At 39.2% G+C, this 144,179-nt stretch overlaps 2 protein-coding genes across 2 annotated transcripts; one reads left to right on the forward strand and one right to left on the reverse strand.

The window, feature by feature from the left end:
• Window positions 1–1,629: 1,629 nt before the first annotated feature.
• STK39 (serine/threonine kinase 39) lies at window positions 1,630–105,594 on the forward strand. The gene is made up of 17 exons (XM_086615586.1): window positions 1,630–1,750; window positions 23,786–23,898; window positions 29,003–29,111; window positions 30,434–30,575; window positions 32,744–32,799; window positions 37,621–37,730; window positions 37,832–37,933; window positions 38,130–38,263; window positions 41,574–41,622; window positions 41,729–41,794; window positions 62,109–62,231; window positions 62,359–62,388; window positions 64,357–64,424; window positions 84,542–84,594; window positions 86,482–86,550; window positions 101,259–101,323; window positions 105,520–105,594. The coding sequence occupies exons 1-17, from the start codon at window positions 1,630–1,632 to the stop codon at window positions 105,592–105,594; spliced, it is 1,485 nt and encodes a 494-aa protein (XP_086471712.1).
• A 25,514-nt stretch (window positions 105,595–131,108) lies between these two features.
• Window positions 131,109–132,089, reverse strand: B3GALT1 (beta-1,3-galactosyltransferase 1). Its single transcript, XM_009987615.2, has one exon. The coding sequence runs from the start codon at window positions 132,087–132,089 to the stop codon at window positions 131,109–131,111; it is 981 nt and encodes a 326-aa protein (XP_009985917.1).
• Window positions 132,090–144,179: the final 12,090 nt, after the last annotated feature.

Here is a 144,179-nt window from a genome sequence, read left to right on the forward strand (position 1 = left end):
GTAACCATGTTGCATGTGAGAAAATGGAAGTTCAGTGCACAAAGAATTCTGTATTTGCAAGTTGCTGACACACCTTCTGATGAAATGTTAAGCAGTAGTGAAGAATTTATTCTTCCTTCAGCCTTCTCACCAACATGGCAAAACAGAAGTAACTTGCTTTCCTTTTTGGAACAACCTATTAACTTCTAAACTGAAGAAGCTACACAAAAAAGTTTAGTTAGTAAAAGAAGGAACTGAACTGAACTAGGACTGAATAAAGTGTCTAATGGTTGCATTATGTGTATCTTTTTTGACTTTAAATCACACTTCATCATAGTTCCTAACAATTTATGAGATTCAGTTCTGTTTTTAATCAGTGCTGACTTTGAAAGCTTTTCTGCTCACATATTATCATTATTAGTTCTAATTACCTTAAACTCCTGCTGTAGTAAAGAAGTGAGATTTTTAAAATCTATGGAAGACTTCTCTTACCCCTCTTCCAGAACTCCATAAATCTTAAAATACAAAGCAGGAAACAGCTATTTTCTAAATTATTTCATAGTAGGTAAAAATCCTGCTGATATTATACAAACACTGACACTACTTAGAGGGTGGAAAGAAAAAAAAAAAGTAATTCTGTACTAATATTAACAGTTTCATCTAACCACAGATTTTTTTAAATCTCATCTTATAGAGCAGGAAGCAGTAGAGAAGTTTATGATTCTTGTCTTGAACATTTGTTCAAATCACTTGGTTCTGGTTAGCCAAGGGGAGCATTTCTCAACTGTGCAGAGTCTTTGCCGGCATAAGCTGAGGCAGCATCCACACGGAGGTGATGGGGTGTGGTTCTGCTACCCTTCCCGGTAAAGGACCACTCGTACCAAGCAGCCACTTGATCACTTTGCAGGACTGGAGCCCTCATCGCTGATGAAAACAAGTGTCTTTTTCACATCCTCAAATTCAAATACAAGCAATCTTGCAACAGCAGCGCTCTTGGCAGTAACACTCGTACGCTGGAGAGCTGTGCTCCAGAGATGTCCGTGTGCTGGTGTTCCCGGCCTGGCAGGTGCTTTCCAGCATCCCGGCCCTGCAGCGCGGCTCCCTCCAAGCCCTTTCCCGGCCCCTGCGCTCATCCCCGGTGGGGCCCGCAGGCACACCCGGGGGGCTGCCGCCAGGGCCGTGGCCTGCACACGCTCAACCCGCCGCCTTTCCAGCCGCGGAAAGCCTCACGCGGAGCGGCGGGATGAGCGGGGAAGGAAGATGGCCGGAGATGCAGCCAGCAGGCAGGTTACGAGGCGCTGGGGAAGCTCCCGGGGTTAGCGGGGCCAACCCCCGCCTCCCGCGGGGCGCCTCCGCCGCGGAGCCAGCGCTTCCCCCTCCGCCGGCGGCGCGGGAGTGGGAGCGACCCCCGCGCGCCGCCACCGGCCGGAGCCCGCCGGGCCCCGTCGCCGCACCCCCTCTCCCCTCCGCGGCGCGGGGCGAGCGGCCGGGGCCGGCGGCGGCGCCCGCCTCTGCCTCCTCCCCCTCGCTGCCCTGCCTCCTCCCTCCACCGGGCGGCCGGCTGCGCGGGGAGGCAGCGCGGCCGAAAGGTGTTGCTTGGAAGGGAAGTTTGAAGAAGGTCGTCGGGTGCCTGGGCGCTCCGGCAGCATCATGGCGGAGCAGGGCGAGTCGCCGGTCCACGTCCAGCAGCCTCAGCCGACACCCGCGCCCGCCGCCCCGGCTGTCGGCTGGCCCATCTGCAGGGACGCCTACGAGCTGCAGGAGGTTATCGGTCAGTGGAGCGGGAAAGCGGGGGGGGGGGGCGGCGGGGGGTGCTGAGGGCGGCGGCAGGGGATGCCGCGGCGGACAGCCGGCCGGCTCCGGGCCTACCGGCGCTTACTCTCCCGCAGCTGGGGCTCGCTCACTGCGGCGGATGCGCCCGGCACTGCAGTGGCGCTGCCGCCGGCTGCTGCTGCAAACTTTATCCGCCCGGCAGCGGGCGGGCGGCGCGGCCCTGGGGGGCGGCGGCTCCTTCTAGAACCCGCCGCGCCCCGCCCGGTGCGGCCCGGCCCGGCGGAGGAGGGGGCCGCCGTCGCCCCGCCGCTGCCCTGCGGTGCATCGTCACTCGCCGCACCGGTTGCCGGTGCCGCCTCAGCCCTGACCTGCCGGGTTGCGCTGGGACCCCGGCAACTCTGCAGACGCGCTCTCTGTGCTTTGTGTGCGGGTGCACACGTGTGCGTGCATCCGCTTCGATTACTCTGCATTTTTCCGGTGCTTTCGTGGGGGAGGTAAACCTCACCCCTAGATCTGCGACGATCGTGGTGACTTCCTTTTAATTATTTTTTTTGATATATTTTTTAATCCCTTTCCTCTTCTCCCTCGCTGTTTAATCTTGCCCCCATCTCCTTGAGCCCCTCGGCCCAGCTCCCCGTGCCCGTCGGTGGCACGTAAGGCCAGCGGGGGATTACAGCTTCGTTTCACCCCAGCCAACCTGCCTTTGTCCCTGTAGGTAGGGGGCTTTCTGGTAGTGCTCTTCAGCGCGTTGTTCACGTGTCCAGCTAATGCAGAGCAGATGTGTTCAGTCTTCATCCCCTATATTTGGATTGGATTATTTTGATTTTTACTGTGTGAAAAGGTGACTGTTGTTAACGATACGTGTGATGGAAAGTTTTCTGTCTCCTGACCTAGATATTGCTTGTTGCTAATGAACTACTTTGGGAAAACTTGCTTTTATTTGTATGTAACATTTTAAACCTCCAACAAGTACTGCAGATGGCAAAGGCCAGCTCGAAGACTGTGATAGCTATTCCTTATGAATGAGACAGCTTAAATGAAAAAAATCCAGGAGTCTTGCCTGCTGATGCTGTTGGTTATCTTCAGTATTACCCAACAATTGCTAATTGTTGTCAGGCTGATGCTAACCAGAACTACATGTTACTGATCTGTTGTGTGTACTCAACTTTGTCATTAAGCCTTTTATTTTTCACAATCAGAAATAAAATAGTTGAGAGAAGTACTTCTTCCTTAAAATGGGGTGGGTTTCTGTTGACCCAGGTGGTGCCTTTATGTTTCTGTTTGCACTTCCTAGGCTGTGAAAAGGGACTAAAGAGGGATGAGAGTTCAGGTGTTCAGGTCCCTGGAGGTGGCTGGCCTGAACCAGGCTGCTGCTCAGTGTCAAGTGACTGTTGCCAACGGAGCCCCCTGCCATGGGCATGGGTTTACTGGCCAGAGGACTTTGTCTTAACTCAGTTTGGGGAATGGATCTAAATTAGCCAAGTGGAAGCTATTCTACTAGCACGAGCTATATCTTTGATGAGGAGCAAATCCCTCTTCTAAGGTAAAAAAGGCCTTGAAGGTGTTGGATTATTCCTTGTCTAGGGTGTGACATGAGTCGTGAGTTATTAAAATAGTATTATTTTCTGTTGCAGTACCTGTAGAGTGCCCAGGTGAGAGTTTCATTTAGAAACTCGTTTCCACTTAAAAGCTTGTCTTTTCATATGTAAAATGTATTTCTAAATATTTATATATAAGCATATATCTGTTGTACAGGTGGGTGCTAAATCAGAGTAGCAAATACCTAGCTGTAGAGAAACTTTATTGCTAATTTCCTACTGGTGCTATTAAATGTTGGTATTATTTCTTTAACTATGCCTAGTGAGGAAATTAAGGTCGGGTAATTTTGAATCAGATTCTTGAACACACTGAACTTCTGTGACTTCAGTTGAACTTTCACTAAACTTAGGTTTCTTAGTGACTTTCAAACTCGCTGAGATTTATTATGTACCATTTGACTTGAAAATCTTGTGCTTAGTCAAATATGTCTTTTTTTCATCCACACCTTTTATTTGTTAGCTTATAGAAGACTCATTATGAGATTAAATTTAGTCTTGATACTATCAAAAATAGTAAAACAACCAACCAAACACACCTCACCCCACTTCCTCCCCCCCAAAAAACATGATAAATTCTATGCATTTGACCAAATGTGGACGTAATTTTGGAGATGTTGGATAATCAACCAAGTGAGGGACTCTTAAAGCATCTCTTTTATATCTGAGAGAGTGTGGAATGATACAGTCTGAACTTGGTTCAGCAGCAATTTATATCCCTTTGCATTGGCCATGCCAGGGTTAATGGCGTTGTGAGCATCAGCAGTTGCCGCTTGCTGAAGCAGAGCCCTTCACCTCTGGAAAGCACTACCTACCTCTGGCTGAGGAGCTGAGTAGTGCCTTCAGGGACGGGTTCAGTTACAACAGCCCTTTGCCAGTTAAATGAGAAAAATAACAACGTATTGAAGCTTCTTTGTGGGCTTTGCAGGAGGAAAGGTACACAGGGTGAGGTACACCAGGGTGGTTTATCACAACACTTCCCAACAGAAGAGGCTTTGTATGGTACAGTAACTAAAACGCAGATGCGGAATGACTCCAGTGGCCTGTTCTCGGGGGCATTTAAAAGTGTTGGTGGTGATCATAAAATGAAAATCTTTGTTAGTCATGTGGGCTATCTCCATCCTGTGGATTTAGCAGGTTGGAGAAGCTCTGCACTTTGTGAGAACGTGAGCTTTTCTTATTGCTCATCTTTGTCTAGCCAGATGCTATTTTGATAATGAAGGCCACATGTTATGGATTTTAAACGATACCGCTTTTTTTCCTTTTCTGTCCATTGCTTCCTTTGTGATGGTTGGGAGATTCAAGTGCCTCTTAAAGAGAAAATGCTGGCTTTAAGGAGTGCTTCTTCTGAGATGTTATTCCATGTTTGCTTTATTTTTAAGGTGGCTAGCCAGTTCTTTGTAAATTCTCCGTGTGCGGTATCATGATATGTTTAATCTGCTCTAGCAGGCAGCTGTTGAAAGGATCGCATTGATCTGACAGGGAACCAGTTCTTCTGCTGGGTCAGTTTTCTGTCAGATCAGGTTCCCTATTTGACTTGCTGCATGGTTGTGTGATTGATAGATCTGATGCAAGGAAGAGGCTCATCCTCTTAATGCCTGCATACAAATCTTTTCTGGAGCAGGAAGAAACTGTTATGATTGCTATCTGTAAATGTGTAGGGTAGAGAGTTAAGAAAGAGGAAATTCTTACATTAGTTCAGATTGATACAAGCTGTCCGTACACCTACCTACTTGGAAATTAGAAGAGGATTCCTAACTGTTAGGAAAGGAGGATCCAAAGCAGCCTTCCAGTAGGAGTTGCAGAGATAAGAACTGTAATTGCTATTAAGGGAGAGCCGGATTTAATTTAGTGAAGGGAGATCTCTTTCTATGATTTTAATGCATTGCGTTAAAATGTACAGTGGATTTTAATGTATGTGCTGTTTTTTTTTTGTAAGCTGGATATGACTTGGATTTAAAAAAAATAAGCTAATAAAAGCAATACTGTGAAAGATGTTCTTAATCAGTTTGAGTTTATAACCAACTATTCTGAATCAAATAACTGAAAGAGATTACTCTGAATTTGTCACTTATATATGTGAGGTTTTTCCCTTCTCAGAAGCAACAGAAATCTTCACAGAACAAACGTTTAAATGGTAATCAAAGTAAAAACTTGGAAATGGAATAGTGTTAAAATTGTATTTGTACCTTTCAAATTGTAATGAGCCCTACATCCCATGGATGAGACAAAGCAGCATTAAATCTTGGTGGTTTTTTGTTTGTTGTTTTTTTTTTTTTTCCTTGTGTTTTGGTCGAGTTTTGCTTTTATTTTGTTTTTTAAAAGTTTTCTTAAATCATTATCAACAAGTGGCTTTGCCTTGTTTTTGGAAGACTGCATCGGAGATGAAGGTCTTCTGCTGGATGTAACAGTGTTTGATAATTGTGAAAGTAAGATCCTGTTATGGAGAAGCAGAGGGTTATCTCATGATTAGTCTGGGTACTAGCTTTCATTATAAAATTATATTTTCATCTCTTCTGCTGCAACTGACTTGGAAAATTAATTTGGCTAGAGTTGGAAAATAAAGGGTTACTTCTGCATGATGGATTATCTATATTGGCTGCAACTCATTAAAAAGTTACCTTAGTTGAACTGAGGCTTTCGTCTAGTTTTGCCTTTCTAACTTTGAGCTCAAAAATATCTTGTGGTTTGTTGCCTCATATAGCGCAGTGTTGCTAAGTCAAATGTGTTGGGGTTTCGAGTAGAACGGGTTACCATTCGAGACTGTTCTGCTGATTTTATAGTTCTTGTTGTAAGCAGTCTGTGAGCCACTCTCTGATGGCTCTGGGGTCTTTGTTGGTGTTTCTAGAGAATGTTATTTACTTTTTTTTTTTTTCCCCTCGCCTCTGCTGCATGTGTATTGCTAATGGCTCTTTGACAGAGAATAGACTCTCCTATATTTGTTGTTATCAGAGATCTTTGACTCTGTAGAGAGGTCTCTGATTATGATGCTCAGGAACTGATGTGCAAGTCTGTAAGCATTGTGTATTCTGTTTTGAAAAGCCTCTCTATAGTTAGAGGTAAAATTACAGTTCTGTGTTGCTCTATTAATCAGATGCTTGTTTCTCAATTCACACTTTCAAAAATTTCTTACTCCTCTGCTTAATCAGAGTTGTGTTGTTTTGTTTTGTTTTTAGTGGGGGGGAAAAAAAGGTTGAAAGGCTTTCTTTTGCAGTAGTTTTTATGTATATGCTGCAAATTAGGTTGGACTGTGCTCAGTGAAATACCACATTGTAGCAACTAAAGCTATGGTAAACATTGATATTTGCTCTCACAGAAATTTATTTCCAAAACCTCTGTAACTCTTGCATAAGAAGCTGCAGAATTTGATAAGTAATACTTAACACTGCCGAAGATCTTTGTATTAAAACTTTGTGTTAAACGATGTGCCTAGCTTAATTCTGCTCCAAAGCAAATTCTATTCCTTACCAATAAATCTTAAAAGTTACCACAGCAGCCTAAGCATGTTGTACATCCACATACTAAATACATCATTCATAACATTAATCGTAACTTAATACATTTGTAGCTTGACAGGAAGAGATTATTATTTTGTAAATTATTTTTTTTTTATTTTGGGAAATAATTCATTAAGATTTTCTGTCAACTAATAACCATTTGAAGAAACTGTAGAAATGGTAAATCCCCATTTAGTATTTTAAAAAGGAGTGGCTTTTAATTCAGTTGTCAGAGTAAAGATGGTTGTGGTGCAATTTAAAAATACCTGGTAGAACACTCACAGTGCTGTGCTGCTAATGTGGCTGTGCAGAGCTCTTAGTTGTTAATTATTCGCCTTGTCTCCACGTGATAGTAATAGTGTTGGGGAAGAGAGCTCTGTCTTGGCTTTTTTGAACAAAAATGAACTTTCTGCATTAGAAATACCCAGATTGGAGACAAGGATGTAGTTTCTATTGCTTCGAAGAGGTTAGGCTTTTTAAGTGAATCAATGATCAATGTTATGTAATTTAGTGACTTTTTAAAAAATTTCAACTCATGCAATTGGAATTCAGACTTGTCGGGAAGAAGATTAATTATGTTTTACAAGAACCTGTGTAACGTGGAAATAGCCAAAAATAAAGAGAGTTATGAGTAACTTACTTTGGGTTTGTTGTGATTTCAAGTAACTGGCAAATAAAACTTGTTTGAAAGTTAATTTGTTAACTGGAAGGATAAAGGAGCACAAAATCAACACATCAGGCAGTTGGCTGGTGCTATGTAATGATAATTTACAGAAGGTGTGCTATGCTTTCCTGCTCTTGGAATCCGCCTAAATCTTTCAAGCTTGGCCCTCGCGTCTCTATGCTTTCGCTCTCCCTCCATCCGAGTTCTTTCTACCACTAAGGTCCAAAACCTCAGAGACCTGGAAAGTCCTGGCTTCACCAGAGTTACTTGAGTGCTAAAAGAGGAGCAGTTCTGCTGGTGAGCATGTGGAAATCTGAAGGGATTGCATGATTTTGATTCTCTCTAAGCCTTACAACAGCAAGATTTTGCATCTTCAAAGTGGAACCACTGCTTCTAACCGGCATTGTTAAGGGTACTTTGATAGCAGGGGCCAAGTTCAGACCTGAGAGAGCGATTTTAGGGTGGATCATGAGTTACTGTGAAACAACTTTAGAACTGTTTTACTTTTTTTTTACTTTCAATGAAGAATCACTTTCCCTTAGCTCAGAGACCAGTTGTTTTTTTCCAGAGTCTGCTTGTCAAACGGAGCTTCTCTTTGTTAAATGGAAACAAACCCACATCTGTTCTGACTGGCTTGAGGCGAAAAACCAGTGAGCTCTCCATGCAAAGGAGATGTGTGTGGCTCATATAGCGGCTACGTGTGTAGGCCATATTTCATTTTTGTGTGACCCTTTTTGTTCTCTCTCTCTTTCCCCTCTTCCCACCTTGCAAAATAAATCAGAACTATAAGGCAGCAGTAGGTAGAAGCTGGTTTTGTTTCCAGTAATTATAGCAACTCTTGGCATTTAAAGAATGGACCTTAAAAATCAAGTTAAGTTAGTCTCATTAACATCTTGGGTTTCCTGAAGTCACTGGGATACTGCTGAGCAGCAGAGGAGCAATGTGCTTGCAGAACTTGGAAGATAACTATGTTACTAGGAAATTTACTGGTGCCCAAAATTAAAAGTGAGTTTTTGTTTGTTTGTTTTTCCCCTAAAGGAAATCACACTTGACAGAAGTTGCCACTGTTTACCCTGTGTAAATAAATAATTAGCTCTTTTGGATGAGTTGCTTGTTACTTATTTCTGCCTTTTGAAACACAGCCTTGCTGATAGGATGAAATTCTGTCAGCTCTGGTAGCTCTCACTGTTTCTTGCTAAGTTTGAAGGTCTTTGGGTGTGCATAAGAGTAGCACGGTTGAAGCTTGTGGGTGTAAGAACATTGTCATCCAGCAGTGGCAGAATGAAGCAATGCTGGTATGAAATCCTTGAGAGAAGAATTTGCTTTAAAACTTTCCTTTTTCCTTCTCATCTCGGTCTCTATACGCACTGTAATAAATTCTGAGTGGTTGTGCTATCAACTCCATAATCGAAGCAGCCAGTACACATTGAATTCTTTTCTCTTGCTTTCTTTTGTGGGGTTTGGCTGCTGCCCTCCTGCCTTGCTTACCCTAGGGTTGTGTGGTGGCGGTGCAGCTCCTCCTTCTCTCTGCCACCTGCATCCTCCTGCACAGTGCTTCTGGGTGGAGACCATACTGTGGTATTTAATGTGTCCCCCAGGCTCACAGAAAACGTAGCAGTGAGAAAAAACGGAGAGCATACAGGGAGTGACAAGCAATCGTGTGGTACCTGACAGTGCAGGAGGAACCTAATTTTTCCTGAAACTGCTGTCAAGTCAGAGTTACTTTAGAAGAGTTGGTTGCCTTTCAGGAGAGACTGGACTCTTGAGAGATGGCAGTAAACGGGAAGAAGCTTAATCTTCATGGAGAAGTGTGCATACCTCCTGGCTTTTAGGTTGGCTGGTGACTGTTTTGTAGAAAGTTTCCATGGCAGTGGTGAGATGCTGACAATGCTGATGAAGGTGGTGTGTTTTTAAAGATTCTCTCTAAACGATTCTCAGGTGTGATTTTCCAGGGTTGCTGTTTGTTCCAAATCTCCAGCTTGCTCCTGAGAAAAACTCAGTGAAAAGTTTGAACAGTGTTGTTTGTTTGTTAGCTGAAGTATTAAGTTTGTGGCATTGGTGGAGTTAATATTTCTAGTCCTTTGGCCCAAGATATTTGACTAGGTATGTGATTTTATTCAACAGTTTGGTGAAACCCCAGTATGAAAAATTAGCTGTCTCCATTAATCCTTTATCTTTATGATTAACAATTTCTGAATCGTTTTATTAGCCTAATTATTCCTGTGGATGTCTGACTGCCTCTGAGGTATTCTGATCAGAAGTAAAATGTAGGTGAAACTTGAAGATGTCCTATAAGGCTGATGTAATGATTATGATACACAGTTCTTAAGCTGAGCTGTGCTAACACGCTTAAAGAGAAATGAGGATGAGAAGCAGACTAGAAAATGGGAAGATTTTCTGTGTTTCTAGTCATGCTTTCAGAAGTAATGTGAACTTAAACCACATGATCTCGAAGGTCAAGATGAATGTTGAATGTCTGAGAGTTTTCTTAATAGGAACAAATAATTACTCTAACTGTAAGCAAACTATGTGCCAAGTATACCTACTTCAAGGTAGTGGTACCAAAATACTTAATTTAACAGACCAGAAAAATGTTGTGTATTTACCTGTTGATCATGATTGCTGTCCTATAAGAGTGATATGGACAAGATCATAAGCTTGAGCTATTACTTTAGATTTCTAAGAAACATATTCAGAAGGGTCACAATTCAGTTACAAAGTTGCTTTTCCTTTCTCACTTCTTTGCTTTGAAGACATTTTATTACAGAGACTGAATTCGCACTTAAAATTTATTCCTGCTAGTGTCTTGTTCTTCCAGCCGCTGAGCCACTTCAGACTGATAATAGGAGCTTCGTTAGAATTAGTTTAGAATCACCTAATGAAAATTTAATGATATGATAGCATTTATGTTGCCTCAACTCTTCCATTGTTTCATGAGAAGCAGGATGAGAAATAGGTAAGTTTTTTTGCTTGTAGTGTGTGGCCATGATGGACTCAGATTCTAGCGGGCATGTTCTGTTGGGATGAACTAGCTGAAGACGCTTTGTAGCTCAACACTGCAGTATTAATTAGAGATCTTCATGACAGTGCAGTAGCAATACTGCCTTTGTTTTGGTAGATTGCTGTTCTTCATTCTCGGAAGAGAATGATGCACTATGTGGTGACATCCGGAAGACTTGGAAAATACTGCATTCATGGTATTAGAATTGTTCCAAGTGTTTACTTTCAAACTAAACGAGAAACAATAAAATATGCCAACTAAATCAACACCAGCATTTGTTTATCGTGCTACTTCAGAAATGAACAGTAATTCTGTTTTAACAGCTTTTTTTTTCTAGGCGGGAAATCTCATTCAGCCTAGCAAATCTTCAATTTATTCTGCTTGTATAAGGTGAAGTGGAGTTAAGCAGCATTCTGCGGAGTTCTGATGATGCTCTGGTAAGGTAACTCTTGGTCCCACAATGAATACCAGATATCAAGCTCTCATGTCATTATGCAGAGCCATTTTTAGTGTGAGTTTTGCCTTCCATATGTCAGGATTTGTGTGCCTGTTGAATAATGGTTTCTGTATCGATGATGAAACAACAGGGGGAATGAAATGATCACAATCCATGTTTCTCTTCTGAAAATATTTTAACTAAAACTTAGATCTTACAGTTTATCTTAGGAGGAAAAAATACCTGGCCATGTGATATAATAGAGTATTTAAAGGTTTTAGTAGAACATATGTTAGGAAAGGTTTTTTGTTTTTATTTTGTATTTTATTAGGAAGAACTAGTTCTGTATTAGAAGAGTGCTGGAGAAAGAAGTTTCCTTACATCTGTCAACTTTGAATGCAAAGCTTTATTTCTGAGGCAGTGTCATGCACCTCTATTTGTTATGATAAAATGCCATTGCTGTTGTGGAGTATGATTCAAATTAACTGCTAGGTTAATTTTTTTCTTCCTTAATACAAAAAGATAATTTACTTTGAATTTTTTTTCCTTATAGATCTTTGTTGTGTAGACAACTGTAGCTCAAACTAGCTGTTTCTTCCAGATATGTTATTCTAGGGCTTTAATTTGTGATATTCTGAAAACTCACAGCTGAATGAGGTTTGGACATGCAGGTAAGAAAGAGACGGGAAACAGTAGAAACCTTAGCCCTGCTGATCATGTCTCAGCTTGGGCAAACTAAACCTGTTCAGGGAGTCTCTCTTAACAGAGATCTTCCTCAGCTTTGTACTTCAGGTGTGAGCCTGCAGAACTTCAGCATGTCCCTGGCCACAGAGATGATTAAAGGACTGGAGCATCCTAGCTGAGAGCTAGGACTATGCAGTCAGGAGAAAAGAAAGCTCAGGGGGGATCTTACCAATATGTATAAATATGTGATGGGAGGGAATGAAGAAGAGGAAACTAGATTCTTCTCAGTAGTGCCCACTGACAGGACAAAAGACAATGGACACAAATTAAAACCGATGAATCTCAATCTTAACACAAGAAAACTTTTACTGTGAGGATGATCAAACACTACAGCAGGTTGCCTGGAGAGGTTGTGGAGTCTCCATCTGTGGAGATACTCAAAACCTGGCTGGGCAACCTGCTTCAGCGGATCCTGGGGGTGGACTAGCAGGAGGGTTGGTCTAGATGATCTCTAACTAACCTAAATGATTCTATGATTCCATAGTTTGAAAGAATTTTTGGTGATATCTTTGTGCGAAACAGCAGCAAAAATAGTTGATTGAGGCTTTGTTCTTTCAAAGAGCATCTTAAATTTAGGAAGCTACTCTGACAAAAGTGTTTCTTCTAACAGAAGTGCAGATTGGGAGAATATATGTAGATTACAAATTGGTTCAGCTCTGGAATTTCATTAGCATCTTAGTTGTATCTACGTCTGTAGCTTTCTAGTGAAATTGGAGCAGATAAGTGGAGTGAATCAATTAATATTAAGGCTCTACAGTGTATTTGGATTTGCAGTTTTACTTTGAACAAGATACGCTGTAGTTCCATGGACCAAACATCCTGGCTGTCCTTGTTTTCTGAAAATATCCGCAGACTGATCTGAACCATTACGTCTTTCAGGGGTTAGAGCATGTTTCTGCTGGAGCAGAACTTCTAGTTCAGGTTCCTCCAAAAGGAGTTTATTTTGCACATACAATGGCTGCTCTGCAAAGCAAACCAAAGCTTTGTGAGGAAGATCAAGCAGAGGATATTCACTTCAAAACTGCCCTGTTTGCTCTAAGCCAAAATGCAAATATACGGGCAACCAAATATTGCTAAGTGCAGGTTGATGCTCTTTTTTAAATTTCCCTCTTACATCTGTTTATCCTCTGTTGGTTATTTCTCTGTTTTTTCTGATCTCTGGAAATTTTTAATTTCTCTTGTGTTTGATGGGAGGCTTTGCCCTTGAGTAAGAACTGCATCCTGATACATGTATTTCTAAATTGCATTGTTAGTCTTTTTAATACTTGAAGTATTACTGTTAAGATTTTCCTGTGAAACTCTTGTGTTGACTGTTCACTCTAGGATAAAACTCTAAACCTTTGAAACAACAAATTTTGATATAAAATTTTTAAGCGAAGAATGATGTTAGCTTTTCCTTTCTCTTCTAGATAAGCTTCTTTGGTTTAAATTGAGATTTATTACCTGGTGTTCTTTTATTGTGAAGCTGACTGAATGATTAGGAAGTTTATTTTAGCAGCTTTTCAAATGAATGTGGAAAAAAAGCTACTTTTTCTGGTGCATGTGTCTGAGTGAAGTGTTTATGCTGCTTCAGATCAGTGAAGGAAAAAGGAAATGCCCCTGCTGGTATGCTTTCTGAAAGGGCTAATTAGATAGAGGAGGATCTCTCAGATTTCTTGTAGAAACCCCCTCTTCTACAAAAGCTCTGGAGATTTTGCTTTTTCTTTTTGATAACAGGTAGTTTGAAGTCTGTGATTTGGTTTTTAGAAAAAAAGTGTTTTAAAAAAGTATACTGTAAATAATGGTGTGAAAAATACACTTTCGGATTAACCTGGTTAGAATGAATTTATTATTCTCCCAAAATGTGAGCAAAATTCACCTAGTTTTATCAAACCCTGTAAAACCAGAAACTGTCAAGACCTCTTACACATTCTTCAAGGTTTTTTTTTTTTTTTTCTGTCTAACACTGTATGAATGACAAGAAAAAGTTTAAATAAAAAAAAAAAAAGCAGGACCTGTTAGGTCATCTATGTAGTCTTTGACCTAACCAGAGTGTATTAAACCAGCAAGAAACTGTCTCTGTTTTACACAGATGTTCTTTTGTATGGCTTTTGATTCTGTGAATTCAATTACAAGTTTTTGGTACAACTGTAAATAAAAAAAAAAATCTGAATAAAGAAGTTTGTGTTATTACCTGAAAATCTGACCTACATTGTGAGGATGAATGGATAATAATACGACAGACAAAATCTATTGTAGTGTTTGTAATATATTCTTAAAATAGGTTGTATCCATCCACATTTCTCCTTATCACACGATGGCCCCAATGGGATTGTGCAGCAGGAGCTGACTCCTGCCTGCAGTGCGCGGGCTGGGTGGCCGTGCAGCACAGCTGTGCTGCCGACCATGCTGCAAGAGCAGCAGAAGCGTGGGTGAAAAAGCCTGCTGCAAGTTCTTTGGCTGCTACTTTTTCTATTTCTTCTTCCCTAATAAATTTACAGTGTGAATGAAGTTGGATTCTTTTGTGTTTTGCAGGAAGCTGGTGCAGATCTGATGACAAAACTAATGTTAACTGGAGAAGGGCTTGGGTGCCTCAGAGATTTTCTTCCCCCTCTTCTGTCTTGTGGGCTAGTTTCAGAGATAATAAATAACATGTCTTACATATTGTGCTGTTCTAAGACTGTGGCTCAGTTCTTTGTTCTGATCTTCTCCAGAGTGCTTTCAGAGAACCTTAATAGATGATCCCTGCTCCTGCCAGCATATTCTTTTACATAATCTAACCTGATGATAACCTGACTAACAGAGTAGATCTTTCCTTTTTTCCCCCCCTAGGTGCTGGGCTCAAATGGACTTATTTAGTTAATTATTTTTCATCATGCCCAAAGAAAAGTATTCCTTTAAATCTCTTTAAGTAACGGGCTGTTATGTGTCATGGTACTCACTGTTCAATAGCTCACATATCTTCTAGACCACAAGTGTGGTGAATTCACAAATTACCTTCATATGCTGATATGAAACTGGGAGGTATTTTAGGCATTCGTTACATGAGTACAACTAAGCAACCTCTTTGCTCTCTGACCTGATGTGTGCTATTTCTTGGTGGCGCTGAATTCCCAATTCCCGTTCTGCAACTTTTGTAAATTAGAGTAAAATTAATATTGAAACGGGAGTATAGTTTATTTTACTCTTACGCATAATGCCTTATTTGACTTTTTGTCTTCTTAACAGTGGCAGCTCATGTGGAAGGTAACGTAAATGAGAGGAGAGATCATTCTAGGTATAGGTCTTGACTTTTCACTGCTAAATTCAGATTCATACTCTTCAGTTCATTAAGCTCTTAACATGCAGTGCTTTATATTACTTCATAATCACAACCTTGGAAAAATGACAGTGAAGAGATTATAAGTGGACTAGGTATATAAAGTGATGATAAGGTACCTCAAGCAGACCTGAAAACCGTGAGACTTGTAAGGAAAACGTAAGTTCTGCAAACTGGAACAGAGATACTTTCTTTGCATTTCACATTTGATGCCCATTTGAAATTATATATTGTAGGTTTTAAGTAGCATATTTTACAAGAGATTCCATGTGTTTTGGGGTCAGAACTGAATGTTTTTAGGTTGTTTACTTGTTTGTTTTAGGTTCAACTGTATTTATTAAGTTGTTTCTGTGTGTTGATTGTTCCCCCTATACCCTTCTTTTTTAGCACACGTGAGTGGGATAGTTTTGCAGTATGCAAGAAGTAAGTTCTGCACCAGTGCACAACATGTATTTACTCCTGAGAATCTGTTATCAAGCTTACCAGTTGTGACCTGACCCTAAGGGGACAGGCAGGTTCTTTTAGGGATCACACCAAGCTGGGAGGCTGTGTCGATCTGCTCGAGGGTAGGGAGGCCCTTCAGAGGGATTTGAACAGACTGGATCGTTGGGCTGAGGCCAATGGCATGAGCTTTAATAAGGCCAAGTGCAGAGTCCTCCACTTGGGGTATAAAAACCCCAAGCATCGCTATAGGCTCAGGGAGGAGTGGCTGGAGAGCTGCCTGGCGGAAAAGGACCTGGGGGTGTTGGTTGACTACCGGCTTGATATGAGCCAGCAGTGTGCCCAGGTGGCCAAAAAGGCCAATGGGATACTGGCATGTATCAAGAATAGTGTGACCAGCAGGAGCAGGGAAGTGATCCTGCCCCTGTACTCGGCACTGGTGAGGCCGCACCTGGAATATTGTGTCCAGTTTTGGGCCCCTCGCTTTAAGAGAGATATTGAGCTCCTGGAGCGAGTCCAAAGAAGGGCGACTAAACTGGTCAAGGGGCTGGAAAATAAAACTTATGAGGAGCGGCTGAGGGAGTTGGGGCTGTTTAGCCTGGAGAAGAGGAGGCTGAGGGGAGACCTGATTACGGCCTATAAATACTTGAGAAAAGATGGTGGGGAGTTAGGGGAAGGGCTCTTTACATTAGTGATGGGAGATAGAACAAGAGGAAATGGGCATAAGCTTAGTCAGGGGAGATTCAGGTTGGATGTTAGGAAGTATTTCTTCTCTGAAAGGGTTGTCAGCCACTGGAATAAGCTGCCCAGGGAAGTGGTTGAGTCCCCATCCCTGGATGTGTTTAAGAATAGGGTGGATGAGCTACTTGAGGATATGGTTTAATGGGGATTAGGGATGGTTGGACTCGATGATCTCTAAGGTCTTTTCCAACCTAGAAATCTATGAATTGGCAGAATGATGATGGCACTAAAACGGAGTTAAAACTTTGTTTTCTTAACAAGATATTATGATTATTATAGCATAGAATTTGTGATTAGAATGGCACAGGATTTCTACAAGCAGAGTCACTATAGTACAGTTTGTAAGTAGCATAATACAGAATTTATAATACAACTTAACTTACGATTTCTAATCACCTGGACTCTCTGCAGATTTGGTCAAAACCAGTAAATGGTTTGCCGTAGCAGTATAACAAATCATAATCTAGACTTGAAAAATCCTGTAAAAGCGTACGAGTCACTCAGTCCTGAGAGGAAGCAGGGGATGGAGGAGGCACCCCTGGCCACCGCAGGTCACAGGTCTCACAGTCCAGCAGCAGCTCCATTCCAAGTTCCCCATCTGGGACTTGTAGCTGCTTGGTTTTATGGGCAGTGCTCTGTGTTCAGGTCATCACCACCACCAGCTTGGCTGAGTGCCTGGGACCCTCAAGGCTGGTAAGGAAGGGAGTAACTGGCCTGGCGCCCAGGAATCTTGAGGCTGGTAGGGAGAAGAAGAAGAAATCTGTTTGATTTGTCTACTTGGTTCACAGGACCTTCAAGGCCTGATAACGAGGGAAAAGAGAATGAATGTGACCCGCTCAGTCACAGAGAGTGCTTGCCTTATAAAATGGTGTTAGATATGCTAACCACATTACCAGGAGTCAGGAGCAGGGGGTAGCGGTCGCACCAGTCTTATCCTGACACCTCCACAAGCCAAAGTCCCGTTCTGATGACTGCAAATTCTGAAATAGTAGTGATTGTGGATTTTTTTTAATATACACTTTTTACACTTATAAATAGTGTTTCTTGTGAAGCTATTTGATATGTGGGGCAGAGTAAAAGGAATTCAATCTTGGGTAGTGTTTATACTACAGAGTTTGCTTAGACAGTCTAATTTGAGTTGCTATAGTTCCCTTTCAACTTCTTTATTTAGACTACTCATCCATTTTAAATGACAAGTCAGGGAGAAGATAACACCTGATGAAAGTGGACTGCTTTTGTTTAGGTTTTCCTTACCTGCTGTAGTGCTGATATTTCCTTGGTGTGGATTGCTAATGAATGGGCAGATGCTGTCATACCAGGTCTGGAAATGTACCAGCCTCCCTCTAAGCTCCACAACTAGCATGTAAGAGGACTCAAGGCCATGGAGTACTTAGTTAAAAGATAATTTTGATCATGACACACACAGATGAGCATTACACTGCCTGGATGTTTGGCATCACTCTTTCCTTTGCAACACACCTACACATTTCTTTCAGTGTCAAGTACCAAGGTGTGTTTGGAGTATGCGCAGCTTCCTATTCAAAGACAGGCAAAAGGAGAAGCATTGTGGTTACTGTCTGGTTTTGATGCACTTCTAAAAGTTGATCCTCAACTTTGTTAGCACCTCATCTTACCCAAAAGACTTGAATTCCTTTGTAGGTACCTTCTTAAAATAAGGGCAGGAATGTGTTTTTGTCATGTGCCTTATCTTATTTTTGTGCTTGATGAGGCTAAAAGTTTTCCAGTATTGAAATGTGGAGCTGCCAGGTTGGTTGCTAATGGGGATAAGACCATGTTGTGCACTAAATATAGTACATTGGACTGGAAAACTGGTAAGGGAACTGGGATAGTGACTGTCTTACTACTGTAGTTTCAAAGGCCAGACTGTGTGCAGTATGTGAAAGGATTGTATGGAGTACCAGGATGTGTTTCTCTAGTAGTGAGGCATGGCCTTATTTCTGCTGAGTTTCAGCAGAACTTGTGATCTCCATCCACCTATATGTTACTGTTTCTGCCATGTGCTTAACAAACACAGCAACTAAATTTGCAATGGTTCATTGATTTTACTTGTTTCAGTAGAGTTGTACTAAAGCCTCTCTGACAAAGGAAAAAAAAAATCCAGCTGGGGTTTAACATCAGCACTTCTTGTCAGTCTCTGTTGGGAAAGCTGGGATAGGAGCAGAGGGAGAGGACAGTCGTGAGGTGGAAAGAGATAGTGGCCATAGCCTCTGTTTTTCTTTCCTCCCTTTCCAAACTATGTGCTTATTGCCAGGTTTACCTGAGTGCCCCAAACATAGTTAGTGGTCATCGTTGGACTTTCCAATATGATCTTAGTGTGTTGATGGCATTGTACCGAGCTGACAAATGCTGAACTCCATATGGCCCTAGGCAGAAGTTTCCGTACCAAGAAAGTGTCTGAAAGCAAAAAGCCAGCACTTAGGCTGATATTTCATTTCAAAGCTGAACACAATCACAATTAAATAAACCTATGTCTAATCTAAGTATATCTGATTTCACTTTCTAGCCAGATTTCTTTAATGCCTCTTGTCAGTCAGAGTAGAGCTCTTTTGAAATTCTTTAACCATGACTGGTGGTGATAGCTGATTATTCTTCAGATAAAACAAGACATTGCAGAACAGTTTGGGCAATGTAGTATGTCTGGGGTCACCGGTGGAGGGAGGGAGGACTTATATGTTTTCCAGATCATCGGTATAGGTTCTCCACTTTCTTGTACTGTGTTGATTTGTCTTATTTCTTAAATAGTTAGTTTGTGCTTGATAGTTATTTACTGTACTCTGATGCTAGAAGCCTCTGTGTTCAAGAAAGTAGATTCCTATTGTCATGTGCTTTTGGCAGAAGAATTTTTTTTTTTTTCTGTTCTGCGGGTTTGACAGGGAGTTGTAACAGAGTACTGCATAGCAAACCTCAAAATATTTCCTCTAATTTATCTAGCCAAAACATCTAATATAACCAGTCCTTTTACTATTTTAGTGAGGGTAGTAGGAAACAGACTAGTCCAAAAAGCCTAGTAATTTCCTCTTGCCCCAGTTTTTCTTGTATGTTTTTATTGCTAATAAATGGGGTTTTATTGCTAATTGTGAATCCCTCTGCCTTTTTTTTTTTTTCTTGATGAGGAATATGATGTCTGGTTAATACACAAGTTTGCTGTATCTTAGCCTTAGTACAGGTTGGCTCAACACTTGCATAGAAATTTTCTTGCAGATTTTCTATAATGCATAATAATTTTGATATGGACATTTAGGCTACTTCTCTAAGACTTCAGTGGGATGATAGAAGTATTTGTAGACCTTTGTCATAATTGGAGAGTTTTTTTTCTGCATTATGTATGCAACGTGCTTTTGAAAAGTAGTGGGATAAGCTAGATCTCAGAGTCTTTGTGTGTGATTCTGTAGCCATAATGGTGATGTTTTTAAATGTCTAAGTGCAGAAAAAATTCATTTTGTATAGCTTCATGAAGAATTAATGAGATTAATTGTTGAGTGATGAAAATGCAGAAGTAGCAGTTCTATGTATGGCTATAGAGTTCATAGAACACTGTATTTTAAGTGAATTATGTCATAAGTCTAATGGCTAGCATAAACAAACTAGTATCCAAGTGAGTTATAAGGGGAGAGATTTGATCCCGGCATGAATTGAGAACACAAAGTGGGCAGGATTTATTAGTAAACTGTACTTACATGAGTATTGTGAAGTTCTTAAGAACATAAACATTTATGTTGTGTGAAGATGGAGAGAGAAATCGTGAGTTCATTTTCTGTGAAGAAATTAAGTTTCAAAAAGATTTAGAATTTAGTATGGTGGTCTAAACGAGCTTCAATGAGCTGATTTATAACTTTTTTTAATCAATGGAAGTAATATGAAGGAAAATGAGTAATACTGAAAGATCTCTAGAATATTGTGGGGTAAAAGCTAGAAACTGAAAGAAATTAAAGGTTCTGTTTCTTAACCAAAAGTATGGTCTTGCCACCAACAGAATTGATTCGAGACTGAAGAGACTCATTCTGCACAATGCTGCCATAAAATATTTTGAAGTACTGATCAGTTCATAACACATATGTAGTAATACTGGAGATATGCTACACAATATTGCATGCAATATATAACATAGCTTTCAAAGCTTGTATATAAGATGCTTTGTATGTTACATAAAAAAACCCACATGTTTTTATGAGTAGAAATCTAAGCTTGGTTGCATTTGTGCAGGCATGGTTTGTGTGCACAAGTGCATTCTGCTGTGTGCAAAAGGAATCCCGCAGTTACACTGCGTATGAGCTGCATTTAAGAATTACCTAGGGGACTCTCTTCTTCAGAACTGGACTGTCTGAGAGATGAAATAAAAATCCTTTCATAGCTGCTTCATCCGTTTTCATAGATTTTATTCTGTTTAGTACAGGCTTCTTTTACAGACAGGTACAATTTAGTCTTGGATTTGCAGCTGACTTAGAATTTGTGTGCCCATCATTCTTACAAAGCTGTTTTTTTTTTTTTTGAGTCTGACCACTGATAATCCTTTGTTTTGTTCTTCTGCAGAAGACAGCTGGATATAAATGCTTCATGTTTTATCCAACCTGAGCTTTTGTTATACTAGGTCAGTTTTCTAAATAGAGACTGGATGCTAAAACCAGTCTGTGCTTTGGTTGTGGTGTAGTTAGTGTGTTCTTCACTGTGAAGGTTTTGGAAGACTTGTAAGGCTCAGTGTATCTGAAGAAGTCATGCCTTCTGACAAGGAATGATTGACTGTAGTCTGTTCTATGCAATAATTTTCTGTGACCCTGATTTGTTACGCTAAATGTTTGTCTATGACAATTTTTTTTTTCACTGTACGATAGTGCATTACTCGTGTAGTCTGTTATCTCTCAACTGAAATGCTTATCTGTGTAGTACTGTTTGTAACAGCTACTCCTCTGGAACACTTCAGATTTCTGCTTGTTTAGAAGACTAGAGAAGGGCATCTCTTTATTGACACAAAAGGAGTCTTCTGACCAGATGGAAAAGCTGCAGATTTTCTTCATCTTTGGTTGTTCACTTTGGGAGCCAGAGGAGGAGAGGCATATAGCCACTAAGTGCCTGGCTCCTGCTTCAGTACTTGAAACTGCTTTTTCAAACTGGTATTATATATAGGTCCCACTGAGAATGCAGGCTGCTCAGATTAACTTTACTATCAAAATACTCTATTGTGTAGAGTATTTGAAAGGCAGGGGAAAGAAGAAACCAAGTAGATTGGCTTTATTCTAAACATAGAATGTTTTTTGCATTGTCAGTGCATTATATTCTTGTGGTGAAGAATATCCCATTGCAAGTCATCTCTATCCGAGGAGAAAACACAGGGAAATGCGCTGAAAGACTTCATATAAATAAACTTCAAACTCTAGTTTACGTCCTGAAATCTCACATCTCATCCTCTTTCAGTAGGCAAAAGAGGAACAGATCTTCAACTTGTGCATAAGAATAGCTCAGGATTAATTTTGCAATCAAGGGTTTTTAAATAGTAGTAAGCACATAGTCTTTGATTTGGAGTCTCACAGAACTTAAGCAGGTGGTACAGTAGGGTGGGGTCAGGTATGTGGCAGGAATTTTTTTTGTAATCTAATTTTTCCAAAATGTTTTGAAATGTTACTTACTGTCATTTTATTTTACCTTGAGGAAACAGTCAGGCTTTCGTCCTGGTGTTGGCTGAATAATTTTTCTGTGTGCTTTTTCTGTTTGTCTTTTATGTGGCCTTTGTATATAAATCTGTTTTGAAAGTGAAGATCTAGGTGTTTCCTACAAGTGGATAAAACTACAGACATAGATGAAGATACATCAAGGAAAATCTTGGTCTTTGTTCCTGTGTCCTTAATAGCTAAAAATTTGATTTCTTCCCCCTGCCTCAACCTACAGTTATGTAGCCAAAGTAAGGAGAGGATTTGTGTCTCGATGTCTACCAAATGAGAAGTTCAGTGAAGTGATGTAGATGAGTCTGATGAGCTGAATTGTGCTGACTTGGTGATTCCTTCCTTGGAATGTCTTACTTAATTTTTAAAATCTCTCTTAATTCTTTTATTGCTTACATTATTGGAATTTTAAAGTCTTTGTTCTGTAAGCAGACAGAACAGGACATGTCAATATTTGTCTGTGACCGCATCCTGCAAAAACATGACTAGTTAGTCCTGTTGAGACTTTTTTTTTTTAAGATGAGCTCAGAATTTTGTAATGAAATCCATACACTGAGTTAAAAAGCTTTGTGATTTGAGTGAAAACGTCATGTGAGCAAACAATACATGAAAATAGCTAAGCAAATAGCAATTAAAACACAGACAATAACTTTCAGTCATGAGGTATTCTCAGTGCTGTTTTCAGATGTGCAGAGGGAAAAGCTTTCAATTGTTCTTAAGTCGGCTGGTAACTGAATCCACGTTTGTAGAGCTTGACAACAAAAGGCTTTTTGTTCACAATTTGTATTCATCTAGGACATGCCAATTACTGAGCATAAATAGAACATAGTGTATGAGCAGGCCAGTATAACATGTTGCTCAATTCGTGACTTCCCAGAAATCTGTAATTTATATTAAAATATTTAGATTTACAGGTAGGAGCTACGTGTCGGGGGATTTTAGATTTCTGCATGAATGAGTACGATGTAATTACTTTGAGGAAGCACACACTGCTGTATTTGATGTGGCAGCAAGATGTGCAACCCAGGCAAAACTCTTTATGAATATTACTTGCAATCGTTTCATTAATTTAGTGAGGCAATACTGACTAGGGCAAAGCCAATGGGTGCTTGATAAAAGAAGCAACAAGAACTTTCAGTCCTGCTGTTTGCAAATAAAGCGTACTAAATAAAATTACTCTGATGCTTTCCCCAACATTTGTTCAGTTCCACCAAGCTTTGTTATCAGTGTAGTTGTATGACCATATGTGATTTGCATGTCAAGTAAACATGACTGACTTTCTCTGCTGGGCCATTCAGTAACGGGCATCTTCTTACTGTTGGTGTGATACTTGTGCCTTCTGCGCGCATTATAAGAATTAGCATGCTTTTTGTAGGATGTTACCTAATCATGATGAATGAGCAGGAACACAGGTGAAACCATAGAAGATTTGGCATGTACAATTTTACTGATGTTTTTCTGTTCATTGCATAGTGGGAACAAAAATCTGGTTAAACAGGGACTGACCTGAAAGAACAGGAAGAAATAACATTTGATAAAGCACATACTCCCTACCCGCCCTGCGTAATGATTTAAATTGTGTTAACTGTGCAAGTCATGTTCTTAATTAAAACAGATGTGTCCAAAGACAAAAGTGTAATGGTTCCCAAACTATGACATGCATTGAGGTGGTGGGTGTGACTTGATAAATGAGCACAGCATTTTAAGTTTTTGGCTTGGGAATTTTTTTGTGGCGTATGGAACAGAAACTTTGAGGTTTTTCTTCTCCATTTGAGAAGTGTGCAGCCTGTCTTGCTAGTGGAAAGGTATGCATGTGGCGAAAGCACTGTAGAAGGATAAACAGCAGATTTTAAGTTCTTCGTCTGTGTAGGGTTCTTCTGTTGGTCACTGATTTAAACTCCTGTTATGTTAAGACTGTGTTGCTTTTCTGCCCTTTTTCAGGTAGTGGTGCTACAGCAGTTGTCCAGGCAGCGCTATGCAAACCCAGGCAAGAACGCGTAGCAATAAAGAGGATCAACTTAGAAAAATGCCAAACCAGTATGGATGAATTACTTGTAAGTAAATCGGAGGAGAATATATTACATAGAGACTATATTCTATTTTGATTTTAGTTTTTGCTTGGTCCGAGAGTGAGGATAGAATTTTATGCAGGATAATAGTGAGAGAAGGATTTGAAAATAATCTGGAAGAAGTATGCCCTTCCCTTAAAAATATGTTTTACTAGTGTGTATTTTCTAATGCCACCAAAACAAGAAGTGTAAATTTGAATCTTGGGATAGCCAACTGTTGAGAACAGTGGGAAGAACCTGACCCCTTGCTTTCTGGAGACTCGATTTTCAAGAGATTACTGTCTGGTTATCTGTCTTAACACCGAGGAAGGATACATTTTTCTTTGGTTAAACACTGATTAAAAATGTAAAGGGAAAATTTAGTAGGTCTCCTTAAAATGTCTAAAGCACCAAAACATAACTAGTTGTTGGATCATTTTGTAGTGATAACTTTTGACGGGAAAAGTAGGAATGGCTACGCTGCCGTCTACACAAGGAAACTCTTGTTAAAGCTAATAACACGCATTTATCTGATAGGCCATAACAAGGTGTTTGAGGAATGCTGTTTGTTTGGGTCACTGATCAGAGAAGGAAGGGACCTCTAAGAGGCCCTTTGTAAAAGGGACTGCAAGAGTTTTTCCTCTGCACTGGTTATGGCAGTCCAGACAGTCACAAAGAACTGTTAAAAAGCGAAACCTTTCGCTTTTTAAGGCTCCTAGTCAGGTGCTTATAAGACTCATGCGTATTTATATATAGGCAGTAAAACAAGAGTTGAAGGACACAAAACCATTCTAAAAGTGAGAACACTCTCTTCTGTTCCACAGGTTATACTACTGCCTAGAGACTGTGGGCTTTTTCTAATGCAGAAATTCCTACCTCTGAAGGAAATGATCTCCTCAGCAGGGAATTGCCAGTGCAAAAGATATCTTGAATTTGATACAGAGGGTATGGTCCATCCAGTTTCTTCAGATAAAATGGCTTTTTTACAGTGGAGGACCCAAAATGCTCTTCCCCGATGATTGATGGTGTTCGCCTTCAGTTTATGTAACAGCTTGTAAGGAACATTGTTGTGTTTTTTCAAAGAGGATTGTGGTAGTGGAAACTACCTCTGAGGTAGTGAGACTTCTGTCAACTGAAAAATCAAAAGATAAATTCTGAGCTGTGTTTAGAAAGAGAACAGCCCAAGGTGAGATGCTGTGCATGATGTATTAACATCTACAGTCCATAAAGAACATTTCTATAAAACCAGAAATACTAATCATTGTAATATAAAATGGACAAAATTTGATCTTTCTGGGTTAGAATTTGAATTAATAATGGGAATTAAGAATTAAAAAGTTACAACAAATAGAACCAGACAAAACTGCCAGAAATCTGCAAGAGATATTCAGGTGGTCTAGAGAGATGACTGCAGTTAGTTACCAGCTTGTAAAAAGTTACCTTAGCAACTGCTTGAGTTTCTTGTCTGCTGACACGTCTCCACTGTCTGCCAAATGAGGCAATAGGTCTTGAATTTTTGGTCCCATATTGCTTTCTTTTGGTACGAAGGCAACTGTCCATACCATCTTTTTTTATTTTTTGACGTAAGTCAATTTCTGCTTTTCTGTGTTCAGATTTTATGTTTCTTTTATTTATTGATCTGTTTTGATCAGAACATGAATTTTGGCTTTCCGAGTTCCTGGTTGGGAAGGTAAAAAAAAAACAACAACCAAACAAAAACTAAACAAAACAACAAACCAAACCAAAAACAAGGGCCGCGTATGATTCCTTTTATTTTTATATATGCATGCACATAATAATGAATTCTTTTATTTTCTGTGATGGGAAGCATACTTACTCTGACTCATTGACTCATTTCTAATAGATTTCAAAATTTTGTTTAAAAAATAGAGATGTTATTCTGGAAAAGGGCGTCATTGACCTTCAAAGCTCGTTACAACTGTACTAACATTTTTATTTCTGTTGATAATACTTAGAATGCTCTTGCATTTTGTTTTTTTTAACACTGTTTTTGAGTCTGCTCAGTTTTCAATCACTTATTTTTCTGATCAGTTTCCGTTGGCACAGGGATGTCTAAAACAGTCTGCCCTCTGAACATGCTGTTTTGTAAAATCCTGCTGCTGAGTGCTTACGGATGGTGTGCAAAGGCACCCTTCACAAATTCTCAGCTGTGTGGCCTTCAGAGAAGTGGAAAATGCAGCAAGCCTGGTGCCCACGTAAGCAGACCTAGGATTCGGACCAGTGTCAATTAAAATAGAAAGGCAGTGTGGGAGGGAGTTTAAATAATACTAAGGTTACACAAACTGCCAAACTCCTGAAATTCAATACTCTGTTTCCTGCAGTGTCCTGTGTTCTTGCTATTGTAAGCTAAATGTAACTTAACCCCGTAAGCCAAGGAAAACGTTCCTGTCCTTAGTATTGTCCTGACTGGTCATCTTACCCCATACCCTTACCTCCAGTTTTTTAAAAAAACCCAAAAAACTCAACACTACAAACCAAAGGATGTTCTATAGAGCGACTTATTTGATTGAACAGGTTTTCTAAACTCTTTGCATTTCTGCTCTGGGTAGCCCGTTGAGACAGGCTCTCTGGAGGAGCCCCTCGCATCTCATGTCCAACCCCTCCAACAGCCGTACCCTGGGTGTCCTTGGAGGAAGCCCTGGGGAAGCAGCCGCAGAGCTGCAGCACCTGCCTGGTGGTCACTGAGCGCTGGGCTGGCCCCACGGGTGCTGCAGCTGAGCGCCCAAAGGAGCTGTCTCGCAGCTGCTTATTAGCTGTTTCATCCACCTGCCCTTAGGCTGGCACACATTTTTGTGTGGCTGCTGAGTGAAACTGGATCAGGAATAACCTGGCCAAGAAGAAGTTACTTTTAACTGGAGCATGTTTCCTGATGCAGGCGCAAACACTTCTGCTAGCACAAGGGACAGAGAAGCAGAGGGATGAGGGAGAGCCTTCAAAATTTAAGTGCTGTTATGGCTTTGGTGCTGTTGAATGTCTGAAGTTATGTGAATGTGAAGAAGTCTCCGTGGGGTTCTCCTGGACATCCTGCTGCAAACTTTTCCTCTGACAGTGCATTTTAAGTGAATGCTTTTCCCTCTCACCTGTGCATATCATGGGCCTCAGCCAAATAACTGAAGTTTGTGGAGGCTTGCCATTCTGTGTGTGACAGGGGCTCTCCAGTACTGCAAGTCTGAAATTAATACTTTCCTGACTAAAATTTAATTCCTTCTCTCTCATGGAGTGTTTCCTATCTGTTCGTTTTTGTTTTGCAAAGACTCTATTTGAAAAAAGTCACCAAAGCTGAGACAAAAGGTGCCTTTGGCCACGGTCGCTGTGATAGCTCGATTTTTGCTGACAAGTTGATGCAGGAGACAAAGTATTCGAAGCACTTTTCAGTTAAAGATAGGGAAGCCTGCCTCAGTCAATTAGTTACATTTCTGCGCTATTAATGTGTGAGTAAAATAGCGGAGGTGTATTTTTGCCCAGTACCGGCAGATAGACTTTTTGAGCTATCGCTATGTTACCAGCATAGGAAAACAATAAGACAATATAAGAAATGAAATAGTAATAACTAATGAGAGAGTTACAGTTAAGATTTGGTATGGATAGCTGAATTAAGAACCTGAGGTAGTAATTTGACTTGTGTTTAAGCTGACATGTCTTCTGCGAAAGGGAAATGTGCCCTACATACCTATTTTCTGTTTTCCACCTACTGTCTCCTGGGGAGAGGGGAAAAAAAAGCTGTTTTGCAAATTGCTCAGTTATTCAGGCTCATTGGATGACTATCCAGGTGTTCATCCTTCTGTGGTTCAGGGCTCAGAAGTTATCTAAGGAGGAGGACTTTTGACAACAGGACTAGCTGAAACGTGCGTCAAACTGTGAGCTGACTTAACAGTCATGAACAGGCATCACGAGATTAAATCAGAGTCTTAATACATATCATTAACTTTTTATTAGAAAGCGACTGTGATCTCGAATACATTGCAAATAACAACAACAAAACCCTTCGCTTTGAAACACTTGCTGAGTTGAAGTTGAATGTTGAGAATAGCATCTCTGGCAGCTTTAATCAGTGTCAGTAGGACTGCCACAGTGCCTGCCTTGCACCAGTGCTGGTGAGTCAGTGTGGAACACGGGTCCACCTGAAAGTGGTTGCCTTTCAGGGTGTGAGGGGAGGTGGAAGAGTTTGGGTTTTAGCTGGATTGGCTCCGTGACCAGCTCACCCTCCAGGAGCATGTCTTCTGGCACCAGGGATGGACCAGGGCTGTGTAGCCGAAGGCAGAGCAGGAGAAGCAGGGTTGTGGGAGCTCCAGTTGATGTAAGGCCAAACCCTCAGGTACAAAGGAGGCCTAAATGCGCCTACGTAAAAGATTGGCAGGACGATGAGAGCTGCTGGAAAGGTGTTACAGAACAATTATGTGAAAGAATGAAAAGAAAAAGGACTCTGCTTGAAATAACAGATACAAGGCAGTCATTCTTAATGTGTACAGCTGTGGCGTGTCATAGATGGTGTTACTTTGTAGTGCCACATGTTGGTGCTGTGTGTGCCTCTAGTCAATTGTTTCCTCTGCCCTTTGGTCTGTGATACTGCATTTTCCTCTTGCTCTTCTGTTTGGTTGCGTGGCTCTGGTGTCTACCTGTCCATTCCACAGTAGCTGAGCCAGTGGTGCTGTGTCCTTCGTCTGACAGCTTCCTTCCTCCTTTCTCACCTGCTCCCATTCTACTCTTTCCATATCCCTTTTGAGCAGGAAAGGCGGATTTTGATCTTTCCTTGGCTTTTATTGTCCAGCCTGTGCCTACACCTTCAGCTCTTGGAGACTGCTTATTCTTCATTGCTTACTCTGAACTGGAAATTTATCAGTAATTTTTTTTCTGCTCTTAGAAGAAAATTGATGTAATTATGCCTGTATCTCCTGGCCAAATCTCCCTTGTATTCTTTGCAATAATGTTTTGTCTTGCATGCGGGTCTGTAGGTAAATTGAAATGTTTTGATGCCTTGATGCAAATTCTGTGCATACTTCAGTTTTGTTATAGTATTTCACTTTGAAACTTTCTCTATGGAAGAAAAACTGATAGCTGGCTGTGTTATGATGGGCTTTATTTCTTACAGAAAGAAATTCAAGCAATGAGTCAATGCAATCACCCCAACGTGGTGACCTATTACACATCTTTTGTGGTGAAGGATGAACTTTGGCTGGTTATGAAGCTGTTAAGTGGGGGTAAGTTTCTGGTTTTACTTGTTTAGCTGCAAAGAAATTGTATGTGTTTTTTTCTAAGGTACCTTCTTTGAATTAATTTACTTAAACCAAGGAAGGACTAGGAGGAGAGATTACACAGGATGAACCCTGAGACATAGGTGTGTCATAGCAGGAATGTGCAAGCTTAAAAAGTTTGTGTATGTATATTGATAGTACAGGCTAAGAATTACTGAGGTAAATTCTGTTGATCTAACTACTATAATTTTTTATTCTGAATTAATATATTAAAATTCTCTGTTAAGACTGTGTAGGGAAAACTGATGAGAATTAAAGCACTTCTGTCAGTGTGACCTTTTTCTGAGTTTCTCTAGAATCCACTCTGGTTTTGTAAAAACACATGTATTTCTCATTTCATAACGAGTGTTTCTCATTCCATATTCAAGGAAGATTCTTCCTAGGATAGGCATTATATGTTGCATCCTTTTTATAGCTTAAACTAACCAAACACTCGTTACAGTTTTTATGATGGTGATTAATGGTATAAAAATCTTGCTTGGTTCTGAGAGAGGAAAAAGGGGCTGAACTGAATGTGCTTGTGGCTTAAAGGAGTGAGGCTTCAATGTAAGATGTCGTGGTCCTGGTTGCTACATGATGTTCTTCAAGATTAGTCTTCATGGCAGCAGACTACTGCACCATCGTGCTAGAAAGCAAGAACAGGAAGTTCTTATAAAATAACACTTGTTACGTCACGTTTGATTGAATTGTTCAGTTCAATCAAAAGCAAGCATAGACTCTGAGAGAAACCAGTGATTCCTGAGAGGAGTTTACTGTGGGCTGTTGAAAAATGCTTGTATAAAAAGAAAATGTTGCTCTTAGATTCCTTGAAATTTATAATAACTGAAGTTCAATGTCAAACTGGGCGTTACTAGGGGTGTTGTCATCATTTGTTTGCAGAGACTATCTCCTTCCAGTCTTGCAGCTGCCTGTTTATGTTGTGAACACATGAACCATAATCTAAGCTGGATAATAAGCCAAACCCTTTGCTGCACGTCTGTTTAAATGTGGAATGCTGCTGAATTTTTAATAAATGGTAGCTTAAGAAGCTGTTAGCAGATCTTTCTAATGGATCATTGAGTGTTACCGTATTCTTGACAAAAACCAGTGCTTTGTTTACATGAGGTAGCTGTGTGCTTTATTCTGATAGGTAGTTACATGAGGTCTTTACACATACATGCAAAAATTTAAATTGCAGTAGCATGGAAAGAATGAAGAAGTATAACTTTCTCAAGAATCTGATGTGATAATGCTGTATATATGCTTTTTTCCCTGGATCTGAATTATAGGTTCAATGCTTGATATAATAAAGTATATTATCAATAGAGGAGAGCACAAAAATGGTGTCCTTGAAGAACCCATAATAGCAACAATTCTTAAAGAAGTTTTGGAGGGCTTAGACTATCTACACAGGAATGGGCAAATTCACAGGTAGGCGCATATACACAATGAAGGGCATTTTCAAAGTTGCATGTATAGTTTGTTGATACTGGTCAGCTGCAGCTGCTTGGCTAAACAAATTATACTGCCTCTTTCACATGCTGTAAATGCGATCAGTAGTTATCAAGTAATAACGCTGGGCTAGATGCTGTAGTCTTGACTGCAGTTTGTCACTAATACTTAGTACTTGCTTGGTCTTTATCCTGTCTGTCTGTCTTATAGTTAGGATAGGTCCGTGCTACCAGAGCTGTGGTCTATGCTCCTGTGCCTGCTGGTACTCCGGATATCTAATCTGAATCTAGTTTATGGGATACAATCTGTGACTTGGTTATTGTGTTGGACAACAAACCTGTAATCTTGGGCACTCAGACACTGCTGTATAAATGTGAAACTTATATTTTCCTGGTAGTCAGTAATGTCTATTACAATTCTACAGACCTTTCTTTATGACCACAAGTGAAGCTGGGATTGGTACTATGGAACTGCATCTTGGTGTATATACATCTCTAGTGATTGTTCTCTTCTATATATTCTCTCTCTGTTGACTTCCTCAGTGTAAATTGTGCACATCCCCTGGGGCGGTCTATACATATCTGCTGTAGCAATCGATGGGTTACTTCCACTGTTTGGATGTTGGAAGAGCTGTACTCTGACCTCCCTAATTAATTTAATTTTACTGAGGTGAATTTGCCTTTTAAGGAAGGTGCCTACAACTGGCACTCTGTTTCAAGCATTAGCCTTTTACAAGGGGATCTTTTAAACAGGAAACAGATTTGCTGCGGACAGAACTCTGAGAATGGAGGTAGTGCAGATGTAGCACAGTAATTGTTCTTTATGCGTACTTCTTATGTCTCATCTTATAAATGAACTGCCTCTGATGTAAATCAAGAACTGTTTCCTCCTTTTGCAGAGAGAAAATTGAGATAAATGGAGAAATAAAGAACAATTATCTTGACTTCTGGTCTGGAATGCCAAAGATCTGCCTCAAACCTTAATTCATAGTCTTCTGTTAGGCTGATATTGTTGTGGAAGGAACGTTCATTAGCGTTTAAGGGTAACAGGACTCTGAGGTTGGATTTGCGAATTTGTCTATTCTTAAAGGACCTTAGAAAAGATTAAAAGAGAGAGATTTACTTGTTACCTCTGAGATTTCTCCTTTTTTATAGCACCTAATTTGTGAACTGTGCAGTACTACAGAAGTCCTGTTCAAGATGATACAGTGTGTGTTCCTTTTCCCATGTATGTTCTAGACAAAAGCTGTGGTAGCTCAGGGAACACTGCATCAGGTGGTATTTGCCAGTTGGAGATGTTTTGAAATTGTTCAGGGATTTTGTTCTGTCGTTTTCATGCATTCTTGTTTATATATAGGAAGCTATTTTGGTAGCTATGTGCTAATTATTTTCAGTAAGTCTTGGAAAGATTGGTTTGCTCAAATTTTTAATGTTCATGATATATTCTGTACGGAAGATTTATCCTGTGCATTAAGAATGGGATGCACGTTTCTATCAAAAAAAGACCCCACACAGCCAGAGGGTTTCTTTATGCCAGAAGAGTGTGTTAAATGAATATAGCTGACTGTTAAGCACATGCTGAATTCTTGACAGATTCAGTGTCAGGTAACTTTTCATCATGATACCCTATAGCAAAATATGGTTGCTATTCCTGAACTTTAGTAGCTTCGTTGAGTAGAAATCTGCAGTATATTTACCTTTCTTGAAGATCGGTCTCTGAAGAGATTAAAGAGGAGAACTTTTTTCGACTTTTCTTTTCCATTGGTGATGCAGTTGGATGTAAGAAAGCATTAATTCTTGCTTTAAAGCTCTGAAAGCTCTCAGTTTGTGAGATTAAAAGGCAGTAAAACAGGCTTTGGGCCTAAATATTTCTGTTCTCAATAATCTGTCCCTGAATTCTGTTCATTTTTTGCCAAAGCTGAATTCGAGTCTTTTTATACGAGAGAGAGTTTGTGAGGGTTTGAGTTCTGTGCTCTGTTTTATTATAAATCAGTTCCATTTTATACTTCAGTTCCTGTTTCAGTCTTTTAAATTTTAAAATGCTATCTTATGAAACCAATTAGTATGCAATATTTATTTATGCGTCTACATAAAATGTGCTCATATGCACTTTCATACATAAAAACAACCTCTGTTTATATATTCCAGAGATTTGAAGGCTGGCAACATTCTTCTGGGTGAAGATGGCTCTGTACAAATAGCAGGTAATTACAGTGGAAGTTTAGTGGCTAAGTAAAAGAAAGAGGTAATTGCAGTTGGATTAGGGGCAACAGATAAAAGTTTTTCTATTGGCTTTTGACTATCCCCTTTGGAGTGCTGTAGCTGCAAGTTGTCCAGTTTCAGATTTCAGGGTTCTTGGTTAATAATACATGATTTAGAACTTATTCAGTATTTTCCTGTGTCCCATCAAATATATAAGGAAATTTCTTAATGTCCTCTTAATGTTACCTTTTGAATCACTGATGTACCTTAAACAGCTTGCAAATGGTAACAACTCATATTTGTGTTCAAGTTTTTAATTTGTTTCTGCAAGTAATTGTAATAGTTCTTGGGGATTCAAAAATCTGTATGTACTGCTCTTCATGAGGACCTTGGCTATAACTTTAACTAGTTACTGAGATGCATGAGATATAGCTTACTGAGAATTATTTTTGGCATTTCTACCATTTGTCTTGCAATGGTATTGGGTGGATACAGTTTAGCATCTTAAATATCTTCTGAATGTGTCTATATCCTCCTTGAGTGGTAGTCCATAAGAATCAAATTATTAGATATGCATAAGAGCTGAAGTACTGAGTAAGACCCCGTATCTCATCTCCTGAGTTAGTATCAGATAACTGGAAAACAGAGCGAGCAGGTGGTGACACCTGCCCCCTCTCCCAGCATACTCCCAGGCCTTTCGCAATTTGTAGGTTGTGACACAGCGATGGGAGCTTTGTGTTTAGTAGCCCTCAGTAATGAAAATAGCTATAGCCAAAAGTTCTTTTTTACATAAACAATGCTTTCAAAGTACCGTGTAAACATATATTTTGAAGTCTATGAAAATGGACAGGAAAAGATTGGCTGTCAAGTGAGCCATTTACTAATTGAAGCAGTCTTCTGTTTTGAGTTCAAGACTTTTTAAGTAGGTAGTCAATTTCACAGACTTGAATTTTAATAAGATACTTAATATTTATTTATTCACTTGATTACACCCTACAGTTGTCTTCACTTTGTATAGCACTTTGGGCAACTGCTGAGATTCTAGGTCTGTGTTCAAGTATTTTTAGATTTTCTCATATTGTAAAGAAGTAGATGTTTAGACAACCAACTTAATTAAAAAAACCCCCGAACTTTAAAGTTGAAAGATAAGTCTCATGAGCCATCTGAAAAAAAGCTGTTGACTTCAGATTGTTACTTTCACACATAATTAATCCACTCCCCCACTAATCAGATAACATTCAAACAACAGCTTCATTTATCCTTTTCTAGTTCAGCTCCAGACCTTGGTTTCTTGACCTTTTCTTCTTTTTTGCTGTAGGCATCTTAATGAGTAAAAGCTCTAATTGTGCTGCTAGGGCATTTGGTGCATGTGGGACTGAGGAAATTCAGTGGCTGGATAGATGTATGGAATGTGTCTTTCTATGATGCATTGTTTCAATACCATCTTCAGGTGAAAAGTGCCGCAGTGTCTGACTTTTTTCTTTGTTGGTGTGAGGCTGTTCTGTTTGGGACAGCTGAACATTGCACATTAACTGAAAGCCAATTTTGAATGTCAAAGAGGCTGAAATTCATCTTTTTTACATCTTTTTGCCTTGACAAAGTAAAATCTCCTTTCATCTTTGAAGAACACATACCTGATAATTTTGCTTCTCTTTATTTGCTAGAAGAACTTAGGTTCTTTTGACTGCTTGTTCTCCTGCAGCCCAAGCTTCCACAATGAAAAGATGTATCCGTAGCACACACTGCTAATATGTATGAGGAGTAATATTTGAAGACGCAGTTGTCCCTTAGCGTTGCTGGGTTCTAAGGGGCTATGGCTCACAAATGAGGCTCAGCCCACTGTTTCTCTGACAAAAGAATTTGTGCAGGTACAGAAGAGCATAGAGTCCCTGGAGAACCGGGATAGCTCTACAGAGACCTCTGATTATGGGCCTCAAAGGTTCTGCACAGAGAATCTGCTCAGTCTGTGGTGGGAAAGAGGAAAATTCACATCTTTTTGTTTTGTTTAATTTGGGGAGACTTACTTTTAAAGTACAAAATTCCTCCGTGCAGGGCAGGACTTATTCACAAATTCAGTGTTGAATAGTCACTGCAGTTCCTTAGCTCCAACATTCTACTTAAAACTATTGGGATTTTAACACCTGGTGCTTTGGGCAAATAAGATGATTGGTACTTCATCAGGGTTTCAACCTTCTAAGACTGAATTGCCTGGGAGCGGTCAAAGTATCAAAGAAACCAGTAAAGGAACAGATATGCAAAATGAGGGAAGGAGCATACAGTGAAGAGCAAACATACACAGAGATTGGTGGAAGTGTAGAAGGTATGGGCTGTATGATGCATTTAGTCCATACAAGAAATGACAATTTCAGTAAAACTTGTCGGAAACAGAATGTTGTTTTGAGGAGCCTAGGCAGAAGATCCTGCTCTTTGGTGTTGTGCATAGGTGACTGTGCGAACTTACCCATTGCACCTGTGGTTCTCAGGGTGTTCTCTCCTGTAGTAATCCATAGCCACAGAAATGTCTGGAAAAGATCTAATTAAAATTAAGCAGAGCCTCAGATACTCAAGCCAGATGGAGGAGAAAAATTTCTCAGGGACAATTGTTTGGCAACTCAAGCTTTCCTTGGCCAGCCCCATTCTCATAGGAGTTTTTATCCTTTATTTCTCTCCCAGTCTTCACCGTAACCCTACACATGGCCTTGGCTGAGCATTAGGCTAAAGTCTACAGCCACCATCAAGGTGAGAAAGTTAGGGGAGAAAAATTTTTGCAGCCTGTGCCTTCCTGCAGCAGTGGCTTTGCAGCTCTGCTGCCGTGGAAGCAGTGGCTTTGTCTTTTTCCCAAGCCTGATCCTGACTCTAGAGCTTGGTCTTGGCTGAGACTTCGCCAAGTGCCCAGCCCTGGCTGAGGTGAAAAAGATGTTAGGATATAAATGATTTGTAGGCTATGTTTATTTGGGCAGCTCTGATTCCTTTAATTTCAAAATGCTTTACTAATACAGTTAAATCAGGGGTCTTCATTAAATTTGTTTTTTTCTTTGATATTAGCTGTGACTTTTAATGCCTGACTATTGACTTGTTCAGCTCTTTTCCTTTAATACATTTCACTTTCCTTTTTATGTAACTTGTTCTCAATAATACTTTGTGTCCTGTGTGATAGGAAGCTTGCCACTCTAGGTCATGTGTTTTCTTAAATAACCTATATTTGTGAAAGCTATGTCTGAGATGGGAAATTAAAGTCTTGTTTTTATTGAGTAGCTATCAAAGCATTCTTCCTCTCTGTAAACATAGAACAGTGTTTGACTAGTACTATAGTGAAATGTTCACTTGACTTAATTAAACACTCATCACATCTTTCTCCATGAGGTGTTGCAATATTTCATTTTGAAGCTTATGCAAGAAGAGATTTTACTTAGTTTTTGGGTTGATTTTTTTTCCACTGTCCTCCCTCACCCATTTATATTTGTTGTTTGTTGTCCATGTCAAAACTCATGTTGTGTTAATAGGGAAGAACACCAGTAGGGGAGCAAAGATTAAGTCAGGGTTTTAGCTGTGTATCTCAGTTCTTGAAAGAACCTGTAAACAATTGTCCAATACAAACTATTTCTCTTCGGTAGTGAAAGGACATAATTTTTTTTCCGTATCTCTCCTTTATTTATGCATTCATTTATTGATCTTTTATTTCTGCCTATTCAGCTTTTCCTTATATACAATAGTTCCTGTTCAGGAAACTAATACCAGCATTGATTTTTAGGGCATTAAAAACTTAGAAGCAGGTGTTTCTGAGTCTGTTCATGCTTTTCAGAAATGCAAACAAAACCTGTCTATTCTATAACTTAAAGATTTTGAGGAAAAAAAATGGGGTTTTTTATTCATCAGGCAAGCTGCAGGGAAAATGGAAAAAATACGCTTGAAGCTTGGTTCTTACTTGTCTACTGTATTTCTGTGTGTTTAGTGATATAGAAGACATCCAAAATTTGAGTCTGTGATGCTTAACAGTTGTTTAGTGGAAAGTAATGATAAAACTACATTTTCTGTAGTTACCAATTCCACCCCCAATCCCACTCTTAAAGTCAGGGAACAATAGGAAAATAAAAATGGAAGTAGGTCTATAGTAAACTACTTGATTTCAGTACAACTGGATTGTAAATAGCATAATCTAAAATACTCTTCATATAGCTTCGTTCAAAATGGCAGTATTTCTCCATACATTCGTAATCTGCTATTCTTTCTTCTTTTATGCCCTAGCTCTCCCATACAGCTGTCACTGACGTAGTGACAGGTTAATGGAACACTAAGGTGTTTTGCTATTTTGGACTTTGATAAAAAGTATTCATGTCATCTTCTACTATTACATCTGTATTGTTGATCACTTTGTTGATTATCTTTGAGTCGTCAAATCTCCATAAGTATTTAAGTTTATAAACAGTGTTCCCTCTTGTTTAAATTGCATTCAAACTCAGTAGCTGTACAGAAGTAGGTCCTTGTCTTTGAACAATAGCAGGTGCAAACCTTTTAAACCTTGACTCAAAGTGCACATTTGAAAACTGTAAGTAACAGGCATACTGGAGTCCTTTGTAACCGTATTTGGGAAGACACATACTAGGAGGTTAAACTTGAGGGTATCCTAGTCCACATCTCCCAGATGAAATGTTACAGAACGGATGGTATAGTTTTTAGAACAGTGTGTCATGAAACAAAGGTAGGCTCTGCAATGCAGAGTTTCTGTAAGTAGACCTTTGTAAATTCCCTTAGTTTCTAAATAGTAAAATTTTTGCGTTGTTATTGGTAGTTTAACAGATTTCGACTTTCTTCCCTCTTCACAGATTTTGGCGTTAGTGCGTTTTTAGCAACGGGAGGTGATGTTACTCGTAACAAAGTAAGGAAAACATTTGTTGGTACTCCATGTTGGATGGCCCCTGAAGTAATGGAGCAGGTATTTCTAATGTTTTTTAAAAAATAAATTTTTATTTTAGTCTTTAATTTGTGGAACTTGAGATGTCACCACCTTGTTTTTCTCTTCTGGTTCTATTCCAGGTGCGAGGTTATGACTTCAAGGCTGATATGTGGAGTTTTGGGATAACAGCCATTGAGTTAGCAACAGGAGCAGCACCTTATCACAAATACCCTCCTATGAAAGTAACAATCACTTTGCATTACTTAATGCTGTTAGGTGTATTATTAATGCTGCCAGATAGCCCTACTTCGTTTTCAATAGCAACTCAAGATATCTAAGTATATGTATTCTGTGGAATATTTATTCTCATAAATATTTAATTTCTACATGTTTTGAATTGATTTTGCTTAGAGTATGTCTTTTTGGGGTTTACTGTAGGTGTTAATGCTGACGCTTCAAAACGACCCTCCCACTTTAGAGACAGGTGTAGAGGACAAGGAGATGATGAAAAAGTATGGCAAATCCTTTAGAAAACTAATTTCATTATGCCTTCAAAAAGATCCTTCCAAAAGGTAGGTCATTATTGCCATATACGGTGGAATTATTTTTTTAAATATACAGACTAGTTAAAGTTCCAGTGTTTAAACATCATCTTTAAGTGTATGATTTGAATTTTGTAAACAGCAGCCTTCAGCCATCTTCGTTTGAGGACAAGAAATTGCCTCTTAATTGTCAGTTAAGTTTTCTTCTTCTGGGTTGTTAACCTAATTTATTTATACTTAAATACATTGTTGAATTAAACTGATCGAACAGAAATCTTGGTCTTGGTCTACATCTTAATTTCTCATCTGAGGCAAGATGTAAATCTTGATATTGTGCATAAGTCTAATAAGACTGTTCAGATTCATCAGACAGAACTGTTGGTAACCAAACAGATCAGTCTCTTGGCCTTTAAAATAAATTAAAAATAAATAATTTCATGTTGATTTTTGTAATTTTGTGACATAAGCTTAGTATTGCCTTTATCTTGGATATTTCCAGAGAAAATTACTTATTAAGAGGTATTTATTTTTTTATTGTAAAGTTAGGGGCTCCAAGCTTGAGTTTCCCTCATGTTTATGTAGGCAATTGTGTGTCATAGTATCTTTGTGATTTGTTCTTTCTTGCCGTGTTTTGTGAATGGGATAGCCAAGATGATGAAAATACTAAACATCTATTCCAAAACCATTGCTGAGGTCCCAAGTTCCCAGAACGATTAATTTATTTATCCTTTATTCATTTTTATGCAGACCTATTTTTGTAGGTTTCTTTTACTGAAGAGTTGGAGGAGGCAGATTCTACTTCACATTATTTCCTAAGAGTATTTAATATATCACTTTTTTGAAGAGTTTCAGAGCTGGCATTTCTGGGAAAAAAGATAGTTCTGAGAACGCAATCCTGACTGAGTACTGTGTGGGTCTTTCACGGTGTGTACTTCTCTTCACTGATGTTACACTAGCTTAAGTCTACGATGCTGTTGCAGGGAGTGAAGTAGAAAAGGTGACAGCAGCAATACTAGAGAACAAGTGTAATTAAGAAAAAAGATTTTGTGGCATCATCTTTATTCTTAAATCCTTCGAATGCTTTTTTTCACTGAAGGATCATTTGTGTACTGTTTTCAGATTCCCAAACTCTTTACAATTGGTGGTCTTAGCAGCAAGTCCTGATGCTTTAAGCTTAGCACTGCAGTTTGGCTGCTTACAGATAAGAATGAAATGCGTTCTGGGTAATCAAGCTTCTTTTAGTTTCCAGTGTCCAGCAGTTTTCAGGGCTAGATTAAATTGGTATGAAAACATAAGAAAGAAATAATTAAAACGTTTTTCTTCTCTCATTGAACCCATAATGCTGTTACCTAATCTGTAGTTATGACATTAGCGTTGAAACATTAATGTTTAAACTAATTACACTAATTTGTTACACTGATGTTTAAACACATGCAATATCTTTATACACAGGATTGCCTTGAATTGAACAATTAGACCAGCAGATAGGTGATGAGATCTATGTGCTAGTTACTCCTAACCAAGGAGTGAGTGTCCTTGTATTGTGGGGTCATTGCTATTTTTTTTCATTTCTCCCTGGCCAGGATTTAATTTTGCATGGAGATACCTCCATAGTTGTTGAGTCATTTGTGGGAGAAGCGCCTGCTCTTTGTGGCAAGTTCCAGGACTGGCATTGCACTGTTGTTGCTTCAGACCAGGATGTTTTTCTTCTGGGGATCTGTGTGTGGGTGTTTCTCTCTCTCTCCCCAGTGCCAAGGATGCCGCTCACAGTCCTCAGCTGCAATTCACTGCCGCAGCCTGTGTGGAAAACAGGCCCAGAAAGCATGTCCAGACCAGTTCAGAAGTGTCTGGCATAATTAATGGTAGAGGAATGGAGAACACTAGTTTGGATAAAACTTTACTAGGAATCTAGCTTTTCACTGTGCATATCCCCGTTATGAGATGTAGTGGTACTGGATCACTGAAACTGGTCTTAAGACTAAATTTCAGACAGAACTTTAAAACTTTGACACAGAAACTGAAGTTTTGTGGTGTTTTTTTTTTTGTTGTTGTTGTTGGTTTTTTTGTGTGTTTTTTTTTTTTTTTTAATGTTCCCCTTCCTTTTTGCTCATCCAAGGTTTCTGTGAATTACTGCTAAGCCTGGTGGTCTTCACAGTACCACTAATAAGAACACCATTATTGTAGGGTTTGGTGCTTTGGAGAGGAAGAAAAATAAGGGCTACTGTCTGTGTCTAAATTGGATGCTTTTTGTTGATGTCAGGAGTTGTTTCGTTTTTTCTAGAGGGAGTGAACTGTTATATACATACACACTACTTCCTACTCCTCTTTTCTTCACTTATTCTTCAGATGCGTCCTTAGAGAAATAAACTAGTTCAGATTTTGAGGGTTTTTTTTTGAGACTGAAATTTTCCAAATTGATGCTTTCCACTGTCTTATCTAGTTTGTGCTATATCCAATCTCTTGCTTTAATTCCAGTGGGAAACTATAGCAGATGTTGCCTCTGTTCATTTAGAAATGATGAATCTTGGAGATTTCAGCTTCTCTAAATTTAGACATGTCAAAATTAGTCTTGGATAATGGTATGGGCTCCTAATAGAAAGGATGAAAAGAACCTGGAGGATTTTATTTCATCCCAAGAGATGCTTTGCTTTCACTCCAGAGTCTCAGTACCAGAGCCTGGCTTTGGCTGGATAAGTAGCTTTTTAGATCGCTGAAGCTAGGGGAGACAAACCCTGCTGTTGGAATCACTTCAGTAAAAGTGAAATGTCTAGGTTTTGACCTTACAACTTGCTTTGATTTTATTTGTCGATTTGTTTGGAAAATGCTCCTGATGACTTTCTTTTTTGGTTTATGCATCATGTTAATAGTGTCAGTATAGTTGCTTGTGAATACCTACCTGCTGACATCAATGAAGAAGCAGGTAGCAGGTATTGATGCTACTGTTTGGAAAGTGTAATTATTCTTTTATTGCTGTGGAGCAAAGTTCAGTTGTGTTCATAGAGTCACTTGGGAAAGAACATGATACCTGACTTTTGTTTTGTTTGTTTTAAGGATAAAATGGAGTTGTGTTGAGAGGGGGAAAATTGGCAACTTAGAGACTGATTTTTTTTTTCCCCTTTTTTTTTTCTTTCCTTTGGTATTTTTGCTGTAGGGAGGCTTAATTTTTTCATGTGTGGTAAGTGAGTATGTGTGAATTAATTCAGTAGCTGTTATCATTCATTCCCCATTCATACAGTACTAATTCAAAAGTATTAGAGACGTACCATTTAACTAACGTCTTGTACTGTATTCACTGAGAGGGGTCTTTGTTTTCTGTTCTAATTTATTATTGATCTTTCAGGCCCACAGCAGCAGAACTTTTAAAATGCAAATTTTTCCAGAAAGCCAAGGTAAAACGTTTAACCCTACGAGTAAATTTTGCTCTGCCTTAAAATCTACATGAAATTTCTTCTTTCCTTGTATCGATTTTTAACTTGGCAAATGTTGATTTTGCAGAACAGAGAATACCTGATTGAAAAGCTTCTCACTAGAACGCCTAATATAGCACAAAGAGCAAAAAAGGTGAGTATTCACATCTTTTTCTTGATTGGTATGCAAAAGAAAGCAGGGATCGTTCAGTTGCCTTACATTTAGTTGACTGAGCTGTTCTCTTATGCAGTCCTTCAAAGATAGTGACTCTTGAATTAATGGTTTCTGTAGCCTAGTTTTCTCCAGGAAGCCCTGTGGCATTTTGACTTCCTTTCTGGCCTTGCCAAAATGGCATGTGGTATTTGTTGTCATACGTGTGATAAAATTTTTTCCCCACTCCCTTTCAGAAAGCTACAGGTGAAATAGTTGTGCAAATAAAAAGTGATTTGTGAGCATATAGGTTCATAAACTGCAGAACTCATATCTTCATGGATCACCTAGAGAAAGGGTGAAGATATTATAAATGACGTTTATTGAGGACTACCTGCTTCTTCGGATTATTTCAAATGTGACACCCAAATATATGGAAGTTGAGTCCAAACTCTTCATTGGTGCTGCTGAGTTATACAGACCAGTGGAGCCTTATCCACAGGTGATGGAGTTAAATCTGCAGCTATGGCATATGCTGGTATTTCTGTGGTGCCTTTGGTGCTTGCATAAATGAGCTAACCAAGTCATGTGCAGCAAAACTACAAAAACAATAACTCTTAACAGGTGTAACATGTAAGTATGTTAAAACTCAAGTATGAAGCAAGCTAATGCTTGTAAGAGCTCGTAAACCTGAATGAATGTAGACTTCTGCTTGTTGTGTGTGAGAAATTATGGAACTCCCTTTCTGTGGTGACATAACTCACCATGTCTCTGAAGTTTGAGGAATCTGCTCTGAAATCACTGAGCCTCTGCAGGTGACAGGGCAGTGTGCTGAGTCCAGCTTCCTAAAAGCAGGCTTTCTGGGAGGATGTTTTGGGGAAGGCACATCAGGAAAGGAACTGTTTCAGCCTTTGTTGGCACATCGGTTAGGCTTCAGTTACCTGGACTGGCACTTGGTTTTCTGTTGTCTTTGTGGGTGCTCGATGCCATCTTTGCCTCAGTCTTTGTTAATATTGGTTTGGCATAACTCTACAACACTGAATTGTTCCTACAGCTGGCGGCCTGTACTTGGAAGAGACTGTCAGCGAGATCTGAATGCTTTGAGTTGCTTCTAATCTTCTTTTAGGTGGAAGTAATTTGGGAAATCGGTGGCAATGATGGGGCTTTGTGAGAGGCTGGAGTAGAAAGCTGGAATGAGAGGGCTTGTAGAAGGGGTAAGTGTGCTGAGCCGGTCAGCATCTGCGAGTTGCAGAGGAAGGGTGTGCGTAGTTCAGGCGTGTGGCCATGCGGTGGCAGCAATGCCCACGTAAAAATTACACAACTGGGAGAAAAAGTAGTCGTTTGTTTTTCGTTTTACATCTTGGGCCGTACAGGAGTAGTTTGGCCGTGTTCTAGTAACAGCTGTTTTTATTAGAGCATGTGCCTCATGAGATTTGTCTCCCAGCTGTGTCCACAGGACAACTTTAGAGGCTGCATGTTAACTCATACTTACATGTATGTATACTTATTTCTTTAAATAACTTAGCATCTGGAATTGCAAAATGAATGCAGGGTAGCCTTCTATACACCACCAGAAATAGTTTTCTGAATGATTTTTTTGACAATTCTTTTTAATTTGGCAGAGGCATGATTTTTAAGAAATCAAAGGTGTACGGTGCTAGAGACAAATTAATAGGTCTTTTAGTTAGAGCATAAATGGAAAAAAATATTTGGGTTTTAGTCAGTGGAAATGCTAAATTATTTATACTTTAAAAGGATACAATATTAAAATTCATCAGGGATTTAAAATTTAATTCACTTGTTATAACTTTGCATGTAGCTCCTGTTTTAAGATGCCGTAAAATATAAATGTATTGCAATATTAAAACTGCGGGTTTTTATTTGAAAAAAACTTGTGTAAGTAGAGTTTGGTTGCTCAAACTTTAACATGTAACATGTCTAAGAGGTCATTCTTGAAAGACGTAACCCCTGTAATGGAAAAAAGAATGTCACTAGGTCAAGAGATGGGACAGAGCTGATGTCATCACTGCTTAATTATCTTCTGTAGCACTTGGTGTGAAATGCCTATAACTAATGATCTGTAGCACTGCTGCTAGCACAGATGTCAGATCTGCCCTGCAATAGTTTAGGTTTTTTTTTATGCATTTGCCACATGTATAATTACTTTGCACTGCTGCCTAGAACTCCAGCCTCAGTTTGGTTTTAACTTTAAATTCTTTTCTCTTGACATAGTGTTCTCATGTTTTGCTCCTGCCTTTGCAGCTTATACTTGACAACTTGTTTTAACTAAATATGAGTTCAAGTCTGTTTGTGAGATCCTGAAAGCAGAAACTCATGGTCTTGTATGTGTGAGGAAAACATTGAGGCTGTAAAGATGTGTCCTGTTTTAAAACCCAATTTGTTAAGTAAATAACACTTACATTGTATGTTTAAAATACTGTTTACCATCAAGTTTTTAAACTACATCTCTGTGCATATATTCCACTTGTTCCAGTGTTTCTTTATTTGGTTTTAATTCTGTTAATTTTGAAATTATGCCTTTCTTCCTGGCCCTGTCCTAGTAACTAAGGATAACACTGAAACACTTCTGGAATGGACTTGCTCAGGAGAAACATGTCTTGCCTCTTCCTGTGCAGAACCTGCTTAAGTATATACCGGTACTGATCCACAGAAATGAGTGTTACACCATGCAACTTCTTACCAGCCACTCTGGGTTTCATTAGTGTGACTAACCACTTGTGAGAGCATTACTGGTGTCAAGAAGAACTGGAGAAAAGGCTGTGGTGAAAGGTTTGAGCTCAGTGTGGTCTACTAAGAAAGGATATGCTCTGAGGCCACACTTTTGTCATTGATAGAAACGCAAGTGTCCTGATTGCAGCCTCTTCTTGGTTAGGTGGTGTGATGGTAGGGCAGCCTGCCCTGTCCCACTTGGATCAGGGCTATGTACAGCCCTCTTGTACAACAGCTTAGCAAGAGTTAGATACACTATTTATTAACATATGTTGAAGTAGTTTTAATCTTGAAACAAATGCTAAGTGGTTTCATTTGTGATTAGAACTGCTATATTGGAATAGCGGAAATTTAAAACAGCTTCCAGAATTCCAGAGTTAGTTTGAAGTCTTGTCACAGAGGAAAATTAATTATAACTCTTAAGTACTCTGTATGCCCAAAGGCCCTGGGTCAATTTTGTGGTTTTATAATCCTGTTTCTTTAATTTTTAAAATCTCCTGCATGACTACCACTTTTACAAAGTGAACAGGGAAAAACATGTGTCTACTTTTCATTTTCTTGCTGTTTGAAGTACTACTATTAAAAAAAAAAAATCTGAGCCAAATTATTAGTCTTGAATTCTAGTTTTGGGAAGGTGGTATTGCTCTGTGCTGTTAATAGAAGCTCTTTAGAGCTCAGAGTTGTAAGTTACTGGGAAAAACCTGTGACCGCATAAAGAGATGATTAGTGTGAATGATACCAATTTTAATAAAAACTTCAGTAGAAATACCCTTACTGATGGGTTGAAATTCTAGCTCTGCAGCACAGCTGATTTAGGGAAATGATCGTGTTACCTTACAGAAAAAATTAACAATCCCCTGCATTTAATGAGGAAAATATCATTAGATCCTAGATTTCTTGGACAGCTCTAAGAGCATGATTGCACCTCAGCAAGACATACATATGCAACATTTCCTTGTTTCAGTAATGGATTTAATCTGATGTGTACGCCTCAGCAGTGATGGGTGTTAGTACAACTGGACTCTAGACCTTTTGAAAAGCAGAGAGCAACATTAGTTTGAGCTCAGATTACTAATAAAAGTGTATATTCATTGCTATGATTCTTTACGCTTTAAGAAATGCTTATTTCATTAATGCTGGTGTTTAAATAGAAGGGATGCACTATACTGGAACACTTTTTTTGGAAAACAGCAGCTGAACTGTAACTATCTATTCGATAAGACTTTGTGTGGGGGTGGCCCCTCCATCGCAGAGGATTAATTATTCCATTTACTCAGAACACTGCTACAAATGAAAAAAATAGTGCGACTATTTTTATATTGTTGGATATTATTAGAAAAAATAGAGGAGAAATTGTCATTCAGACCATGTTGGGTTTTTTGTTTATTTTCAAGAAGTTGTTGGAAGTAAAACTTAATGGAAACACCTTTTCCATAAAATGTAAGCTTGACAAAAATTCACATAATCGGGAAGCAGTGCCTGTGTTAGTGGGTAGTGGGAGTGGAAGATGTTTTAAGAGGCAGACATATGCAGTTGCTTTGTTTTAACATTTCAGATAAAGGAAAAAGATTGCTGTCAGCATTTCGGTCAGGTATATTCAAATACAGTTGTGCCATAAGATACGAGGAACTTCATACAAAATATGAGTTTGTCTGTCCTTTCTTTCATGGGGTGCTTTTACCATCTGTGTAGAGTTTGAGAGGTGGGATTTTGTGCCCTCTTGAATGGAGCTAATCTAGTACAGAATAGGTGAGCTTTAAAACTAAACTATGGAGTAGTTGGCTCAGTTGAGTGTGTTTTGTACTTCAGATAGCCATAAGCATCTCTACAATAACTTGTATTACTTTTTATGGCAGTGTTTAAAAGCTCACGCATGACTCATCTTAATCATTAAAATGGAACTCTCTCCCGTATTGGATAGTGTTTTCCAGTTCATGGGTTATCATGGTTCAAGCTCAGAATTCATTTGTGCTGTGAATCAGTCACTGTCTCTTGTGTAACAGCATTGATCTACTCATTAGCTAATGTGTTTGTCACCTGTTGACTTGTTAAAAAATGTCTAAAACATGGACTGACATGAGGTTGGTGTATAATGAGAACTTTTCTGATTAGACCACTAGCTTTAAATATTTGGCATTTATCTAAGCTGATGAAACTTTCAGTACTGGAGGCGAGTTTCATTACTGTGAAATCCAAATGTAGTGTATTCTTAAAGGTGCTGTCGAAGGACTCCTGGTTAAAGAATGAAGATAGGATAAAGGAAGTCCAGGTGTGCTTGATGCTGGTGGTAGATTCTTTGATCAGGAAGTCTTGTAACTAACTAGAAGATAATCCTATTTTATTGTCGTATTTTTTTAATGATTTGGTTTTCTGTGTTTTGTTGAGAATGTGCAGGAAGGTGCTGGCTTTACCTGTTTGCCTTCTAAGACATGAAACTTCAAACACTTCACTTGCATGATGTCCAAAACCAGATTGCCTCTCTTGGCTTTGAAACGATGTCCTAACTGGGAAGTATCTCAACAGAATTAGTTGTTATTATATCTGTTCCCAGTCTATAGGCCAAATCAGTATTTTGGCAGTGCAGGCAGCCACAGCTGGCTTGCTAGGGTGACTGTAGTGTTATGAGTTTTCCCACTGTGCTGTTTTGAGTGAGGTGGTAGAAGAAGCCTTTCTGCCTGTCTTTGTTCGTAAAAGTAATGAGAAGTTTTGGGAGGATGTGGAAGTGTGTGTTACGTGTACATTTTGGGGAAGTTTGTCGGAAAGGTCATGTGGGGAGATGAATTACAAAGAGGATTCTGTAAATGCAAGGTGGCTCAGAAGCAGCGTTGCCGTCTGTTACCATTTGCTGAAAGACTAATGAAGTAACTGTGAGAATTTTTGCTTTCATATGGAGAAGTTAAACCTTTAGCCACCCTAGTTCTGAAAAAAAATAAATTGAAGAGAGAAAGAAAAAGGAAAAAAAAAAACAGCCAAACAAAAAAAGGCGCTTAGGCCCAACACTCTGAGGAAGTGAAAAGTAAATATGTTTTCCTGGTTAGACCTTGTAAAGCTTTTAGAAGTACAACACAAAAAAAAAAATTACATGCCCCAAAATATTACATCTTTTGACACTCACCCCTCCCTGCACTCGTGCTTGATACTGGTAATATATTCTTGAAGTTCCTGGGGAGAACTGGAAGAGAAGTACAGGTGAAGCAGGACATCCTTGAGATCGAGCTATCCAGCAATATTACGGGGGACTTAATTTACTGAAAAGTGCTCTTGGCTCAGGAAGTAAAATTATGACTGGAGCTGAAAACTTCAAGGTTTTAATCAGAACAGGTAGTTTAAGGCTAGCAGAGCAGAAAGATGGACTGGAATAGTGATAGTTCGTATGCGGAGTCCAGTTTGTTTAGCACTGAAAAGCAGCTCTGTGAGAAGATTACTCAAACTGTGCATCTGCAGGAAAAGATAAAGTTACGTGGTATGTGAAGTGAAAGCGGAAAAATGTCACCTGGATGATAAAGATGTGTGCATCCGAGCTGTGCTGCGTGGGAGCCATAGGCAGCAGAGGGCAGCTGCATCTAACGCAGAGCACAGCTGAGATGCACGCGTTCCAGACTTCCGCAGCTGTGGAGTCACGCAGGCTGGGAGAGCATTGTTCAGGTAGGAGCAGCTCTAGGTCTGTGATTTTAAATGCTGTAGCCTGGTTGAACACGTACTGCTTCTCAATATCTCACTAAAATATGAACACTGGGGTTTTATAAAATCAGATTTTATAAAAATCGCAGATTTATGTTCATTATTTTCATGTTTGTAACTTTTTGGACAAGTGCACTCAAGTTTTCAGTTTGCCTTATTTTTAAAAAAAATATCTTGAATAAGCTTAGGTCTCTTTAAAATGTGTGGAATGCAGAATGTGTATTCTGTGTATTATGTGTATTCTGCAAATGTGTGGAATGCAGTAATTTCTCTTATGATAGAAAAGGATGGTGGAACTGGAAAATGCTGATTATACAAGGAGGATCCAGTGATCCCCATAACAGAAAACCTTTTAGTACTGATTCACCATCATGATACCCATTCATTTGAGCAGCCAGGAAAGATAACCAGAAGCTCTAACGATCTGGATCTTTATCTTTCTTCTTGATCTTTCAGAGCATCAAGTTACTTTGCCAATTTGCTATGTTTTTGATTGGTTTCCTTTGATTCCTGCAGGTACCTACTTGGCCTTAGCACCTTAATTTGGTTGCTGGGAAGGAGGGGGCCAGGCAGGGAAAAGACAGAGAGGTTAGACAGAGAGAGAGGCTCTTGCTTGTATGAATTAGCCATCAGGTCATGCCTGATAGCCCGTTTGGGATTCCCTGTTTTTGAGGTGAAGTGTTACTTTTGAGAAACAATGCAACTCCTCTGCTCAATTAATTGAAAACATCCTCCTCAGCACAGGTACACGTTCATGCCTGAAAGGACTATTGTTAAAATGTGAATTAAAGAATTACTTGCAGTTAATAACATTCAGTAATGAAATTTATGTAGTGGAACTAATAAATGGAGAAATAATGTCTGAACACCAAAAATCATACTGAATTACTAAACTTGCACATGTCATGTTGCTGAGATTTCTGCAAAACGCTGCAGTTCCTCAAAACAAAATCAGGTTCGAATTTTGGAGCAGAGATAATAAGTATGTCAAAGTATTTTTGTAAAACCTCATGGTTTTGGAAAGCAGAATTAGGAGTGCAGGGAATTACCTGCACTTGTTTACAAGATGTTTATGTGACACAATAGTGTCTCTAGTTTGAGCCGCTACATTTTGCTGTCTCTAAGCAGCATTATCCCACCAAGAGAAGAGTCTGTGAAAGAGTGAAAAGAGGAGGGCTTTGGACAGGGAATGCCCCAGAGTAGGTGGGGAGTTGGTACACAGAACATCCATACCCATTTTTCAGCATTTCTTGTAGAGATGCGAGAATGTGCTCCCTCCTCCCCTCACCCTTCAGCTTTTAATGGCTTTGTTTTCCTCTCACTGTATTCCATTTCTAACCTGTGAGTGTAGGAGGTAAGATTTCATGGCAGTTGCCCTCAGGTGTCACACTTGTCATCATGTGAGCGTGATACTGTTTGTATTTGGCTATAAAAACAAACCAGCTTTAAATATTTAAAGCAAATGGTCTTTTGTTTTTGGTTGGTTTTGGGTTGTTTTAACAGATATCTATTATTTCTTGACTTGTGCTGTGTTACCCCTTAAAAAAAGAGTGATCTTCAAGAACCAGTAGAGAGAACTGAAGAAGTCCTATTCAATGCAAAATTATCAGTCTCCTTTATGAAGTACTCTTTCAGGAAAGAAAATGTAATGATCTTACATTTCTTGGATTGAAATAGCTAGTGTAACTGATTCCAGTAGTAAGTAGAAGTGATAATTTACACAAAATTAGTGTATTTCCATTCTTAAATAACTTAGGTGCCTTTTCAGTCTTTGCAATACTTTATGCTGCATTAAGGGGAAACAAATATTTGCAAGTTTGCATCAGTGACTCAGATTTTCCATATTTACTTATTTCATTGAAGGTAATTATAAATGTTCCATAAACATGACATTGCACACTTCAGAGTAAACAACAGATAGCTGCTTTGGAAGGGTGTTCTGGATAGCTGTGAGTATATATTTTAATTCCAACAGAGGTGCAGTTTGAACTTTTGAAGAAAATGATTGTGAGATCAAAATACGTTTCATGAAATCTTGACCTCGAAGTAAATGAAATAGTTTTGGCCATTATCCTAATGTGAAATTTTAAATGGGGTAACAGTTTCTCTCAGTGTTGCCATGTTTTACAGACAGCATTTGCAAATTTGGAATTGAAGACTTCAGTTGGAACTGACTTGGAATTAAAAGATTTGGTGTTCCTGTATCTTTCTAGTGAGCTAACAGATAATATATGTGATAAAATTCTCTCCTCTTGCTTTTACTGATGCAGGACATACCACCTGAAGTACTAATGACACCTCATCTCCTCCCACAGTAAGATCACCTTGGAATACTGAAATTCAAACCCTTCAGACTGAGACTTTAGGGCATGGGAGATGTGTACATCAAATAACGTGTTTGCTTCCTACGAGCTTCCCTATGCTCTTCAGTCAAAAAGTTCTGTTGTTTCATGTAGGCAATATACACACCAGAAATGTCTAAAGACGTTTTTGAGAAACTGCAAAGCCTTAACTCATCTGTGTCCTTTCAGTCAGTAATTTGGACAAAACCTGAGCATGGTTGTACAATGTAGAGAAGCAATAACGATTAATTTGATGTGGAGTATGAATGGTAACTTTTTGCAGATTTTCAAGGTTCAGGACCAGCCTCACCCATCCTTCTTGGCGTACATGAATTTTTTGCCCAAGGAAGGTTTCTGTGGCATGCGATTTTGTGCAGTGAAGTAGAGGACTTGGATTTCTTCATACCACGAAAGGTGTAATGAAACAAACCTCCACAGTTCTTGCAAAGGGAAGAGGATTAAGTCATCTGGAGTGATGGCTTGCACATCTTGGTTTTTATTCTGAGATGAAAGTTTAAGACTAGTGTCTGGTCCTGAAAGGCCAGTTGCAGTTATCCTGGAACTAGTTTCTGTGCCAGATTAAATTCTTGCTGTCAAAGCAGTGTCTTAGTCCTGGTGAGCTTTTAAAGAAAACAAAACAAAACCCCCAACCAAACATAAAAAACCATAAAGATGGTCAACACCTCCTCCTCCTCCCTCTTCCTGCATATGAATAAGAAACACTTAAAAGTTCTTCTGTCTAACTTCTTTTCAAAGTCGGAGAAAAACAAAGACTAAGAGGAAGGCTGTTTTCCCCTTTATATTTGCAGCATGCAGAGCGATTTAAGAGGAGGGGAGCTAACGCCAAATTACTGTGATATCTTAACACCTTTCAAGCCCTACAAAGCAGAAATGCCAGGGTGTTACTTTAGAAAGGTAGGGGTATATCCCATTAATAATGATAGTCTGCGTAAGTCGTGGTGAGAAAAAACAAGATTCCCAGTTGCATAAAGCAAAGCACATTCAAGTTTGCAGAGTTTTTGTGGCTTGCATCAGAATAAAAACGAGACTTTGCATTGTAGTTAACTCGGGAATTTAAGAAGAGTCTGCAGTGAAGGGATTAGGATGTTCATGTGACCTATGAGACCGAGTTGGATGGGGTCTTGCCTTCTCCTGACGGAGTACCTCAGCTCTTGAGCGAAGGATGATGTGGACGTGTGGGAATTAATCCTCTGTCTTGGACTTCAGATTTTTTTTTTTTTTTCCCAAAAATGTGATTACAGTATAGGTGGTGTTATGCGAGAAGACTGATGTTCTTTTGCGTGAAAATATAGTGTAGAAAGTGACTTCTCCGTGGTCTGCATTTTACCTCAAGTGCTAAGCTGTGATTAAATGAGCAATTATTTTAAGCAAAAGGCTTGTGCCATGATTGGATAAATGTGATGATATGCTGATTTCCTTTGTTGCATTGGAATGCAAATAAATGTATAGGAGTGGGGATTGAAATTTGCTTTTGTATTTTAGGAAACAGTCAGGAAAGGTTTGTGAGAGGGCTAGAGGTAAAAATTATAAAATCTGATTGCTCTACAGGCTGAAGATGTATATGGAAGGAACTAGTCTGGGGTTTTTTGGAGAGAAATACAAAGAGCAAAATGTTGTGCTAAAACTAAAACTGTGTTCAGTAACATCCTGTTTCTCATCATCTTTCTTATAAAATAACTGGAATGGAACTGGCATTGTAACTTAGCATTGTAAATACTTCTCATGAAGTTGTATGAGAAGTGAAGCTCTTGGGATTTTAAAAATGAAAAGTGGAGGGGGACGGCACACACACAAAAAACTCACCTTATCAATTACTGAGTAATATTGGCACTTTAAAGAGTAATTTAGCATATCTGTTCTATAAGAACTTCTGGGATCTGTGTAACAGGGGAGCCCTGTCTCCTGTAAGAAGCATTACCACAGTTCAAGGGAAAGGTGAAGATATACACCATCAGTTGACTGGTGTTTCTCTTTTTTGCCTGAAAGTCAAATCTGGGCTCCTACTAGAACAGACTACAGAAAATGAAAAGAATGAGGTCTTTAAATAACCACCTTGTCATTTGTGCTCTCTGGGCTACATGGGATTGTGTGTATCTTGGATATTGTACTAGCAGATGTAGCTGAAGGGCATCAGTGGTAAAATAAAAGACAGTTTTATCTCCAGAAAAAGCTAAGCTAGTTGATTTGTTGGACTGCAGTATTTCCAGAAGGATTGCCTTCTGTAGATACACAAGTGCAAAAAATGGAGAACAGCACTGACGGTTCTCTAGTTAGAAATTAATAGGAAGCAGTGTCAAGGTTCCACAAAGACTTTTGCAGATGTGTTTTAAATAGGTGGGGTCTACATATTTGCCTCTTTCCAGGAATTCAGGAGCAAGTTATATTTGGTCTCTAAGTTACCTATATATGGAGGACAGCAAGCCACCTTCCATGTTACTGAAGTATTTAATGCTCATTAATGCCATCAATTTTGCTTACACAAATGCATCTTACTTACCATACTTTCAGGTCACCGTACTCTTTTGTGGAGCAGTTTAAAATGTTGATTTAAGTCTGCTCGGGACTCCATCCCAAATATTCAGTGTCCAGAGACTTTAATAGAAATAGCTTAAATAATTGGGAGAGTGGGAGAATCAAGATTACTAGTTCAGTCATCTTCGTGTAAAATGAGGAAAAAGACAAGAGACGTGTAATATTACTCGTACTGAAAGAATGGCTTTTTAACATGGCCTAGATCCTGTGCTGAACCATGTATGAAAGGCAGTAATGTTTTATGTGTGTATGCATTGGTATCCCACAGCAAGTCCTTTTTATGTTGCTTTTAAATTAGACATTGAAATAAAATACTAAACCCAGTTCTTTGCAGTTTTGAGCGGTTGTGAATAAAGAAGTAGAAAGATCTTAATATTCAGAAAATGTTCATTCCCTTCCTTGTCACCCTACAAAAATAAACTTGTAAAGAGATTGCAGAAGCAAAAGAATCAGTGATGAATAATAGATTCTTCTTTCCCCAGTCTCTAACATCTACGTAGAGCAAGTATGTCAGTGCCTAGAAGACAACAATTTATGTTTTGCTTCCTTATGCTGTAGCCAGCTTTTCATCAAACTTTGGGAAATGTGGGCAGCTTTTGTGTTTTGATGCTGGAGTTCTCTCTCTGTCAAGCTGGTTTGGGCTGACTTTTGATGGTGATATTTACAGTTGCCCTGTTCATCTGGTTATGCAGACATTCTCCTGGAAAGCTGATGCATGCTATTGTTAGCTGGAAATGTTAAATTATCTGTATCCTACTTTAGAAGGGTGAGGACAAAAAGTTCTATCAGTAGCTTAATTTATTCTTAAATCTTTGTGACTAGTGTATACTGGAATAAGCTTTAACTAGTAACAACATATACAACAATAATAATTTGATGCTTAATATTTTTGTGGTAGTCGTGATTTTTTCACTCACTAAATTGTTCAAGCATTCTCTGTTGCAGCTGACGTTCATAATGTCTGTCTTCCACAGCTGCAATAGTGTTGTCAGTGGCTTATTAAGTTTTTCCTCCTACAAACTGCGTTTGGTTGTAGATTACAATGTTCTGAGCTACTTTTGTGTTGGGTGCAGTTTAAATGCCAGTCATTCGAATTCGTTTTTTATTCCCTGTGTGCTCTTCTGATTTATGTGAAGTGTGTTTTCTAATATGTGCTGATTTGTCTTTCTAAGATTGAAGACTTTCATTGTTTTCTTTATTAGTTGAAGTTAAAACAATAAAACCCAAATTAGAATTGAACATGTTTTAACTTGTTTCCCTTTCCCTCTGAAATACATACTGAGAGAGTTATAATCCTGGCATAAAGAACTATCGATGCTGTATATTTTGACTAAGCTGATGGAGACATTGCATTTATACAGCTACTGCATGCAGTGTAAAAGAACTTCCTCCTTATTTTTGTAGAGATACAAGAAGCTTATTTCAGTTCCATAATCTGTCTCAGATTTGCTTTGTGGCCTTGGATAAATCACTTCATTTGTCTGCTTCTTTATTTCATTTGGTAAAATGGGAGACCTATAGCAGGGTATGAAGAGAAATAGAACATTCTTAACTGCTGTAATGCTGGAATCATTGAGGTGAAATGCAACCATGCCACCTTTGATATCAGTCTTCTAGTAGTATCTCAAATGATAACCAGTAATGAAATTCCAAATATTTACAATATTCCAAATACAACCGCTGCTGTATATTCCTGCTAGGAACAGTGTTAAGACTGTTGTTCTTACCTTCTGTTTGCCTTTTCTTTCCTATTCATCTGGCACTTCAGAAATTAATTTTGGTCCTAGAGTAGTACTGCTCAAGATAACCTTTCTTACACAAGCTTGTAAGAAAACTAGTGAAAGGTGATTAACATTTTGGTTGGAAAAAATCAATCTGAAGCAAACTGGATCTGAATGAGAATATGGAATTCAAACTACCTGTAGCACTGATTGCTAATATCATTTGAGGATGATAATCCTTTCTCATGTTGCTGGACTCTGCCAATTTCAGCACTGACACAAGAGAGACTGGGAAGTTGGACTGAAGTCCGCTGACAATTTTAGGCTTGCATATGGAGGTCTGCAGAGATATCTTCTCTCCAGTGAGTTGAATTGTGAGTCAGCAATCAATATGTCATTATGATAGAAACCATGAATGTAGTTGCCAAATAACGTTTACAGCCTTAAAATCCCCCCCGTAGAAAGAGAAGGGGGACATGGAAAGAAGGTGCTTTAGCTGTCTATATGTAAACGACAGGAGGTTGAGATAGCATGAATCAGGAAGAACATAATGCATTCTTTGAAGGACAGTTCATATGAGGGAAATGCTATGCTTGATTGTAAAATAAAATCAGAATAAAAGAGAGGTTTATCTGTTCTCTCAAGGGTAAAGTGTCATTGAATCTCATTGAAAGTTGATAAACAGGGCACGATGTCTGGGCTTTCTTTGTTCCTGATCATTGTACGGCGTCCTTTGAGAGCTATGCAGTACTCATTGCTAAGTTATGTGTTCAGGTCTCCAAGATAAGCATGGTTTCAACTTCCTTCCGTCTTGACTTCAGGTAATTCTTTTCCCTCCCAGGGTAATACTAGAAGTTGAGATGAACGGTCTGTCGTGAATACGCTTGACACTGTTCATTCACATTAGTTTCCTTTAGCACTTTATTTTGAGGTTAGAAAAACTCTTAATGTCCATATTTGTGAAGTATATCTTCAACATACATTTTGAAAAGCACTTTTGTTGAGCAGAGCTGGGAGTCGAACTCTATCTGAAATAGAAGAGATTCTTTAAGTGGGGCTTGAGATGCCCTCTGAGACATTCGTCATGTTGCATTGTCTCTCTGAATTTGGGTAGGAATATATTTGCTGTTTGAAGATATCTTAATAATGTTATTGTCTGTGTGATCTCTTCACATCTGCTGCTGTTTCTGTCAGTTTTTCTACAGGTTCCTGCAGTGACCCAGTGAGGCTGAGATTATTGGCAAAGCACGGATGAATACTTTGTGCAGTAGTGAACATGGCTTTCTGTAACCTTCCATTAGTAGCCATCTAGTTTATTTTTTAGCTAACAGTTGAGTGTTATGTAGGCCATCAAATCCCCATGAACTCTCCTCGTCATTTCTATGTAGTGATTTTTGTGTTGGCCCATTGCAGTGTTTCATTAACTTTAACAAGCTGCAGCATTTTGAAGAGTAGCTTAAGCTGACCACTGCCAAAGGAAAGAATTTGTAAGCTTTGCCATAGGGGACTACAGTTTGATGGGAGAAAATGGGATAATCGTTTCCCTTTCTCTCCCCCGATGGGCATACTGTAATGTGTTTGCTACAAATGCTTGATGCCTGAGGCACAGATTCCTGTTGTTGTATTGTGCAATGCGAGTGCTTAACGGGCTACAGTTCTGTACATGTATGTATATAACTATTCTTCAGCAAAATACTGCGGTGTATCGCACACCTGTTCTTGTAAATTGAAAGGAAACGATCAAAACAGTGAAGTATGTGAGAATGTCATCTAGAGAAACACACTCTTTTGTTTCCACCCTGATGAAGATGCATTTGTAACAGAACAATTCTGGCACCGGTTACACTCAGTGATTGCTTCTCTTTGTTCCTTTTTTTTTTTTTCTTTCATTCTGTCTCCTCACAAGCCTGTTATTATGGCCTTTAGTGTACTTGCTGGAAAAGGTTTTTCCTGTGTTGAACATCATTTAGGCCTGTAAGGACAAAAGGGATATAGAGCTTAACCACACTCTGGGGTGAACGCTTCAAGAGTAATCCAAAGTCTCGGAAAGACTGGGTTGTGATTAAGTGAAAATCTTGTTAAGATTTTAGTATAGCGACTTGGCATACCTTTATAAAAATGTGCTCACTTTAATTCTGCAGTGTTTTGTAAGATGGGAAAAAAGGATGAGAGCAGAAGATCCATTGCATAGCAAACTAGGACTTGGAGTAGCACAAAATAGAAGTGTTTGTCGGCCAAAGACAAGCATTTACAAAGAACCTCTTTCTTAATGGACAGAATTACTTTAATTTTATCCTGTCTTTATCAAAAGGTCTTAGTACTTTTAATGTGATTTAAAGTGTCTTTGTCTTGATAAAGCAAACATAATTTGAAAAGCAGATTACTAGATATTGGAAGAATACATGAAGTGCTGAAGGGGTTGCCTTGTCGCTTACTTTTTCTTTTCTAAGCAAAGATATGACTAGTCAATGCTGGAGCTTACTGGTTGGATTTATTATGACTGTACTTAAACTCTGTACAGATGATTATAGTCTAATAAACTGAAGAAACATTGCAATGGGTGCTGAATCCCTGCAGCTGATTCATATCTAATGCGGTGCTACTGTTGTCTCCGAACTCTACAATTGTCATTACAATGCTTAAACGCTTATCCGAGGTGTATCCTTTCTAAAAGTACAAATAATATGTTGATATGAGAAAATACAAAGTTAGTTTTTCCTGAAGTAAAATTGTCCTTTTTAGTTAAATATTTGATACAAGTGAAGTGTGTATCCACACTATAAAATGTTTTTCTGTGCATTGTTTCTGTTTCAGAACATAACAGTATTATGCTATTCATGGTTTTTTTAATGAGGTATTTATACGAGAAAGTAGCATATAAAACAGTACTGGAAGCAGGTAGTTTGACGTCATTCCCTTACCCTCCCATCCACCATAAAAATGTGTGCTGATGTGTAATTGTTGATTGTATAAGTTAACTGATGATGAAAAAGCTGCAGAGATACTTAGGAAAAAGGGGTTTTTATGCTGAAAAGCCAGCAATATGTTTATAGTGTTTGCTTGTAGGAAGGGAAGAAAAAACAGTGAGCCTAATACTGAAAGCCTAGTATTTGGGCTGAATAAAACGAGAAGGAATGACAAAAGTGTGTGTGACTGATTTAACTAGCATGCTCACGAAAGGGAATGGAGACAAATGTGTTGTATGTCTGAATATATTTGCTCCCTGTTCGTATTTATGTCTGTATCACTTTTGGGGCATTTACGATGCTTTCTTACCACAGACGATTGAAGCAACTACTGAAAGTGATATTCTAGCTCCTTCTCTTGTGCAGGCTCTAGCGCTTGTGCTAGCTCATGATTATCTGAATTAAAAAGCTGATTTAGTTTCAAGCTAACTGTGTTCCATGTTAGTTTTTCCACTGGGTTGTCTGCACAGCAGTAGGAGCACAAATGAAAGCTTGAGGAGTCTTGGTGTGACAGTTTGTGCACTCCAGTCATGATGCCGCACTGTAAGATTATAAGTACGTGATTCCGGGATCCCCAGGGATTGTTGCTGCCAAAATAAGATGATCCATCTTCCCTATCACTGCTGCTTTTGTTTCTGCCTCTTTACTTACTGCCTTTGCTATTTGACCTCAAGATGGGCTGATTTAACCCACAAATCTTGCAAAAAAACTTGTTCAGAAAAGAAAAAAAGGGTTAGTTTTTCTCCCAGGCTGGTGGATTGAACCTGTACATTGTACAACCAGGTAGGTCCAGGTACAGCCCTGATGGACGTCTTGGGATTGTCTGCTCCCATGGTAGCAAACTAGTAGATTGTCTCAGTTCTCTTCTTTTAGCCCTTTAAAGCAGTTCTCTGACTGTGCCAAATTCAAAGCCTAGAAAGCTTTAGCTGTATAATATGGGTTTTATTCGTTTACTACTTCTGGTGTAGTTTTGCTTTTTATTAATGTGAGTTGAATATGATAAAATGCTAGCTGTCTCCTAAAATACTTCACATGTGTTACTACCTGTATGCATTTTAGTGAATGTGCTCTGGAAAAGACACTAGAAAATCTGAAGAGAAGCAGCGCTACACTAGTATCAAGTCTGTTACGATAAGTTTCTATTACAACAGAAATTTAAGCTAATGTATTTCCATCCAATATGTGATACTAGAGTTATACAGCTTTATGATGAAGAGACAATTAATTTATTTGCAGATGTGGCACACCACTCTTGCTCTGCCCTACATCTAGGGTACACGCCCTCCCAATGTGACTGATTCTTTGTGGCTTTAACCAGAACTGACTGAGTCTGAGCAAAGCCACTGTTAATCAAAAATTGTGCAAATTAATTTGCTAAGTAATGCAAGTGTTAAGCACATCCACCAATAAAAAAAAAAATCACAGACAACAACTTGACGTTTTTGAAGGCTGAATAGGTTGGGTACTTTGCTCTAGCTGAAATTACTGTTTCTTTTCTGTGAATATGTATGCTGGTGGGAATCAGTCTGATTGAAACAGAGTACGAGTCTAAACTTTTGTTTTTCTGCATTCAGACACCTTTCAAGAAAATAATTTAACAGGATATTTTATTTTGCAGTAACTTATTTTCTTTTCCTTGAGCCATTTGTTTATTGCTTATTAAAAGGCAATCTATTTAAAAACTTGAAGTGCACTCCATCTTCATCAGTAAAGCTTTCTCCTATAACTCTCTCTGCCAGCATCATTAAGCTCCATTAAAATCATTCTACTTAGAATCAGTCTTCAAAACAGCTGAAAATGGATGCAGAAGAGATTTTGATTAGTGCACAATGTAGTGTGTGGATGTGTCTGTAACCATTCTATTCTGTTCTGTTTGAAAAGCATGCTTTTGGTTGTGGTTGATGTCCTCTCCTAGGTTCATGTATAGCAGTTAGGAAAATACTTGTGCTGTTAAACAAAAGCTTACATCAGGACTGTACCTTGAAGAATTATAAATTATATCCACAAGCACCAGCAAATTACCTGCTAGATTACTTTATATCTGTGCAAATCCCTGGAGGTGTAGACGGTGAGAGCCCACTGATTGTGCCTGGGCTGATTGCAGCTGAGTGAGAAATTGCTGTGCTACTGCTTCTGTTGCCTTTTGCTTGGTCCTCCCTCCCAAGCACACATGAGCTTCTTGTACCAAGCTTTGAGGTAGCTAGAGCTAAAATTGGTGCATTAGGAGCCTAGTATAGGAAACAGGAAAAACGGTGCAGAATTTGACCCTCCCTCCGGTGTCCTGCATAGGTTTCCCCTGTTCTCAGTTTCAAAGGAGTACAAAATATGGAGAAACTGAGTAAGGCACTCTTATTCAGTTCTGCAGAGAAGAAATTTATGGGAGGAATATCATAGGACTGAAGAAGGTACAGAAATGTCCCGAGGTTCTGGAAACTTTACCCTTTCCTCTGGTTTATTCTTGTATGTGCAAAAGGGAAGGGAGAGGAGCAGATAGTGTTTGAGGAGTGAAGGAAGGAAGAGAGGTAAAGAGTGCAGACAGACACCAAGACACCTGCTTGTGTATGCACAAGGTTTTGAAAGAAGGCTCCTAAGTCTTTATTCACTCTTGCTGTCGTGGTGTCAGGCCCATCAGCTCTGAATTATGCTCAGTCCAAATCCAGTAGAGATATAGCTTATATACCCAGCTATCTCTGAAAAGCCACTTTGGAAAAATTGTATCAATATCTGCGTCACACAGTTTTTTAGGAGCTCAGGAGCTCAGACCTCCAGTGTCCTATACTTTTCATGCCACACATACTTTGCTGAAGTACTACCTGATAGGATTTAGAAGCAGCTGGAATCTGTCACACTGCATCTTTCCCCACATTGTGGTTTGCAGCAACTAGAGAGGTTTAGAACAACGTTAATATCAGTTTAGTCTGTACATAAGTTTCATTATGTTTAAACATAGTAATTTTTCTAGTAATAAATCAGATTTCTGCCCCCACCCCGGCCCTTCCCCCCCCCCTCCCCTCCATCTTCCTCTTTTGTGAGATGGCTGTCCTGGCAGGATTTCCATCACTGCCACCAACCACCAGAATGGTAGAACCAGGTTAATCAGTGCTCAGTATACTTCAGTGCAAGACATCAAAACACCGCAGATAGGAATCTATGAAACCAAAGTTGAACCAGGCTGTTGTATGTTACTGTGGATACTGGCAAACAGGATATACTATTTTAAGCTAAGACTATCTAGTTCATAACTTTTTTTTAAAGTCATTTTTATTAGATGTCTTCTGCAGTCGTTGTTCTTGGCCTGAAACTGCTTTTCTGCCGAGTTAGTTCTCCCTTTTGTGTGCTTTGAACACTTAATGCTTTGTTCCTTTCGTACTCTTACCAATGTACAAGCTGTTTTCCTGAAAGTTTTTTCCTTTTTTTATAATTCAAAAGGATAAGCTTTAAGCCTTACAAATTTATGGTGCTGGGGAGCTTACCTGTATGAGCATTTGAAGTTGCGTGGTGGGAACGGTATAGTGGTTCAGTAATGTGAAATAATTAGAGAAACTGGCTCTAATCTAAACACCAGTGGGGCTGCTGCTTATTGTGCTGTGCTTCCAGCTGTCTCATAGGTCTCATAAATGCATACCAAGGTGTGGGAAGAATTGTTAGATGTTCCTTTGTTTTGTTCAAATAGATTGAACATGATTCGGGGAAAACAAGTGTGCTGTCAGACTCTGAAAAAGAGCAAGATGGCATCCGGAGTATTTCTATTTCAGATCTAGCTGCTGGATACACCTGTTAAGCCTTGTTGGACTGTTTGATTTACAGGAGTTTGCACAATTAGTTTGGTGTGGTGCACACATGCCTACCTTCTCAGTCTCCATACCACTGCTTTTTTATTATGATTTTTTAAGTAAGGAAAATTTTATTTTTAAAATGTCCTTAATGCCTTTACACATTTTAAAGCTTTTTAGCAGAACGATTAATCTTTTTAAGACTTGTGTCCTGTGAACAACGTTGTCTAACTTCTGCATCCTTGAATAGCTTCCTCTCGTTTCAAGGGTTAGTTCATAGTAAGCAGTTGTCATCTGCTTGAGCTTGTTCCTAAGCAGTTGTAAAATATAGCCAAACTCTGTTTCCCTATGTAATTTTGCATAGCTTAGCTGTTCTCACTGGCTCAAAGATGACCCCTCAGGTCAGATATTATTTCAGTATGCCAGTGACTCCTCTAGCAAACTAATGAAAGCATATAGAATAAAAAATAATGGTGAATTACCGATTAACCAGGACACCGATAAAGACCAAGGATGTGATGTGTAATGGTGAACACTTAATATTTTGGTAGGTCAGACGAGTACCAGGTTCCAGTGGTCACCTCCATAAAACAGAAGATGGGGACTGGGAATGGAGTGATGATGAAATGGATGAGAAGAGCGAGGAAGGCAAAGCTGCTGTTTCTCAGGAAAAGGTAGCTTTTCTTTGTGCCAAGACATTTACACTCTGCAAGTATTCTGCCTTAATGTTAATCATTAGTATTTCTGGATCTTTAATACATAAAGCTGCATAGCTCATATCTCACTGCATTTGTTTTCCAGTCACGAAGAGTGAAAGAAGAGAACACAGAGGTAAAAATGTCTTTATTAATTTTTTTTCTTCTAAATGTGTAAGTGAAGGGATTTCTTTTTCATTTCTGCTGTTAAAAATGTGAATTGAGGCCGGAGTGGTGTTCTGCAGCCTTGTATGGCGAGTACTTATGAGGATAGAGCTGTATGCAGTTAGGCCTGTAACAATTACCTTGAGCACACACTGGGTGAAATGGAAGGGAAATTTTAAGTCATGTTACGTTCGTGCCCAGGAGGATTGGTTAAGATAGGTAATTTGGCTGTTTTTAATGAATCTTCATAACTGGATCACAGTAATTGCTGTCTTTTTGTCAGGGTAATGATGGCTGTTTCGGAATAGCCAGAAGATCTCCAAATAATTTTTCATTCTTAGGATTTCTATCACAATATGTAAATGTAATTAAAATGTTTCATCCCGTATACAGTAAACTAGTTCAGTACTGTGGCATAGTAGATTAATTCAGAGGAATAAAATACCATATTGAGTTTCAAGGCCTTGTGCTGAGAGTGCGGGAAGCATTGCTGCTATAAATAATTGCTTAATAGGGTTACTGGATTACAGCCGAAGTACTCTTTTTAAAATGTCTGCTCCTTGGGTGAGTGACACTCGCCACTTCACCTGCAATTTCTGATTGAAAATTCTCTGATTTTCATTGTTGTCATAGAAATCTTCTAAAAGACTAACAGCTTCCTGCCAGGTCTGGTCCTGTTAGCTCCTGTGATGACCCCAGTCTTTCCATTGCAGAGCTAGTTTACACAGCACTTCAGCAGCTGAGATGTCTTATGTAAGCTGAGTATGAAAAAAAAAAAAAAGGACTTTTGCCAGTCTTTTTATGTCTTAGAAATTGAGAGTTCTGCAGTTTTTGACAGTTTATAAAGGTAACTTTTTTATTGTGAGTCATTTAGTTTATGAAGGAGAAAAAAAGCCTCTGCTTGAAGTCTTCTGTTGATTTTTTTGTTTTCCTAAATGCTCCAAAAGATGATTTGGAACTGAGACTAGTGCAGTTTGTCATTGTTGGTGTGTGCCTGTTGGTCTTTGGGCTGCATATTCCTATACACTGAGATAACAGGTGTGTTAGATGCAGAAATAATAGTAGTAGTTTGTATGAATGGAAGAAACTTAATTGAAGTAGAAAAAAATCTAATCCCCTTTTAGTGATTAAATAATTTTTCCAAATATTCATTAATATTTCGTTTAAAATACACAGATAATAAAATAAAAGTCTTGTGTAACACTTCTAAAGTAACTTCAATGTGAAAAACTGTTGGAAAATAATCAAATGAGATTTATTATGCAAGTCTTTATTTTGGGAGGACTTCACTGTAACCTTTGAACGGGCTTCTGTGAGTGGTGACAGTATGCGAAGCTGGTTATAAAATCATAGTAGGGTAGAGAACCCTGAGGTGCTCTGTGTTTAGGTTATAGTTTTGTTTGAAACTTCATATAAATGTTATTTGAGGACTGGAGAGGGTATCACAGTGTGAGGGAGGAGTGATAGTGTGTAAGTTATTCATATTCCTGATTTTTCTCGGTGAAAGACATTCTCCAAGCTGTGATGCCTGCTTTGATATGCTACTAGTTCTTTGCAGACAGATAGATGCAAGGCTTCCTTAACAACCAAAACTGTTACACAAAAATAACGTGAGTAGTAGCTTGGTATTCTCACTGTGTACGTATTTAGTAGGTTATTGGAGCTTTGATGCAAGGTGGATTAAAAGCTCTCACATTCAGTGCTTTAATGCAGGCCTTATCATTTGTATTTCTGTAATTGAAATGTGGCTGGTTTGCTGGTATCAGCTATGTTTTAGACTGTATTACTGAAAGTGTTTAAAAGGTTTTTGAGAGTTAGAAGATGTGTAAAATATTCTGTGCTAACTTCAAACTGTTAGCATGACAAGTATTTTGGGATATCTTTTTCTTTTTTCTCCTTTGGCATCCATTATAAGCCTTTTTGCTTTTTTCCTTTATAGTCTCAGCCTGCTGTTAGTGATGAATATAGTGAAGTTCCATGTGCAGTGAATCTTGTCTTAAGATTAAGGTAAGAGAGTCTTCTATTTATTTTAACATTCTTTTTTAGTTGGCTGTATTATTCTTGATCTCCCTCATTACTTTCATAATATTAACATAAAATAAGTGTTAACTTCTTTAATCTCCCAGTATGACCAGTATGAATAGTGTTTCTGTGACTAATTGCTGTCTTTTAATTGCTTACTGAAATAGTGTAAAACGAAAAGCAGAATATGAATGTGGCTTCAGGCTAAGTGTACCCTTCATTAAGTATTTTCTTTCTTTTTTTTCCTTGCAATGCAAGATCACAGTGAGAGATTTTTAATGAGTTTCTTTCACACTTCAGCAGTCAGCCTCTGACAGAAATAAACCATAGCTGTATTACAAGTTGCCTACTCAAAATGTTTTTCACTGGCAAGTTTGATCAGCCGCTGTGGAGAAGTGACAGATATTTTAGAAAATGGATACAAATATGTTGTCTGACTTAAATTTATACATAGTTAAAATGAGTCAGATTACCTTTAATTAAAATCAGTTTATAACTAAGATTTGAATTGCTTAATTAGATGGTCTAGTTCTTGAATAAAAGTATTTTTTCATAAGAAGCATTGATAACTTTTTATGTATTTACAGCCATTTTCCTTAAATGGCTAACTTAGTTAAAAAACTTACTGCCACTCACTTTAAAATGTGTTTATGTCCAGTTTGTATCGACAGGATATCTATGAGAGGTTGTAAACTCTTACTTACTGCTATGGGGAACAGTAAAATGATACGGGTTTTGTATGCTAACAAAAAGTCATGCAGAGAAATATTTACAAAATTACAACCAGTACGTTAGAGACAAATAGCAGACTTAGCATAACAAGTAGCTTTAAAACAGTATCATGAAAACCTGTTAGTAATCAGAAAAAAAAAATCTACACAGAATGAGTGCCAAGTTCCAAAATCTATTATCTTCCCTTTTCTTTGACTATTTTTCTAGTGACAGCTGCAAAAAATTGTGTGGCTGCCAAAAGTTGTTTACTGAAGGGAAGAGTAATAAATTTTACTGTAGGGAGAGAAAAGACTTGGAGATTATTTGGAATCGGTTTAGTTGTCCAATTTACATAACTGCCCAGTTATGCTATCAATATTCTTTCATCTCTCTGCTGACAGACAGGTAGATGAAACCATTTACAAAACAGACCAATTTATACTGCTATGTGGATGTACTAGTGAGGTGCTCTGGGTATTTTTAAATTACGATGAAACCTATAGAGTGATTAGCTTTTACCCAGTTACTTGCAGTGTTGGCATACCCACAGGGCAAACATTTTAGTCCTGCAAGTACAGTGAAATGTCAGGGATTATGCTTTCAATTTTCTGCAGCTCTCAAGCTAGAAGTGAATGAAGATTGATCCTAGGAGACTTGAATTTCCAAACTCTTATTTGCACTGTGATCTTTTGTTCTTCTTAAGAACCCTCTTAATTCATGGGTGAAAAAATTGCCTCCCCCTCCTCCCCCTAAAAGCAAGTCTGTAGTAACTAGACTAATGTGTTACAATTATGACGGTTTAGATTGTTATTGGTAGAGAGGGAAGAAACATGAATTTCAATTTTAGGAACAAGAAAGTTTCTTTAAACAAAACAAAAGTGTCTTGAACAGCAGATATACTCTGAGGTCTGGGAACACTTGGCAGTGTCTTGGGAAAAACCAAAAATCTGATGCATAATTTTGCAGGGGGGATTCTCTTAGTTGAAGATGACTTACTTTTGAGAGGAGAATGCTCTGCGGTGCAAACTCTGGGCCCCATGTGAGCTCTGGCTGTGTCCTGTCTCAGTGGCAGGAGGTGAGCTGAGTTACCGTCCTGGTTTCAGCTGGGACAGAGTTAGTTTCTTTTTAGCAGCTAGAAGAGCTCCATGTTTTGGATTTAGTGTGGGATTTGTTATGAGAAGAAGGTTGATAACACACTGATGTTTATAGTTGAGGCTGAGACGTGAAGGACTTTTCAGCTTCCCATATTTTGCCAGTGTCCAGGTGCAGGGCAGGCTGTGGGGGAGCATGGCTGTGGAATAGGGCCCACAACTCCTAGTTTAGGATTTGGGCTTAGCCTTAAGGTTGAGGCCCAAATTGACCAATGGAATATTCCATATCACGCAGTGTCATGCTCAGTATATAGAAGAGGGTTGGCCAGGAAGTTTGGATTCTGGGATTTTCTTGGATCTCTTGCTCTTTCGAGTGCTATATCTCTCTTGCTCCCTTTTCAAATCTCTCTTTTCGGGCCTCTCACTCTTCCTGGATTGCTGTTTCAGGACTTCTCTGTTTTGAGATCCCTTGCTGGGACGGGACAGGTGTTGGTCGCTGGGTGGTGAGCAATTACACTGTGCATCACTTGTTTGTATATTTTATTATCATGGTATTATTTTTATCATTGTTACTTTTAATTGTATTTCAGTTATTAAACTGTTCTTGTCTCAACTCATGAGTCTCTTTCCCTTTTAATTCTCTTCCCTGTTCCGGGGGTGTTGGGGAGGGTTAGCGAGTGGCTGCGTAGTATTTAGTAGCCGGCCAAGTTAGACCACAGCAGTTAACGTGTCTTTGCACTGTGTGTCTGGGTTTCCTTTGGATGGAAGCCTGGGCATGTGAGTGGGGTCAGAGCTAGCACATAATCAGTGTGTGTGGATGGTTGGGGAGTATATAGGAGTGTGGGATACACCAGGCAGCACTCTTTTCCTTTAGTTGGGACTTTGTGAAGTATGTATCTGAGAAGGTGGGCTACAAGCTCCCTATACCTCTGCCCAGTGGTGTAAATTCAGAATTAGTACTTAAGCATTTCTTTATATTTGCTACTTTAAAGGCAGAAGTTATTTTGTTTATGGAACATTTGGAGAAATTCAGGGCAGCCACTGGTGTGCTGCTCTATGTGTTGTGTTTGGTAAGGTATCTGTGATGGCATTTGAATAGTTGTGCTTCCTCTCCTCTCTTGGCCCCAAGAGGGGAGCAGCTGAGGCTGCTGTGAGTGTGGTGGGGCTGTGCAGTCTGCTGAATATTTGTCAAGCATTATATTTGAATGTCTTGCTCTTCAGTAAATTAACAGAAACCTTATTTGGGGAAAGGAGCTGATATATATTTGTTAACTTTTAACAAAATACTTAGGTTTCTTCCATTATTGAATTACCTGCGGGGAGTTATCTCAGGTCATTTGCCTGTCAGTGTCAAGTATCTCTCATTATATTCAGCGAAAGCTTTTAATCTTTGACCTCACTTTAGGCATGTTAATAGTGGCTCTGGTTTGGCAGTGAGAGGTTGTACCCAAGAGCAGAGGGCTCCTGGTTCTGCATTTTTGAGTGTAGGTCTAGCTGTGGTAACGGTGTAGTGCTGCTTCATGGGCATAGGGTTAGGAGTCTTCCTCCGCAGCCCCAGAGAGTCTTGATGCTTGGATCTTAACACTCTGCTAAACTAAAAAGGCCAGAGTAGGTTTGAGGCTGGCATTCCAGTTCAGTATTGACAAGCTTGTACCACACCAGGTAGTGTGAATGACAAGCCACAGAGGTGCTGTTTTGGGAAGACAGTTGCATTCAGAATATTAAAGTGTTAGTGCTCGAGCTATTGTCATCGTCTGTTTTGCACTAATTCAGCTGTTAGCAGGAGGGCAGTTGTGTGGGATGCCTTTGTAAAAGTCTGAAAAATAAATTTCCAGTATCATAGGATTTAACTCTGGAGGCCCTCAGTCGCTTACAGTCAGTCCTGGATTACAGAGGAAGCCGGCCTCTGCGTGCCAGCTATATGTGGCTGTCCTTATGCTGGGATCATCACAGGGCGATGGTAAGGTATCATTTGGGCTTACATTTGGGGCAGCTTTATATGAGGAAAGATGCTCTGGCCCTTAACTGCTCTGTTTTGTTTTAATTAACTTACTGAGTAAACGTTTTTCGAGCATCTGAAAGTAAAATACTGGTAGTTTTGCCATTTGTAGTGAATAAAAGTGAGGCAGGTGACTTGTTTTGTGTCATACAGCATTCCTTTGGGATTGTGAGGTTGTAAACAGCTAATATTCTGACAGGGGTTTGTGCATTTATCCACCTCCACTGCAGATTTTAAAAATTCTGTTGATACCTTTTGGTGAATTGATCATTAAGTCGTATAGCTGATAGAGTCTTGAGCACATCAGAGGATTTTTATGGGATTTGTTAAAATAAACTGTAAGTTGTGAACCATATTATTATGGAGCAAGTTAGCTACAGTATGAGGATAGAAACAATTTCCTGTAATGCTTTATCTACTACTATTATATAGCTTTTAAAGTATGGCTTGATATTCAGATAAACATTGTGAACATTAGATGCCAGACTTGAAGACTCAAAGCTCAGTATATCATCCAAAATGTTGGAAGCTTTTTCTTTTAAAATAATTCACTTGAAGCAATCAAATTGTGTAAACTGCAGTAGCTTGATGAGATCAGAACACACTGGTTGTAGACGCTGAGAATTACTGTTTTTTTTTTTTAAAAAAAGTTCAACAGTGATATGGATAAAAACATAAGGACCAGCAAAATACAAGTGGAATGAGGGATGAGGGAGAAGGGAATTAAACATGTCAAGAGAAGGCTCAGGAAGATCTCATCTCTTCATTGCTTTCCTTTTGCTTCCCCAGAAAGGGGCCCTGGGGTAAAGTGATAGCAAAAGGTGAGTATCTCAGGTGGAAAGGAGCCCTTCCTGCGTGACGGAGGCTGGCAGGGCTAGGACCTGAGGGGAGAAGGCATTTCCCCACAGTCCTCAGGCAAGAAGGGATGGTGGAGAGACAACTCCGATGGCACTTGCAGTACTGCTGAGTCTTTGGCTGGGGAACTACCTTGGTTGCAGAGAGTTTGTCGTGAAAGTTGATGCAAACATTTAGAGCCTGATGGGTAGAAACAACATAATATGAGGCTTGGGAGGAGCGTGGGCCAAAAGGTTTGAAGAGTAATGCCTGGAGATTTGAGACAGGGCAAAGCCTAGGTAGATAGGTAACCTTCAGCAGGAGGGGGGGGGGCGGGGAGGGGAAAAGCAAATGCTCTTCGGGTTTATTTTTTTCTTATTTTACAATGAGGCTATGCTACGCCAAACCCCATCAAATTTTAGATGATAGTTTTGTATGTTTTTCCTAGTAGTATGTTCCAAAAAAGGTTAATAGTACCCATAAAAATTAAAAATGGCCTTCCCAAAGGAAGAATTCTGGCAGAAGAACCAATGCATTTCAGTAATTCTTTTACTATTATTTTTTCTGTTATTTTTCCCAAGCAGAGCAGGGTTGGCCTCATTCAGTAATTGAGTAGGGAATGACAAATTTACACCAGCCTCTGTTTAGTGCAAATGCCTCGTTGTGAATGAGAAGCACAACTCACATTCTGAAATAATCTTTAAAGAATCCCATGGCACTCTTTATACAAGTGCTGTTATTTCACTCTGTTAGTTCGCATGTTTTCCAACTTGAGTATCTGATTTTTCCATCCTTAACTTGTATTTAATACCCTTTTGTTTTAGTAGTTTTCTCAGTTTCTCAGTGGGACTAACTTGTAAAAATATTCTCTACTGTCAGATTTACTTCTTCAGTCGGAGACAGCAATTTCCAATTTATTTTCTGTATTTTGCACTGTTGTGTCTTGGAGTATGTTGCCCCAGAAGTGAAATTAGCAGCAGTGTGTTTTAGTTAATTCCATGCAAAGGTTTTGAAAGGCTCTATTATTAAATACTTAATACAAACCATTTGTATTTTAAAGCTCAAGTTTAATTAAGAGATTATGCTTGAATTTTGCAATGAACTGAAAATACTGCTTCTCAGTTGTTAGTTGATCTGTTGCCATGGTTTGTAACTATGACCCGGACTGTCTGAGCAATCGTTATGTTGAAATGCTGATGCTTCTTTATCCTCAGCCTCACAGAGGAAGGGGAATTTGAGAGTGGGGAGGAATGAAATCTGAAATCCAAATTTTCTCCTGTGAGGCTGTGCACACTGTGTGTCTTGGCAGTGGACCCTGGCAGGAGCTCTGCAAAGAAAGGTTTAAGGCAATTATCTGCAATTTAATCCTCCGACGGGACTGTTCATACTGCTGGGGAAAGGGAGTGGGGAGGAATTATCACCCTTGATTTGAAATTTCCATTCTAACCACCAAGTTGTTACAGATTTTGGAAGATCACCATTAGAGGATTTGATTGTTTAGATTAATAACAGATTCATTTTGTGTTAAATTAGGAGACTTGCTAATAGTTAAGAATTGCAAATTATCTGAAGCAATCTAAGATGGTTAAATTGGCTCCTATGACAGGAAGATAATTTACTGACAGTAATTTGGAATGTCCCAGGACCTAGTTTAATACAGTTCCTGCACACTGGATAAATTAAGCCTGGGGAAGAACAAAAGGGACAAATGGAAGATTTTTACTTGATGCGCTGGCAAATGGGATACTTCTGTTACATTATTGTGTATCTTTTTTAAAATAGTGTAGAGAAAATGCAAGGCAGAATTGTGTATAATGGCACTCTGATCGTGTTATTTACAGATAAACATTCGTGCATGTCTGTATTTCTTACAAAAACATTTCTTCAGCTGACTTAGCTTGTTTATCACACTTTGAAGCTGTGTGTCATTTCATCCTTTCTGAGGAATATGTCTTCTGGGGAGCTGGACAGGCAGATACAATTCAGAATGACAAGTCCAAGGAGTAGCTAGAGGCAGGCCTTGCCTGTGCCACACTACAGCAGGAGGGTTGTTAGTACTTAAGTGAAATGTGATTTCCTCTGCGTGCCAGAGCATAGACAATGAGATATCACTCACTAGTCTGAGTTGAAGCTCAAGTGCTAATCTTCTTGCTTTCATGTAGGCCTGTTTTTTTGACCTCTTTCTTACGAAATTGATTACATGTAAAGTTACAGAAAAAAACATACTTGGCTGGAGGTACCTAGTAGAGCTACTCTCATGTTGTTAACATTCAAATTTGATGCTTAGATTTTTAGGAGAAAAAAGCCACAACCCTATAAACAAGCAAACCCCAAAATCTGTTCTGACTAGAGGTGGAATGAGCTTGATACCTGGCTCAGCACCATAACCCAGAGTTCTTGATTCCCTTTCTTTTATTTTTTTTAATCTTTTTTTTTTGGCTATCTTAAAAAAAGTTCTATAATTCCAGTGTCTTTTGTAAAAAGTGGGGCTGATGTGTATCCCTCACCAAGGACAGGTATTTCTCAGCATTTTTGCTATTTAGAATGGCTTCTGTTCTCCAGTGTATTTAATGACAAAATCCACAAACTCTCAGCTGCGTGGTAGATTTACAACTGGAAAGTAACAGAACTTCTCTATAGGCTGGGAGTTGATCCAGTAACAAACATCATAAACCAAACCATTTGTAGAATTCTTGAAGTAAATGTACCTGTGATTACAGTATTGAGCACTGTGCTGCATTTTATTTTACCATCGCCTCTGCGGCGTTGCCCAGGGAATTGGGAGGTGTGGGGACATGCTTACTGAACTGAATTTTATTTTCGCATCATGGACACTTGATTTATAACCTGTTTAATCATAATTAAATCATGACTGAAATCAGTAGGGAGGAACCCTCAATTGAACTATTGATTCTAATCCTGTTTTCTGTTTGTACCTCTATTATTTCCTTCAAAGCTTGCTCTTTAAAAATGGTAAATTATGCATTTCTCATTCACTACTTAAGGATGTTTTTATGCCTTCCTGTATTCTTATTAAAAATAAATCAAACATTTTTAAATTTTATTTTAATTATGACTTAAATAATCCTGGATGCAATTGATATACCATCACGTATTTCATGGAGAGCAGGTGTATTTGTTTATCAAAACAACTTTTGTATGTAAAATTGATAACCATTGGGCCAAGGAATCAAAATATTACTTCTGCTTATTAAATTTAGGTTATCAAGAAGACTTGCATGTCTAAATATTTAGATGACAAGGAATTAGGCATTTAACCTGCATAGCTGTGGTGGTAAATTATGCAGACTGTTGCATTTGAGGATGTTGCTGATACTGAAATTTTAAAATCACTAGAGCTCTTTTATTCCATTGACTTTTATTGTATTATTTACAAAAGAAAGAAAAAAAGAAGGGGAACAACAAACAAAGAAACCCAAACACCATCCCCAACCTCCTTTTTGTTAAAGGAAATAGTTTAGAGCTTGATTTGACTTCCGTGTTAAAAGTAATTTTATTTGTGTTATTAATGGCGTGTATGTTAGTGGTCAACAGTAACATGGCTTAAGTTTTGATAATTCAAAGTTTAATTCTAATGAGGTATTTTTCCTGATAGTTTTAAAGACCTCGCATTTAGCTTGAAAGGCCACACTTTCATCCATCTGCTTTAGAGTTGTCTGTGAATATGGTGACATAGTACATTTGGCAGGGTTGAAACCATTTTAAGTAAATTTTTCTGTTTTGACTGCTTGTTCCTGCTTAGTGTTGTTGTCCTCTCCACTTTGCACTGGTAGAGGTGTTTCTGGGACTGTGTTGGGTCACTATAAAGCAGTGAGGTTTTGATTGGTTGGTTTGTGACTTCTGATATTTTTGAGGGGAAGGCAGAATTTTTAACTGAACTCATTTTATTGATCTTGTTTTTGCCTCACCAAGCAATTGTCATCGCTGCTGTAGTGGGGCCAGTGAATGGCCACAAGAGGTGCATTGAGATGCAGGTGGGACAAAAACTTAACATATGAGCAGGCTTTGCTGATGAAGCCTATGTATTGTAAAGCTGCTTTTGAGAACTGTGGCCCATGGCAGGAAGGCTAGATGAAACCTTTGAAGATTTCTTAAAAAAGCTTAGTCTTTTTGCCATGCTTCCCACTCTTCTTGATAAGCTAGTCAGGATCCATGAATTTTAGGTGAATAATATGCAGATTGTCATAATTTTCTTGTGGCTCAGATGTCTTTCTGGTTTACCTATGAGGCTGCTTTCGTTGTGATGATAATATAATGATAGATCATCAGTAGTGAAAAACTCTTAAGCCAATGGCATTGAAAGGATGCACACATCCAGGGAGTTTTTGATTCAACATATTGAAAACATTCTTTGCTTTGGATAAGGCAAAAGGTTTATCTGAGCCTTCCTTCAAAACCTGTTTTGTGCACTTGGGGACTTACACGTCTCTATTAATGAAACCCCACCATATTCCTGTAGAACTTGCTGCAAGTCTTTTGTCTTGATGTTATAAATGACATCACTTTTCTAGAGCTCTATTCTGAAACACCTCTAGCTTCCTGGCAATGATCTGCCTTTCACACTTTCTGATTTAAAGGATTGAAATTTTGCTTCAAGTATTTTGGCTGGTTTATGATGCTATACTTGGAGAATTTGTCCCTGGGCTAACAGATTATAATCTCTCTTGTGCACCAGGCATGCAGAAGCATACAAAGTGAGCCTTCGCGTATTTAATCTGTTAGTTGCTCTGGTATCTCTTATCAGTAAGGCAGATGGTGTATCACTTCAGTCACACAGCTAATACAGGTTTAACTTCCTTAAACTATGCACTGATCAATAATTTTTGGTATCAAGAAATGCAGAGATCTTTCAGAGATGTACTTGGAGCAGATAAGTTAAACTTTTGGCAAATCCAAGAAAGGCAACTATAACCACAATGTGCTGTAATGTTTAACAAAGTGTTCAAATTAAGTGCATGGCAGTTGTCTTCTCTGTTATTGAAATGCTCCCATGGAATGCTTCAGGGTGATTGTTTTTGAACATTATTTATGTCATGTGTACTTAATTCCAGTTCTTTATACTAACAAGTCGGGTTTAGATCAGTTTTGGTTTTCGACCCAGCACTGAGATTTTTCCATGTTAATAAATCCTCAGTATAACTGCGTACTGCCCTTCATTGTATTTCAAGTACTTGTTAATGCTTTTCACAAGTTAAATCTTTACCGCTGCTTTTAAAAAAAACTTTTTTGCTAATTCAGGAATAATTTTAGGGAAAAACTTACGATTAATAATTGTCCTCTCTGCAGCAAAAACATCTGATAGCCCTTTGTCAAAGTCTTTTCCAACTGCTGATATATGAGAGTAGGTAGGAAGTGTAAGCTTCAAAAAAGATGATGCAAATGAATACCACTTTTCACTGCCTGTGCAGAAATGGGTCACTGAGAACTCAGGTAAAAAAATATTATTTGTTCTAGAGTTTGCTGTGTGACTTAGCTGGAATGACTATAACAATGACTATAACAAGAAAAAAATTGAAGAGCTTATCACATTCGTTTGATTTAGCTTCTAGCTTCTAGCATCAGCAGCTGCAGAAAGAGAGACGACTCTATTTAAAAGCCTGTTTAGGTATGGGTATATCTAAAATGTCTCTAGTTCTAACACCTCTATGTCAAGGAATGAAGACTTAGGGCTGTAAACTTGATTGTGAACCATCATATATTATACATATTTCCTTCTTCCAGTAATGTATATGGAGGGGGATAAGTTGTAAACCCATGGAGTTTTTTCAGAACACTGAAGTAAATGGTAAAATTTTAATGTGCTTCAAAGAACTGTATATTTCAGGACTACATTTTACTAATAGATTTTAGTCCCATTCTACTTGGTGGCAATGTGGAAGCAATCTGCAGGGCAGACTTTAAACATCTATTTTGCTTGTACCAAAAGTTAACAAAAATACCATTCCATTTAATCTAGAATTGACCTGAAGTCATTAAAAATAAGTTGCGAACAACCATCGCTCTCCACAATGCCGAACAGACATGATCTGCTTTTGCTAGTATAGTAATGTGTAATGAAGGAGCCTGGATATTGATTAATGAATGACAACTGAGCATGGAAGTGTTAGAGAGAAAGGGATTTACAAAAACGTTGTGAATCCTCAGGAGGCTAATGTTTCTTTACAGTAAATGCTCTCTTCTGTTGCGTTTATGTGATCCCACAGGAACTTTAAAGTTCTGGTTCACGAAATTACTTTAATAAACAGACTTCCTCTTAGTACTGCTTCGGTTCTGCTACGTGCAAGGTACCATGGCTTCAGAATTAAAAAAAAGGAAGTGGGGGTGGGCAGGTGGAGAATTGAGCTGTGATTTTTGTAGGAGTAGGAGAGAGTTCTTGCTTTCTTCCCCTTGCTGAATGGATAAATTCCCACAGATGAAGCATAAGAAAATTGCAAGGCAAGGAAAGTAAAGGGACAGAAGATTTAAATGCCAGGCCAAACCTTGAATTTGAGACCAATGGATACATTTACTTCCAAAGATTCTACTCCCTTGTCCTCTTTGAAATACTGAAAGTAAAGTGCCAGTTGGCATTTCACTGTTTTGTGTGTATTAACTGTGTTCCATAAATACAGTTAAAACAAAGTTTTAACTAATCAAAACTGAGATTAGAAACAGGTACTACATATCTTCAGTACAAGTTTTTAATAGACAATACTTAAAAAGGAATACTGCGTCACTTAATCCAGATTTTCCTTGAATCGAGCTATATAGCTTGCCACAAAGTAAATCCTGCTGTTGTAGAAAAAAATAAAAATAAAAAAATTTGTACGTTGTTGCCCATCGGGAAAGTAAACTCACAGCTGCTTTCGTGAAGTGGTGCTGTCTTCATCTCTTTCATTGCTACTGTGACCAGTTTTCTCCATGTGTAATGCTGGACGTTGACTTGTGGAATAAACTAACTATAAAAGCTAGGTTGCAAAGGGAACCATGTTTAACTTGTGCCTTATGCCTAAGCATGTGAAAGTGAGAAATGGGTGACAAGTTATTGTGAGAAGGAAGATGACCTTTTGAATTTCAATAATGTTTAGTGTGCCCAAATAACATTTGTCCCTCTAGCATTTGAAAAACAAGGAAAAAAATGTAGGCAAAACTTTAAAAAACCCTACAAACCTAGTCTTTTCTATTTTTCCCTTCATTATATTTCTTGCATTGTACACACAAAGGTGTTGCCCCAGAGATGTAGAATGAAAATCGGATGAGCACAGCTCTAGAATGTACAACCTACCTATCACTCTGATTAATCCACTCTCTTATGATGTGAACTTCTGCTTTCTCTGCAGTCTAAACGAGCAAGTCATTTAAATGCTTCTATGGTTTTAATTACACCAGCAACTGCAGTGAGGCGGTGCAAATACCATACTGATTGCCCTTATTTCTTAAGCTATGCTGTCATGTTTTTTTCCACTCTTCCTTAGTTTGCTTCCATGGTGGTTTCAGTGCAGTGCAAGTTTTGGAGAAGAGGAGCATCTGAGAGACTTAAATTTTGTACAAGTGTGATAAGTGTGATGTTTATTTTCAGTGTATGTTTTTTGTTAAAGCACATTTAGACTTGGCCAGAGTCACTAGTCCCTCATGGTGGGGGAAGTTGTTTTCTGGTGGGAATAGGGCTTGTAGGAGTACAGAGAGGGGAAAGGCTGGTTGGTGAAGAGTGCCGTGTGGCACCATATATTATGATGCCATTCATAATAAAGTTTCTACAGTTTTAGTTGAAGACTAATTTATTTCTGGTTCCAGAGAAGAATATCACAGAATGTTAGGGATTGGAAGGGACCTCAAAGGATCATCTAGTCCAGTCCCCCTGCCAGAGCAGGACCGCCTAGATCAGATCACACAAGGACGCGTCCAGACGGGTTTTGAACATCTCCAGAGAAGGAGACTCTGCAACCTCTCTGGGCAGCCTGTTCCAGTGTTCTGTTACCCTTACTGCGAAGAAGTTCTTCCTCATGTTTAAGTGGAACCTCCTATGTTCCAGCTAATATCCATTTCCCCTTGTCCTATCATTGGATGCCAGTGAGAAGAGCCTGGCTCCATCCTCATGGCAGTCACCCTTTCCATATTTATAAACATTAGTGAGGTCTCCCCTCAGTCTCCTCTTCTCCAAGCTAAAGAGACCCAGCTCCCTCAGCCTTTCCTCATAAGGGAGATGCTCCACTCCCTTAAGCATCTTTGTGGCCCTGCGCTGGGCTCTCTCAAGCAGTTCCTTGTCCTTCTTGAACTGAGGGGCCCAGAACTGGACACAATATTTCAGATGCAGCCTCACCAGGGCAGAGTAGAGGGGGAGGAGAACCTCTCTGGACCGACTAACCGCACCCCTTCTAATACACCCCAGGATGCCATTGGCCTTCTTGGCCACAAGGCCACATTGCTGGCTCATGGTCATCCTGCTGTCCACCAGGACCCCCAGGTCCCTTTCCTCTGTGCTGCTCCCCAACAGTTCAGTCCCCGACTTGTACTGGTACATGGGGTTGTTCTTACCCAGATGCAAGACTCTACACTTGCCGTTGTTGTATTTCATTAAATTTCTTCCTGCCCAACTCTTCAGCCTGTCCAGGTCTCTCTGAATGGCAGCACAGCCTTCAGGTGTGTCAGCCACTCCTCCCAGTTTAGTGTCATCAGCAAACTTGCTGACCATGCACTCTATTCCCTCATCCAAGTCATTGATGAATATGTTGAACAATACTGGTCCCAGTACCGACCCTTGAGGGACTCCACTGGATACAGGCCTCCAACTGAACTCTGTCCCATTGACCACTACACTCTGGCTTCTGTCCTTCAGCCAGTTCACAATCCACCTCACTATCCAATCATCCAGACCACACTTCCTCAGTTTAGCTGTGAGGATGCCGTGGGAGACTGTGTCAAATGCTTTACTGAAGTCAAGATAGGTCACATCCACTGCTCTACCATCATCTACCCACTGGGTGATGTCCTCATAAAAGGCTATCAGGTTTGTCAAGCACGACTTCCCCTTAGTGAAGCCATGTTGACTGCCCCTAATGACCCTCTTATCCTTGATATGCTTAGAGACAGCACCAAGGATAAGTTGTTCCATTATCTTTCCAGGGATGGAGGTGAGGCTGACTGGTCTATAGTTACCTGGGTCTTCCTTCTTGCCCTTTTTGAAGACCAGAGTGACATTTGCTTTCCTCCAGTCCTCAGGCACCTCTCCCGTTCCCCACGATTTAGCAAAGATGATGGTGAGTGGCCTGGCAATGACATCCGCCAGCTCCCTCAGCACCCGCGGGTGCATCCCATCAGGACCCATGGACTTATGGATGGCCAGGTTGCTTAACTGGTCCCTAACCAAGTCCTCATCAACCAGGGTAGACTCCTCCTCTATCCTGACTTCCTCAGGAGCCTCAGGGTTCTGGGGCTCATCAGGATAGCCTCCAGCAGTATAGACTGAGGCAAAGAAGGCATTCAGTAACTCTGCCTTCTTCTTATCCTCTGTCACCAGGGCACCCTCCTCATTCACAGTGGGCCTACATTGCCTCTAGTGTTAGTTTTATCTGCAATGTATTTGAAGAAGCCCTTTCTGTTGTCCTTGACCTTTCTTGCAAGGTTTAATTCCAAGGAGGTCTTAGCTTTTGTAGTTGTCTCCCTACGTCCTCTGACAGCAGACTTATATTCCTCCCAAGTGGCCTGCCCGTCCTTCCATGATCTGTACTCTCTCTTTTTCCACTTGAGTTTGCCCAACAGTTCCCCATTTAACCATGCAGGTCTCTTGGTACCCTTTCTTGACTTCCTACCTGTTGGGATGCACCGATCTTGAGCTCAAGTATTCTGCTGTTGTGTCTTCTTCTAGCCAGACTTGTTAGGCTTCAACAAAACTAGCCATGGACAAACTTTTCCATTTTAGGGAAGTGTACACTTGATGCAGATTTTTTTAAACATGTAGATCAGTTCTGTTGCTGAGTTGTAACTAGTCATGATCTGAAAAGTGGATGGAAGAAATAAGTATTCATCTGACTTTCTTTTGAGAATGCTTTCTTGCTTATGATTTGGTTAATTGGACCATGGCCCGCCTCAACGCTGGTCAGGCCCTGAAAGTGCAGGAAGTGTCCCTTGTACCTGGCGACCTATTCTTTATAAATGGTGCAGGCACTCTGGCTTCTTAACTAGCTCCCTACATGGGCAAACCAAGGACCCTTGCCTGAACAGAGCTTGTATTTTGTTGACTGTACCATAAAGCATAGATTTTGTTTTTTTATTGTTTATTTGTTTTTTTAATGTTTTCACCAACTTCTTCTGGACTGGCAATGTCTTCCCCATTCAACTGGAGCTCAGGAGAAAGAAGATGAAAGAAGGAAGAAGATACATCTATGTAGATAAATCTTCCTTCTTATATCTCTATATATCTATATAGATAGGTAGGGAATAGATATCTCTCTCTTATTTCATGTAATATATATATATAAAAAATTTTAATCATGCAGAAATATGGAAAAATAAGTGAAAGAGAAGGCAGAATGTGCCCCAGGCCAGAGCTGCAGCATGTGTATGTTGGGGTGTGTTAAAATATATTCAGTGGTGAGGAAATGGACTAATAAGAGTGAATACTCATTGCTCCAGGAGAGCTCAATCTTTTGCTGCTTCCACTCATCAGTCCATAGAAATAGTAGAGAATATTCCTATGCCTTGTTAAGACTGGATAACCATAATACAGAAAAATCATATGCTAATGAAAAGAATGGTTAGCATTCAAGATGGATAGTGTTGCTGTAGAGCAATGTACTTTTGTGTATGCAAGTGGACAAGAATGGGGATGATGAGAACTAAGATTCTGGGTTGTTTTTGGTTGGAAGGGTGAGGAAGGATTTTTAAACAGTTGAATTAAAAAATAGCATTTGATTAAGAAAATAAAATTTTATGGAAGGGGATGTATTTGTGAAATGCCAGCAGAAGCAAGTGACCATTGATTGAAAGCATGGATGTCTATAGTGCTTGTAGTGTCGTCTAGACAGTGCTTGCTGTCTACATGACATAGTGATGGAACAGGTGGTGATGAGGGAGTGCTTGTGATTTATGATTTCTGACTCCATCTGAAAGAAGAGAATGAAAAAAAATCAGGGATTCTTGTTTCTGCTCTAACTCATTAAAAGCCATAACTGATGCAGTTTCCAGGCAATGTATATGTACTCCGTACTGTTTCACAAGTCAGCTTTGTTGATTACCGTTCTGTTAATCGCCTGCGTTCTCGGACACTGGGCTCCATGTGTCAGTCATTATAAACCATGTATGATGATTCAGTAGCTGAAGCCTGAAAATTCAGCAAACAATGCAGAGACAAAAACCTGTATGTTCCTTACATGCATGCACATACTTTTCCTTTGGCTTACCTTCTTCGAGAATTTTTTTTCTTATTTTGGGAAGGAAGAATATACAGTTACTTAGCTATGGTAAGATGCATGTCATCTGGGAATGCAGACTCTCCCTAAGGGCTGTATGGAAATTGCTGAAGCTTGTGAGAAATAGAAGCTGATGTTTCACATAACTCTGCATAAGAAGTGGTGGATAAATTTGTGGGGAAAAAAAAAGTAGCAAAAAAGAATGAAAATCTGCTGCTTGATACTTAATCAAGCTATACCAGCATGATTTAGATCTTAAGTTTAATTCCAAGACATCCGATTTTCTTGAATATCACTTACATGATAGACATTCTGTGTTTAAGGACAAAAAAAATAATGACATTTAATGTCCCAAATTTACAGTTGCATCATTTCACAAACATGATTTCCTATTTTAATTCAATGATGCAGATCTTTTATCAAGTGTGTGGAACATAGTTAATTGACTATAGCAGGATTTACGCCATCATTAGGTAATTATTTGAAAGGCTTTGTCTTTAAATGTGAATGCCTGGAATCTCTTTCATATTTTAGGATTTTTGCTGTAGAACTATGTCAATCTGAACAGCTGTGTACTTTGTTTATTCTCTAATCCTGTTTTTTGTAAATATCAGCATTGTTATGCAAATCATTTCCTTCAAAACAGAGCATCTTTGTTTCATATCCTAATGACAGGATGGTCGAAGTTCATGGGCAGAGGCCTAAGTGATGAAATTGGCCCATGTGCTGTTTTTGGTTCTTCGAGGAAGCTTTATTCCCTAGAAAATCAGATCTAGCAATTTTACTGTGCACATCAAGTGGTCCTGAGGAACACAAAATAATAATGAAGGTTTGCAAAATATGCTTTCATAAAGGGTAAAGTTTTAAATGCTGAAATTACTTTGCAAGAAAGATGTCTGCCAAAACATCTTAGCATGGTGTGCTTTGGTGTCACTTACTCAAAGCAGTTCCGTGGAAATCCTCCTGTTGGAGGTGACTGCATAATGAAAAGCAACCAACAGGAAGTTAATAAACTACAGTGTGCTAAAATGCACAAAAGTATTTAAAATATACTACTTTTCAAAAGAGGTGGGCTGTTTTTATCCGTGATATTCAAAGTGTATATTAGTCTGTAATGGCACAGAGCAAGAAGCAAATAAGAGGTTTTATAAGAGATGGCAAGAAGGTCTGAGTTTGCATTTTAAAATAGAAATAACTTTTTCAAAATGCATTAGAGAAACTAGAGACCATGAAGAAATGATGAAGAAGATAAAATTATTAATCACAAAGATACTAAGTGCCTTTCTTCAAATCCTATTTCTATTTAGCAGAAATAAACTCTGTGTGTGCTGCTGCATGATAAGCGTGTAATGGATGTAAGTAAAAAGAGATCTCCAATGGAACAAATGAAACGCTGCTTGGAAACTCTGCCTACAAATCAATCAACAAGTCCAAACAGTTGTCACCAAAGTGTGTCAAGGGAACTAGGAAACTAATTTGCAGGAACAGTGACACTAACTAGAACCAGAGAAGTGTCTGAAGACTGGAGAAGAGCGTGAACAGCTTTTAGGGGAGCAGTCGAGTGCATCTTCTATTTGGTGGAATATATAATGGAATAAATAATTTATGGAAATCAATAAATGTCTGGAAGGTAATGGAACCATAAGCAAAAGCACTTACAGGCTTCTAGCATATTAATCTTGCCAAACTTCCTTTGTTTTGCTTTCCTGAATAGTAGTGTACAATTAAAGAGAAAGCAGCAGCGTCCTAAATTCAAAATCGTTCAGAGTGTAACAATTCCAGATAGCAGAGTTGGATGTCTGAATACATACCAACCTTTCTTGAATTTTCACTGCTTAAATAAACAGATTTGACTCATTAACTTTCTATTGGACACATTGTGCAATTTGGAGACAAAGTTAAAATACACCCTATTTGCATCTTGCTCGAGGAAAGAGTCTGTATCAGGAGCAGCTGGTCTTTCACAGAGCTGTAGAAAGCTGGTAATTTTCATGGGAGTTCATAAGTACTTAATACCTTTTTATATGGTGGATGTTCTACTTATGGGAGGTCTGTGGAAAGATATAATCTGAGACCATAATGTATTAGTTTCTAGATAGGTAACTGTAAGAGTGCAAAATCTACAGAATTCCTTCTCAGCTGGTTTTAGTGTTTGGCTCTGTGGAAAAAGATAGGAGGAGGAGCGAGATTGCAGGCTGGAGCAATTCAGCATAGATGCTAATAAGAAGCACCTGATTTACCTCTGCAAAGGTGTGAGAGAAAGTTTTTATTCCCTTGATTTGCTGCTTCAAAAGCATGTGCAGGAAATGAGTATCTAAGTTTAAGCTGCATCCCACATTCAGTCAAAACATTTATTTAAGAAGAATGCTAAATTTCTGTGCAACTTCACTTTTTTTGAAAGTGGCAGTTTTAACAAGCTTATTAGATATAATAAATTTCAGCGAAGGGAAGTGGATTGTTGAAAGTGAACTCAGAGACGGGTCATACATTGATTTTTTAATTTAACTTAATTTTATTTTTAAACCAGAAAGCCATTGATTTTTTAATGTAATTTAACTTAATTTTATTTTTAAACCAGAAAGCCATCTATGTTTTTCTAGGAAGGGGGAAAAAAGAACGAACTGAGATTCATACTAATTCTCTGTTGAATAAAAATAAGACAGTGCAATATTCCATATAGTGGCAGCGGATTTCTACAACAGAAGTAAATGAGCCTCGGAAATCTGTACCTGGCTAGCTGCATTGTCTGCAGCTTTGTATTCATGATCTTAAACTCCTCTGTTTTTTTATTTAGAGTAGAATTTAGCAAACCTGAAACTCCTTCAGCTTTCAAGCATTCAGTATATTCAGTAAATGAGTACTTTTCATTTAAAGCACTGCATGTGGCATACTTATTTTTCAGGGTTTGCTATCTTGCTTTTGTCTGTGTTGCCAATTGCTTTTTGTGTTCCTGCATGTTGCTGGTTTTTGACTCTGTAATATTTTTGTAAGTATTTAGCAAGTGTGATAATAGCTGTAAGTCACAGCTGAGTATGCCTGCCTATTAGATTTAGTTTTCCCACAGCAAGACTTCAAGGCCTGGTAAGCTGAAATATGAGCTCGCATACCGTTCCCTTACTGACGAGAAGAATAATGGACTGCAAAACACATTCTGTTGCTATTAGCTTTTCAAGAGGATTGAGCTATTCATTGGAAAAAGGAGTGTGCTACAGCAATTAAGCTCATCCCTATGCTCAGTCAGCTTGCCGTTTCCAAAAATGAGACAGACGTCTACTTTGTGAAGAGGCTAATGTTTTATTGATGGTAGAAATTATTAACTAAAACTGAAGCTGGAAACATGCAAGGAATGGAGGTTTCAAGCACAGTATGAGATGGTAAAGGAATTCTTTAACATAGGTATTAAGTCCCTTAAGTCTATGTCATACATTGAACTGGTTAAAGCACTTTTCGTGGCAAACGGGAAGGCAGAAAACCTTTGTCTTTCACACTCTGCTGCTTTTTTTACGTGTAGATAGAACCTCACTGCTGAGACAATGGTGATCAGTGGAAGAAGTTACTCATTTCAAGACAGCTTTATAAACTGTGTATCAAACGCAGCTTTTGAGCATTGAACGTTTGCTCTGGATACTTTGTCTCTTAAACGAGCATCTCTTTATACATGTCATCTCAGACAGAGAGCTTTAAGTCCAAGTGAACGTTTTGTTACTCTTTGATTAGAAAGGGTAATACATACGATTCAGACTATGTTGAACTAGTAGAGTCAGTATGGCAGTGTCCTTTGAACATGAAAAAGAATATATTTATCAGAGGACATTATTTTATTCTTTAGGTTACCCAAGGCACTTTTCAGCTTAAGGATATCTTTCTGTTAGTTTTCCCCAAAATGCTGCCATGAAAATGAGGTGGAGTCTCTCCAGTCTGGGTGCTTTGGGAGAACAGTGTTTTTCAAGTTGAAGAAGCTCAACACTACAAAATGACATAGATATTCTTTGGGTGTAGGAACTGAATAGTTGTTCTGTTCTTCATTACATTGTAATGTATACACTGAATGTTTTTCAGGAACTCCAGGAAAGAACTTAATGACATACGGTTTGAGTTTACTCCAGGCAGAGGTAAGGCTCCTTCAATTGAATTATTTTCTTATTGCTTAAAAAGGTATTTCAGAAATTGATTACTGCTTATGGTTAGTACAAACTACCTCTTTGGAATGTTTCCTACTGTGCAGAGCTTTATACTGAACTTCAGTTGAACAAGAAGAGCAGATGTATGTAAATTCTAGAGGCAAGGTTGCATAATGTATAGTGTATATTAGAATACTTGATCCACAGTATGGTTTATAAATTGCATATCTTATTGAAGTGATCTATACAGTATGTAAGATCTTATGTAGCAATATTTACGGCTTTGGAATTTCCATTTTCTTATTTGGAAAACAGCATAGGAAAAAATATAGTAGCCATAAAGGTGTATGTGGTGACGGTGAAGTTTCTCTCCCCTTTGTAATAACAGAAGGTCTTTTAAAAAGTATGAAGTGCATACCATCTTTCAACTGAAAGTGGAGTTGCATCTCTAGCTTTGGTATCATCGCCAGAAAGAAATTCTGGCATTGAAACTTTAAACTCTACTGCATGCTTGTAGACCTATATTGGCTTTCCAGTGTTATGAGTTGTACGAAGTTGTAACTTTTGTTTGAAGAAAACCAAGTATTACTAGGATAAAATGCACAAGAGGCTGATACATTGAGTAAGAAGGTATCATCCTTGTTACATAGCAACCCTTTGAACTATGAACACGTTTCATCTTTCTCAGAAGTCAGTATTCAATATATTTAGAATAGCCTTTATAGAGCTTCTACCTAAAAATGAATCTAGACTGGAAAAGGTATCTCTTTTCCTGTAAATCATAGAATGTTTCATGTGCAGTAGTTCTGTGCATGGATATACTCTCTGTTGTCTACCTGCGTTTGTCATTGATTTTTGCAATGGGTAATAATGAAAGAGATCTCTTACTTAATTGGACACAGAGCATCCTGGTTTAGTCACTTGTCAAAAGAATTACTTAAATCCTCTCTAAGCAGTTACATAAACCATTCGAGAATTCATATTTGGTCAAAGAATAGAGGATACGACAGTAAAGTACACCAGGACTGTTCCTAGTAGTCAGTCACTGAGGCCGCCAGAAGGCAGCTGCGATTCGCATCTTCAGAGCCCTCCAGAAACTGCAGCTAGCTTAGCTATATTGTTTTCCACCTGTGTGTGTTTCTTGAGGAAATGATGCAACTGTGTAACTGCCTCAAGGTACGTGCTCCATGCAGATACTTGGTGTTGAGGCCATATTACAGTTGAGATGTAGCTGAAGTTTAGGCTTGTTCCTGCCGTTTCCTCCTACTCACCTCTAAGCATTCTGAAGTCTTTATCCAGGAGCAAGTACTAGTCACAGAGACTTGGGAAATAACCCACTCAGGTACAGCAATTGATGCAAAATTGATCCAAAGCTCTGAATTTCCTGAGTCACAGTACTTAAAAGCTATTTTAAGCCTAAAGCTCAAAATAATGGTTGTTCACGTTAACTCCTTTGCCCCTACTGGTAACAAACAAGAAAGGCTATATAGCACGTCTTTATCTAGATGTGCAGAACAATGGAAGGGATAAAGGAAACGGTGAAAACAACACCAAAACATGGTTTATTTTCTTGGTCGTGAAGATACTGAACTTGTAAACTGTGTAGGACTATGTAGTTAGATACTAGAGGAGAAATGCTAGCAGCCAGGAAAGGTCTGTAGGGGGTTTGCAATGAATCAAATCATCACCTCATGTGATTTGCTGTGTAGAGGCTGATAATTATCTTTTTTCTTCCTAATTAAAGATGATTTTGAATTCAAGCCTGCCTCCATGGGTATTTTGGAACTAAAATATATTTTTGTTAAATTGCATTGGATGACTGATACTTTTTGTTGTTTTTGTGAGCTCTCATTCTTACTCATTTCACCTTTTGGACAGACACAGCAGATGGCGTTTCTCAGGAGCTGTTCTCTGCAGGCCTGGTTGATGGCCATGATGTAGTTATAGGTAAATTACATTTTTGTTTGCAATTACGCTCTTGTGACAAGTTTGTGTTAAATGGGTGTGAAAAATGTTTTCTGTAATGCTGGTTTTCACAGAATCCTTTTTGTCCTAGTTTTGCTTTCATGTATGCATAGTTCAATCAACAAGTCAATTTTGATACCAGTCCAAGGATTGCTTTTGGAAGTCAGAACTCTTTAGTGGTTTGAGAGGGATGATATAATATAGATCTCCTAAAGGATTATTTACAATTCGATGATTGATAATTTTTGTGCTAACTTAATTTTTTTGTTTAACGATAAAGTGATTTTTCGGTAGGATTTTGAAAGTATGCTTTGGCAGTTCTGAAGTTAGTAAGTATTCTGCTTGGGTTCATGGAAGCAGAAGCAAGGCAGAGTTCAGGATCTGTGGAAACTGCACTTAGAGATGTTATTTCTGTGGTAAAAAAAAAGATAATAAAAATGTTTTCTGGCTGCTGAGAGGAAAGATACTTCTCTGTTCTTCTATTCTATGCTTCAGTTTTTTGTTTGGGTTTTTTTGTGTTTTTTTTTTTTTTTTTTTTAAATGAAATTCAGTGCCTGGGAAGGATGATTAATTTGGAAGTGCTTATTTCCCTGCAGTTCCTTTTCTTCTTCTGGTTGTTCAAGACCAGTAGATACATAGTTACCAAAATCAGAGAGGGGCTAGTAGATGCTAAATGTGTGAGAGCTGAATCGAAGAAAACTAGCAAATGAATCTTTTTGTTGCGGACAAAGCAGTTCATATGAATTGGTTCAGATAGCGTTACCAAACTCCTCAATGATATGGAGAGTGTTTACAAATCCATAAGTTCATGTGATTTGCCTGGAAGATTATCTAAATACTTTCTCAGTGCGTTTGTAGGGTAGCTAATGTATTTCTGAGAGAAGCTAATACTTTTTGCTTTTGTATGTTCAGAATACAGCTTGATTCAAGCTGATCTAAGAAACAAAAGCCCTAACTGTGCTTTTATTTTAATTTCTAAAGAAAAAGTATTTAGGAGAGGTCGCTGATGTTACAGGCTAGCAGGCACTGCCCTTTAAAGTCACTTCTGCTGCACTGTTACTTATAGTTCAGGGTTCAGGGCAGCGGGATAGCTTGGCCTTAGTTTGTCGTCTTTTAAGCATCCAGTATGAAAAAAGTCACGACCATACTGCTGCTGATGTTTTTGTTAGAATTTTCATTGCCACAAGAGACCTTTCTTCATTTAGAAATTATATAAAGAAATATTTTTTTTCTGGCTAAGAGAAGAATGGTTCTCTACTGGCTACCCCACCTGCCTGGGCAGTCAGCTGGCACTCTGTGTTGCACAGATGTCAGAGTCATAGCTGGCGGTGCTGCCATACAAGTCCTACTGGGACACAGTGAGACCCCTTTCCTGCTCTTCCCTTTTCCCTTTGCTGCAAAGTTTTCTTCCAGTGCAAAGTGCCAGTGCCTCTATGGGAATGGCACCATGAATGGGATTTGTTATCATCTTTCAGGGGGAGTGATGGGGGAAAGGCAAATGAAGATAGATATTTCTCAGTGCTTTAGTGATGGAACATTGGTCCTTGAAGAAGCACAAGTATTTAAATAAGTAAGGTTTTCCTTAGCAGGCTTGGTTAGAGACAATGTCTAGTTAATAATTAAAAATTTATTTCCTTAGCTCCTGCTTTGAATTGCATAAGACTTTGATTTTTAGCACTATGATGATGGTACTTTCTGTTCTTTCCTGTTTATCTTTTTGTTATGGTATCAAAAAAAAAGTAAGGCAAACAAATTTTTTTGTATATAATTGAAAGCATTCAACTTAAATTTAATTTCATTAATTATTATCAGTTTGTATGTTCATTTTTCTGTGATGTTGTAACTTATGTCAAGTTCCACAGGCACAAATTCTTGCATGACTTTGTGCTGTAATTTTCACTTCTGTTTGCTTCACCTGTGAAGGTGTTCAAGTTTTCAGATATGTTTGGACATTGTTATCTTCCTAGAAAATGACTTTGGATTTCATGTTTTACTGAAAGATAAGTTCTGCTAAATGTAATTTTACTTTTAATTAAGAAAAATAATTAAAGTTGGACTTCAGTTCGAATACGTTTGTGGTCTGATTTGGGAAAACTGGCTAAATGTTGTATGGGCATGGAATAATACAACTTGCATGCAAGCAGATTATTGCAGATTTCAGAATTTCACTGTAGCAGTGGAGTCCAAAGAAATGTTTCAGTCTCTTAGTTTAAAGCAATAGGTCATAAAAGAGAGCAGATGGTGCTGAAAATGTAAATCTGCATACAAAACTAATTTTCTGTGTAAAATAATTTTGCCACTTTGTTCACTGAAAATTAAAAGGTTTAAAATCTTGCTATATAGGAAGAGGGGAGTAGTATAGAAGAGTTTGGTTAACCTTCTTCACCAGAAGAACTGTTTCCATTAACTTCCAGATTGAAAGCTGCTGATAAATTACCTTTCATTTTTCAGCTGAAGCATGCAGAAATTCAGCCTCCACAACATGAATGAAAACAAAATTCTGAGACGGTCACATAAAAGTTGTTCCCTTTAGTTCCCTTTAATGGATGTTAGAACGTGTAGAGGTTGGGAGAAGAAAGAAAGATGAAAATACCTGTGCTTATGCTGAACTCAACAATTTGTTGATGTAACAGCTGATTTTCTGAAAGGACACTTGAATAAGAGTCAGCAAAAGCTGCTGTGGAAAGTAGGGCCATGGCATACGTGAGCTGAAGCTGTTAGTGGGGACCAGCCGACGTGTAAGTTTTACAGAATTTGCTGCTAAGCATCAACACGCTTCACCTTTTGAGTCTTGCTGGATTTGCCTCACTTAACACAGGCTTCCCAGGAAGATTTCCATTCTGATAAGCAATAAGTTCAGATACCTGTTCTGCAGAGAAGCAAAAATCCCATCTTGCTTGTTCAGTTTTGGCTATGATTGACTGGTTTCTGTTCTTATTGACAGTAGCATTGGTTCACAGAAGGTCCCTAGATCAAGGGAATCAGTGCAGAGAATTTCGTTTAAAAGCAGACTAGAGTTTGCATTTGCAGAGGGGAAATGAGTCTTGGAGCTTATATGTAGGCATTGTTATCTAGCTGATGAGGCATTTTTATGCAGTACTGAAATAGCTATGTTAAATCATATGTAAGATCTGGAATATTTTCAAAATACATTTTGAGATGAAATATGTCTCTGTGTGTATATGCAATATACATATATTAGCTAGTAAAGATTCATCTAGTAAAGCCTTATTATATTTTTGATACCATAATGGAAACTCAAATCATATCAACAGTCAGTTCTGTTGAAAATGACATAGTTGCAATCCTACTTTACTGATGTATACAATGCGCTTATAATTTCAGCAAAGCCTTAGGCTATAGTTAATCTTCTAGAGGCCATGCTTCGCTTTCAGAACTTAAAGGTATATTTACAGTTATTAAATACAGTTATTAAATTGCAGTATATGAAAAAGAAATTCCTGAATACTGCTTAAATAAAAGCCTTGATATCCATGCCATCAAGAAATGTTGGTTACCCTTCACTATATTAATATACCTTTATTTTAGGTATTTTTGTCAAAAAGTATCTGTGAATACCTTGAGCATCATGGAAGATATACCTTCACTTTTAAATACATCAGACATTAACTGCTGGTAAATGGATATCTTACTACAGGTATCCACTTAATAATCAGAGGAACAACTTTTAGTCAGTCGAAACAAAAGCTTCCTGCTGAAAGGCCTAATGTGTTTAGAAGAACCAGCTAAAAACCCAACAGATCATATTTTGAAACGAGATCATATTTTGAAAGTAGCAAGCTTTTTCATCAACATTTTGAATATTTTCTTAGAAGTGTGAATACAATAGATGCCACAATAGTTTGACTAAGGGTTTGGGAATTGTTAGATATTTTGGGGGGCGGGGAATAGCTTTTCATCTGGTGCGGTTACTGTGGCAAGTAGACAAGACTTAAATTGGCATCTAGAATAAAAAAAATCGTGGTTGTGGATGGGTTATTTGACCATGAGTGCAGAGAGCATGCATCTAATGAAATCCAGAATGACATTTGATGGTATGTTAACCAGTAAGTAATAAGTATGGTTCCCAAATAATCACAGTACTAAAGCATTTGAAATTGAAACATCTCTTTAGCAAGATATGCACATGCATTACAGATAGGAGAATAGCTCTAAAATCCCCAGGGTTTAACTGAGGACTTAAATATTTCAACACATCTGGCTCATTTAGAACTCATGCATTGAAGGGTGACTCATAATGACTTTACTGCTGGGAGTTCTGGAAGCTTGAGGTACACCCTCAGATAATCAAGCTTTGCATCTAATTGTGCCTTCAAAGTTACTTTAGCTATATGTATTGTACATAAAAGGTGCATTTGAGAAAGTATGTTGTGTGAAACTGGATGGCTTCATGCAGGTTCCCGCCTTGCTCAGTTTTCAGGGTGGTGGCAACTTAGAGGTTCAAGGTGAAAAACACAGTATTGTGTTAGGTGAATGATCACCACTGCTGTAATGGTGGCTGTGACAGAACTATAAATATGTGATGTAACAAATTCTCCAAGTGTGCAAATTATTCTCTATGCATATGTGTGTATTTATGTGTCATAGTAAATGTGCTTATCTTATAGCCAAGATCAAGTAAATAATAATTTTTAGTTACTTTAAGAAAAAAAACAAAAGGTGGAATTGGCAGTTACCTTCAAAGAAAGTTCCTTTTTCAGCATGCAGTCCACCAGTTCCTACTTAACTGTGTAAATGAGGAGCAAATCTATCTGTTCATTAGTGGGATGACTTTGGGTTTTGCCTGATATAGTGGGTGATAAACTCTTAGGCCTGAAGCGTGGTCCCTGCCCTCACAGGTCTGAATTGTAGTTTGGAGGTCTTTCCTTTCTAGTTGAAAAAAAAAAAAAAGACAACAGCTGTGAATTTGAATCAGAAATTGCAAAGACAGCAATGTAAGTAATGTTCTTCTTTTCAATAGTAATTTAGTTGCTGTCATTTGTTTCCTTGGCATTCACTTCTCTGCAAGTGGTTAGTATGTCAAAATAAGGATTTATTGAGGTTCTTCAAACTAGAGATAGTCTATTTCAGAACCTAACTCCTGCACATAAGGGAGTCTTTTCTAAATATAGTTTTCCTTGTTTCAAGTTTCAGATATAAGGTATTGAAGTAGCCTTGCTCCTATTTCATCTTCTTAATAGTTTTGTCAGAACAATATCTATAATTCATAGCAGAACTTGAGACCGGAGGAGTTGTGGAGTGGAGATTACCAAGTAATAATATGCATATCAGAATGTGACCTGCTTTATTTCTGCGTAGACCTACATTTCAGCTCTAATCCAGCATGATGAAGGTATTTGTTAGAGTTGTCTTCAGTATCTTGATGACTATCAAACTATTGTCAAAACCTTTGTCTAAAAGCTAGCACTCGCTTTCTACATTCAGTCACTGGCAAATGATTTTTTCAGCCTTGTACTCTGACTCATTCTTTTGCACAGAGAACGTATGAGCACAATTTATGGTAATATCTCAGCCTTGTTAAATATCCTTACTAGCAATGTTGGGCAGCAGGTCTAAATTTTTATTTTAAATGTTCATTTGAGTAGTGAGGTTTAGAATGCTCAGGATCATCAAAATGCTTTTCTCAAAACAGAGGGGAAATTGTGAAATCTGTTTATCCTCCTCCCTTATATTCCTTGATAATCTACCCCATTAGACACATGCAGAATCAAGGTCTGAAAGAGATTAGCATTTAAGTATCCAAATATCTTCTGCTTACCTTTTTATAACACTTTGTTTTATGTGTGCGGTGGTTTGCCTAAGTGTTCTTCTTCCTCACACACTTGAGGGTGGAGAATCAATTTGCATTATCAGCCTTTTATTTTTTCTTACGTTTCTGGGAAAAGGTACAATTTGCCAGTTGTATTACTATTTTAGTTTAATCAATAAAAACAGTTATCACAAGTTCAGTCTTTTTTTTTTCCCTCACAGATTGTAGAATGCAAAACATTACCTTGGGATCAGATATCCATACTAAATAATTGAGAATTTGTGAGTTTAATAATGTATTATTGGAACTGAAATAGGTAGATTTCTAGCACTAACTTATTTAATTTGACATTTTGATACAGCGCTCCTGTTTCATAAAATACACTGCTTCTGTTGTTGGGTGAGAATTCTTCCATCAGCTACCTAAAGAAAAATGAAACCTTGTATATTACTTTGTCAGTCCTTGGTTTTCCAGTTTTTGTCTATGACCCCTGGGTATTTATACCCCATGTTGATGGATATTAATGTGAAGACATTTGAAGTCTACTATTAACCCATAAACTCATTATTTTATTAGTTTGAGCAAGGTCTTTATTTGTCTGTAGAGGTCAATTAGAAATATGTGTCCCTGACATCTCTTCTGTGTCTTTGCCTGTTCCATTCTTGAATAACATAGCATAACTGGTTAGTTGTTAAAGCTTTGGTCCCACTTTCCAGCCCCCTTCTTTTTTGGAACAAGATACTCTGATGCTAGACTAGAAGTTAATGTCCTTAAAAATGTCTAAAAAGGTGTAAACTACCCTAAACTTTGGTTGTCTATATGGACTAAATGAATTAATATCTAAGTTAAAGTGGCACAGATTTTGGTACTCACCAGGAGTAGCACAACCTATGAGGATTCTGTGTATGATTTGAAGTATTACTTTTTTTTTTTTTTTTACTATTGCTGTATGTCAGGCCATTCTTTGGCAGGTGAGGATGGTTTTATGTGGTACGGTTCTTCCTCACGCTTGCTACTTTATACACACATGAAAAAGCATAGATTCCTGGATTTACCATGTTTACAATATTTGGGCTCAGAAACCATATGAACCACAGGGCTCAAGTGGTTTTAATAATTACTTTAAGCTGTGGGAATTGCACTGTGAAATTAGTGTCCTGTTCATAAGGATGCCGTAGAAGACCTTTTTCAATCTCCCAGTGTTCCTTTCAAAGGAGAAGTGCTTTGGCCTTCTGTTGTCCTGTAACTGGCCTCTTTAAGCTGTGTTTTCTGATAGTGAGGCTGCAAATCAAGCTGTTGGATATGAAAGTATCAAATGTTGAAATGGAGATAGTTTCCACTGTCTTTATCTGTATCTTCTGATTCAGCAATATACTTTGGGAATTCAGGCAAATTTGTGAGCCTTACTCTCCCTTTGATAAACTCCTAATGACAGCCTTCTTCATAAATAATACATTTCTAAATGTTTTTAATGTTTCTTCCTTATCAGTGTCCAATAGCTTCCTCAGAAGAGAAGCCAGGCTTGCTGTTGATCTTTTTATTTTTTTTACTTCTTTTTATTAGAATAATATCTAACTTCTTGCAGTCCTCTAGCAATAAACATTTTAGTTAGCTGTCACAGATCTCAAAATGCTTTAATATTTCCCTTGCTGCTGTTCTCAAGCAACATAAACAAAAGGGATTTTATGACTAGCATCCTGAATGGGTGAACTAATGGCATCACACTGCACTTATAAGACCTTTTTGACGTCTCTTTGAAGAGCCTTTTAATCTTTCATAAAGACCATGAGCTATTAGATAATATTAGATAAAAATAAGAAAGTCAGAGATCTGGAGGAATTGTTACCAAAAGCTCTAAAGGTTGATTGCTTTGATTGTTTGCATAATATACCATAAGCCAGTGCTAGCTAGGTTTTAAAACTTAGTTTTGATTTTGTTACGAACTTGCAAATGCGTGAAATCCATGGTGTAGTATGAAATATAAATGAATGTATATATTGCAATGAACCTCTTGCAATATGTGAAACTGTCTCAAGAGCATGCATAATAAACTCGGCCCTGTGGAGGAAAGCCCTACCAGCAGCTGAATTTTCAGGAGTGATAATTCCATTGAAAAGTATTCCCTGTCTCTCAGGCATCCTGCTTCCTGAGACCCGTACAGAAGAATACAGCATTAATCCTCAAATCGGCAGACTCCCAAGGCAGTTAATTATGTAGAACTCCATGTATCAGACAAAAATGGCAAAGCAACTGCCTTCAGTTGGGGAAGAGGTAATATTTGAAACAATCAGCAGGAAAGCCAATATATCTGTGGAACTTTGAGTTTTGCCTCTCTAGCAGCAATATCGTTGATGAAGTAGGGAGCAGCTGAAGGTGGCTATTTCTTACTGGCTTTTGGACTACATAAAAAATTATTTCATTTTTCTCTTATTAAAAATATTTTTCATTTTTTCAGAGCTTGTAATTTTTCAGGTTTTTTTGTGACAGTAATTTTGTGCCTGAATAATGTTTTCCCCTTCCTCATATCTGAATTTCAGGATTACAATATGCAATAGCTTTGCAAACTGTTGAACCTAAGCATACTGTCAGAGGTTCCCCATTCATTCTTCTCAAAATGGAAAGCAGATGAATCATTATTCTTTTGAGAGCACCCCTGAAATATCATCTCAAGCTTTAGATTCTGCTTGTGTCTGTGTTTATGCCAGATGGCTCTGGCTCAGTTGGCTGGGTTGGCATTGTACTGGAAATAGTTCTACTCTACTTCATATAGCTTTATTTACTGTCTCATTAATTTTAACTTTTCCAGAAGTTTTCCCTGTTCAGAAGCCGTTAGGGTTAGGTTTCGTGCTGTGTTGAAAATTTTAAATAATTTAAAAGAGTCTTGTCATGTTATAGGAGCAAAACAGTTATTAACTGCCCAAAGTGTGGTTATTCTCTTGTATTTATTTGTGATCTTGAAGATGGCCTTTTTTGTTCTGTTCCCTCAGCTTATATTGATTGCTTATTTAAAAATTATAACTGATGTGGTTGGCCAAAATTGTCATACAGCAAAGAGCGATTTGTAGTATATTCTACATAAATATGCGTGCTAGAAGACTCTAGTCATGTGGGGTTTTTTTATTTATTACATCTGGAATTAGCAGCCTATGTTGTGTATATTTATATGCTGGGTTTGACCTTTTATCCTATTGCATGTTCTGCAAGTGCAGACACCTATTTTGACAGAGTGGCACAACCATTTGTCACCGAGCAAAACCTGCAAAAGAACCTGGAATGATTTGTTGTTACATGGGTTGATTATATGTCCTTCAGAAGCCTTCTGAAGAAAGCAGAACGGCACCTCATTTATTGTTGTAAACAACAAAAAGCCTATTGTGCTAACCGCTGCTAACGTTTGAAGAGGGTTTTTGCTCCAAGGCATGATTTGAAGTATACTCTATTTACTCGAGGTTATTGCTGGTAAAGGTTTTTCCGTCACCACTTAATTTTTTCCTGCAGTTATCTTGTTCATGTTTCTTCTTCTGACTTTTATAGGAGCATGGCCATAACATCTTGAGAAAACACTCTGCAAAATAAAGTTGAGTCTAGTATATCGAGGCCGTGTAGAAACAGTGAATTCCCAATAGGGTTTCAAATTGTCAATTAGTGCTGCTTGCAGGCAAACTAGTCTGCTATGAATTTCCGAAGTACAATATCCATGGCATGACTTCAGAGTACTCTAAAGAAAAATGGAATTGTCAATAGGATCTGTAGTATACTTATCTCAGAGATAAGGTGTAAAGTAGAATCCAGACACATATATTTTACAACGTTCTTCACTTTTGCAAATAATTTAAGTATCGCTGGAGAGAATGATTCCTACCTCTCTAGAAACTCCTAGTGTGAAACTCCTTTTCACTTGAGGGAGAGCATTGCTATATTAAATTGACTTTGTTCACTGGCTCGCAATAGAAGAGTTGTAGGGAGCGTGGGGGAGGGAGAGGTAGTGAGAGTGGGATGGTTATTTTCCTCCCTAGTGTTTGCAGATTTGGTTGGGTTCATGTGCATTTAGAAAATTTAGGCTAATTTTTTGTATTTAAGTAGAATTAAAACTTTGTACATGAACTCTGCTAGGAGGGTTAGTGAGTCTCAGTCTCGTAAATAATTTTCCATGATGAAAAGAGCCTAGATTCAGTAGCTGGGGAGAAGTTCATCAGTAAAGCCTAATAGCAGTTCCACTTAAAAGTAATTGTTTTTCTTTCCTACCTGATGTGATCAGAAATTCAGAATAGGGTTGAACAGTAGGAGCAACTGCTTGTATGTGAGAACATTGTTTACTGTTGTGAGCATATGTCTGGAATGAATTTCTTGGGATCTTTGAGGAGACTTTGCATACTTAATGGTCCAAACTGTGTAGGTTTAGTAGTAGTCCTGAATTTTTAGAAGTTTATTCCTAAGAGTGGTAAGTCAGTTATATTTAATGCAACTGATCACTTAATTTAATTGCATTTAAAGTAGGATGAGTATTCTACTTGTAATTTTGAGGATGTCTTTACTGTAGTTAAGATGGGATCCACAAACTTTCTGGAGAAATAGTTGGAAGGCATTGCAGGCTGGCTGTCAGGAAGGACTTTCACCTGCTTGGATCACTTCTGCCTGTGCTGCAGGCTTTGTTTCTAAAGGAAAGATGACTAAACGAGTGATGTCATGAACACCTGCAGTTCATGGGTTACTGCTGTTTTTCCTAGCTGACCATATCAGGCTCCAAAACTGGAAAAGATTCCAGTTACCAGTTGAGCCCAGATCTTTCAGGTTTTTAGCACCGGGCATGTCTCTCTGCACCTGTGTGCTTATTGAGGTACCTAGAACCTTTGGCTTGCACTAAGTTGAAAAGGATAATGATTGTCTCATCCCTAAAAAAGATGAATCTTTCCTGGAATGCAGACTTAGATATCCAAATTCAGACAATTGGCTCTAGTTGTTGGCCTTACAGTCTAAATAAGGACAAGATCTAGCAGAACAAAAACAAGCAGTTAGCAAAATTAAAAAGATACCAACAGGACGGTATGGTTTTGCTAGGTAATTTATGCGCACATATTTCATTCTTAGTTGATGTTAATTGCTTACACTTTCAGATACTGCAGAAAGAGCAGGTCTTTGGGGGGGATCTGCATTCATAGTGGCTTGATTGAACGAGATTATTTTGACAAAATTGTTTTTATTGCCAGTCTGTAAAGACCAGAAAATGTAAAACACAGAGTACCAGAAGTCACACATGAAATGCTAGTTTTACTTGAAAAATGCTGAATGCATATAATTGAAATTGAAAAGATCTCTTTGTAGGAAACTGCAGGTGTGACTATTTTTTATGTAAACTTGTATTCTAAAATTATCGACTCTTTACAGGTCTGCCTTCTCATTTTCAAGCATAGCCTGAAAACATCTGGCATTACTCCCTTAAATCCTCCTAATCTTCTGTTTGATTAAACATGTCCCACTCTAGTTATGGCTCATCAAAGAGGCAAAAATAAAACATATTTCATACACTTGCTTCAGATGTTTCTCTAGAATTTTATGTGTAAAAGTTTTTGGCTTGTGTTCATATTAAAAGTAAAGATGAGTGATCAAATAAAACTGTGTCCCTGTAGCTTTGTAATGAGCACTGGTCTTTGAAAAGTAGTTTTCTTGAAGAATGATATCACTCCTTTCTGTTATGGTGCTTAATTAAAAAAAAAGGTAATTAGAATTAACTATGTACATATATTGCTAGTTTATCTTTTGCTATTTTTGCTTTGAAAACTTTTATTTCTTCCCTGGTAAAGAATCAGCAGGAAGGTTACGGTTTTTTAAGATTTTGATACTACTTATGAAGTCCTCAGTGCTGCTTTCCACTACCTAATAGTTGATTAAAACACTTGCTGATAACGGGCTGCGGTTTGTAAGTGCAGGAATAGTACTTTGCCAGTAACTTTGCTGAAGGGCAGCTGGAAGTTTTTGCATTCAGGCAAAATAGCCAAGCAGTGTGCAGACTTGCCTTAGTTGTTGTACAGCTGCTCAACATTAAATGAAAGGCTGCCCCTCTTGAAGACAAGTGTGCGTTTGAAGCTCATCTTTTTGTAACATTTTATAATAGGTGAAGTTAGAAATCTTTGGATTCAGGACCAGCTCCTATCTAGTTTCGTAGCACTGTGTCTCCATTTCAGTGAAGCCAGCTAACACTTACTGGAGAATTTGTTCTTTCATTTTTAGGGTTTTTTTTAAGACGTGTTTTATGGGGATTTGGATAAGCCAGAGCTGCTCTTGAGTGCATGATCCTATTTTATAGATTTTAAAGACATACAAAATTGATGCTATTCTATCCTGGCATCAGGAGCTGTGAGACTGAACACTTCTTTTTTGCTTATGAGGATCTGCGTCCAGTTCTGGAGCCCCCAACATAAGAAGGACATGGACCAGTTGGAGAGGGTCCAGAGGAGGGCCACGAAGATTATAAGAGGGCTGGAGCACCTTTCCTATGAGGACAGACTGAAAGAGTTGGGGCTGTTCAGCCTGGAGAAGAGGAGGCTCCGGGGTGACCTTATAGCGGTCTTCCAGTACCTCAAGGGGGCCTACAGGAAAGATGGGGAGAGGCTGTTCAGGAGGGCCTGTTGTGATAGGACAAGGGGTAATGGTTTTAAAATAGAGGGAGGTAGATTCAGATTGGATATTAGGAAAAAATTTTTTACCATGAGAGTTGTAGAACACTGGAACAGGTTGCCCAGAGAGGTGGTGGATGCTCCATCCCTGGAGACGTTCAAGGCCAGGTTGGACGAGGCCCTGAGCAACCTGATCTAGTTGGAGATATCCCTGTTCCTTGCAGGGGGGTTGGACTAGATGGCCTTTGAAGGTCCCTTCCAGCCCTAACCATTCTATGATTCTATGATTAGTTGTAATGAAAGCATTATCTGCATTTGGAGGTATTTTGTCAGGTACAAGGTATTGCAATAAAATTGACTTATTGATTGTGGAAGTGAATTGTGTGATTAAATAAAAACTGTTTGTAATGACCAGAATAAAGAAGATTATGAATAGTGAAGCGTTAAAACCAGAAAGATTTTCTATTGCAGTGCCTATAGTTGAGTTCATTTCACTGTGGTTAATTTTTTTATTTCCAAAAAGTATTCTCTACAAAATGTACCTTGTGTTGCTTTTAAGATTTGTTTTTAGTTTGAAACACCTTTTCATCCCCAGCCAAATTTATTACTGTTATATAAACAGTCCTTGGTGCCATTTCAGTGGTATAAAGAAATTAAGAGAAAAAAACCCTTCATTTGCATTTAACACTGTTAAATTGGCCTAATTGTTTACTTCTCTAAATTCCCTTGCTGAATACGGTACTCCCCCTTGTGAGGCCCATTTCTGTTATGTTATACAGAGTGAGTCATATATGATCAGGCATGCTCAGAGTGAAAATTTTATCACTGTGATGTTAGAAGATGGAGGAAGTAGGAACCTGACTTTGAGTAGGACATTCAGCATGCAAATGTTTGCCGTATATCTTCCACCTTATGAAGTCTGTGGAAAGTATTATTTATGAAGAACATCTGGTTTCTTGCTTCTCTGCTGTATGATACTTACCTCCTCAGTGTACTAAGAAACGTCTGCTACTTAATAGCTGTTTATTTCCTTTTCAAAGACTTGTCTCAGCAGCTCTACCAAGTGTGGAATCTTTATCTCATAGAATCATAGAATGGCATAGGCTGGCAGGGACCTTAGGATCATCTAATCCAACCTCCCTGTCATGGGCAGGGATGCCTCTCAACTAGACCAGGCTACTCAAGGCTCCGTCTACCTGGCCTTGAACACCTCCAGGGAGGGGGCATCCACAACTTCTCTGGGCAATTTATTCCAAAGTCTTACCACCCTCGTACTGCAGAATTTCTTCCCAAGATCTAATCTAAATCTGATGTCCTGTTGATGACATCTTGTGCTCATGAGTCAGTTTTGAACAAAGGGTCTCAATGATTCAGTCTGAGTTAGCTCAGGATTTAGCAAGCTTAGTAAATGTACAAAGCTGAAAGTAGCCCATTTTTTGGGTCAAGAGTGATAATAGCAATATTGAAAAAAAAATTGTCCAATTAAAACTGTGACTTGGGTGTTTTGATAGAAAAAGTTTAATATTTTCCTGCCTCCTTCTCCTTTCCTGCTACTTCTGTTATGGCGTACAGCTTCCTTCCCTGGACACTGTGGTTCTGTTGATCTAGTCCAACCATTTATTTCTCTTACACTGCAAATCTCAATCGTGCTTACTGAGAAAGCAGTTTGAAGATCAGCTCTTTTTGTATCACTCTCTTATTTCTGCTTGTTTTCATTTTGGTTTGGTGAGCTGTAACAGATCACTCAGAGTCTATGTGGGTACTAATGCCAGCCCAAAAAAGGGACAGAAGCACACACGTACATCCAGGAGAAACAGAAGTTAGAGGGGACAGTGAGCTCAGCCTTCTCCTAGAAACTTGTGCCAGTGGTGGCCCTGGCTATAGTAGAAACATGATATAAATCGTTGACAGCCATCAACTTATCCTTGGCTGCGTGATTCTCCCACTTTCCTTGCACTTGCATTTGTGTGATTGTTAAGCAAATTCTATCTATCTAAGGATAGAATAGACTAAACTGAAAATTAGTAATTTTTTTTTCTATCATTTAGTTTTCGGGCAGATTTTTCCCCTGACTCAGTTTACATAGTTACAAAGTATCCGTGACTGCAAAAGAAGGGAGGCAGAATTTATGGCATCCCAGCTGCCCTCTGACTTTCAAACGACAGCAAGAGACTGATAAAATGGTTCCAGTGGTAATGTACAGACATGTATGTGTGTAGAATTTAGTAGAAGATTCAACATCAGGCTTGATGTCACGTTGAATGCAGTTTTCTGTAAATCATATTTTTTCATACTTTGTTTTACAGTTGCTGCTAACTTACAGAAGATAGTAGATGATCCAAAGGCCTTGAAAACATTGACTTTTAAGTTGGTAAGTAGAAGTACGAGGGGAAGAAACTAATTATCCCAGTATTCACACAGAGTCTGAATTCTGTCTCATTTACAGCTATTTTGCTGAATAAATGTGTTGACAGATAAGGTGATTGAAATTGCCATGTGTGCGGAGAAAAAAAAACCTAAAACCGATTTTGACAGAACGTTAGGGATATGTACAGTCAACAGCTCTATAACTGTGCAGGGGGAAGGAGGTTCATTCACATTAGTTCTGGGAAGTCTTGAGGTTTAGGTGAGAACCTGCAGGGAGAAAAGCCCTGGGAAGAATTGCAGAAACAGTAAAGCAGAGACAACTGTAGCTGTTAGGTTAACTCCCCTCCAGTCTCACTCCCTCAGCTCTGCCCTGGCTGAAGTGTCCTCTGCTAATGGACATTTTGTTCCAGTCCCATTTTTTCCCGACACCTGCCACCATTTTTCTTGCATGATGGTTCGCCTTCTCCACTTGCTTCTCCTTAGTTCTTCCCTTCAACCTTCTTTAAATTGACCATCCACACTTGTAAGTTAATCTTGCTTCCATTGAATCTCATTACTGTATTTCATTGCTATTTTTCCCTTCCCACCTCTTTCTGTCTTCTGTATATACAACATCAGACCCTGGTTTTGGGCTTGGGACTGTTTTCTGTGCTGCGTTTTGTGCCCTAGACCACGGCTCCTAATTTTGGTCAATTTTGATGCTATCATGATAGATGTAATTTAATATTAATAACTTTACGTTGCAAAAACAATTCAGAATTTGTGCTGTATTTGATTTATATTTATTTTTGGTTTTATTTCTTGCTAAAATTAAGTTGAAAAATTCACATGCCTCTAAAACTATCGAATGATTAGCTATGTAAATACCAAACTCTTAGCAATTAGCTTTCAGCACCCCTTGCTGAGAGTGACTCAGGGTGTATGAAAGACTAGACTGAATGTCCGTTAGATAAGTAGGTCTCCAGAATCACAGCTTTGTTTATAAAAGCAGCTGCTTCAGACGGGCTGTAGAGAGCCATTTTTAGAGAGTAAGTGACCTAGTTGATGATAATGTATTAATTCAGGATTGTTCTTCCCATGTCATTTTTTAAGTATAGATTTGAGTAGTTTAAACTGACCAAATCATTTGGACTCATTTTTCCTCTACAGTCCAGTAGAATCACCAGAACCTACACATTTCTTTTGGGAAGAGGTTGAGGTGGGGGAATAAGGATGTGTAACTTGAATTGCTGTTTCTTTTTTTTTCTGTGGCCCTTACTATCGAATAAAACTTAATGGCTGATGCTTCTCTTTTTGCAGCTGATCTGTGTTCTTGCTGTTTAAACATCTGACTTAGCTTTATTGTATAGTCAATGGCATCTCACCAAGAGCATTCAGTATATACAGATACTCTAGAGGCTCTATAGAAGTCTGGGTTTCTAGTTCTCATACCTTAAAACAGAGGCTTGAGATTCCAAAATGTAATATCCTATAGTATCCAGTTAGTGTTTATATACATTGAAAACAAATCCACTTGAAAAATTAGGTTGGAGTATTTCTGTGATTCAGTTGGATTTATTGCTGGGGTGCAGTCAACGTCACATGGTATGTCAGATTCCAGTGAGCAAATGCCTACTCCTTACCATAACCAGAATTAATAGACAATCCAAAATAAACGTCTTTTGTCCCTTCTCAAGGTAAGTTCGATTGGCTAGTTAACAATTCTTGAGGTTAATTTTTAACCTAAGTTTGTTCCTGATATTTTTAACCTAGGTTTCCTGCATTATTTCCCTACTTCCCAGGAAAACAACATAACCACAAGAAGTATCCTAATTTTTTCTTATCCTTGGATTGATTTATGTTCCGTTTCTACCTATTTCTGTATTGTGTAGTGCAGTTGCTAAATGAATTGTTGCGTAATCTGTCATTTGTTTGTATGCCCTAAAGAGTCTTTGTTACTTCTTAGCAAGGTCTTACTGAATTTGAGAGCACTTGTATGCAACTTGATTAAAACATATTTTGTTGGTAAATATTTCATGGAGATTCAAAGTCTAAATGAAGCTAATCCTATATCCATTCAGAGAATTCAATTGAAAAGTGCTCGTTAGTCTAGGATTAGTTTCTACTATTTGTGGACAAGGAATCTGGTTAGTATCTCACTGCTTGCAGATTGCTTTTGCTGGTATTTTGCTGGTGTATAATATTTGTGTTCAAACAGCAAGCACTTTCATCTTTAGGGGAAGAAAACCCAACAACTTATGTCTTAACAGTTTTGTCTTTATTGCCAAAATGGTGAAGAAAGTTATTAAAATAAGGTGTCTGGATGAATCTGTCTTTCAGGTTTGATCACCCTCTTGCATATTTTTTTAACAGTGCATCTTTGATCTTACAATGACGTCATTCTACAGAACATATATTAACAGTATTAAACCTCCCTTAGTTGTCTTGGCTAACACAGAATGATGACTTCCCCACAAAATCCAGCTGTCCACACTTTACGAAGGAGGCTGCTTTAATACACAAGTAATCTTGGCAACACTCACGGAAACACAAAATTATTGTGCAGCATAATTTGCATTTTATGTAAGGATTTTTCATATGAAAAAAGGAGGAAAATCCATTAATGAAAGAATGCAGTCAGTCACTAAACAGTGAATTGTAAATACTAAGAGCTTTTCTTGTGTGTTGCAGTTTGTGTATGGTAGTTGTACTTGTGCTAAGCACAAAATATAAGCTAATAGGTTCCAGGTGCATTATACAGACAATATTTATTGATAAGACAATATTGGTATTGTCTGATAAATATCAGACAATATTTATTGATAAGGAAGGCGTTTAAAAGTAAATATGCATCTAGATATTTTACTTAGCATGGTTCTGGGATATTGATAGCTAGCTAGAGTGTGGAGTGATCTTCATATTATTAGCTCTTTTTATCATGATATTTTAAGTGCAAAATTCAAACTGGATTTATTTAGTAAATCCCTAATCCAAAAACCATTGAGATGTCTTAATAGTAGCCAATGGTGGTGATCTGAGATCTTTAACTTGCTGCTTCAGTGGAATGAGACCTGTGAAATACTCTCTGAAGAGAGAACTTCTGTTCTCGGTGTCTGATCAAAGTAAATTTGAAGGAGCAGCCTCACGTAATGCTTCCACAAGTATCAAGTGAGTTTATTTTTGGTTGTGAAAACTCAATGGGTAGTGTCACTTGGTGCACCTTGTGTGCACAATCTGAGAGCTCTTCCTTATAGTGCGTACACACAAACCAGTTCTACTAAAGGGTTCAACTGCTACTATTGCATAAAATAAACAAGAGCATTTTTATAGGTGAACCAATTGTTCTGATTTTTTTGGGGGGGATATGCCAAAGAGTCTGAAGGCATCTGTCATGAGTAATTTACCATTACACACCGTTCATCCAGTTGTCTTATTATTGTGATTTATCTGCCACACAAGTGAAGAATGCATAAAAAACTTTATTTAAAATGTAGTCACTTCTGTCTTACAGAAGCAAATTTGGTATTTAAAAATCAAAATACAAAAATATTTTGCCGACAGCATGTGTAATTTTTTTAAAGAGCTAAAATAACAGTTCAGTCCTGAGCAAGGTGATTTTATATTCTTCTGTTATTTGTGAAAAATGAACTGGTTACTTGTGTCAGTTTGTACTGTGACAGACTTTACTGAAGAATCTCAGCTATACAGTTTTAAGTACTAGATTGTACTGTCAGAAAGGAGCTGTCTTTTTGCAAATACTAGCATTTACTCTTTGTAGACTGCTTCAATCTCTTGTTTAAAAATTCAGTGGATTGGTATTCCAAACAGACTTGATAGCTGGACTCAGGAGACATTTGGTGTCCACAGCAGGACCGTAAAAGGTGGATTCTATACGTGTAGGTTATTTGCTCTTCATGAGTGAAAACAACATGCTTACATGAAAAAGCAAATTGAACTCCAGTCTGCAAAGTTTAGGTTAAAGAATTTGGGTCTTTAAGTGTTCATTTCCCCATATTTTTTTGTAACTTTTAATATTGGTTAAAGGAGTTTGCTAAAATTAAGGATGCAGTTGGCTGGCAGTGACAAGAGGATACACCAGGCAGTCTGAAAGCTTTCCTTCGAGCTATTTGCTCTCTAGGCGATATGGGGAAAATTTATAGCCTGGCTGTCAAATCCTCCTTTGTAGCACAATATACTAAACATTTCTGTTTGTACTTGCAGGCCTCTGGCTGTGATGGCACTGAGATTCCTGATGAAGTGAAACTGATTGGGTTTGCTCAGTTAAGTGTCAGCTGATGTCTGTCCATTGACCCCAAGCCGAATTGTGAGATTGCGGAGAGGCCAGCTTAGATGCAAAGGAAACTTTATGCACCACTCACTGAGTTCTGCTTCATTCTCTAGCAATTCACAAAGTCAGAACAAGCAAAGCCCACAGCTACACCGCTGCTGCTAACATTCAAAATGCTACTAAATGTCTCTTAGCAGTTGATTTGGATTCCCCCTAAGTGAAAAGCCTGTGGAAATGCACTCAGGTGGCTGTATTTATTGGTTACAAAAGGAATTTTCTATCAAGCTTACTTCTTTCATAAACTGAGTGATACTATTTTACCTGTACTTGTGGTTGATAATACTGCCTCTGTTCTGTTCTGTTGAGAAATTAACATCAATATAAAAGTTAAGAATTACTAGCCAAACTTGAATTCTAGTTTTAAAACTGACTGTGAATTTTATTTTTCATATATTTATGCATTACACATCCTAGTAATAAGAAAATGATTTGACTTGATTATGTGCTATTTGCAGTTAATCTCCCATTATTTAAAAAAGTTTTGGGTATATCTTTGAAATATTTGGTAACTTCTAGGGATTTTTTTTTTTTTAAATTAATTAATTAGGCATTAGCAAGCTTTTGTTGGTTGTGTGTCTAAAAACCAGTCCACAAACTGATTGTCAAGGGAGTGGGAGGTGCCTTGCAGACATTAATGTTTTAAGAATGTGCCTGAGGCTGCTTAAATAAATAATCTCCATTTTCTAGAAGTACCATTCATGTGGTACAATATATAAAAATATATATAGTTATCTGAGCAAGGAGGTGATATAGAGTAGCAAAGGTGTTAGAGTATTTTGACTATGCTTTATTGAGAAGTCTATGAGCTAGAACTACTTTGAACTGTTGTCGTTAAGGTAGACTGCTTACTGTGTCCATCTCTGATCTGACTTATCCTTAATGATAGAAACCGGTTTCATACAGGTGATAAAAACTTGAAGAATGGAACTGAAACTTTACTTGAAGTTCTGCAAAATACCAAGGCGGAGTGAAAATAATAGGGCTTTGTGCAATGATCAAGTAAAACTCTGTTACAAAGAAAACACTTCTGACCTGAGTAGTCTTATGCTTAACCTGTGACATAGATGTTATGGAGCTAGTGAACCTTAGAAAGACTTTCAAATTTGGAGACATGTTTCTTGGAGGTTACAATTTAAACTACTTCCTAGCTAATCCTAGATAAATGGCAGCTCTTTAATGTACTGAAAATGGCAAATATATATTATTAAGAGAAGTTATTTATAATGCCTTGTCATAATCGTTGAGGTGTTCTAGAGCCATTTGCCTACGACTCAGTGTAATCCCATCCCATCCTACTGTTTACATGATGATTACTCCAAGATGACTGCAAAGGTTAATAAAATAAAATAAAAATAAAAGCGTATTGCACAAACAGATTTGTATTTTGAATTTCTCTGTGCGTTGTGACAGCTGTGTGGCAGGGCGATGCTGTAAGCGTCTGCTGCTCGTGTTTGGTTGACAAGCAGCACCTGGGGGAGGAGAAGGGCAGAGGGTGCTCTTGACCCCTTGCTTTGCAGCAGCCGTGTTTGCTTTGCAGTGGCCACAGCTGAGGCTTGTTGGGGCCCCCTCAGCCATTGGTGCCCTCGGGGGGCAGCCCAGGCCCCGGGGGAGGGCGGTGATGGTGGCAGTGGCTGGGGGCTGCGCCGGCAGGTGAGGACCCAGCAGCCCGGCCAAGGCAGTGAGCAAAAACGGTGAGTGTGCCTTTCCTCTGTGTGTTTTTCCTTAGCTTTGAGGTGTTTTTGCAGGTGTGGTTGGTAATGTGCCCGGTGTCTCTTCCACATCAGTGGCCTCTTATCTCAGTACCCTAAAATCAGCTGTTTATCTCTTGCCTTGCTTGGGTTAATGTTTCGCCTCGGTCAGCCGTGCATGCCATGCCAGGGGCTCCCCAGAGTGGGAACTGGGCAGGGGGCCTGGGACAGCCGCTGGAGAAGGCTGTGCCGCTGGGCACGTGCCAACCTGCGGCTGGGAGCCTCTGCCTTGGCTGCACCAGGGGAGAACAGAGGGCACTGCATTATGTCTGATCCTTGGGCAGCTCATTATTTGTTAGCAACCTTTGTGTTGGAGTAGGAGTAAAGTGAAAGGTACCTTAAATGTGCATCTATCAGTGAAACAGTTGAGAACTTGCAATGCTGCAGTGGGGTGGCTCCTGAGCAGGACCTGAAGAAGTCAAGATCAGAGCATTGCTGTAAGATTATTTTTGTTATGTACATTAATGTATGCTTCTCCAAACGTTTCACCAGTATTGACTAATCCACCTGCAAATTAGCTGGTTAGGTTTCTTTTTCAGGCAAAGAAATGAACGTTCCAGGAAGCTTGTTGTTTTCATAGAGCTGTAAAAGAAGTGAGAATATATAATTGGATTAAAATTGTGTTCCACTTGCTATACGCCTCCCTGAAGGCTGGGGAAAAGGTGTTGGGGTATGAGTAGCAACTGTCAAAAGTGCTCATCTGCTGTACTGGTTTGGGCTGCAGGAGGAATCTAAATAAAGAAAAGTGTAATGCTTTAATTGAAGCAGTCACCAGTATTGTACCAAGATAAAGCTGTAACTGTTACAGCTGCTCACTTACAGTCTGATGCAGAAACACACCAATGCTTCACTGAGCTTCCATGGTTCAGTGAGACAGCAAATTCATGCAGCAGTGTTATTTATTGCAGCTGTGTTGGCGCTTTTTTTTTCTGCTGGTATGGTATTGTGACTAAATACAATGTGAGCAAAATCAGTGCAGAAGGACAATGAAAAGGTAGTTAAAGGTTTGGTGTCTTAAAATGAAGTTGAGAAGTAGTTTATTCTTACAGCTATATACAGGTGAAAAAAAGGTAAAAATACACAGTAGGTTGCAGTAAAAAGTAGCATGCAAGTGATGAGAGACTAGAAGTAGCCACCAGATGTAAAAGGAATCTTCTTCCTGAATACTATATTCACATTCTCTGACTAGCAAGGGAAAGGAGAAAACCAGCAACTATTCATTTATTCATGTTTACAGGAAAAGCATTTAAGAGGTGGGTACAGTTCTTGTATGTTATGTCATGACTTGCCCCAAAGCAGTTGTGGTGCTCCTGTTAGAAAAGTGTTGCTGGACAATACCTTGGGTCTGTTGCTGGCTGGAGCATCTGGCTGTGTTTGAAGGAAGAGGTCTCTGATTAATGAGGTGAAGCTGGAACAGGTGAGCTACCATATAGCTGTCTCTGAGACCAGGAAAATAGGGCTTAATTAGATGGTTCCAAAAATACAGTCATCTGTAGCTATGACTATATGCCAGTGCTTGCAGCTGGGCACTCGTGGGCTGTGTGGGCTGGTGAATGCTGGTGTGCGTGGAGCCAGCTTTGCCAACGTGCTCCGCTTTGGCGTGCTGAAGGTGGCTCTGTGCAGTGAACTGAAGATCCAAGTCAGCTGATGAAACACGGTTCTGCAATTTATTATTTTCAAAGTGTTAAAAGAGATTAATATAAACATAGAATTTAGCACAAAACCAGGTCTGGAGAGTAACCAGTTTGTGCATAGGTAAAGGAGTGGGAGAGGAGGGATGTTTCCAGCCTTCTGTCTCCTGGGACTCCAGTGTGGGCTTCGGGCCAGGAGAGCTGCCTCCCACTCTCGCAACGTATGCTTTTCATGCCAAGGGAACAGGAGTGTGTGTCTCTTTCCTCTGACAAGTGCTGACCTCGGATATTCCCACTGACACATAGAGTTGCATTCAAACTGCAATGCAGCTAGCTAGTTGTGAGAAATATTTTTGCTTTCTAGAATATTATCCTACGTCCTACCACCATTTCCTCTATAGACCTCCCTGCCCCAGAGCACATTTCTGCTTTGTGCGTGGGGGTGGAAGGGGGAGCAGGGAAACAAGCCAGAAAACGTAATTGAATTTTCTCTCCCCCACGTTCTCTCCTGAGATAAAGATAAATGTGTGCCTTTTCAGCCAGCTTGGTCTAATTTTGAATCTCCAATTTAGGGGCTTCCAGAGCAGTCCTATAAAATTTGATTGCGGGGCATCCCTTCAGAATGTTTTTAAACATCATTATTTCTCTGAGAGGGAATGCTGTGTGCAGCTTGTAAATGGTGTGCCTCCCCCTCATGATTTTCTTAATCAGAGATTTGTTTTCCTTTTCACCACCTACCTCTGCATAATGATGTTGGATGGTGAGATTGGCCTGTGCCTGAAATCAATTAGCTCTGATGAGGAATCTGACACAGACCTAAAACACTGCTAATTGAGTGCGTTGAAAATGCTGATTTTTGTTTAGCAGAGAGCAGAGGATGACCTCCCTCCTCCCCCCAGTGTTTTTTCAAAGCAGCAAAGAAATACGAGACCTTGTTGATAACAAATAGCAGTTGGCATTTTTCTTCCCTCTGGATCAATCGCAATAGAACTTTATTCATTCAATTGCTGTGGGTTTTTCCACTACATCAAGTGGGCAGCCTTTCCACCTTCTTGCAATGTACTCCTGCATGTGCATGCACTAAGAATGCTAATTACTTTAAAACGAGAAGTTGGAAAAGCAGTAGGAGCCTACATCTTCGAGTTCCCTGTGCGTGTGCTCTGCTAATGAGCTGATGGAGCGGCTGGATTTACTCAAACCACGAAAACTCCAGCAAAGTCTGTTTTACTTGTGTTTTATTACACAGTGGTCCAGCTGATGAAATATGCAGGCATATTAGTTGAGGTTTGTGACATTTTAGTTATTCATTTTCCCTCCATGACTAAGAGTAACGTTACAGTGAACATAACAATGGGGGTTTATAGCTGCTTTATGATTGTTAAATTGATGTTCATCAAGCTGCTTACATAGTCATTGTAATCTGAGATGTTGAACCAAACTCAGTGGTTGTGAAGTTGTCTGCTTCTAATAATGTTCAGAATATGGGCGATGGTGGATCAATGAGCAATTACAAAGACTTGGAAGAGTGTATGGTAAGAAGGAGAAATAGTTAGTTTTGATTGCCTCCCTGTTGGTTTATGCAGTCTTGTCCTTCTCATGACACGACTATTTTGCCATCTAATTTTCAAATGTGAATTTGAAAGGCTATGCTTGTTTATTGTCTCAGTAGGGTGTAGAAAATCAGTTATGTAAGTGGATGTGTTTATGTAGAGGAACAGCTATGAGAAATAGAATTAAAGTAGATAGAAAAGATACATGCTTCTTTTTTATTTTTTTTCCCCATAGGTACAAATTTTAACAACTAATGAAACCAGCTATCTTTCAAATATGGAACTTTTTTAATCGATTTTTTTTTTTTTTTTTTTTCCTTCTGGAAAGAAATGAAATGGTTATTTGGTTCTTTTTTTTATCCATGCAGTAATTCAGATTCATTAAGGAAAGATGCTACTTATGCACAGGAGTGCTGGAGTTCTTTAGATTTAGTTTGAGCAAAAGGCTCTTCTAGTTCTGTCGTGTTTACTGTGTCTGTAGACCCTGTAGATCTAGTTTTGCTTCCTTTGAGGACAGTCAAGGTATGACGTCTCAATGTAAAGGAATTTAAGGTTATTTTGGTAACACAACTGTCTCTCTAAATAAAGGTAGTGTGTGTGGCTGTCATCAACAGGCAATTATAAATAATGAACCTGAAGAACCAGAGTGTGCCCAGTGGTTTCGAGGAGGTGGACTCTGTGCTACTCATAAGAACATATAAATAGGCAAAACCATCATATCTTCCAGTAGCAAAACACTGGTGTTCTGGAAGATGGACTATGTAGTGCTAAACTGGAAAGCCTCTTCAAGGGAGAGGCCTGCCTTTCTGCCTGCATCTCTCCTTTGAAAGCTTGGAATTGGTTTTATGAAGCATTCTGGTATTGGGGTGGGGTGGGGGAAGAAAAGCAAAAAAAAAAAAAAAAGCAACCCTAACAAACAAAACCCCAAAAAACCCCAAAACGCTGTGGCTGAAGTACTTTGATGTTAGAACCTGTACCTGTGCTGTTTCATAATGTAATGGGCAAGGAAAGTTTTTGAAGACTGTTAGCAGGAAAGCTCCTTACATTACTGTTCTCTCCAATACATCAAAGAAGGTTGAGAAACCTGAGAATGCCATTGTTATGTTAACCTTAACCTGGTGGTATTTGTGTTAAGGTTGTTGAAAGTTTGGTTGTTTTGTTCTGGCAAGTGAGTATCTTTTGCTAATGCCCTGCCTTGTGCTAATACTCTATTGCTGACTAAGAAAGAATAAAATGTTAAAATAAACAAGTATAAAACCAAATGGTCAGTGAACATGAGCTTGTTCAGAACCAGGGAGGTGGTGGACGGTGATGCTCCCTCTTCTCTCCAGCTTCCCTGCAGTTTAATCAGTCCAGTTGGGCATCGCTCCCTTCCTGCCCTGCCTGGTGGGACGAGGTTCCCATGGGATAGCCCAGTTGGGCATTGCGGCCTTGGCGAGGCTGCTCATCTCTTTGCAGTGCACAGTGAGCTGTGCCTTTGGCCCTGAACATGCCCACCAAGAAGGTAGCAGTGCTCTATTCTGATGCAAAAAGTACCTTCTTAAAGGAAAACTTTCTATGCCTCTTTTTGCAGTGGAGATAAAGGACTTTGTATTGAGACCAAGAAACATCTTTGGTTTTCTAGGTTGCTTTGGTTGCAAGATTTTTAGCATAAGCTGTATCTTTCTGACAGTGCAAGATGTGCAATTTGTGAAATTAAATAAAATTCCTAACCGGTTTTTTTTTTTTTTTCAGCTTTGTGGAAAGGTTTTTGTGGTTGCGTTTTTTGTGAAATAAGTGTTTGCGTTGAGGAAAAGTGCAGTAGGTACATGATTGGGATTGTTAAACCTAGAACTACTCCCAGCATCTCAGAGAACCAGCTGAGAATCCTGTTGAATTCAGGATTATTTTTTTCTCTTTTTTTTTCTTCTTGTTAGAGCAACTCTGATTAAAACAAACTTTAACTTCACTGGAGCATTTACTCTATATTATGAGAAATAGGAAAAGGGTGGAGAAAAACACCTTAAATTAGAACAGAGAATCCAGAGGGAAGGACCATTATTGAAATCTTGGCCCCATGAATTAATAATACTTTACAATAGCTTCAGTGGGACTAAAATTTCACTCCCTATCTGTGTTGATTATGAGCTCCTCAGTTTACTCCTGGGGCTATAAAATGGAAAAGGATCCAATCGTGATTAAAGAGTAGGTGTGATTTGAATGGAAGGTGATTACTAAAATCTCCCTGAAGTCTTCCACCCTGCTTGTGCTGCAAGCTTTTCCTATTTATAATAGCACAGCAGAGCCATCCAAGCAGAAAATGACACCAGAGAGAAAGAGTTTTCTGATTGTTTCTGATTAGGTTCAGTGCTAACCTTGTAAAGCCGTCTGTCAGATGGGGCGCAGTCAAGTCATCCATAAACCTGATTCTTCAGGTTGAAGAATTGAAGGGGTGAGGAAACTCCTGCACTTGTGTGTTGCTTGATACTTTTTTTTTTTTTTCCTCCAGAAGGATTTTCACAAAGACAAATCTCGGCTCTTGGTTGAGAGCTACTGAGCTACAATTTAGCATTACATGAATTACTATACTTATTTAAAACTACTTTGTGTTTGTGGATTTATATATATTGTATAATAGTGCTTCCTTGTTGGATTTATAAGGCCAACAAAGGTGTAAATCCCTGAAGTCTGTCCTGTTTGAAGGCAGCATAGCTTGGATTGGTCTGCGGAAATCAGAGCAGGGCTGCACCAAAGCAAAAGAGTGTTACTCTTTCCTCTTTTTTTTAATCATTATATTCCATTGTCAGCATAGTTAAGCAGGGTCTTTTTCGTAGGCAAAGATTTTAATTTTTAATAGAGTAGTTGCTGATAATGTCTTCTATCTAGTAAGGCTATATGTATTTAAATCCAAAGACTACTGGGGCTGTTTACATTTGCATATACCCTATAAATTGTTTCAGGCAACATAAGAGTTTACCTAAGAATAACAGTACTGAACTAAATTTAATATTCTTCCCCTCTTCTTGTATAAGCCAAAGGCCTAAAAATATCTTTGGAAGAGCACTCCAGTGACCTTGTGGCAAATCAAATTGACGTCAGTTTAAATGGAAGACAGCTGTTGGATGCAAAAAATTACAACAAAGTGAATTAAACATTCACTTTCAGTCCAGGAGAGTAAACAGATTTGTTTTCCAATTTATGGTGTGTTGGATATACGCTTTCACTGTTACAGAAAAGTGACAGTGTTTTACTTGCTGTAGTATTGGCATCCTGAAAATATTTGGTGCTGTTTTGGTGTAATGAGGGTATGCTTTGGAATACTGGAACATGCAGATAATACATTCTCAAATTCAGTTGAGGCAAAAAGTGTTGTTTAGCTCAAGATAAAATTTTGACTGGTTAATAATTGCAAAAGATCTGTTTTGTTGCATATGCCAAGTATCTCTGGGGCTACCACTTATCAAATATACCTTTTTATGTATTTATTTATGCTAATTACTGCCAAGGCAATGCATAGAAAAAATGATTTATACCATAATATTTTGTAACTCTGTATATCCCCATATGTTTATGTTTCATAGTTGGGCTTTTTTTACGCTGAACTGTCATCATCATTCATGTTCACCTGGAAGTAAACTTGTATTAACCAGATATTATGTTAACTTACATTAACTTGTAGATGAGATTTTTCTGGTAAGTACAACAGAGGCTCCAAATGCTATTAGAAGTCAGCATGGTTTTGTAGAAGCTTTGTGGAGAATCAACTTGGGATAGTGCTGCGATCCTTTCCAGTGTGAAGCAGCTGTATCCCAGCTTGCTGGCTGGGACATGGACAGAGCTGCACAGACTCCTGCCAGGCTGGGGAGCTGAGTGCTGCTGAGGGCTGGGGATGGTCTCACGCTTCTCCCGTGTTCGGCTGGTACTGCTGGAGCTGGAATTGTGCTGGTCCCCGTGCTGGCTGTCACACGTACCCTCTAGGTGCCACCGGAAGAACAAAGTGACTTTTGCAAAAATAGCCTGTGAAAACAAATTATTTTTCCAAAATTTTATTTATTTATTTATTAAGCCATATTGGCACCTGGGAAGTGATGCTGCCCCTGCCCCGCTGTGTCTGGGATGTGGTGTGCTCTGCAGATCCCCCTTCCGCAGCAGCGCGCAGGTGGTGGCCCTTGGGCAGTGTGGTTGGTGCGGGTGCTTGAAAGCCATCACTGAGAACGATGTGTAAAGGCCACGGACTCGGGGAGCAGACAGTGACGAGAGAGGCAGTTCTGCTGCGGTGACGTGTTGCCCTTGTGGCTGGAAATGTTTTTTCCTATGGAGACTAGATTGGTTATGGTACTGAGGCACTGCAGTCTCTGACTTTAAAAGAGCAAAGCTGCAGCTCAGAGAATTTGTTTTTCTTGTGCTCTTCCACTTCTTTCACGCTTTGTCTCTGCTGTGGCAATCCTCTCCTGATGTGATCTTCCGTGTGGCCACCCTGTCCTCCTTCACGTCTCTCCTCCTAGAGCCCTTCTCCAGAGCTGCTCTAGCAAAGTCTGCTCTGTTTTCCAGAGGTGGTTGAGCTCTTTTGCTTCAAGGTAGCCCAGAAGCCGTTCAGTGGGGCTGATGGGCTCGGCTCAGCACTGTGCCGTGTGGCATTTGGTCACTGCAGAGCACAGAGGGAGCAAGACTTGCATGTACGTAGAGTGCAAGCAGGATAAGTGCGTATGGACCTCCAGAACATTGCCTGTGTGTAGTCTCACTGCTCAATCTGTGCCCATTATGTATACCTATCACACAGTCAAAGGGAGGAGGAGAAAATTCTGTGGAGCAGGATGGTGAGTGCAGAAGGTACCTCAGCTCTGGTTCTCTAGCTATGCACCAGCACGTATGTCCTCTAAATTCAGTTATTTTCATTTGGTGGTTTTAGTGCTCGCTTTGTATTGAGCTTCGTGACTATGAAAAAATTCAGGATGAGGACAGAGTTCCCAATAAAGTATTTAATCCATCCTGGAGGTGTACAGACACTTCTGTGCTCTTCTTTGTTTATATGCTGCCCTTGCTTCCTGTCTAGAAAGTACATGGAGACATCCCAATTTAATTATACAGTGGCATTTGATTTTTTCCAAAAATTGCATCAATAACTCTTCAGCTCTCCAAAGTATTTATTTTTTGTTCCCAATTTATATACAAACACACACACATACGTTTGTATAAAACAGTGGTGAACCTTACAATTCACAAAATAATTTATTTTCCTTTCTCTCTGTTCTGAAACTTTATTTGGTACAAGAGGATTTATCTCTTCAAGTGGGTCTCAGCATTGCAGTGTTTAACTTGACATAAGAGAAATGAGAGCTCTCGGGCCCCTTGTTCCATCTCCCTCCTTCTCCCTCCCCTTTGCCCTTTTCATGGACAACTTGCTGTCTAGCAAGGAAATCTCTGGGACCCGCAGATGTCATGTTGTGGTTCATGTGGAGCTCTCTGCTGTCTGTGCAGACTCTTCAGAAGTTACAACTGCTGTTGCTTGGGCACTTCCCCTTCCAGGAAACCATTTCAGAGCTTGCTCACAGCTTTGTGTGATTTAGTTCTTGGCAGTCAGCGCCGGAGACCGAGGTGCAGCCACACTAACTGTTGAGCAATTTCTAAATGTTCAGTAATACAAACTCCCCCAGCTTCGATTTACTCCGGCAGTCATTTGTGGTTTTTAAAAGCTGCCACTATAATTGTGAACAAAACCAAACTAGAGCTTTGATGTCCACAGAGTTATGTATAACGTGAGGGAAAATCCAAATCTATTTTGTAGCTGGTACTTCAGATATATACCTAACTGGTCCTTTCTTATAGTATTGAGTTCTTGGTATGTACATACTGTGTTTTTCTCTGATTGTTCACCTTTGAACTTGCGTTTTTCTGACTAGAAAATGCTAATGGGGCATTACTAATGCTTGACAAAATAAATCTGTGCACTTAAACAATCTGTTACTACTTTTAAAAGCATTTGAAAAGAAACAAACCAAAACCTTTTCAACTGCTTACGTGCTCAGATGTCAGCAAGAACCCTTTAAAAGCTTCTGCTGGAGACAAACATGCATGCATGTTAACACTATCTAATATAAATACATATCAAACAATGGAAACTAAGGCTTCTACTGCTTATCTAACAAAGATCATAATCCTTGTCTTAGTCACAAAGGAAAGCTCATATCTGTGAAAATAATTTTTATAATTAAAGCCAAAATTATTGCCTTCTGGACAGGATTTCAAAGATTATCTGTTCTTGTAGAACTGAACCTGTATTACTATCTGAATTTATGGTAAGTTAATACAAAGAAAGATTATTTGTATGTAATGTTCTCTTAGTGCAGATATTGTTAAATTTAGGAGCAAGGATATAAATGCACTTAGTTTGCAAGATACAAAATGGTACTTATATATGTATACCATTTAAGTTTATATTACCAACTTCTTTCTGTTTTAGATGTTCTTTCAAAGTGGCTTGGAAAAATTTTCCAGAAATTAGTATTTTTTTAAGTCGAAGTTTTAGTGATTTTACCTATTGGTGATATAATATGTTGAAGAAACAGAAAGCATGGTTTATAGCTAAATTAAGTCTATGTTGTAATTTAAATTTGATGTATCAAATACATATTTTTGGCTTAAATGCACTGCTAGAACTGAATTAATTGGAAGGCATGTTAGAATGAGTTGTGGGAAGAAGACAGTGCATACCACTCCTCTTGAAAATGCCATTTTTCATCATGGTGTGGGTACTGATACAATTAAAAGTGCAGTTTCACAAAAATGTACTTTAAGAACTGTTGAGATAAATCTAGTGCCAATTGTCTAATGTGTTCCAGGCAGCTGCAAATCCCACAGATGATGCTACTTCACCCCTTGTGAATTACTGCTTAAAGCAAGTACATGTCTTGGCATTACAGCAAACTGAGAATAAACTTGAGGATCAGGGACAGTGGTGTACATGAAATTTCAGAATCCGTCTGTTTTTCAAAAGATTTATTATCTGACATAGGCTTCAAAGAGACAAGTAGTTTTGTCACCTGTAGTGTATTATCTCCACTAAAATTTCAGCAGCTCCCAGGTTTTCTGTGTCCAGTCCTTATATGTAGCCTTGTTCCTTCTCCTGTGCCGAGTTTCTTTGCCTGTGATGGCGATGTTGGTTTTGCTTCCTTTCATGGAATCGTAGAATGGTTTGAGATGGAAGGGACCTTTGAAGGTCATGTAGTTTGACCCCCAGTCTTTGACTAGATCAGGTTTTCTTGCTCTCAAACAATAGCACAATTAGTAAAAGTAAAACCTGAGAGAAGACAGCCCTCTGCTCTAATCTCTCCTCGTGAGCTGTCACCCATCCTCACTGCACACAACAAGGAACAACAAAATCATACAGTCATAGAATGGTTTGGGTTGGAAGGGACCTTAAATATCATCTAGTTCCAACCTCTCTGCCATGGGCAGGGACACGTTCCACTAGACCAGGTTGCTCAAATGTGTTTTATTTCATTTTTAGGTTTCATGTGCATGTTGCCAGCCAGCCTGAACATGCAAGTACAACTTTCCCATTTTTCTTTAAAAATGTTTGCATTACATTAAGCTTTTTTTTTTCCCCTGAAACAAAATGCAGTCTTACTGGAATTGTGATGCGTGAAAAAAGTAATAAACTGTTAGGTAATTTTGAAATGAAGGGCATGGAAAAGACGAGAATGAAATATGATTGATGATCAGAGCTGGAAAGGGAAAACATGGGCAGGTGGTAGTATTAACATTGGCAATCCATATGGTTTTTAGTTTACTTACTGATGTGGCTGTCCCAGCATTCAAATGAAATGTAATATACTCCTGAAGTGATATTTCTCTTGGGTTTAGGAGATAAAAGTGCAAGCTTGTTTTTAATGACATTTCCAGCACAGCAATTTCAAAACGATAAAAAAATTTAAAGCATTTAATCATCTAAATTTTCCAGGAAACAGGTGACCTATCACAAATGAGAGAAATTTATCTGCCAAGGGTTCACTTGCCTTACAGCCTAGAAATACTGAAATGTAATGTTTGCAGGCACCATGATTTATTCTCCAAGGTAAAATGTGCTGTTCCCCAGTGGAAGCTTTGTGCCAAGGTGTAACCAAGGATCCTGCAAGGTTTCTGCCTGGTTATGCTAGAAAGCACCAAAACCTGAGGCTGATGTGAGTCTTCAGGATGTAGGATCTGTAGGATACATTCCATTTGTGTTTTTAGTAGCCATGCTATGAGGGCAGCCCTTCCTGTTAGAGGTGAGAAGGACTTAACAGCCTCATCAGTCAGAAAGGGCCTTCCTTACTAATCTCTGCTTTCCTAATATTGCAACCAGGGAGTTCAATAACCTTTCTTGCCTTATGGATTTTGTTGGGTTACCTAATTGGGATATAATCCTCTGTGGTACTTAGTGGGTGAGACATTTCTCTACTTGTTTACTTAGACTTGTTACTGGATGCATTGTTCTTGTTTGTAGTTCATTTTTGGAGAGTTGGCGCTTCTTGGGCATGAAGCTTTTTGTTACAGGATATCCCTGGAGTTCAAGACAAGAAGGAACATCTGGAGCTTAAACCTTAAAGTGCGTGGAGTAGAGGTCTAGAAATTGCAGAGGCTATACATGTTTAGATTAACCTGTGGACCATCTTCCACATGACTCATATTTTAGTCTTAGACTTTGCCCTGAACAAGGACAATGGTAGTAGCTACCTCAACTGCACACCTAACTAGTGTTTTTTGAGGGAAGAGTAAGGGTAATCAGTTTTAATTTAGTCAGTCTGATGATTCTTCTAAGCATATGGATGGATATATCGTCTACATGTTATTCCTGACATTCACCTATCTCTGAGGTGCACATATACAGCAGTATCTGTCATGTTAGGCACATTTTTGTCTTGTGTGGATGGTGAGGTTTTTTGGTCTTGTTTCTGTATTGATAAAAAAAATAGCCAGTGATTATTTGGTCAAATACTGGCTTGCAAGGCTCAGTGTGTTTTCCTATAGATACTACATGTTCAAAACCCCTTTTAAAGGAATCTGTGAACCATTGTGTAATTTACTGCACCTAATTAACAGAAGCTGATACTTTTACAAATAATTAAATTAGTTTAAAAATGTTACACGACTCACCCATCTGTTTGAAGAAGCAGCTAAATTGCAGTATAATACAAATTAAAATGTATACTTCCATAACCTGTACTTCCGAGTATATGCCAGGACTTGCATTGTGTGCATGTATGTTCCTCTGTTAAAAAATGTAATTTTAATGACATGCTGTATATATTCTTCATTCTAGCCCATTAGTTTTATCCCGATGTGTAGAAATGCTGAATCCAAGTAACAAGGCAGTAAATAATACTGGCTTTTAATGACCAATTAAAGCAGCCTATCATCAACCGTGGCATCAGCTGAGTTTGTAATTCAAAGTACAGATATGCAATATTGGTTAGAACAAAAAGGTGCTCAGGAAGCACCGAGTCAGCCTCGTCAGCACAGGGATACCACTCCCCAGAGGCAGCAATGCTTCATTTCATAAACCATCCTGCAACCAAAACTTGATGAAACGGGAAGCTAAATAAGTGATTCCAAAGTGATGGCAAACAGAATACAAAGCCTCAGTGCATCTCGATGACTTTATCCTGAATGATCTGGACTATTTTTGTGGCCTTTGTGAGGGGAAATGATGTTCTATCTAAAGAAAGTTCATTAACTAGGTACTTTTAAAAAGAGTGTGGTTGTGTTGACACCTGTCATGTTGAGAGCTCCTATAGCCCTGTAGACTTGGTGTCTGTTCCAGACGCTAGCAAAAGTTAGTTTTCTGCTTTAAATGTGGTAATACAAGACAAGCTGTCCTGTCTGGTGAAACTAATCCAAAAACACAGTCATCGATACCTCAAAAACGGGGACAGAGCAAAGTACTACTGTGCTCAGCCTTCATGCAAACGCACTTGTAATAAATTAAGTGCTGGATGTCTGAGTACTAGAAAGAGAGGAGGAAAGTGGAGGCAACATAGGGAGCAGAAGCAAATAAAAAGGTTAAAACATTGAAATTATGAATAAGGTATACTTGGTTAAATGGAAGTCAAAATGAAACATGAAGGGGGAAGGGGATACAGTCTGGCTTGCTGGGACTAATCCTAAGAGCTGCACATCATTGTTAATTGTACAGTGTCCCAGAGAGTTACGTGGGTGTGCTGCACCAGCAGAAATTGAGTGCACTATGTTCAGAGATAGGTCAGATGCAGTGGTCGCTGGCCTGCCAGGAATTGAGGCAGTGACAGGGAGAGGTCAAGCAGGAGTCAGGCCTTCTCCTTTCAAGGAAAAGGCAAAGAGATCACTAGCCCAGTTAAAGTGCTTCTACACCAATGCATGCAGCATGGGCAACAAACAGGAAGAGCTGGAAGCCATTGTGCAAAAGGAAAACTGTGATATAATTGCCATCATGGAGACATGGTGGGATGATACACACTGTGTTGGATGGCTACAAGCTCTTCAGGAGAGATAGGCCAGGCAGGAGAGGAGGGGGAGCGGCACTGTACGTTAGGGAGGGTTTTGAATGTCTGGAGATCAGCAATGGTGATGGAAGGGTAGAATGCTTGTGGATCAAAATAAGGGGGAAGGCCAATAGGGCTGGCATCACAGTGGGAGTCTGCTATAGACCACCCACCCAGGAAGAAGATGTAGATGAAATATTCTACAAGCAATTAGAGAAAGTCTCACAGTCACAGCCACTAGTTCTTGTGGGTGACTTCAACCTACCAGATATTTGCTGGAATTTGAATACAGCAGTGAGGAAACAGTCCAGGAGGTTCCTAGAGTGTCTGGAAGACAACTTCCTGATACAGCTGGTGAGGGAACCAACCAGGGAAGGCTCCCTGCTGGACCTGCTGTTTACCAACAGAGAAGGACTCATTGACGGTGTCAGGGTTGGAGGCTGTCTTGGACATAGTGACCATGAAATAATAGAATTTTCAGTCATAGAAGCAGTAGGGAGAGGGGTCAGCAGAACTGCTGCCTTGGACTTCCAGAGGGCAGACTTCAACCTTTTTAGGAGACTGGTTGGAAGGGTCCCTGGGGAGTTGGTCCTGAAAGGCAAAGGGGTCCAGGAAGCCTGGGCAATTCTCAAGAGGGTAATCTTCAGAGCCCAGGAGCAGGCTGTCCCAGTGAACCGCAAGATGAGCTGGAAGGGTAGAAGACCAGCCTGGCTGAGCAGAGAGCTCTGGCTAGAGCTCAAGAAGAAAAAGACTATGACCTATGGAAGAAGGGGCTAATCACTCATGAAAACTACAAGGATTCTGTGAGACGATGCAGGGAGAAAATTAGAAAGGCAAAAGCCCAGCTGGAGCTATATCTGGCAGCTAAGACAAAAGACAATAAGAAAAGTTTCTGCAAGTACCTTAACAGTAAAAGGAGGATTAGGGAGAATCTCCCCCCCTTGCTAAATACAATGTGAGAAATAGCGACTGAGGATGAAGAAAAGGCTGAGGTAGTCAATGCCTTCTTTGCTTCAGTCTTTAATGGTCAGACTAATTCAATGGGTGATATGCCTCTAGAAGCAACTGGTGGAGATGGAGAGCGTTATCAAGGTTTCTTTCAAGAGGAAACGGTAAGCGAACTGCTACACAGCTTAAATGTGCAGAAGTCTATGGGTCAGATGAGATCCACCCAAGAGTTCTGAGGGAGCTGGTGGAAGTGCTCACCAAGTCACTTTCCATCATTTACCAACAATCCTGGCTAACAGGGGAGGTACCAGTTGACTGGAGGTTGGCAAATGTGACACCGATCTACAAGAAAGATAAGAGGGAAGACCCAGGGAACTACAGGCCTGTCAGTCTGACCTCAGTGCCGGGTAAACTCGTGGAACAAATCATCCTTAGTGTTATCATGCATCATGTACAAGACAGTCAGATGATGAGGCCCAGTCAACATGGATTTATGAAGGGCAGGTCTTGTTTGACCAACCTGATCTCCTTCTATGATAAAATGACCCATTTAGTGGATGAGGGAAGAACTGTGGATGTTGTTTACCTTGATTTTAGCAAAGCCTTTGGTACTGTTTCCCATAACATTCTTCTGCAGAAGCTGGATGCCTATGGCTTGGATGGGTGTATGCTTCGCTGGATCAAAAACTGGCTGGATGGCCAGGCCCAGAGAGTGGTGGTGAATGGAGTTAAATCCAGCTGGCGGCTGGTCACCAGTGGTGTTCGCAGGGCTCAGTGTTGGGGCCTGTTCTCTTTAACATCTTTATCAATGATCTGGATGAGGGGATTGTGTGCACCCTCAGCAGATGAGGGTTTGTTTGCATGATGACACTAAATTGGGCAGTAGTGTTGATCTGCCTGAGGGTTGGGAGGCTCTACAGAGGGACCTGAACAGTCTGGATCCATGAGATGAGGCTAACTGTATGAAATTCAACAAGACCAAGTGCCAGGTCCTGCACTTGGGCCACAACAACCCCCTGCAGCGTTACAGGCTTGGGGAGGTGTGGCTGGAAGGCTGCACAGCAGAGAAGGACCTGGGGGTGCTGGTCAACAGCCGATTGAACATGAGCCAGCAGTGTGCCCAAGCAGCCAAGAAAGCTAACGGAATCCTGGCATGTATCAGAAACAGCAGGAGCAGGGAAGTGACTGTCCCCCTGTACTCAGCACTGGTGAGGCCACACCTTGAGTACTGTGTCCAGTTTTGGGCCCCTCACTTCAAGAAGGTCATTGAGGTGCTGGAGCAGGTTCAGAGAAGAGCAACGAAACTAGTGAAGGGTTTAAAGAACTTGTACTATGAGGAGCGACTGAGGGAGCTGAGACTGTTTAGTCTGGAGAAGAGGAGGCTCAGGGGGTACCTTATCGCTGTCTACAATTACCTGAAAGGAAGTTGTAGGGAGATGGGGGTCAGTCTCTTCTTCCACGTTATGAATGACAGGACGAGAGGGAATGGCCTCAAGTTGCGCCAGGGGAAATTTAGGTTAGATATCAGGAAGAATTTCTTTGCAGAGAGGGTTGTGAAGTATTGGAACAGGCTGCCCAGGGAGGTGGTGGAGTCCCCATCCCTGGAGGTGTTTAAAAACCGTGTGGATTTGGTGTTGAGCAACATGGTTTAGGGACCCTGACAATGCAGGGTGAATGGTAGGACTCGATGATCTTGAAGGTCTCTTCCAACCAGATCATTCTATGAAGAAGTGCTGTTTTGAATTCTGGTGAACTATTCAAAGTTATGTGAGGAAAGGTAAAAGGAATAAGGGGGGAAAAAATATAAAGAAAGCGTGTGACAACACAATATGTTAGGCTGTGCAATGATCTCTGCAGGTAGAGGCAAGATGAAAGATGATGGACCTGTTTCTTCCCTATATCTAAAACTAGACCAGGCAATACCAAAGAAAAGGTTCTTGAAGGAGCTACTTCAAGGCTTACTTGTCCTCTGAAACTTGCAGAATTCACTTTGCCAGACATAGGGTAGTGTAGGACTGTAAACCCTTCAGGTAGAGACCATCTCTCCATAAAACCCTATGTTCTTATTTTTGTGTCTGGTTTGGATGGATGCGTTAGTTGGGAGGATGCTGAGCTAGTAAAAGCACAATAGGAAAATGTAAAGAGTGAAGGAAACAACAGGGAAATCTGCCAGATTGAAGCAGATTAAAAGTGTAGAAGAATGAGTGAGACTAAAGAGGTTTTTGTAGGACAGGGACACCAGCAAGCCTTGATGCTGATTTGAAAAGACCATCTATGCTTGTCTTGTTATCAAGGGGGAAGAAAATCCCAAGAAGATTGTTGGGATTCCTCCAGGTAAATGAAGTTTAGGAAAGGCATCACTGTACCACCATTTTTCCTCCAATGTAATGAATGCAAAAATTAAAGCTGTGTAGGGAATGAAAAAGGAGTGATTGCAAGAAGCAGGTGTCCTCCCGTGGGGCTCTTGCTCTCGCCAGTGGCATGTATTTGTTAGTGTGGCCAAACAGGCTTTTTATGAGCAGAATATAACATGTTCGTGTGCTGGCAGAGCGCCAGGTGATAGATAACTCGGCACAGAGCCCTCCTGTCAAGAGTTAGTGTCATACGCCTGCTTTCATTGCACAGGGTACAAACCTGTAGGTCTCATGTTCTACTTTGTCTTCGTAAGAAGTAGGCTTAGTGGGAAATTGGAGAGACTGCTACTTGCTTTGTCTTCCTGCTTGCATTTGATAAGAGTTGAAGTGTCTGATGAGTGAAGTACTGCCTGGAATACAGCGTTCGTCCCCAGAAAGCTTGATCCTATCCCAGTTGACTTCACTGTGAGTAGGAGTAAGACCCAAGTTGGACACAGAGAATGAAATTCAGCCCTTTGTAATCAGGCATAAATTCCATTGAAACTGATGGGCCTTGTGACTTGAATCAAATCTGATTTGCCTCACACAGCTCAAGCCAAACACTGTCTGCAGTACAGCAGATAACAGACACCAGTGCTTTACTTCATTTCCTCTGAATATGTATGAGGATAAGATCTGATGGATAATGGATAACTGTTGAAATGTCTCACAATAGAAGATTCTTTTTGAGGCGAGATTTTAATGACATTGAATAAATAATAAAAAATTTTAGAATGTTTCAAAATGTTTTTTCCCTTTCTGCTCTTACTGCACTTTGGCACCATTTTTCTTTTAAGATGTTCCTATAAATGTCTTATGCTAAGCAAGAATCGCTGCATGAGCAGCATGGTGTGCTTACACCAGCCATTGGGCTCTGTCAAGATGGATGAGTCCAGGTGCTGGTTGTGGCTTATCTCACTTACATGGCTGTTATCTTTATTGCCAAAAGAGGATGGATGTCATGCTAAATAACTTTGTACTCTGGGCCTGCTGGCACTTTCCTAATGATACTGTAGGGAGCTCTCTGCTTCTCCCTTGCTTTTACTGTGCTGTACTAAGGTGCCCAAGAGGTCTGCTTTCTCCTTGAGAAATGAGGTCATGCTAGAAAATAGGCCAGAGAAAGGAACTCCTAAAGGAAAAAGGACATAGAGATTGGGATTATTCTTGATAGTCTTTACTTAGCTGCAGATATGGTAGGTGTTAGCAAACCTCAAATTCGGGTTATTTCTTTCCCTCAGATAAAAGTTGTCTATGTTACAAAACCATTGCACATAATTCTGCACAGCTTGATGTGTTAACACTGCCTTTGTGGAATAAATACTCAAGGATAAATCTTGCATGTCGAATGAATCACCTCTTGCTCTCCTTAGCTCTTTCAGGTGAGGCAGAGATATAATGTAAAGTCAGCTAATGTGCAGACCTTGCAGAAAAGTGGATCTTTTTTTCCTGTTTTAGGCATGTCATCAGAGGAGATGCTCGAGACAACTCTATTACAGGTGCAGTTGAATCAATAAGGCATATTCATTTTTTTCCCAGATGACTCCTCTTCTTCCATTTCATAAATCCCTATTTTTAACAAGAGAAAAGTAAGCAGATATTATTCAGTTCAATGTTTCGTGTCATACAGATCTTTTCTGGCGCATCACTGCTTGAATAGGCCAGCTTCAGCAGTTTAAGAAGTTTTTTTTACATGTTTTCACTTAGGGCAGTGCAAATTTCTTTGGAAATCTGTGACAATCAATTAAGTAAATGAGAAAATAGAATGCTTGTAATTAAGATAATCAAGCTACATGAAATCCACCCTACTAGTGCTAATATCTGTATATCTTCAAGCTGTATATTAATTAAACACCATGTAAGTGTTGCAATTAGACTCAGGCTGGTACGGTGAAAATGAGAGAAAAATGAAAATGATTGGAGGGATTTTTACGATTTGTGAAACTCTTAGTTGTTTTAAAGCATCTTGTTATAATTTGTAAGGTTGCTGCGTTGCTACAGACACTCCTGGGATGTCCGAGAACTCTGTAGCAGGCTTCAGCTGCTTCTCAAAGAGGTGACCCAAATCAAAATCCTCTTTGGTTTACAAAAGCTACATTTCTTCTTGGAGGTGTGTGTTGTTTTCCTTTCAGTTTCATGCAATGAGTTGTGGTTACTGAGCTCTGAAACCAGTAATCAAAGAGGCTAGATATTTCATTCTACATAGGAAATTGCAAAGAGGGAGAATGAAGAGAGATGGTTAGTTCTTACGATAAAAGGGACTCTGTCCTGCTTTTATGTTCTCTTGTTTTGTGTTTGTATTTTGATGTGAAGACCCTAAGGTTGCTCAGGCCTTCTTAGTGGACAAAGCAGCATCTTAATATGTTTGTATCAGGAAACAAACTCCACATGAGACTGACTGGATAATCTGAGTGTATTCAGATTCTGCTTTTTCATTTATTTCGTGGTGCTTTTGGGAGGCTTGGGGAAGGAAACAGCTCTGCCAGGGTCGATGTGCGGCTCCGAGGGGCCAGGGGAGGACCCCTCCCCTCTGTACGGGCACCCTCCTGGCAGTCACACAGCAACTTCGAAGTGAGTTTAGTGGGCTTTTGAGATGTGGACTTGGGGACGTTCGTACTTCCTCTTTTTTTTCGTGAGTAGCTTTTGGCTGGCAGCAAGCATACACCATCAAGGTTGCAGAAGAATGACAGGCAGGGCCAAGGGGGTCAAACAGCTTTGCCACCTTAGAACTGCCCAACTTCAGTGTTGCCAGCTGGGGAGGCCAAAGCACAAGGATTAACACAAGGCAGACGATGAACCCACCTGCTCATTTGCCAGATATTGCCATGGCTATGTTATAATCTTGAGTCTTTGGAGTCAAATGAAGTAGTACATCTGATCAGTGTGGACATCAGCTTGATGAAGTTCTTGCAAAAATAATGAATAAAATAAATGTTTTTGTTGTCTTTATTTTTTCTATTATTTTGTAAAAATCTGCTTTTACAGCGTGATATTCTTCCTTGTGACAAACAAGGCTACTCATTGGGACTTTGTTTTCAGATAATACCACTTATCATTCTAGAGAGAAGTGAAGAAGAAAACCGTACAGGACACTTTCAATTTTTAATTTGATCTTGTTCTTATTTTTTTTTATTATTTGACATTGATACAAAAAAATAGTATCTTGATTAGCAGCTTTGCTGGCAATCCCACAAAACTGTAAATAATACTTTAATCTAAAAGAATGCACTCCTACAGACACTATAGATAAAACAATATATACAATTTAGACAAATAAATACATAAGTACAACCAGTCATATATAATGATACACCTAAAGTTCGGTTACCATTGACAAGCTTTTCTAGTTAATTACACTCTTCATTTACAAATTGCCATTGCTGTCTACATTATAAAGACAAAAAAAATTGATCAAAATTGATACTTAATGTTATTATTAGGAAAGATGGAAGATGAACCTTGAGACTTCTGTTTAAATACTCTCACGGTTTTAGCAAAAAAAGCTTTTGTGAAAAACTCCTTCTAAAGAGAGGCCTTTCCCTCTGGTTTCTTTGCTCAATGTGCTTTGTTGATGTGCATTTTGGAATCAAAATGTGATTATAGTCACACTTTTGAAGTGACCAGAAGCCAGCACGTCTCAACCAAGTTGTCATTTGTCCCATGCCCAGTGAAACAAAATGACCTTCAAGTAGCCTAAGTATTTCTTTTCATTAAAGGAAGCCCAATGCAAACACTTGTTTGTTAACAGTACCCCACGTGGCACAAATACTGCTGTGTGGAAGGGACAGTAAGCTGTCCCTGTGAGTAGATGTATTGCTCCCTTTTTAGCTCCAGGTTGCAATACTGCAGGTTCTGAACAAAGAGAAGTAATAAATCTTACTAACAAGATAGTGAAGTCTAGTATCAGAAAATTAATAGAAGAAATTTAGGCTTCTGTTGTGTTCTTCTAAATTCACTTGACAATAAAAGAAAACAAAATCTTGTACATTCAGAAGTTAGGGCACACATGCTTAAGGCTCTGGAAACACTGGACAAATATAATGCCTAACTCAGCTCCATGCATAACAGAATACTACGTAGCAAGCAGACTCTACACGTATATACAGCTGAATACAGAAGAAAATGCCTTAGAAATATGTACATCAGGTCCAAGATGAACATTTACATTTCTGTTGAAGATCTATTTATAAATGGCAGGAAATACATTTTTTTCATATACTATTTTCAGGATGTACCTTCCTATCATTAATGCAGTCTACTTGCACTAGGAGAAACTCAAGGCTGCTGTGCTACTTGAGCCCTGAGGTGTCTGGACTGGGAACCCTGCTGTCCTCTTGGTTACTAACCAAAGGCCACAGAAGTGTCAGCAGGAGAAGTAAGGCCACCAGATCCATTTGGTTGTGGATTCAGAAACCCCAAGTTACTGCACAGTGCAGAGGGGTAGTAGAAGTGATTGCAACCTGTGGGTTGAAATTCTTACAAAGTGTGTTCCTGATACCGACATCCATGCTTTCTGATTTACCCAAGGGGTTGGTGATGAGTTCCACCCTGTTTTCCCTTCCTCAACTACGTATTCTGGGGCTTTGGTAAGGAAAGCTGAACTTCACCCTATTGGGGTGTGTGTATGTTGTATGTTTATTTATGCAATTAGTTGGACCTTGTTTAGCTAGAGTTCTGAGTTTGACAGGAAGCAAGAGCAACTTTAACAAGGACTAGGTCAACTAGGGAAGGATAAATCTTAATTATGCTGCGAAAGATTCAGTATTTTTATGTAAAATTACGGATTTTCATTTATGGAGGATGCACAAGCCCCTGTTGAGTAGCAGTAACTCCTGGGCTATCTGTCATGTAGCTTCACGTTTAGAGCTGAAGTAGATTTGTTTGAGACACCTACTGCTTGTGGCTTGAAGGCCAGGTACACTTCACCTTATTTACAAGTAGTTCCTTTTAAAACGGTAGTGCTGCATCTGTGAATAAGACTAAAAATTTGTCATGAAACTGCAAACCTTTTGGGATAGCATCTTCATTCTTCTGTTACTGTTGTAAAGTGCTATGTACACCTATGGCAAAATCAGGTCAAAATTTTCCTTTAAATTCTTACTTGGTTAATTTCTGACAACTTTATAGACATCCTGAATAATGTGCAGACTTAACAGTTTTTCATATGTTACACGTAACGCCAGCTGAAATGAATGAGACTTTTGCGTGTGCTGTGGATGGTGTGAGTAATCTCCAGCTAATAATGTATTTGGTGAATTTTGTACCTGTGTAACTTGTCTGTGAATTCTTGATTCCAAGTTATTTGCTGAGCAGTGTCATATTTTTAGCTATTTGTGAGAAGGTGGTGCTGAATAGAGATGGGTTGAATTTACTGAAGAATTTTCCAGGATGTGATTTCCATGATATTTCATTAACATTTAAATTCAAAACACATAAGCACATTATGAAACTTCAATAAAATCTTGTGTCTTTGATTTCTGTCGCATGCTCTGGGGATCTCTTGAGCAGGACCTCAGTGAGTGTTGGCTCTGTGATGAGTAACAGATTTGTAACAAAGGCTAGAATTTGTTTTTCTTTGATAGGTGGTTCTTAGAAGCCCTCTATTTTGCTGTGGAAGTTGTACATAACTTTTAGGTAATCTGTTGCCCAATCAACAGAAAATTGATTGCGTTCTTTTATTGGACAAAACTCTGCTCTTCTACACCATTAAAAATCTGGTAGAAGCTCATTCATGTAGGTACTGTAGCAAAAAGTAGAGCTCACCCTTAAAAAGCTGGTTTTGTGTTACTTTTTTAACATAGTGTACTGACTGATGTTGGAGAAATATGCTGCTTACTGACACTTTTATCGTTCAATATAATTATATATTGCTATGCAAGACGCTCAATAGAGAGATCCACTGATACAAGAAACGTTGCACTTGCTTTGAAATTAAACTTAAAAGATATTAATATTTTTATAATGAATTTTAAGGTATTTTTTCATACATCTCACCTGTCTTATTTTACCTATGGATTCTACTTAATTTTAAAATTTTATTAGATTTTTTAGGGGCTAATTTAGGCAGTAGAAAGAAATGGAGTATCTTCTGAAATAATTTAAAGGCATACCATTTAGTGGATAAAAATATACTTCAGTGCATGGGTTTATTTCTAAGGCCTGAGAGTCTTTGATGTTCTTACCTGTCTAAATTCTGCTATTGTACCATCAGTAAGCTGTTTGGGAATTGTGCACATTGTATATAAAATATACATGTCAAGATAGATGTCAGTGCAAATGTATACTGCTGAATTTATTGACAAAGCTTTAAACAGAGATGGTCATAGGGTGTCAAAAAAGGAATAGAAGTATATTTGTAATTCTTGAGTTCTTAGGGCCTGAGTCTTATCTCAGAGGCTGGGGCATGAACTGTTAAGCAGCTCATGACAGTTTATTATTGTCCTTTTACATATAGATGCAGGAGCTGATATGCGTGGTAGAGAATAATATACAAAATCTGAGATTTGACTCTAGATCCTTTCAGTTGGTGTAATGTCCTTATGAAAAGAGTCTGAAGTCTGTAAACCAGTAGTCAAAATGAGAATGAAAAATAAGTCATTAAAAATCCTCTCACAGTTAATATCCCACAGTTCGACCTGTAAATCAGCAGATCACTTTGTCAAAAAATAACCAGGCTAAACCAAAATTTAAAAAAAGGTATTTACATCTGTAAAAATCTTAACATCTAAGATGTTTCTTGCTGGACATGTCATTCCAAATTCTGTGCATTTCTTCTGGTGTTATCTGGTGCACAGTGATCACCCTGCGGTACCTGCACAAGCTGTAAGCCATTTTCCAGTGATTGAAGCCACTGTTTTGGAAGGGGTGAATGCCCAGCTTCCGAAGACAGAGTCCAACATACACATCTTCAAGATGAAGAAGTCTCGTGTGAAGGGAGGTTTTGTAAATCAGTTCTGCTACGTCAGCTGAAAATATGTAGCCGGTGCCTGAACAGAAGGGTGGATAATTGCTGTCAGGATACAAATCTCTCGGCATGTACCACTTACTGCGAACGTCTCGTATTGGTCCTCCATTTATAACATAACCTGTGAAGTACCTTCTCCTTGGCTTCGTGTTAGGTTTGAGCAGCTTATAAATAAGATTATCCATATTTACAAAAATATCGCTGTCTGTCTTCATAACATATTTTGCTTTTGAACAAAACGTTGCTACCCACCTCATCCCCATCAATGTTTTCAGAGTGAGGTTATGGTAAGAGTCAATAAAATCCTCCACAATGATGTCATGAAAAATTTGGCTTTCTTGCTCTACCATTTGATTTAACACAGGATCTGCGTTTTTTCCAAGAAGAAATAGCGTGGCGATTTTAATTCCTTTAAAGTTGTTTTCGTCTCCCCATGTTTCCCGGATGGCTTGCCTTGCATCAAACTCTTTGTGAGTTGTGCTGATAAGAATGACCAAGAAAGGGACGTTCTTCTCACATTTATTGGGTTCATTGATAATAAACTCAAAGGAATGTGGATTTATAGGTCGAGTTCTTATGTTGCCAAAGGAAACATTTTTTCTGGCTATGGAAACGCTACTGATCTGTCTGTGGCCAGTGTAGGAAGAAGTTGGACGAGTTATACTTAAGTACCAAAGAGCGCTTGCCCAACAAACTACTGTCAAAACATATAAGCATGAAACCTTTGAAGCCATTGTTCCTCTAGCTCTTCTATTCCGTGTGACGAATAAATAGCCTTCGTACCATGAGCGCACCTATGTCCCAGAGAGGCAGCATATTATTAATGAAACTTGAAAGTTCGATATAGAAAAGCAACTCTGTAATCATTCATGGATCTCAAATAGGAGCTATTAACCCTGATGATACTTAGCTTTTCTTCTTTTGCTAGCAGTGGCTTCCATTTCTTGGAATTTTCTGTTATTTCTGAAAAAGATGAAGAAAAATTTTCCATTGCTAGATCATAAAGGTCTAGGACAAGAAAAATGAGCATAAACATGACTGGCCACTAATAAGTGTCTCTATACATTTCTTGGATGCCCTTTTATTTTTTCTCATGAGGTACCACAGTGCAAGGTAGTGTACTAGAATACAGCAGTATAACTGAAGCAATGCTTTTATGATTGATAATTTCTTATAGATGATAATATATAAAAAATATTAAGCATGCATAGCATGTTGGCTGTTTTGGTAATTTTAAAGATATATGAAAATAATTTTCTGTTTTCTAGCATTTTCTTGCTTTCTAGTGTTTTTTCCTAGACAATCTTTCAAAACATGCCATGGAACATTTTAAAATTATTTTAAGAATGAAAATTTACTTTATTTTAGGATTAATAGCATCAGTGACAACCACGAACATTAATACCTAGAGATCCTATTTGGTCTAAATGTTGTTAATGCCTGCCCAGCTAACGAGCACGCTTTGGCAGAAATCAGACAGAATGGGACTGATTGGTAAAGGTACAGGAGAGAGAGAGAGAGACGTATGCTGTCTTACCCATGTAAAAGTCAGCGCCAGAGTAGATTCCATAAAAGTCTAGAAATAAATTAAGACAGTTCAGTTATTCTTGTTGGCTTCCTTCTCCTCCGCCTACAAACTAGTCTTTACTTTTCATAAGCAAACATCATTTATATACCACATAACATAAATCACGATGGCAGCCTGTTAACGGTGTTGCTTTGCTGGCTGGAGTGTGAAGCACTTGCCTACCTGGCCAGGGTCCCTGTGCCAGCAGCCCTTCCCTGCTGGGGCAGCAGTCCTGCCTCCAGCATCGGGGAGCTTTGAGGCTTCCCTGGATCTGGGGAATGTGCCAGCCCTGAAGTTTCCTTTGCTCTTAGCCTGTTTGCTGGGAACCGGTTCTGTTTATCATCGTTTCATGGAAATGAGACAAGCCTGCTGGGTCAGTGCTGGCTCCTCCAAGGAGCACCAGTAGCTGGAGAGTGCCCGTAGGCTCTGCATTCCTGGGTTTTGTCATTGCTTCAGAGCAGTGCAACAGATGAGGTTTACATAAGAGTCTTTGAAATATTAAATATTTACTTTGGATAGAGCAAAATATATGGATTCAGGTAAAAAGACAGAAGCCTTTTCTTAGAAATGTCCTCTCTCTATTTTGACTTTTTGCTTAGATTACATCAAAATTCTTTTTAAGGAGCCTATGCCTGCCCTGCGTTGGATATGGATGGTCTCTTTTTCATCTCTCCAAAAGCAGACAAGAGTGTGGCCCTGGATGTGGCCCCGTGGCAGGGTCCCCTGCCAGGAGATCTGTTGCCCAGAGTTTGTGCAGACAGATCCCCCATAGGCACTTGGAGTTAGAGGGCTGCTGTCCTGTGTGTCACCGAGTATGACACTGATGTGTAAAAACAGCAAAGAAACAGTCTTAATGTTTGCTAAATATATACAGACTGTAGTTGTCTTATAGATTCTTACAGCTGGCTCTGTCCTGCTCGCCTTCGTTACATGCACCTTTAGCTATTTAATGACCATAACCCGCACACCCCTCTCCCCTTCCATGAAACAGGAAAATGTGAATCTGTTGGTCTGTGGTCTGTTTTGGAGCTTTATCCATTTCAATCAGTTTCAATCAATTTCAATCAGTTTCAATCAATTCCCTGCCCTATAACCAGGGAAATTTAATGAGTTAGAGGGTGATGGTGATCTCCTCGTTTGCTACTTGTCACAGGACTTGGGGTTGTGATCTTTTCCCACCAAGCTGTAGCAGTAGATGTTTGGGAGCATTACATTTAAGTGAAGCCTTTAATTTCCTCATAGGGCTGCAGAACATGATGATCTTGGCACACACATGTATGTCCTTGTAAATACAGTTGTGATAAATATATACTTGAATGCTACTGTAATGTCTGGAGAGGGGATCTGTCCTGCTGTAAAAACCCACTGGGATCACTGAGACATAGTTCTGAGAAAGGGAAAACACATCCCTGATCTGGTAGGTTGGATTTTTTTCTGGCTTCATTGTGAATCTCTGATAACTGCCCTCACTGGAAGCCCCAGCAGGGAAAAACACCAGGTGTGAAATGCCATAACGTAATGAAAACATAACAGTGTAAGGTCTAGAAGATTGTGTTAATAAAGAAATACAGCAGTCCTGGATTGGTGATGTAGCGCGTGAGCTATGTAGATCAGTGTATTTAACGGACTCCTGCATGAAGGTCTCACAAATACTTCTAATATTCTGCATATGATGAACTATTTTAAGAAACTGTACATTGCATTCTTTAAATGTGTATATTTTCCTACATCTTTCTTTATAAAGGCAAGTGCATTAGCTACCATGAATACTGTGTACATATCTGAGGGAAAGGAAAATTGTAACCTTCTTAAAAACCGTAAAATTACATAAAATAGCTTTTCTGTCCAGCAATGTCATGGCTGTGATGTCCGATCTTGTGTGCTCTGAAAAAGAGCACACACCGTTTTGAAGAAAGATTCCAAGCTATTGTAGGAAATTTTTTGCTCAGTTATGAAATCTACAGATATTTGTTTGTCCAGGATGAATATTTCTTATATTGGCCCTTGGATTGCTTCTCTTGAAATAAGCCTATCTTTTTCTGTTGAGTGTTTGGTTTGGGATTTTTGTTTGTTTGTTTTGCCTTTTTAAAAGAAAAATAAGAGTTTAGATGGTGTTCTTTGTTTTGGAATGTTTTCCACCATCCCTGTGGTAATTTTTTAGCAAAGTGCAGGTGAAGTTTTTAAAAGTGAACTGACTGTAGTTTTCCTAACAATTGAAATCTTAGATTTAATTGGGTTTAGGATGATTGAGGTGGAAAAGAGAGTAGAGAACTCTGTTTTCCTGTGATGGGGGGTCTCTGCTATTCCTACTCTGCTGTGAAGTGAAGATGAGAAGATAAAAGTTCATATTACTGCTTTACCTGAGCTTTTTGCTATATATGGGGAACAAATTTGGAAGACAATAGCACAAACAAAATTGGCAAATACAAAACAAAACTTGCTGAGGATTCTTAGTCTGTTATTTTAGCTGAGATTATTGTCATCTTCAGGACTGATCTCTCTCACTCTGTAGGATCACAGAGGAGGGGGTTAGATAAGTAGCTGCATTGTGTGGTGATTTTTTTTTTTTTGTAGGGCAAATGCTCCTACAAATTATTTCTGGTAACATTGCTCCTGCACAGTAATTCCAATACTGTTTAGCTTGCACAAGCAAGAAAATACATAGCTTGATTAGGCAGGGAAACATGAACTAAGTGGTGAGGTACGTATTTTGTGGTCATAGAATCATAGAATGGTTTGGGTTGGAAAGGACCTCAAAGATCACCTAGCTCCAACCTCCATGCCATGGGTAGGGACACCTTCCACTACACCAGGTTGCTCAAAGCCTCATCCAACCTGGCCTTGAACTCTTCCAGGGATGGGGTCATCCACAACTTCTCTGGGCAACCTGTTCCAGTGCCTTACCACCCTCAGAAGGAAGAATTTCTTCCTTAGATCTAATCAAAATCTCCCCTCTTTCAGTTTAAAGCCATTACCCCTTGTTCTATCACTACATGCCCTTGTAAAAAAATCCCTCTCCAGCTTTCTTGTAGACTCCCTTTCGGTACTGGAAGGCTGCTAGAAGGTCTGACTGGAGCCTTCTCAAGGCTGAACAACCCCATCTCTCTCAGCCTGTGTTCATAGGAGAGGTGCTCCAGCTCTCGGATCATCTTTGTGTCCCTCCTTTGCACCCGCTCCAACAAGTCCATGTCCTTCTTGTGTTGGGGTCCCCAGAGCTCAACACAAATCCATGTTCCCCTTTTCCAGTTGGTGGGAAATCACCAGACTTCCATAACTTCTCAAATTTGATGGATAGTGGCTTAGCAACTTCATCTGCCAGTTCCCTCAGGACCTGCAGATGCATCTCATCATGTCCCATGGACTTGTGCACCTTCAGGTTCCTTAGATGGCCTCGAACGTGATGTTGTCCTACAATGGGCAGTTTTTCCTTCTCCCAGTCCCTGCCTTTGCCTTCTGTGACTAAGGCAGTGTGGCTCAAGCACTTTCCAGTGAAAACTGAGGCAAAAAAAGTCATTGAGTACCTCAGCCTTCTCCATATCCTGGGTAACCAGGTCTCCCGTTGCATTCTGGAGAAGGCTGATGTTTTCCCTAGTCCTCCTTTTATCACTGACGTACCTATAGAAGCTTTTCTTGTTGCCTTCGCCATCCCTGCTGATTTAGCAGTCAAGAATTTCAGAGGTTGCCAAATTCTGTTATTAAACATGATGCTTATTCATCAAGGACCTAAACAAGTGCCTAAGTCAGACTTCCTTAGAATTACTCCTGTGTTGAATGTATGTCATGGTTTAATGTGGGGGGGGAGGTTCTGGTGGCAGAAGGTGCCCATCAGATCGGACTCCCATCCCCCTTGGGGCTTGAGCCAATCAGCGCCTCTGCGAATTGCCCTATTTACGTCGGGACAAAGGAACCGGAAAGGTGTGTGCCTTTTCCCAGGAGCGAGGAGAAGGGAGGGGGGCGCTGCCCCTGCTCCCGGCACCCGGCCGGGCGGCGCCACCCACTGGGGATGGCGGCAGCGGAGCTGCTTGGGGAACTTGGGAGAGCCCCGCTCCTGGGGTGCCCACCGGGTCGAGTTCACCCAGAGAGGACTGAGATCTGAGAGAAACTGCCACACTGACACCAGGTCAGTGAAGATGGAACGGGACGAAGTGTGCCCGAGCTGAGTTTCCCTTGCAAGAGGTGGCGAGACGGCAGACGGCCTCCTTGCAGCAAGGCGGTCCCAGGGGAGCAGAGACCCACTTGCAGCCCGTGGAAAACCCACATCGAGAAGAGATGCCCGAGCCTGAGCACAGTACGCATCTAAAGTCCATGGGACAACCCCTGTCGGTGGGGAGGTGTTTTGCTTAAAGGAGATGCCTGAGCCTCAGACTATTGTGAATCATGGGCACAGGTCGAGGCGCATTGACGCATTTAAGGTTGATATGATGACCCATGCCTGAGCGAGTGGCAACAACTCCCTAAGAATCCGAGACTGTGGTAAAGCCCACACTGGAGCAGTCTGTTAGGGAAGGATTGCATCCTGCGGGTAGGACTCATGCTGGAGAAGTCTGTGGATTTTTCTCGTGAGTAGGGGATCCACTGGAGCAAGGGACAATGGTGTAAGGACTCCTTCTCCTTTAAGAGAAGCAGCAGTAACAACTTGGAATGAACTGACCTGCACTCCTCCATTCCCTGTCCCCCTGTGCCACTGGTGGGAGGAGGTAGAGCCGGGAAGAAAAAGGCAAAGGGGGGTGGAGAGGTGTTGATTTTAAGATCTGGCCTTGTTTTCTTTTTATGCTTTTAAGTAACAGGTTTTGCTTGTCTTTATTCTTTTAAGTAGCTGTTAATAAATTGTTTTGCTTTCAGAAAGCTGAGTCTGTTTTGCCCGGGACCATGGTTGGTGGGTGCTCCCTCTGTTCTTGTCTCCACCCTCAGTTCTTTTATTATATTTTTCTCCTCTTCACTTTACTGGAGTGAGAAACCAGCTGCGTGGGTTTTCGATGCCGGATCGGCCTAAAGCCACGACAATGTATCTTGCAAAACAGCATCCAAGTCTGTGACAGCAAACCTTTTCCTTGTGTATTGTGACCTGAAACTAAACTCTGCAGCCATATAACATGTGAGACTTGCATAACAAGGATGTGAGTTACAAGGAATGAAATAAAGGTGTAAAATTCATGTGCTGAAATTACAGTATGTTAAAACGTTTGCGTTAATTAGTCATTTGGAAAAGAGGAGGAATAAAGTGAGTGAACTAACAAATAACAACCGCAAGCACTACAATGCTCACCTGTTATTTTGGTTCCTTTAGTGGTTTGCCCAGAAGTTTTTTCAGAACATTTTAACCTTTAACCTGTTAATACTGAATATCTCAAAAGCTACCTTAAATGTTAAAATGTGTAGCAGGTTCATTAACATAATGTGCTTCTAGTCCTGATACTCTATTCAGTATATGTCATTACGAGGATGACTTCCTTTTTTTCCAATTCCAATTACGAGGATGACTTTTATTTTTTTTCCAATCTTGCCATGATGTCCTGAATTTGGTGTTGAAATATGCTTGAAGGCCTTCTAACAGCAGGATATGGATTGTCACGGGGAGCAGAAAACTTTTACCAGTTTTGGACTTTGTTTGTTGGGATAGGGTATGTCACGTTTGGGGACACTAACACAGGCAGAGGGAAGTGCCACATCCTTTTCTCTGTTCTGTGGGGTAAGGGAAAGCTGTTGAGAAGGACAGTAGCAAAGTTAAGCTCTTGGATCCTTGTTTTTAAAAATGTTTTAATTCAATCTGTCCCTTTTCCCAGCCTGACTCTCAAAGGCTGGGAAATCAAAGGCTCAAGCTTCTCTAGGGTAGATGACTGTAAAAAGCAAATGTTTAGCGTTGTGTTTACATATGGTGACTTGAAGTTGTGCACTAAATCGCGCTATTCACAGCTCATGCTGTGTGAGCCAGAGAAGCCACCCAGTCAGAGCACAGAAGCAGCACTGTGTAACTTCTGTAAGTAATTGACCTGATGGAGACTGTGAGTATTCGCAGCAAACCTTTTACAAGCTGACTACACGTCAAGAATAATCCTCCAGGTAATGAGCACATTTGAGAAGCTTGCTAACTAACTGTTCATGGGCAATTTTCAGGCAGACATCAAATGAGTTCAGCAAACATTACTCTCCAACTGCAATATTTTGCCAGTATTTTGGAATGCTGCTGTCTCTCTTGAGAGGTTGTTGATCTTTTTCTTTCTAAAAAGCCCATCCTGTGGACATGCAGTTGCATTAATATAACTAGATCACAGTGGATGCATGTGAGAGAAACACAGCTCTTGAAGACAGGCGTGCTGCCATAGTTGCACTCCATACCGTGTTGCTATCTACTGCCAAGTCATAACATAGGTGCTGAACGGAGGCAGTCAGGATGCTCAACACTGGGGACAACCCCAGATGAGAAGCCAGGGAGGCCACAGCTGCTCATCCTGCCACCCAGGAGCCCGTTAGGCAGAGCATGACTAAGTCAAATTAACATCGTGCATCTCCATTAAAATGTACCTATTCCTTTCCCTGAAAAATAAAAGAGGGAATGCAGCTGCTAAATTATTTAGTAAATGTAGCAAACTCTTATAATTTTCCCTGAAGAGAGTTTTTTGTAAGAGTTTTCTATGATCATGGCTTTCATCTGTATATAGACCAAGACACTGAAATGTCTTCACCATTTATGAAGTCCTTAAATTACCTAAGGAAAAGTCTGTGATTATTACTGAGTCTTGTTGAGAAGATAATTATCCTGAACATTAAGAACGCATCTACAAAGAAATCTGGGGATGCTCTTATGTTCTTGGCTTTTCGTACTAATTTCTTGAGGAAATTCTGGACAGATGGCATAGGTGATTTAACAGGAGATTGCAAGCTCTTCTCTGGCAACTCAATTTGAAGGTTTCTTAAATATTCCAAATGTTTTTGCTATGCCTGAGTGTAACGGACCTGAAACCAAATGAGTGCTGCAAAGGAAGTCCTTCCTCTCTAGAATGTATGTGGAAAGGAACTGTGACAGATGTAGGAGCCACAGTCTTGGGTCGAGGGGAGGAAAGTACAAGCATTCATTTCAGGGTTTTTTTTTTGTGTGTGGGATTTTTTTTTTTTTTTGGTTTGGAGTGTGTGTGTTTGTTTGTGTTTGGTTTTTTTTTTAATAATTCTTCCACTTTGGAGGGTCCCAGCTCTCGTGTTAAAAGAGGCTGGTTTCCCTTCTCTTCCTTCAAAGGCAACAAGGACAAATACTTTCTGGAAATCAGGCTATGTTTTAAGATATGCCATTTGTACCTAGAGAATCGTTCCCTGTTCATAGAAATAATGATGATGGGCTTTACCCTAGGCAGTAACTGAATGTGAAAGCAAGTATTCGCACAAGTGATTCTTTCATACTAATAGCTCTCTTTTCATGAATGCTGATTTGAAGATGGTTTATGCTGTATTTCATCACTGAATTGAAGAATTGATCTCTGGAAATAAATTTGGGATTTATAAATTATTTTTTCAATATTTACTACCTGCTCTTAATGTGAATGAAAAGTAAGAATGACTGTGCATTAGGGAATTTTATGAAAAGCTTTTAAGTCTTATATAGGGAAAATATAAGTGTTAGAATTTCCAGTAAACGTTCCCATGCTACCAAAACTTCTCTAACCTTTAAAGAGCCCCTGTGGAGTCTTTTAAGAGTAAAAAGTTACTCTGTGTGAAAGCAAATCTGCGTATGAGTGACTTTTCTGTATTTTCCACTTTCTATTTTTCTATGAATGTACTTCTATAAAAACAGGATTTTGTGTTCTTTTTCAAGAACTGCTGAGGCAGCCTGCATAAAACAATTTAACTGTATTTTCCTGAGTTTTTTCATGCTTGAGAATGAATTATGCACCTATTTTTTTCTCAACTAAATAATTTGCAAGTTAAAAAGTAAACAGTTTCCACCATGACTAAGCTGCAAAGTGCAGTTTTCAATTGCAGAAGATCAAACAGTTGAAAGAAATCTTTAGGAATATTTGGATCAACACAAACACCAGATTTACCATGACTCAGGGGACTGCGATAAGTTACTGGTTAGGAAACACGAGATTGGCATGAAGGATCTTTCCTTGCTAGCAATGTATGGTGGTGAGATTTCAGAGTTGGTTTGAGCAGCCTTTCTCTCTGGCTTGGTTAGTACATCAGGAGCAGTGTAGCTAAAAATTCCCACCCAAATTTTGCAGCTCAGGAAGTATTTTCTATGTGGAGAATGTTGCCCTGCTTTGTCTGAGCAGGGACTTGAGAGCTGCTAGGTTGCCCACACACCATTCAGTGATTTTTTTTTTTTTTTTTCCTCCATACACACAGAGCACTCCTCAGGGAATCGAGTGATAGCAGTTGGCCTCAGTATGACTGAGGAGTAGCTGCCTTCTCTTGTGGTGACCAGGAGCCTGGTCTGTACCAGGTGTGGCTACATGGGGCTTCTGTAGCCGTGTTTTCTTCCTGATAAATCTGGCTTTGAATAAAACTGGCCTTGGAGAACCCCTTGTGCTGGTGGTAGAGGACAAAGTGGTGATAGATCGAGATTCAAGCTTGTCCAAACTGGATGCTGCACCTGTCTGGGTTTGGGTATTTCATAAGAGCAAAACATTCACAGTTGATTCGCTAACCAGAAGAAAAGTATGATTTTGTAAAATCTGGTATTCACAGGAAATTGAAATTTATTTCTTTATCCCATTTGGCATGCCATTACATTTTCAGTAACCCTCTTACCATTTTGGTCATTTTTAAAAACAGCTCTGTTGGTCATAGTCATTGTATAGCCTAGTCCTCTCCAAAGTCTCCAACAGAGGTATCACACAGCTGACTCCATGTCAAAGGAGATGAAACCTAGAAAATCTAGGTTTTTCCAACCTAGAAGTCTATGAAATCTATGAAAGGACAAACCAGACCCTGAGGACCATCTGTACAATGGATGGGTTTCTAAAGTTTTAGCAAACTGGCTATGCTTGGTCAGACACTAATCTAGAATGGTTAACAGCTAGATTTTGCTCAACCCAAAATAATATTACAACTTGGGACATGCCAATCGGCAGTTGTGTCTTGCTATATTGCTGATTGCAAGTGATTTACCTCGAGCCAGGGCATGCTGCTGTTACTGGGAGTTTTGCTGCTGTTACTGGGAGTTTTGCTGCTGACTTTAGTAGCAGGCATTTTAAGCATATGTTCTTTGGCCTAACTAAAGGGGAGGAAAAATAAATGAAGAACATAAAATGAAAGAGCAGAATAATTTTAAGCAGAAATCTTTTTATTTGTTTTCTTCATTTTTTTTTTCCTTTTAAAGTTGCCCAGGAGATGTCAAGTGTCAGATCTGTGCATTTTTTTTCCCCTCATAAATGCTTTTCAGAAATAATTTTAAAAAACACTTTGTGACTTCATGTTGCGATAGGTCATTTGTGATTACATCAATCATGTCCTGTTACAGCAGTAACGTGTAAATTGCATCTCAGTATGGTTATAAACTGATGCAAATAACATATTTCACTTTGGGTTACCATAGCCACAACCATTATTTTCTTTAGCTATTGTGCTGTGCTCTATTGTGAAATCTCACAGCAAGGTTCCTTAGCTCATGTCACCACCAAATTGGTTACAATATTTTGCATCTAATGAAAGTTTAGGACAAAAAAATAAGCTTTGAGTTCTTTAAAAAAAAAATCAAGAGGAAAACCTTTAGAACTGCTTTAACAAAATCTTTATTACTCATGAAACAATTTTACATAATTTATTACCAGAGTCAATAGGTTAAATTACCTTCAAGTAAGAGTGTTTGAAATCAAATATACTGCTGTTCTTGCCTTAACCTTCTTAAATTTCACTATTTCATTTCTTCTGTATTCACAGTGATGCCTGTGAAATGGTAGTCTAGGTTATGACACCATGAATAGATGACAGTGGCCTTGATTATATAGATGCCTACCCTAGAGGCACTGCCATTCTCAATTAATCTTTGTCACAGAAAGGAGGAGTAACAATTACGTGAAGACAGGAACACCTGAAATCACACTCTCAGTGTCTGCAGTGATGATAACTCATTGAGCTGGATAATGAACCTACTTCCCATAATTCACATGCTATCGAGGGCATTGGAGAAACAGTACAAACAATTAAAACTTTTGGATTTACTGGGAAAACTTCTAAAATAGTTTTGAAACCTGTCCTTTAAGGTATCTGTCATGATGCTTGGGGAACTTTGCTTTTAACCTCATCAAAACTGGGGGCACTTCAGGCTAGAATCACTGATTATTGCTATGTATTAATACATTCTTATAACCTCAGAGCATAGCTCTTATTAATAGCCAGTTACTGGAGGGATTCTTCCTTATCTCAGGCATATCTGTATGATACGTATAGTTATTGTAATTGTTATATATCTTTTACCTGTGAATGATGGAGAGAGGATTTTTTTTTAAAGGCTAAAAAATGGCTAGAATTCACATTATTTTCTCGTTTCCTCCACAGCGATGAGGCTAGAGAATATTGTAAACAGTGAGTTTAGGTGATCATGTAATAACATAACTCCAACTTTTTGAACTTAAGACAATAGATATTATTAGATGTCCAAGGAAAATGTTGGTTGCTGTGACACTGTGGCTACATGGGCATTTTTTTATTTTCCCTGAAAACATTCACCATGTTGAAGAGGTCCCAGAGTCTTGCTCTGTCCATCCAGGAACAGGTTGCAGTTCAGTTCTTTTATGTTTGCATTACAGTAATTAATGTGAAGCTATGTTGTGAAGAATTTGTCACCACAGGCTATTTATAAGTCAAGTTTGAAGTTTCTAATTCCCTTTGTGAAGTAGTTGTGATACATTTAATGCAAGCTGTTGCTTTCAAAATTGCACCTATCTCTCACAGAACTGTAACATTAAAAAAAACCTGCAACCAACCAACCAAATGACTTTTATCTTCTGGAAAATACAGCCCATACTTCAGCCAGGTGACTTATTTTCAAATATGTGGAAAACATTTCCTAGACATACACTTTTTTCTCCAGTACTTGGTTAGTCATGATTGAGATTCCTCAGTTTATAGGAGCTTTTCCAGGCATTGTTTTCTGATAGCATCCCCTTAAACCTGGTAGAGACAAACCCTAACCAGCAGCTCTACCACAGCTGGGTGGTAGACGGTGCGCCCATCAGCTGGTGGTCAGCTGCCCACTGACCGCAGCGCAGCTTGGCCCAGCTGAGGGGGGCTGGAAAGACGACTGGAAACAGGTTTCTTTTCA

Source organism: Tauraco erythrolophus, chromosome 8 (genome assembly GCF_009769465.1).
Source record: "Tauraco erythrolophus isolate bTauEry1 chromosome 8, bTauEry1.pri, whole genome shotgun sequence".
In the NCBI taxonomy this organism is placed as follows: Eukaryota; Metazoa; Chordata; class Aves; order Musophagiformes; family Musophagidae; genus Tauraco; species Tauraco erythrolophus.

Coding starts and splice junctions, on each gene's coding strand:
- B3GALT1 (XM_009987615.2), bottom strand. CDS start 132,089: ATGGCTTCAAAGGTTTCATGCTTATATGTTTTGACAGTAGTTTGTTGG.
- STK39 (XM_086615586.1), top strand. CDS start 1,630: ATGGCGGAGCAGGGCGAGTCGCCGGTCCACGTCCAGCAGCCTCAGCCG. Junction 32,800..37,620: donor TGGCTCTGTACAAATAGCAG/GTAATTACAGTG, acceptor CCCTCTTCACAG/ATTTTGGCGTTAGTGCGTTT. Junction 41,795..62,108: donor TAGCACAAAGAGCAAAAAAG/GTGAGTATTCAC, acceptor ATATTTTGGTAG/GTCAGACGAGTACCAGGTTC.